At 38.3% G+C, this 124,152-nt stretch overlaps 1 protein-coding gene, 1 long non-coding RNA gene and 2 other non-coding genes across 14 annotated transcripts; 3 read left to right on the forward strand and 1 right to left on the reverse strand.

Moving 5' to 3' along the window:
- Positions 1 to 5,700: 5,700 nt before the first annotated feature.
- LOC132213446 (uncharacterized) lies at positions 5,701 to 7,588 on the reverse strand. Of its 2 annotated transcripts, none has more exons than XR_009448003.1 (3): positions 7,077 to 7,588; positions 6,679 to 6,773; positions 5,701 to 6,574 (listed from the first exon to the last, which is right to left on the reverse strand). It is a non-coding gene; the product is annotated as an uncharacterized LOC132213446 (long non-coding RNA). The 2 variants fall into 2 exon arrangements; XR_009448002.1 differs by having other exon boundaries at positions 5,702 to 6,574; positions 7,081 to 7,588.
- A 482-nt stretch (positions 7,589 to 8,070) lies between these two features.
- MAP4K3 (mitogen-activated protein kinase kinase kinase kinase 3) lies at positions 8,071 to 120,880 on the forward strand. 10 transcript variants are annotated; one of them, XM_059660031.1, is made up of 35 exons: positions 8,071 to 8,460; positions 53,416 to 53,473; positions 61,401 to 61,491; positions 63,722 to 63,786; positions 65,424 to 65,479; positions 66,066 to 66,113; positions 68,385 to 68,427; positions 68,806 to 68,878; positions 72,824 to 72,955; positions 73,151 to 73,213; positions 73,297 to 73,378; positions 73,481 to 73,591; positions 74,866 to 74,944; positions 75,875 to 75,933; positions 77,191 to 77,253; positions 85,230 to 85,288; positions 90,833 to 90,871; positions 91,383 to 91,436; positions 94,271 to 94,313; positions 95,902 to 96,061; positions 97,658 to 97,770; positions 101,401 to 101,442; positions 104,177 to 104,261; positions 105,771 to 105,850; positions 107,214 to 107,274; positions 107,358 to 107,475; positions 109,409 to 109,467; positions 110,439 to 110,542; positions 113,685 to 113,856; positions 114,858 to 114,926; positions 115,011 to 115,103; positions 116,111 to 116,181; positions 116,387 to 116,468; positions 118,567 to 118,622; positions 119,258 to 120,880. In XM_059660031.1, the coding sequence occupies exons 1-34, from the start codon at positions 8,365 to 8,367 to the stop codon at positions 118,587 to 118,589; spliced, it is 2,646 nt and encodes an 881-aa protein (XP_059516014.1). In that variant the 5' UTR covers positions 8,071 to 8,364; the 3' UTR covers positions 118,590 to 118,622; positions 119,258 to 120,880. The 10 variants fall into 10 exon arrangements, 9 of the variants coding, with proteins under 9 accessions (XP_059516014.1, XP_059516020.1, XP_059516019.1 ...); XR_009448001.1 differs by lacking the exon at positions 116,387 to 116,468 and having other exon boundaries at positions 116,086 to 116,181; positions 119,258 to 119,341; XM_059660030.1 differs by lacking the exon at positions 116,387 to 116,468 and having other exon boundaries at positions 8,073 to 8,460.
- LOC132214084 (small nucleolar RNA SNORA67) lies at positions 99,920 to 100,056 on the forward strand. The gene has a single exon (XR_009448181.1). It is a non-coding gene; the product is annotated as a small nucleolar RNA SNORA67 (small nucleolar RNA).
- Positions 114,073 to 114,207, forward strand: LOC132214034 (small nucleolar RNA SNORA75). The gene has a single exon (XR_009448134.1). It is a non-coding gene; the product is annotated as a small nucleolar RNA SNORA75 (small nucleolar RNA).
- Positions 120,881 to 124,152: the final 3,272 nt, after the last annotated feature.

Genomic DNA, 124,152 nt, shown 5'->3' on the forward strand with positions numbered 1-124,152 from the left:
ATTTAGATCCCCCTCAGGACTTCCATATTTCCACTGTTGGCATATTAGAAGCGTGTTTATTGGCCAGGTAATATCAGAAGAGGAAGAGAATCAGGCCAGAGAGACTAATTAAGAGGCTTGCACTACATAGCAGAAAACAGACTGCATTCAGATTTGCCGTTATAATCCTCCCATAGTCAACACTAAACAGACTGCATTTGGGATATTGAACTTAAATATAACATTAGTGCCAGAGTTTAGAAAGATATTAATACATTAAATGCACCCATATGAGGGGTCCAGGTGAGCTATATGAAAATCACGATGAATGAGAAAGATTGAAGGGGATCTGGGAGAACTAAGAGGAGGCACAACAGCAGAAGAAAGAATATGAATTTCAATAGTCGCACTGACCTCCACAATGACAAATCTAATGGCACTCTACTGTCTCCCTCCTTCTTAGTCTCTCTTTGACATTTAACACTGTTGATAACACTCCCTCCTTGCTTCATTGATCCAATGGTACTAGTTCAGCAGACAGTAAAATTGAATTAGAAATGCAAGATTCTTATATGTGGACACATCTGAGAAGGATAAAGAGGAAAGGGAGGGAAGAGTCTCACACTGCAATGCATGTCTTCATGCCTGTGATGGGAGAGAAAGAAGGGAGAAGGAATGGAAAGCCTCAGTCTGCAGTGCAGCTCCGAGAAGGGCTCAGTCAGGTCAATGGGAAGCCCAGAGCAGAGACTGCTCATTAGAGGAAACTGCGCTGAGTAAGAATGGCTGACAGAGCCCAGTCCCTGGCTGGAAGCATCTGAGACAGACCTCTGCAGGAATGCTGTGATGAATCCCAGCGGCATGGTGGCTGGAGGGTTTCAGTTAATTACACTCTTCAGAGCAGGTGCTTCCTTGAAGGGAGTCCTGCGTGGTGCACTCCTGTGGCTGCCACACCATTTCCTTTCCACATACCACACTGGATGCCACCTTGCTGGCCTCTTTTTCTGGATGCTCTCCCTTTGCTCACATTCTAAATGGCGGAGTTCTTCAGGAACTCCATACATCTTCACTATGAGAATTCATCTCAACCCACAAATTCAAATAATACCATTACTGAATGTTGATGCTAACTCCCTATGTTAATTCAGGCCACCCTTTTCTCTCACCTGGACTACTGCAAGGGCCTGCTAACTATTCTCCCATCTCATCTTCAGTCTTTCCATCAGCCTCCAATTCATTCTGCATGCTGCAGCTAATTGGACATTCCTAAGGCACAAAGAAGACCATGCTACTTCTGTGCTGAAAACCCATCAATAGCTCCCTTTTGTTCTCAATAAGAGATTATTTAACATGATTAAATGCCCCTTCATGGACTGGTCCCTGCTTACCACTAGCCTCATCTATTGTTCACTCCAAACACAACACCTTTCATTTCTTTGAAGGTAACATTTATACCCATGGTACGGAGTATACCTCCTTGCCTGGCTAATTCTCGGTCTTTTAATTCTCAGCTTAGAGGTCCCTTCCTCTGTGACGATTTCTTTGACCTGCAAAGACCAGATTCAGTGCCCTCCTATGTCATCCTGGGGACTACCTGATAAAAGGCAAGTAGAATCTACAGAGGGCAGTTAAATATCACGGTGCTGAATATTAAAAATGTAATAAAAGGAACAATATTTTCCATATCAGAACTTCTCTTGAATATACACTGCATGAGATAGAAATGAATACTATGGTAAGTAGTTATATGTAGGTGATAGTTCTCCCAAGGGACACGATGGGCAAACATTCTCAATGCAGTCACACTCCCACCCCAATTCCCAGCCCAACCCTAGGCATTTGGAAATATGTGAGGCCATTTTTGTTGTTGATGCCAGTATGGCTGGGAGTAGTCTTGACACAGGGTGGAGGAAGGTTAGAATGCATGGGGACAGTCCCAAAATGCTAATAAAACCTCCGTTGAGAAACACTGTACTAGGAAGTATGCAAATCTGGGAGCAGAGCTGAATTGCTCAGAAAAACAAAGAGGAAACTGAGAGCTGACATTGGAGGACTCCCATCTCCACCCACTCCCTATGCAGATCTCCACCTCACCTGTAAATAAATGTTGGGTGCATGCTTTTAAAAATATTGGTTTAAAGAAAATTTTAAAATATGTATTGGTTTAAAAGGAGTCAAATTGTTAGCCCAAGCAGCACCTACTATCTCCTGACTCTGCTTCCCTGCATCCAGGAATTATCTCACCGTAAAGGAATTATCTGAGGACTTGTCTGAACCCTTAACTTCAGTTCAGGGACCATGCCCTATTGTATTGCCAGAACCTAATATAGTTTGGCACATAATATATGCTCAATAAATATTTCTGAACTATGACTCATTAAATTTAAAACTTAGCCCTGAAATCTTTTCCAACTGTCAACCCTACATATTTATCATTAATTTTATGTTTCCAGTTGAATACATCAAACATAACAGGTACAAAAGAGAATCATCTACTTCGATCCAGTGCTAAAACCATCCCCCAAAGAATTCCAGTTCCTTTTATTATGGCAACTGTTATCACCTTTTTGGGATCCTCCAATTATGTATGCCAGAAGCCTACATGGCACCCATGTCTCTGCCTGCTTCTTCAAACCTGTTAATCCCATCTTCCAATTACCTCCTCGGTTCTTTTCCCTTCTTTCCTTCCTCCAATTCTCTGGCCTTAATTCAGGGAGATATATCTATCTATATCTATATCTATATCTATATCTATATCTATATCTAGATCTAGATCTATATCTATATCTATACTAGAGGCCCGGTGCACAAAAATTTGTGCACTCGGGGGGGGAGGGGGGGTCCCTCAGCCTGGCCTGTGCCCTCTCGCAGTCTGGGACCCCTCGGGAGATAACGACCTGCTGGCTTAGGCCTGCTCCCGGGTGGCAGAGGGCAGGCCCAATCCCTAGGTGCAGCCCCTGGTCGGGCTCAGAGCAGGGCTGATTGGGGAGTTGGGGCGCCGCCCCCTGTCACACTCAAGGCAGGGTCGATGGGGAGGTTGTGGAGCAACCCCCTGTCACACACAGAGCAGGGCCCATCAGGGGGGTTGGGGCTCTGTACCCTGTCACCCACAAAGCAGGGCGGATCAGGGGGTTGGGGCACCGCCACTCTCACACTCAGGGCAGGGCTGATGGGGAGGTTATGGCTCTACCCCGTCACACACAGAGCAGGGCCCGTGGGGGGGGGGGAGCTCCCCCATATCAGGCACAGAGCAGGGTGGATAGGGAGGTTGTGGCCCCACCCCCTGTCACACACAGAGCCGCAGGGCAATCAGGGGGTTTGGGTGCTGCCCCCTGTCATGCTGATTCCAGTGCCGGGAGGCCTCATGGCTCCGCTGATCCCGGTTCTGGGAGGCATATTACCCTTTTACTATATAGGGTAGAGGCCTGGTGCACGGGTGGGGCCGGCTGGTTTGCCCTGAAGGGTGTTCTGGATCAGGGTGGGGGTCCCCACTGGGGTGCCTGGCCAGTCTGGGTGAGGGGCTGAGGGCTGTTTTCAGGCTGGGGGTGACTGAACTCCCAAACGCTCCTTTTTTTTTTTTAATTCTGGGCCAGCTTTAGCTTGAGGCTTGGCTCCAGCTCTTAGGCCTCCGGCTGAAAGTAGGTTTCTGGCCTTTGCTTACAATGTTGCGAATCTGCTGGCTGAAGTTGGGCGTATTTGTTACAATGTTTCTTAAACTGCCAGCTCAGAGGCAGCGGCAGGCGGGGAACGTTGGTTTCCTCCGTCACTGAGGCAACCAAGCCTCATGTTAGTTTCAAGCTGCCTGGCTGCCGGCCGCCATCTTGGCTGACAGTTAATTTGCATATCTCGCTGATTAGCCAATGAAAAGGGTATCGGTCGTACGCCAATTACCATGTTTCTCTTTTATTAGATAGGATCTACACACATATACATATATATACCTGGTGCACGAATTCATGCATGGGTGGGGTCCCTTGGCCTGGCCGGCGATCTGGGCTGATTGGGGCTGTCTTGCCCAGTCCCTATTGGGGTGATCAGGGCCAGCCAGCCGGGGGATGGGAGAGAAGGGCCGATCGGGGCTGTTGGCTGGGGGGGATGCCCCATGAGTTTGGCTGTGGGAGTGCACTGACCACCAGGGGCAGCTCCTGCACTGAGCATCTGCTCCCTGGTGGTCAGTGCACGTCATAGTGACCGGTCAACCATTTGGTCGTTTGGTCGCTTAAACTTTTATATATATATAGACCGGTGCACGAATTTGTGCATGGGTGGGATCCGGCCAGCCAGCCCCGATGGGGGCCGATCAGGGCCAGGCCGACAGGCCCTGCCTCCGATCAGGGTGGGGGGTGATCAGGGACGGGGCTGGCCAGGGGGAGGGAGGTTGGGGGGGCCAGTTGGCCACTGCAGTGCACATCATAGCAACTGGTCGTTCCAGTTGTTCCATTGTTCCAGTCGCTTGGCTTTTATATATATAGATTGTTACATTTGCTTTCTAAACCATATCTCCATCCCCATCCCTACCTGCCCTTAAAACTTTCTAAAATATTCAAAATAATAGTAATTAATACTTTGTGGGTTTACTGTGGTGCCAGGCACTACTGCCTTTTGCGTGTATTTTCTTTTTGGCTCTTTGTAACAGCCTCAGTTTGAGATAATTTCCCAAGGTCATTCAGTAAAGCTACAGACACAAGATTTAAACACAGGTAGCCTGGCTCAGAGCTGTGCTGACTAGGCTGTATAATCTCCTGGAAGCTTCTGCCATATTGTTTCACATACATGTCCGTGTCTGATTCTCCTCCCCTGCTGGATGCCCTGGCTGTTGTGCGTCCCTTTTGGGCTAGAGCTTGCTCAGGATTCCTTTCCCAGAGCTGTTGGTGTACTGAAAGTGAGTGGTGGTTTTGTTGTATGTGAGTGGTGGCTATGAAACGGGGAGTTGGCGCGGAGACAAAGGAATCCTTAAGCCACATATCTGAGAGGTAAGTTAACTGAAGAGTGGTTTGGAAATGTAGGCAACAAACTACTACTGCCCGTTTTAGCCTTTATGTGCTCCCTACTGTGCGATGCTGGCAGGAGTGGGTGCTTTAAGGGGCTGCAGCTAAGTGGCCAGCCTGGAGGATAGTGCCTCCTCCTCATTTGTCTGGACAACTCCAATGCGTTCTTCAAACTTTAGCTTTAGCAGCACACCTAGGTCTTCCTGTTGACATTAATGTCCCTCCTCTGTGCTGCGCACAGTTTTGTGAGACTGCAAACTCCTTGAGGGCAAGGACTATGGCTTTTCTTCTCTGTATTCTATACCACTTAGCATAAGAGAATTTCTAAAAGGTACACTATGAAGCAGAGTATAGACTAGTGGCTAACAGTCTGGCCTTCATGTCATTCAGCTTCTGTTCAAATTTCAGTTTTCTGTTTTACCTTGAGCAGCTTAATCTGCCTGTGTCTGAAAATAAAATGCAGATCATAGATAGGACTTACATCATCAAGTTGTTATGAGAATTAAATAATACATGGAAAGTAATTGACTCAAGTCCTGGCACTTTGTAAGCACTTGGTATGTTAGATATCATTATTTTTCTATTATTATTATGATAATTCACTAGCACTATCTTATAATAAGGCAAATTACTTTGGAAGCAGTGGGTTCCTTTTTACTGAAGATACAGTAAGTCCTTAGGTACTTAATATGTTCCTGGGTTCTTGGAACTGTGGTGAAATGACATATAATGAAACCAGTTTTCCCACAGGCTAAGTGAAATAAAGAAGAGTTAAGTTCCTACAGCATCTCATCAACGTCATAACAAAATGATGTGGAATGAGTCCATGGACCTGCTGTATCCAAACAGCGGTAAGCCCAGGAGAGATGCTGTGAAGTAGTTTTTATTTGAAAGGATTAGATGATTTCTAAGGATGCTTCCAATCATAGAAGAGGGAAGCTATTTCTCTGACTTAAAGAAAGTGTGATCATTAGTGTTACTTCTAGTAAAGTGAGTGTTAGACTAGAACAAAAAAGACATCGGATATGGTTGTATGTACACATTACAAAGAACGTAATATTTTACTCTCTGTGAGCAGTTAATTGCACAAACACTTTTATTTATGTTGAAACTCATATGGCAAATCAGGCCCTTACATGGAAATCCATCTCTTTTCAAGAGGACTAGGTTGGCCCTGCCAAAAAGGAACAAACAAAACTTTAAAGGCTGTCCCAGCCCTACTGAAATGTCTTTCCCTTTGAAAGAAGTCTATTAGTGATGCAAATGCAAAGTTATCTGCACAGATGATAATCCTCACAAACAAAACAGTGAAACCATTAGAACGGGTCTTGAGCCGCATTCAGTCCTGAGAATCCTGAGAATTTGGCATTCCAGCTTTCAAAAGGCAGAGAAAGAGAGCACAACTGATTCCTGTTTGGGATAGTTTGTTAGATCTGCTTACCTGAATCCTGGGCTGGTTATCCTGTTTAAAGAGGCCAAACAATTCTCCAAATATGGACAGGCAGAAGGAAGGCCTGCACTCTGTGCCCCCAGCAAGTGCCTTAAACAGGCAAAAGCAGGATCCTTGGCCACGGAATAACATTTAGTCAGGAGCTTTGAGGTAGATCCATCTAGAAGAAATCCAGTCATAAGTATTCATTGGGGAGCAATTCAAGTAATATGCTCATAATGCTGATACTTTAATCTAAGAAAAATTAGACAATTGAAAGGCTACTTGTATCATTGAATAGGTGGTCATGTTCCAACATCTTTTCCTCCATAGATACTCAGAGTAAACTTCTTTGGGAATTTGGCAAATATGCAGTCTTACTATAGGAAAAAGGATCGAAAAGATAAAAATGTATGAAGTTAACCTTAAGTAGAATGCTTGGCTATTGTTTGATTATATTCATTCTATCCCTAACAGGTTTGATGAGATCTCCTTTCTCAGGAGCCAGTAGGCATTAGGGAATATTAGTGGTCAGAAGGTGTGGTGCTTAAAGGTATTAGGAAAGCATTTCTGAAGTAACACTCCAAAGTGGCATTGCCTAAGTGGCCATCACCGACTTGATTAAACCTTTTGGAAATGCCTACTGGGCAATTTGTTGAGAACAGAAAATTAACCCTCCATACCTACATGATTTCTTGGACAGCACTGGTGTCCACATAGACTGGATGTAATGCTGGAAATCTGGGTCTTGAGCAGGGTGGGGCCTTGGGCAGGTGAAGAGCTTCCAGATCGTCACGTGTTTACACTGCAGGTGCAGGAATGGGACTTGTCCACGCTCCACCCTCCGCCGCCTCCTCTTTGCGAGGTTGCTTGACAGCTTGCACAGTACCCGCCCAGAGTCTGATAATCCAGTCGTCTCTGGTGAGGAGGTCAATCACTGCTTCAGTGCTGTGCTCTGCCTGCCTCCCACGCCCTCTACGCCGGCTGCTGGCGGCCGCTCTGTGTGTTTTTGCTCCTCGAGCTTCCCATGCCCTTCCCACTCCACACACCTCCCGGCTTGCCCTCTTGGCCTGTCCTCTTTTGCATCCTGGCAGGCCAACACCAAGGGCCGGAGGGGTCGGGAATCGGGGCAAGCACTGCTCGCTTTTTTTCCAGGGGCTTTGCTCAGGGAAACCCTTCCCCACAGTTCCAGTAAGTCTGTGGTACTCGGCTGTGTCCTCTGTGTACCTGCTTCTAAAGTTTGGGACATTGTCTGTCTTGCAAACTAAAGCTATTCCACCGGTTTAGCATTGGGACCTGACCCAGCAACGTCAAACATCGTCAACAAGGGAATCGATCAGACATGGGTAGGAGCTACTCTCCGCCGGTCCTGCCCGCGGTCCCCGGGGCAGGCAACCCTTTCCTGGCAACGGACCCCTGCAGCCCGGCACACTCCCGCACCCGGGCCAGCCGCGGCCACTGAAAGGGCGAAGCTCGGCCGCCCGCACCGCCGGGCAGGCGCGCGGAGCCGGAGCGCGCAGAGCCGGGCAGGCGCGCGGCGCCGGAGCGCGCACGGGCCTGGAGCGCGCGGGGCAGGGAGCGCTCCCTCCGGGATCGCGGCTGCGCAGTCGGGCGGGCGCCGGGAAAAGGGGAGGAGGGTGGAGGAGCCGGAGTAAGGGGAGGGGGAGGAGCGGCCAAGGCGGAAGCCATGTTGGAGCTTCACCCGGAGCGAGGGGCTGCGAGCGTTCTCCTCTCCCCGTGGGTGTGACCGGGGTTCGGCGCGGCGCGGCTGCGAGGGGCGGGGACGGTTAGCCCGGTCGTCGCCGTCGTTGGCGGCGGCGGCGCGAGGGGAGCGGCGGCCGCGGCGTGGAGCCGGGCGATTGTGACCTCCGGGGGAGCAGGGGTCCCGCCGCGGCTCCCACTCTCCGTGTGGCCCCCTGAGCGCCCCCCCTCCCCGGCCCGGGAGGGAGGCGGGGGGCACCCGGGCCCGCCATGAACCCCGGCTTCGATCTGTCCCGCCGGAACCCGCAGGAGGACTTCGAGCTGATTCAGCGCATCGGTAGCGGCACCTACGGCGACGTCTACAAGGTAAAGGCGCGCCGCCGGGGACCGGGGTCCCGACCCGCCGCGGGGAGGCGGGGGAGGGAGGGGGGCGCGGCGGAGCCCGGGCGGCGGGAGGCGCTGGCGCCCGGGGCTGCGGGGGAGGAGGCGGAGCGGGTGCCCGGGGCTCCGCTGCCCGGGAGCGAACAAAGGGCCGAATGTTTAACCCCGAGACCTCCCAGTGCGTACCTGCGCCCTGCCCTGCCCTGCACGCGCGCTCCCGGAGGGCTGAGCGGCGCGGGGCGCGGGCAGCGGGGGGCTCTGCGCCTCGCCGCGCGGAGGGGCCGGGCGTCTGTTGCGCGGCGGGGTCGGTGCGGCGAGCCAGACCGCAGGGCTTTGGCGTCTGTCAAAGCTGCGCGCTTCCGACGGACCTGGCCGGCCCGCTGTCCACCCACCAGGCCCCGGTGTGGCTATCACGCTGGGCAGCTTCCACCGACAGCCCCTCAGTCTTTAGCCTTTGAGCATCGGCATGCCAGTTCTTTTTTTTTTTTTCTAAGTAACGCCTTTCTTTTGTAAAAGCGATCTAGTTAGCATGATTTTATTTTATTTTTAAGAAAGAGAAACTTTTCTCCAAGTCCAACTGGACTTTGATGCCGTATTAAAATTGTGTTGTTTTTTTCCAGTGACCTATGGGCCACTGGAAAAAAAAACACACACAAAAAACACAACACCTGAATTAAATACTTCGGAAAGGTACTGGTTTGATGAGGTTAGAATTCAAAGCCCGTGAGTAGTACAGCATTGCTGTTGTAGAGGGACCGCTTCTAAATGGGGGAGACAAATCACTCTTCCCTGGCCTGCTCAACTCTGGGCCTCGCGGAGGCTGCCAAGAGGAGAGGAGGACAGTGCCAAATGTGGTAGCAGTCTTGATTTAGTTGTGGATCTTCTTACTGGTAACCAGAGTGGAACAACTCCTGTTTCACGTAACCCTGAGGATGCACACAGCTTAACTTGACTTTGGCAAGTTTAAGTCTTCACTTGATTTTGCCCACGTTTGAGCAATAGGTTTTTACTTTTACTCCAGTGCCATGCATATGACTTAGATATTTAATACGGTGCAGCCAGTATTCTGCGTTAGTCTTGGTTTGTGGATGATTTGCTTTCCACCATCACTTAATCACTTTCCCCCGTAGACAGGTGTATGCTGCACACCTGCTATGTATAGGGCACAGGGCATCAGAGCACTTGGGTTGTAACAAAGACAGACATGTTCCCACTTGGAGTTTATAATTTTGGGGGGGGGGGGGGCGGGAGGGAGACAAGAACAGCATGAAACAACCATTTACTTTATTGCAGTTTTATTTTGTGCTGCAGAGGAGAAAGGATTAAGATTAGGGTTAAAGGAGAAAGGATTAAGATTAGGGTTAGGAGAGCATGTCACAGGAGGACTGATCGCCTTTAGGGAGTCGGAGGCAATGGGGAGAGGGAATTGTGCCAGATAGAGCACATTCTTGTGAAGGCTCTGAGTCCGGAGGTAAGGATTTGAAAGGATGCCTGTGTGGCCTGAGTGTCCAGAGCGGGAGGATGGCCTCTTAGAGCCTGTAAGGAGGTCAGACTCCTCTTTAGGACAGTGGAGAGTGAAATTAAGTTTGGATTTTTGAAAGATCTACCTACTGCAGTGTAGGGAGTGGGGTTGGGGGGGTGGGGGGGCAGTTAGGAAGCCATTGCAATAGTTCATGTAAAAATAACCATTATTAGTGCGTTTGGGAATTGGTGGTGATTGTAAAAGTTGAAATGAAGGGATCCAAGTAGCTTACAGCTGGTAAAGGAGCCAACTTATATTCAGATGAAAAGTTACTAAAACTTTGCTAATGTATGTCTTAGGTGGCAGTGTGTACAGTGAGTTCTTCTTCAGTTCTTTACAAGAATAATTGGCCATGCATTTACTATATTTAGAAAAAACAGCTGTTAAGCCACATGACTAAAAAGTAAACAAATTAAGGCCTGTAATTTCCTAAGAACATCTAAGTGCAATACAGGTATAAATTGATTAATCCTGTCATCTTTTTAAAATAATGATAATAAAAACTACTATTTACAGAGTGCTTATTATTTGCCAGGCAGTGCCTAAGATGTTTCCATGTGTTAATTTAATCCTCACAACAACCCTATGAAATAGACATTGTTGTTATTAACTCTGTTTTGCAGTTGAGGAAACTGAAGCACAGGGAGGTTACAGTAACTTGCTAAAGTTGGTAGATGGCAAAGCCAGAATTCAAAACAGTTAGCTTCGGAGACTGCGTTTTTAACCAAGAGGCAGCACTGCTTCTGTGAAGATGGGGCATGGGCAGGTGATGTATTACTGAATTTCCCGGGGAGAAACGGAGGCACACATTTAGCTCAGCATTTCTCTTGTAGCCAGGCTCTGAGTTCCATCGGATCTTTAAGTAGCAGTTGGGATACCCAGCTCCTGCTGTGCAGCCCGCTAGGCCTCACTGTTGTAATCTGCCAAGTGGACATCACACGATAGATGCCCGATGCCTGCCTGTCAGACTCTTCAATGCCAGGGCCCCAGAGCAGAAAAACTCCCTGTAGTTGCTGGCATTAGACCCACTGCTTGCTAAATAATCCACAGTTTAAATTATTTGTATTTTTGCCTCTAATCATGTTTATGCTATAAAGATAGCATTTTTTTTTGTATTTTGCTGTTTTAGATTTTTCTTATTTATATAAATTGCATTGATTAGAGAGAAAGGCATCAGAGGGTTTGTTTTTAAAAGCCAATATATATAATTTACTCCTTAATTTGTCAGCATTTGGGTGCCAAAAGTGGATTAAGGAAATAAGTTAGAGACCTCATTATTTATAGTCATTCTTAGAAGGTTGGTATTTTAAGGGATTTTTATTTTGAAAACTATCCTACTCCAGTGTAGTAAAATGCTTATTATAGTTCAGGTGGCATGGTTTAGTTAAAAAGCATTGAACTAGGAAGTGGAAGATCTGGAACTTATTAGCTATGTGGCCTTATAAAATCATTTAGCTTCTCAGGGCTGTTTTGTTGTGAAGGTATTACCATCATATATGCCCTTCTGCTTATGGTGTTAAACAAATGACTTGAATTTTAGTCAACAAATGAGGTTTTATTTTTTTCTAGGTCCAAAAAATGCAAATATGTATTTCTTCTGTGCTGTCTTCACCTACATGGGATTATAGTTGTTGTTGTTTTTATAAAGAAGTTATACTTGCCTTTAACTATGTCCTGTAACTGTGGGCTTTATCTGTCAGTTGAAATATCTGTAGCAAGGATTACCTAGGGACCTAGGGTTGACAGCTAGAGAGAGCTCTGTGGTTGGTCCTCAGGAGGCCCATGAAGGCCTCTGAAATTAATAGGCTTAATGTTGTATGTGTATATGTTTTTCTGGAGAGATGACTTAATAGCATTCAGTACGTTCTCAAAGAAGTCAGTGATCCCCCAAAAGGAAAAAAAAAAAATGAATGACCTGTACGTTTGTCATTTGAAAGGGTTTTTTTGGAGAAATTAGGTAGTTTTTTTGTTTGTTGATGTTTTGTTGTTGTTTATTTGTGTGTGTTTTTTTACCAGATCACATTATCAACATTGATATGATTTTCACATGCATTATGCTATCTTTTCTCATGAAATTTTCCAGTTTAATTTGTAATGTTCCTACCCTAAGACTCTTTGTGTTCTAATGTTCTTCTGCATTAGTGCTAGAGAGAAGCAGAAGATACTAAAGCTGGAGGTAGGGCAAGGCAAAGGATGTTTTGAAGGACCAGCCTTCATGTGTTTCTCGGGAAGTATCTTACCTAGTTTCATGACCCCCGCCCAGTCCCTGTGACCGCCTCCTCGGTCTCAGCCCTGGGCTTTCTCCTGAGCTCCAGCCCATTGCCCCGCTAACCTCCTCCCAGACCACATCTTCCTCCAAGCGTGTGCCTCTCCTCACACCCCTTTTTGTCAGAGCCCCAAGGTTGACAATTCATTCATAAGTTTGAAGCCTTGGAATCATCTTTTACTTCCGAACTGGACTTCATAGGCGTTTTCCACAGTGTGGCTGGGATGCTCCAGGGAAAGCAGGACTGTGCGTAGAGTATTAAAGACAGGAGTCCTGTGGTCAGGAACCCAGCAAACTTCAAACTTACTTGACTAAGGGTTCTTTTTCTCTGCAATATTTATTGCGTGTCCTCGGAACTAGTGCCTGGTAGAACATGCTTTAGAAATGTTGATGTTTATTTTATCTATGTATGTTTGGAGGCCATTTCCTCTGAGGCAGAGGTTGCAATGTTGCTAAGCTCCAAAGTAGTATTCACATGGTAGTCTGTGTAAACAGACTTGGAGTCAGTATGAAAACTGATGGGAGAAAAATTGAAGATTGGGCAGTGAACCCAGGAAATTAATTTGTATGTTCAAGTATTTAGTGAATTATATATTGGCTTATTTGTAACTGCATCTTTCCAGGTGTTATGATAATGTCATCTAACACTAATTCTTAGATTAGTGTTTTAGAAGAACCTTTCAGGAAAACTTAGTTCTGAAACCTCACCTCTGATGAGGGACATGAAGACCTTAAGCATTTAGAAAAAGAAAAAGAAAACACGGTTATTTGGGGTTATGCTTATTTTTACTTCCATGGAGAACAAAGTCTAAAGGGTATCAGAGGAAATGTCCCTAAACTTTGGAAAGATTGCTTGAATATTTAAGGTAAATTAAGGTAGAATTTTTCAACATCAGTAGTTATTGGAGATGAAAAGTGATGATGGGACAGACTATGGGATAATTTCTCTACAGCATTTAAAAAACACGTACAACTAACCTCCAGGTTATGTGATTTTGATATGGATCTGGTTCCCTGAAGGAATTACTTAACTCCCAAGATTTGATCTGTGTGTATATTTATATATATTTACTTATGAAAGAAAATCTAATGCATTATTTTGTATTGAGAATGAATAGTTGGTAGTTCTCTCTTGAGAGTACATTGAATAACCCTACTACATTGAATAATTATAATATGAACGGAAATGTATTAGGGACTGTGGGTGGAGTAGCAAAAATGACAAGACTTGGTACTAAGAATTCACAGGGCCGAAACCGGTTTGGCTCGGTGGATAGAGCGTCGGCCTGCGGACTGAAAGGTCCCAGGTTCGATTCCGGTCAAGGGCATGTACCTGGGTTGCGGGCATATCCCCAGTGGGGGATGTGCAGGAGGCAGTTGATCGATGTTTCTCTCTCATCGATGTTTCTAACTCTCTATCTCTCTCTCTTCCTCTCTGTAAAAAATCAATAAAATATATTTTAAAAAAAAAGAATTTACAGGAACATAAAATGTGTACCTACTCTTAGTTATCATAGTTTAAGATCAAAACATGGTTGATTTTATCTTTTCTGGCACTTTAAATCTCTTCCTATTTGAGAGATTATATCTACATAACCGACCTCTAGCATAGCAAAATTAATACTGGGTTCTGGAATCAGACTGCATAGTTTCACCACCCTCTAGCCAATTACTTAATCCTTCTCTCTGTGCCTCAGTTTCCTTAATTGTAAAATAGAAATGCATAGGAAAGTAGTTAGGGCGGTGCCTGACACATAGTACTTAGTAATTGCTAATTGCTGTCAGTATCTGGTACTATTTATTGTTACACTGGAGGCCTGATGCACAGAATTCATGCAAGGGGTTCAGCCCTTGCATCCGCAGCTTTATCCGGAAGGTCGCCTGGAAGGACGTCCCCCCGCTGTCTGGTCTCATTAGCATATTATGCTTTTATTATTATGTATAGATATTTCTCTTGTTCCTGCCCTCCTCACTTACTCTGCTCCTCATGCTTCTGCCTCGGGATTTTTGCACTTGCTGTCTGGGCTTGAATTCTTTCCTCCCCCGATATTTATATGGTTTGTTTCTTTTCCCTCAGGTCCCAGCTCAGATGTCACCTTTTAAATGTGTCTCTTCCTTACCACCCTATAAAAGACAGCACATTGCCCTCACTTTCAGTTTTTACCAGGGTTGAATCCAGATTTTACAAGAGCCTGAAGTTTTTATAGTTTGGGGAGCTCTCATTAAGAAAACAAAAACATTAAAAAAATTAGATATGACAGAATATTTATTTAGAATGAGAAAAGAAATCCCAACAAAATGCTGCAGTCCTTTTCTTCTGAGATTTCTTTAGACATTTAATCAATCAGAAATGCTCATAAAATGTTTCCTGATAACAATTTGATTGCTTCTCCCCACCTACAGTATTCTGTGTCCCGGTAACTTTTTTTTTTTTTTTACTATATTTTTGTTGATTTCAGAGAGGAAGGGAGAGGGAGAGAGAGAGAGGAACATCAATGATGAGAGAATCATTGATCAGCTGCCTCCTGCATGCCCCCAACTGGGGATTGAGCCCACAACCTGGGCATGTGCCCCTGACTAGAATCAAACCCAGAACCCTTCAGTCCACAGACCAACACTCTATCCACTGAGCCAAACCGGCTAGGGCAATATCTCAGTAACTTTCAAAACTCATAGAGGCCCATGCACGTGAGGGGGCCTGACCTTTAAGTTTTGTTAGCTTCATAGAGAATTTGCTCCTTACTCTTCCTAATTTTCATTATGGGATGCATCACCCCATATTTATTTCTTCATTGCTTTTCTCTCTGCACTAGAATGTGAATGCAGGAAGCTGGGGTTTTTTGTTTTACTGTATCGTTGAAAGAATGCCTGATACATATTAGACTCTTAGTAAATATTTGTGGAATGAGTAAATGAACTGACATGAGGAAAAAACTTGTGCTACATGAGTTTAGAGGAAAGAGATCCTTGTTTCTGGTTGAGAGAACTCACAGCTAGTTTTGTAGTGGAGGTGGCATTGGACTTGACGTAGACCACTGGCAGTTGTGGGTGCAGAATGAATTAAGCATTGTGGATTATTATTCAGCCTAAACTGTGACAGGCGGTTTAATGTAAGTATCTTCTGCAAATTAAGCAATGCTCATAACTATTATTATATATATGAAGATACTGTCATTTTAAATATAAATGTGACTAAATTTGGCTTTTAGGAAGAGAGCTTTGTTCCCTAATACCAGAGGCCTTAGATTCAAGAGATGAAAACCATGTTTTCTGCTGTAGCTTTGTTTCTTACTCTCCTTTTTGTTGTTGTTGTTCTGGAAGATGCCACACTTCAGAATTCCAGCTGCCTTGACCTGAGATTATAGGTTTGCGTTCCTGTGATGTATTACCTATCTTAGTTCTTGAACTCTGAGGAAGAATTTTAGATTTGACCAAAAACTTAGGTATGTTCAAATAAGACATTTATTTTGTTTGTTTAAACTCTTCTTAGAAATTTGAGATGGTAAGAAAGTTCTTTCTGTATAAAAAAAAGTCTTAAATTATTGACAGTTGGATAGAAATTTACCAAGATTCAAATTTCTGTTTGAAATGACTAAATGCATCACTTGCAACAAACACTGTTGTTTTTTTTCATTGAAATGACAGATCCATTCAGTTCATTTTCAAGGAAATGTCAAATATGTAAGCATGAATAATCACAGTTTGTCAGTAAAAATGGTGTTCTGTGGAAAAGTGGCTAGTGCAGTTTGCAACTGACAGTCACACATGCTGTTCTTAGAGACAACCATTTCACTTTGGTATGCAGTATTTCATCAAATAGAATATTAAAATGACATGCATTCAAGGGTCAGGATCTAATACAATTAATTTATATGTATGCCTCAACAAGGGCATTCTTAAATGAAACTGCCCCCCCCTCCCCCCCCCCCCCCACCCCGCCCATGAGTGCATGGCATTGAGGAATATGATGACTGCTAGTGCATCGTGGGGCTGCTGCTTTGATGTGTGCTAAGGCACTAGCAATTGGTGGCACCATCATTGCTTTTGCACTAAATCAACACAGTAAAAGGGGGCAAATGACTTTTTAGTATTACGAGCAAAATAATTTTGACCTTTCAGACTCTCAAAAAATAACCCCAGGGATCCCCAGAATTGTGCTAGAAGATGACATGGAGTAAGCCAACGATGAGGTAGGTGGTGATGGGCCAGACAAAACCAATAGAAGAAATGGAAAAGGGGGAGACCAGATGAAAAGCGTCTTGGAGAAAAATTTGACAGCTTTGTGGAGAAATATGGGATGGAGAACAATGATTCAAAGGGGACTTCACAGTGTTAACCCTGATTGAGGAGCACATTATAGGCACTTTATAAATATTTGTTCAAATAAATTAATAGTTGCAGAATGATCAGTTACCAAGACAATAAAGTTGAGAAGAGGGAGCTATGATGAAGTTTAGATGTTTTATTAGGAAATAAAGAGGTATCTGTGAGATTTCTTTTCATTATTTTCTTGCTGTGGTTATTCTAAAGAAACTCTAATGAAATCCCCCCTGCCCCCCCCCCCCCCCCCCTCGTGGAGAATAGCAATTCTTTAGCAGTGTCTGTTGAACAATAGAAACTGATAAGGGTCAGTACCTTTCTCCCAGCTCTTACTGAGGGAATACCAGGAGGATGTACAAAGATATATCCTGTTGAAGAAGAGTCCTACAGGTTGGGAGGATGGTTGACATAAGGAATCAGTGAGCGGAACAGGACTATGGGCTAGATTTTTTTTTTATGGCATAAAGTTTTAAAATGTTTCTTGTTTTATTCTGATTATGATATATGTACATTTTAAAGAAAGAATAATGAGACGATAAGAAAACCATTAAAATGATAACTTAACTCCCAAGAGAATACTCTTAGTATTTTGGTATATTTTCTTGTAGACAAATATGTTACAAGGCTTGTATGCTGTTGTATATTTTAAAAATTATAGTTTATTTACCGTGAAATGCATAGATCTTGTGTGGTTCAGTTAGATGAGTTTTGACATATATATAACTGTGTAACTCATGCCCTTACTAAGAGGGAACATTTCCTTATCCTCAGAAAGTTCGCTTGTGTCCTTCCCAGTCAGTAGGGCATCCCCCACCCCGTGCAATCACTGTTCTGATTTCTATCACTGTAAAAGCTCTTCTAGAACTTCCTATAAATGAATCACAAATGAATTTGCTTTGTCGCCTTGGACAATACATGTGTAGATATATTCTGGACTCTATTTTGTTCTCTTGAGCATGTAGATATATTCTGGACTCTATTTTGTTCTCTTGAGCTGTATGGCTGTACTTTCACCACTACCTCACTGTCTTGCTTACTGTAGCTTTATAGAAAGCCTTGAAATCAGGTAGTGAGTACTTCAACTGTTTTCTACTTTTTGCAATTGTCTAGGTCCTTTGCTTTTTCTGTATAAATTTTAGAATAAGCTTTTCAAGTTATATAAAAAGCTCCTGAGATTTTGTTTTAACATATTTTGAAACAAACTCATAGGAAGTTGCAAAAAGAATACGAAGAGGTCTCTGCACCCAATATTTATCTTCCCCTCTTGTGTCATCTTTACATAGCTATAGTGCATTATCAAAACGAGAAATTGATTAGCACAGTGTAATTAGCTAGCCCATGGATTTCACCACTTTTTGCATGCACCCATTTTTTTCATGTCTTTGTGCATGATTTTGTGACATTTTATCACATATGTAGCTTGCTGGGATTTTATTGGGATTGCGTGGGATCTGTAGTTTAGTTTTTGGAAAATTGAGATCCTAATAGCATTGAGTCTTCTGATCTATGAATACAGTATTTTTCTCCATTTATTTGTGTAGGTCTTCTTTAACATCTCATCAATGTTTTACCTTTTTTCTTTTTATAGATTTATCTCTAGCTTTTTCTACTAATATTTTAATAAATATAACCATTTAATAAAATGTAACTACTTTTTCAATTTGTATTAAAATCCTCACTGTGCTAGTGGTGTCTGACTTCCTTTGACTTAACCTTGTATATTTTTAGCTGTGAGCATATGGACTCCTTTTAAAATTGGCAAAAGTGAAAAGAAAAGAAACGGGAAATGACTATGTTAAAAGCTATGCACTTTAGCTTTCTTATCTAAAGATTAGAACAAAGTCTTTAGAAACCTGATTTATTTGTATATGTGAGATACATGTGTGTATATGTTGCAAAATTTATATTTTTAAGCTTATTAAAGAAAAATAACTTAAGATTTTCTCCATCCTTAAGTGAAAAATAAATAACACTGTACTAGATTGTTTATAAAATCTTAAAGAATTTTTTTTTCTGATTTTAAGGAGTGTGTGTTCTGATTGAGGAAACAAAATATGCTTAAATGGAATAGACCTTCTAAAGATCATTTTTAAGGGAGTGTTTTAACAATTAAAAGGACAATAACATAAATATGATAAAAAAAAATCAGTGTAAGTGAAAGATAAACTGGGGTTAATCTGGTGAAGACTTCCCAAAAGAGTATATCTTGACCTAGGACTTAAAGGAGTACTACTATGTTTGTATTTGTAGAGAATTATGAGGAAAGCCATACCAAAAGAGTAGATAGGGTAATAGACAACCATTCTGCCTAAAGTAAGGGTTTTTATATTGGGAAATGTGAGATATATTTCAAGTATCCAAGATACAGACAAATGCCAGTTGAAGAAGTAGACTCATTTGATTTGCAGTATAGTACTTACCAAATTCATTAAGGCCTATCTTGTTTTTCTAACCTGCTTTGGTTACTATCTGGATGGTATTCAGTGAGTTTTCTTCTATTTTTCCTCTTCCTCCTCAATTGGGTTAAAAGCTATACATTTTATTTTTATACCTTCGGTTATTACCTTAAAATTTCAACATACATAATAAAGTTAATATCTTTCAGTTTTCTTTAAGAAAAGAAAGCATATGGACTTTAGAATGCCTAATTTCAATTACTGCCTTCTTATTCTGTGTTGTATCTTATTTTGACTATACAGTGTTTTTAAATCTCCCAAATTAGTGTTCATTATCATTGTTTTACTAGTATACACCCCTGGCAAGCAATGATCTGTTTACTGTGTCCATAGTTTTACTTTTCTAGAATAGCGCATAGTTGGAATCATCCAGTATGAAGCCTTTTCAGACTGACTTTTTTTACTTAGCATTTATGGTTCCTCTGTGTCTTTTTGTGACATGATAGCTCATTTGTGTTTTGTTTATGTGTTTTTTAAATATATTTTTATTTCAGAGAAGAAGGGAGAGGGAGAGATGAAAACATCAGCAATGAGAGAGAATCATTGATATTGCATGCCCCCCACTGGGGATGGAGTCTGCAACACGGGCATGTGCTCTGACCTGACCGGGAATAGAACCAGGACCTCCTGATTCATAGGTTGATGCTCAACTACTGAGTCATACCAGCCAGGGCAGAGCAAAAGTTTTCAATGAAGTCCAGCTTATCAATTTCATTGGTTGTACCTTCGGTGTTATATCTTAAAACTCATTGCCAAACACAAACCAAGGTCACCAACATTTTCTCTCATTGTCTAGAACTTTTATAGTTTTACATTTTACATTTAGGTCTGTGATCTATTGAAGTTAATTTGTATGAGGAGTGTGAGGTCTGGGTCTAGACTCATTTCTTTCTTTCTTTCTTTTTTTTTTTTTTACATGTTGGTGTATGTTGTTCCAGTATCATTTATTGAAAAGGCCATTCTTTTCCCATTTAATTGCCTCTTGCTTTTGTCAAAAAGCAGTTGACTGTATTTGTATGGGCCTATTTCTGGGTTCTTTTATTAATTTGCTAGGGCTTCGATAACAAAGGGTCATGGACTGGGTGGCTTAAACAACAGAAATTTATTTCCTCACAGTTCTGGAGGCTAGAAGTCTGAAATCAATTTTTGGCAGTGTTAGTGTCTCCTGAAGCCTTTCTCCTTGGCTTATAAATGGCTATCTTCTCCTGGTATCTTTGCATGGTCTTCCCTCTGTAACTGTCTGTTCAAACATAGAGGCTAGAAGTTATTAAAAAGTTGTAGTATGGGGTCAGGCATAGTAGAGCACTGGGAGGGGTAAGGACTGGGGTCCATTGAGTCGAGTCTAGTCCTTGCTGTCTGCAGAGTGGTTTTTGGAGTTGTTGGGATGGTTGGCAAAGAATCCTGGTTAGTGATTAGTGATTCAGAAGGTAAGAAGAGATATGATAGAAATAAGGGAACCATTGAAGATGTTTGAACAGAAGCGTAATAGTGAGCTACTTGCTGGCAGAGACAGGTAGCTGTGATGTAGTTGATGACAGGTAGCTGTATTAATCCTCAGTCTGATTATCTGGAAGACGGTGCACTAGTCCAAGAGTGAATGGTAATGATATGAGTTAGACTAATGACGACGGGGAATGTTTGGGGCATAGATGGTCTGGAGAGATTGGAAAGCTGAGTGAAGCAAGATGTGGAGTTAGATTTTGGATAGATTGATTGAGATAGTAGATTTAAGTAGAAAAGTGTCATCCCATTCCTCTTTAACCCATCCTACCCTCCCCCCTTCCTCTGCCCCCCCCCCCCCAGAGTGATAGACTAGCAGATTTAAAAGGCCCAGTGTAGGGATACATATATAGTGCAAAAAGAAAGAGCAAACTTGAGGACAAGAATTCTTTAATGATGGGAGCCAAGAGAGGGGGCATCTTTTGCTGTGAGTTTTCAAAGGAAGAGAAGCTCTTAGCTAACATCCTCCTCGCTTTAGTATCCAAGGAATTCAGGGACTTTAAGAGTCATAATTTCAGTCTTCCTTTTGAGGTATGATATATGAGTGAATGAATGAAATATGACATAACAGACCTATGCTGTAAGTACACATGTATGTGAAAGTTAAGGTCTTTAGGAGAAGGTTTGCTTTTACAGGTTACTGAATATTTTCTAGTTGAAATAGGTAAGAATAATGGAGTAAATAGAAATAGAGGTTACCCACAATTTTTATCAGAGTTTTCTTTCAACACATGCATCATTAAAATCATTTTTGGGATTTGTGTTTTCCTTTCAGTGCCTCAGGAATAGGTACTTATCTCCACTTATCTCCCTACACACTCGTCTTCCTCCATGACATTCTTAGGAGGTGACAAAGTTGGCAGAAACAAGAAAGTGTTGAACGCACTAGGGCAGTGGTTCTCAACCTTCCTAATGCCACGACCCTTTAATACAGTTCCTCATGTTGTGGTGACCCCCAGTTTCATTGTTACAAATTGAACATAATTAAAGCATAGTGATTAATCACAAAAACAATATGTAATTATATATGTGTTTTCCGATGGTCTTAGGCAACCCCTGTGAAAGGGTCGTTCGACCCCCAAAGGGGTCGCGCCCCACAGGTTGAGAACCGATGCATTAGGGGATAGAAAACCAGATGGACAGTCCTATATAATAAAAGCCTAATATGCAAATTGTGTCTTTGGGAGTTCGACCAACTGGGAGTTCGACCGCTCACTATAATGTGCGTTGACCACCAGAGGGCGGCGCGAAACGAAGGAAGGCCCCAGCTGGCAGTCAGAAGGCCCCGATTGGCCCTGATCTGTAGCCAGGCCTAGCGACCCTACCCGTGCACGAATTTCATGCACTGGGCCTCTAGTGTCATTATAAAAACATCTTTCCCTTCTCTGTTCCTTGGTACATCTGTCCCCACCCCATGCTGCACCACCCTTGCTCCCTTCAATAAAAACTCTAACCCCAAACCTTCAAAAAGCTTTGAGTAGAGATTATAAAATATAAAGCCTTTGGTAAAACAAGACACATGCAGTTATGTTTACTTTTTGACTGTCATTCAGCTTGAATAGTAATAAATAAGTCATTGTCATTTTTATTTCATAGTCATTATTTGGCATTTTTCTTTTAGGGATCTCATGTTTCTGGTTAGTGCTGTGATGTTGATTCACTGACACCACTGGAGTCTGCTAATCATATAAGATGTTTTGATTTGGAATGTTGAGGGTTTTTTTCCTTCAGTAAACTGTGGTTACATGAGGTTTGACAAACTTATTTTTTTCTTTCAAAAACCAAAATTGAAGGTTTCTGTTAATTACTGAGCAGAGTTGCTATTTTTGCAGTAGGCTTGTATTGTTTGTGTTGAGATTTCTTTAGCTGTTTTTTATCATGCTAAAATCCAGTATTTGAATTAAAATTTGAAGAATATTTCTGTAACATAACCATTACTTTTATAAGCGATCATATGAAAGGTCTGAAATTTAAATCAGACTGTGTTTTCTAAAATTTTAGGCAAAGTATTTTAAAATATAATTTAACTTATTTTGGTGGGCTTTATAAAAGCCTGAAAACTAACTAACCTTAATGGGATCTAATTTTTTTAGCAACGTGTTTTGCAGAAATTATCCATTTACTTGATATGATCAGTTGTTAATACATTTTTGTTTATCTGACCAAAATTTAAACTCATCTTTGGAAACTCATAACATTTTAAAAATATTTTAATTGTTTATTTAATTCCTTAATTAAATTTTTTGCATAAGCTTTATTTTAGAAAAGTTTTAGATTTATAAAAAAATCACAAAAGTAGTTGAGAGTTTCTTCATACACCTCACCCAGTTTTCCCCTTTTGATAACATCTTATATTACCACTAGGGGCCCAGTGCACTAATTCATGCACCTTGAAAGAAACTGTGGGCCACGAGGCTGCAGTGGGCACAGGGGCGGGTCTCGGCCCATCCTTTGCGCCCCTGCCCAGCCCCTTCCCCCGCCATCCCCGGTCCCCTGTCTGCCAGCAGCCCCATTCCTGCCGCTGCTGTTCCCACGCGCTGAGGGCCCTGCCCTGCTCACACCCACTGATAGCGCTGAGCCATTGGGGCTGGCTCCAGCAGCAGGTGTGAGCGGAGCTGGTGCTGTATGCAGGTGCGAGTGGCGGCTGCTGCCCTGATCGCCCCTCAGAAGCAGGTAGAAAAGCCCTCGGAGGCAGCAGGCACCGCTCGCACCCGCTGACGGCATCAAGTGATCGGGACTGGCGCCGGGCACCGGCAGCAGGTCTGAGCGGCAGCTCTGGTGCCGGCTGCTGGTGCAAGCTGGGCTAGTGCCCACAGCAGGTTCAAGCACTGGCAGCAGGTGCAAGCACCCAGCGGGACCACGGTGCACGGGAGCAAAAAATTTTCAGTAACCACCAGAGGCTCACCCCGAAGACAGCGACTGTCGCCCCGCCTTGGTCTGGCACCCCGGCTCACCTGCTCCACCATCCCGCCACAGCCCATGTCCGCCATGTTCCACTCTCTGCCGCCTGCTGCCGACGCCCGCGTGCGCCCCCTTGTTGTCAGTGCACATCATAGCAACCGATTGTTCCGCCGAATGGTCTATTTGCATATTAGGGTTTTATATATATGGATGGTACATCACTAAAGAACCAACATTGGTATATCACTATTAACTAACCTCCAAAGTTTATTTGAATTTTACTAGTTTTTCCTTAATGTCTCTTTTTCGTATCACAGCCCCATCCAGAATACATTACATTTAGTCATTGTGTCTCTTTAAGCAGAATTTTCTGGTCTCTGATGAAAGTTTCACGGACTTTGTTTTTGATGACAGTTTTGGGGAGTGCTGACCACATATTTTGTAGTGTTTCTCAATTTGTCTGATTTTTTTCTCATGATTAGACTGTTACGGATTTTGGAGAGGATGAAGTGGTCATGCTGTTAACATGACTTGTCACTATGATGTTGACCTTGATACCTGGCTGTAGTAATGTTTTCTAGGTTTCTCCACTGTAAAGTTACTTTCCCCACTTTTTTATGTTGTCTCCTCTGAAAGCAAATCACTAAACGCAGCCTCACACTTAGGGGGTGGACAGTTAAGCTTCACCTTTTTGAGGGAAGGAGTAGCTATATAAATTGCTTGGAATTCTTCTGTATGGAAATGTGTGTCTTTGCCCTTGAGTTATTTGATATTTAGTGTGGATTTTGGGTATTTGTTTTATACTTTGGGTTGTAATCCAATACTCAAATTGTTCAGATTGTTTCCGTTTAGCCATTGGGCTCTCTTTCAGGTTGTCTCCTGTGTCCCTTTGATATGTCACCATCATTTTGGTTTTAATCCTGCCTTCCTTTCTGGCAGGATAAGTTGTTTCATGCTCATCATGTTTATTCCCTGCCCCCGTTCATAATCAGCCATTTCTCCCAAGATCCCAGGCTCCATCTTTGGAGACTAGTCTAAGAATCCAAGGTATGGGCTCTGGGTGCGCTTACTGTTACTGATGGGCCCTTGCTTCTAGGCCCAGCCCATAGATGGAGCTAGGAAAAATACGTACATATTACTACCCATGTATACATGTGTATCTGTAATTATTTCTGTACTTACCTATCTGTACGCATTTTAAGCTAAACATGAGTTCATAAGGATGTCTCTGAACCTAACCCAGCACCACATGGTTCGTTCTAGCCTTCTCTCGTTGCTTATCTGTAGCCAGCCTCCTTCTCCCGCAGGGAGAAACCTGGCTTCCATCCGCTGCCATCTATTGTGTATTTCAGTCTCGCGACAGCTTTTTGGGAATTGTCACAATTTTATTTTACAAGTTTTTCAATTCAAGCTGTTCTTTAACTTGCCTGTTTACTCTTTGAATTAATAATTAACATCCTGTGCTAATAACTATTGTCCTGTGAATTTTTACATGTATCAACCAGTTTTAGTCTCAATCCATCTATGATGTAGGAACTTTAATTGTCTCTATTTTACTGATGCGAACAGAAGGGCACAGATTGCTTTAGTGATTTGCCCAAAGGTCCCCAGCTAGTAAATGGCAGTGTGGCAGTTGGACCCCAGACAGTCTGCCTGTGGAGTCCTTGCATTTGGCTACACTGCCAAAAGTAGGTGTGTGAAAACAGGGAGCTAAACTCTGTCTGTTAGTTCTGGTTTTTTAAAAAGTATTCCTGTTTGTTCAGGAAGGAGGGTCAGAAGTGATTCAGTGATAATCAGAAAAATCTCCAAAGTAGCTCCCTAGATGCGAGAACAGACAGTGGTTAGAAAAGAATAAATTTCCTTAAAAAGGCAAACATGCAGAAATGGAATTGCGTACTTACTAAAGGAGAGGTTTGCTTTCTTCTGATTAGTTGAGGAGATTGTGCTTGTGAGGAAAGTAGTTTATGCTTTTGAAAATGTTCTAGAATAAAGCGTAGACAGCTTTTCCCCACCCTTTTCCCTAAACCATCCCACCATGATTGCCAGGTTATTTTTTCCTTCTGGTGGAAGCATGTGGTTCTCACCCTCTTCACATATGTCTCTTGCACAGAGGAGAAAAGAGTGGGTCAGAAATTCGCATTTAGCTGGCAGCTGATCAAGTCAAGGACTAAATCAGTTGAAGGGGTTTCTTTGTTAACACAGAAACATCTCATCTCTTCTATTTCATCAGAGGCTGTTTAGCATTTGGTTTCATTGGTCAGTGTACATAGAAAAGCTTAGTTATTCTGGAGCTTTGTTTTCAAACACTGCATCATCCCTCCTCATGCCACATCTGTCTTAAATATTTTAACAGCTTCATTGAGATATAATTCACATACTATACAATTCACCCATTTATTTGTGTGTGTTTTTAAAATATGTTTTTATTGATTTTTAGAGAGAAAGAGAGGAAGGGAGAGGAGGAGAAAAACATTGATGTGAGAGTGAGCCAACCATTGGCTACTTCCTGCATGCCCCCTACCAGGGATCGAGCTAATGCTCTAACCACTGAGCCAGGGCTCCTTTCTCCTCTTAACTTGCCATCTCCTTTGCTCCCACTCAGTGGTTTGTTTCTTTTTTAATATATTTTAATTGATTTTAGAGAGGAAGGGAGAGGGGGAGAGAGAGAAACATCAATGATGAGAGAAAACCATTGACTGACTGCCTCCCACACGCCCCACACTGGGGACCGAGCCCGCAACCCTGGCACGCGCCCCTGACTGGAATCGAACCGGGGACCTCTACAGTCTATAGGCCAGCACTCCATCCACGTCCAGGGCACTCCCACTCAGTTTTAAGGGCATTTATCCCCATTAAGCTATTTCAATTAAGTCCTTATTAAGCTGAAATTAGATTGTATTTATTACTTGTCTACCAGTCAGTCCAAAAGTAAGAGATCTTTTATTGTGTGCTTGCAGTTTTCATTTCTTCAGTTGTAGAACATGTTTAATTTCTCCTGTTGCTTAAGCAAAGTCAGATTAGTTACACAGAAAATCTGAAGGAAATTTTAATCATCAATTCTGATGCTTGTTCAGCTGATCTACATGCTTTTTAAATGATGGCCATACATTAGGAACTGAGATCCATAACTTTCAAAAAGCACCTCATCTCCTAGAAGGAGTTTGGACTTTATTAGTACAGGTTGTCATTTCCCCGAAAACAAAATTTGGTTGTGAACCATACCCAAGTTATGGGCCATTCATTGCACCTGGCTCATGAGTATGTAGCCTCTTGAACTTCTTAGTTCTTCCAGAAATTGTTGGTGACAGTTATGATCCTCTATAGGATTTGGTGGCTTGATTTTTGGATAAATGAATAAACACTTATGTAATGAATTGCAGTTTACATAATATTTGTTTTTCATACAAGTTTAAAGTATTGGATTGATACACACTCGTAAAAGAATTGAGGCACAGTAGGCAGAGTAGGAAACAGCGATCTGCCAGCAGGTGGCCATGGAGGTGGGATGTAGGGGCAGTTTCTCAAAAACATTACAAAAACGTTTTCTAATTTTCTTTTGTTGATTTGAGAGACAGACACACAGACAGACAGACATCGATCTGTCATTCCATCTATCTGTGCTTTCATTGCTTGCTTCTTGTATGTTCCCTGACTGGGGATTGAACCTGCAACCTGGGCGTAGCGGGGTGACGTTCTAAACAACTGAGCTATTCGGCCAGGGCTGAAACATTTTCTTAAGAGAATGTACCTTATTTTTCTGAAAATTTTGCGTAATATTATTTTTAAGTTGCTGTGTTTTGAATTGCCACTTATTTCTTGTTTTCCCCAAGAGTGGTATTAAAAACTATTTTTTAAAAAATACATTAATGTAAAAAATCTAAAATTACCACACACTAGGATTTGGCAGGATATACTCCCATTAAGGTTAAGAGCAGGATTTTTTTTGCCCTCCTACATCTTGGGAGCACTGATCTTTGGAGAAGCTTGGTGCCTCTCATGTTTGGTTTTCAGTAGAAGTTGGTGGGTATGTTTCTGGTTTCCAGTCATGGCTATTTCTCTACGGATGTTGCTTGTGGTAAAAGTATCAAGACTGAGAAGAACAAAATCATGGCAGAATATTTTAATGCTTACACTGATAATAGCTTTCAACTAGCCGACACTCCTTGAGCTACTCTTCCTTTGTGGTCACCTTGGAAAGTGTAATGGGAATCTGTACTAATAAAACGGTAATATGCTAATTAGACCGGGAGACCTTCCGGACAAAGCTATGGTGGCGGGGCTGAGGCAGAGGAGGTTAGGGGCGAGCAGGCCGGCAGGGGGGCGCAGTTGGGGGTGAGCAGGCCAGTGGGGTAGAGCAGTTGGGGGCAATCAGGCCAGCAGGGGGAGGCAGTTGGGGGTGATCAGGCGGGGGGGGGGCAATTGGGGGCGATCAGGCTGGCAGGGGGGCAGTTAGGGGTGATCAGACCAGAAGGGGGGGTCAGTTGCAGGCGATCAGGCCGGCAGGCAGAGTGGTTAGGGGTGGTCAGGCAGGCAGGCAGGCAGGCAGGCAGGTGAGCGGTTAGGAGCCAGCGGTCCCGGATTGTGAGAGGGATGTCCGACTGCCTGTGGGATTGGACTTAAACCTGGCAGTCGGACATCCCTGAGGGGCCCCAGATCAGAGAGGGTGCAGGCTGGGTTGAGGGACACCGCCCCCACCCGGTGCATAAATTTCGTGCACCAGGCCACTAGTCTTTTAATAACTGTGTGCTCTTTACCCCATGAGTGGCAAAAGTGATCCAAAGCTAAGCTTTCCTAAGAGCTGCTTAGTCAGTATGTATCAGGTGGAGCCTAGGACACTTGCACTCCAAGAATTCTCCAGGGAGCTCTGAGAAAGACAGCTGTGAGCAGACTCCTTTATCTGATGGAATAGTCTGCCTCTCTCTACCTGGTCTTGCCTTTTTTACGACTTCTTCTGGTTGCGTTCTCTCCCATTTTGTCCCTGTTCCTGGAATGTGCAACTCTCCCATGCTGGTTGTTACAAGTAAAGCCAATGGATTCTCACTGTCAACTTCAGTCTTTGTGGTAACTGGGTGAGACCTGTTTTTGGCTGTCATGTCAGTTGTTGGTTTCAGATATGTTGTGATTGCGATTGTTTTCTCATCAGTACCAGTATCTGACCACTGACTCTGTATCCAGTCCATCCTCCAGGCTGCACTGATCTGCTCACCATCCTCAGGGCACAAGGACAATCTTGGTTCTGCTCCTAACACCCTCATTAGGTAAATGACTATGCTTCCGTTACTTCACTCATTTAGGGCCACAGTTTTCCCAGCTCTTTGCTAAGTCCTCTCTAAATATCATTTTCATTAAAAGTAAGTTAACATTTGTCTCTTGAAGACAAATTCTGGTTGTTGTTTTTTTTGCACATGTACGTTTTTGTTCCAAAATCATGTAATAAGTTTCTTGGCTCTTAAAATTAAATGACTGTAATGGTTTTAAGTAGAGTTTGTTGTCATAATGTGTGGGCACCCAACCAAAATTTATATAGATACAAAGCTTTACAAAAAATTCTAAGATTTTTTTTTTAGCATTACCAGTGCTTTGTCATGATTATATTCTTAATTTTCTAGAACTGCAAAATTCTCGCTTATTAAAATGGGTGTAGGTTGTTGTATCAGAACAGGGAACTGAGGATTCTTGATTCCAACTATTTGTGGTATATCCTGCCAGTCCATCTAGAATTCTCCTGCCTCTTTCACTTAAATAATTCATTGGTCTATTCCTGAACTAGAAATCTTCCTTCTTGTGAAAAGACAGATTAGCAGTCCTCCTCCACTCTTCTTGGTTAAAGTTATTTCTCAGGAAAATTTAATATTGAAACACAGAATGTTATACATATACCTACGCAGCATTTTGTGTTTCTGCTTTTTGGAGAGAAGTTTTTCAAAGTACTTTTAGTAGTAGACTTCTGCTATTTTCAGTGCATTGTTGGGATTAGCACTTATAAACTATCTGCTTAAGCAGTATTGACCCTTTTTAAAGCTACTTTGTCCTTTAACTGTATTGCCCTTATCTTAGTGCCTGTGAATTGTAGGTCTGTCTTTACGTTTATTATAATACTAGGTAAATAGGCATGTATACCGACTAACAAAACCAGCAATTGCATATAGAATCTGGATAATTACTTTTAGTCTGTTTTGCCCACAGTGTTAAATTACTGTGTCTTCTTTACTTTTTAACACTGAGTTTATCTCAGTATCTACTGTGTTTTATTTATTCTAATTTTTGCTCTCTGCAACTAAATTTTTCTGGAGAAATTCACAAACTGGCTAAGTGTTTATACCAAATACAGCTAATCCTGCTTCAAATAGATCTTTATTGAGGTTCAGCTACTCATCTTTAACTCCCTTTCATATTCCCATTCAGTACCTATTTTCAAGCCTTCAACTTCATTTACTGAAGACTGCATTTGTATGTCTCCATTTGGTTTAAAAAAATTAAACATAAATTCAATTAATCACACATGTATTGAACACTTAATTATATATATACACTACCCTACCTGGCCTTGGGTATAAAAATATAAATATGACAGTCCGGGAGCTCACAGCCTCAACAGGTAAAATAGACATACAAATAAACATATAACAGAGCGATTTATTTTAGAATATATTTAAGTTCTATGATGTGGAATGAATACAGATTCTGCCCGAGGATGCCAAGAAAATTTATAGTGTGGAAGTGACCTTTAAGGTTTTTATTTTCTTTTTAAATGATACTTTATGGAGGTGTAATTGATATTTGGTACATATATTTAAATTATCTATGGTTTGGTTTAACTCTATCATCCTTTTTTTAAAATTTTTTTTAAATATATTTTTTATTGATTAAGATATTACATATGTGTCCTTATCCCCACATTCCCCCCTACCCCCCCTCATGTCCTCCCCCTCCTCCCTCCCCCCCCCCCCATTGTCCGTGTCCATTGGTTAGGCCTATATGCTTGCATATAAGTCCTTTGGTTGATCTTTCCCCCTTACCCCCACCCTCCCCTACCTTCCCTCCAAGGCCCGACAGTCCAATCAATGCCTCTCTGTCTCTGGATCAGCCCTTGTTCATCAGTTTATGTTGTTCATTATATTTCACAAATGAGTGAGATCATGTGGTATTTATCCGCTCTCCAGTTCCATCCATGCTGTGGCAAATGGTAAGAGTTCCTTTTTCTTCTTCCTCTTCTTAAAAAATACCTTTCAGCATTTCATATAATGCTGGTTTGGTGGTAATGAACTCCCTTTAGCTTTTTCTTATCTGTGAAGCTCTTTATCTGACCTTCAATTCTGAATGATAGCTTTGCTGGATAAAGTAATCTTGGTTATAGGTTCTTGTTATTCATCACTTTGAATATTTCTTGCCACTCTCTTCTGGCCTGCATGGTTTCTGTTGAGAAATCAGCTGACAGTCATATGGGTACTCCCTTGTAGGTAACTGAGTTTCTTTCTCTTGCTGCTTTTAAGAGTCTCTCTTTGTCTTTTGCTCTTGACATTTTAATTATGACGTGTCTTGGTGTGGTCCTCTTTGGGTTCCTTTTGTTTGGGGTTCTCTGTGCTTCCTGGACTTGTAAGTCTATGTCTTTCACCAGGTAGGGGAAGTTTTCTGTCATTATTTCTTCAAATAGGTTTTTAATATCTTGCCCTCTCTCTTCTTCTGGTATCCCTATAATTCTGATGTTGGTACGCTTGAAGTTGTCCCAGAGGCTCCTTACACTATCTTCATATTTTTGGAATCTTTTTTCTTTTTTCTTTTTCAGTTGGGTATTTTTTGTTTCTTTGTATTTCAAATCTTTGACTTGATTCTTGGGAAACCTCTTGTCTGCTGTTGGATCTCTGTATATTATTCTTTATTTCAGTCAGTGTATGCTTAATTTCTAGTTGGTCCTTTTTCATATCCTTGAGGGTCTCACTAGATTTCTTGAGGGTCTCACTAAATTTATTGGCGGTTTCCATAAAATTCTTGAAAAACCTTATAAACGTGGTTTTCAACTCTATATCCAGTCGTTTGCTTTCCTCCATTTCTGTCATTTGTGACCTGTTTCTTTGTCTCCGCATTTTTTTATGCTTCCCTGTGTTGGTAGAGTGGTTTTGTGTGCTAGGTGTCCTGTAGGGCCCAGAGGCTCAGCCTCCCCCGTTACCTGAGGTGGACACTCTTGGTGCACCCCCTTGTGGGCTTTGTGCACAGTCTTGTTGTAGTTATGCCTTGATTGTTGTAGGATCACTGGGAGGAATTGACCTCCAGGCCAATTGGCAGTGAGAATTGGCTATGTCTGCAGTGGGAGAACTTCTGTGCTGAAGACACCCTTCTGGGGCAAGACTTGCTTCAGTGGGGCTTTGGTGCTCACTGAGTCTTCCCCCTGGGTGTGTCCCTTATGGATCTGAGGAGTTGTAATCCAGATGGTCCCCCTCTGACCACTGGGTACACTGGCTCTTGGAGGTTACCCAGCAGGAGCTATGAAGAGAACTGCAGATTCCCCTTCCGTTTTTGGAGTTTGGAGGTGCCCTGATGAGGCCCAGCTGTGAAGCAATGCAAGCTGCTGTGGGGCCTTGGGCCTTCTCTTGGAAGTTCTGGGTCTGTGGCCTAGCGCGTCTCAGTGTCCTGATAATTTAATTGCTGCAAGCACCTCTGAGGGAAAGCCACCCTCGAGTTCCGAGTTCTGCCTGCTGCCAGACAGTCCAGTTTCTCCCTGTATGAGTCCTGGGTCCCCCGAGACTTCCCGGAACCGGAGTTCAGAACAGTCGGGAGCTTGTGACTCCCTCCCGATTCAAAAAGACAGCCGCGTCCTCAGGTACCAGCCCCTTTTCGCGCACTCTCGAGCCTCCGTACCTTTGCACTTTACTTCTGCAGCTCCTGAACCTCAATGTGCTTTTCTCTTTCCTTCTAGTTGTAGAATTTCCACTCCTCCAGCCTTCCTGTAAGTTCTGGATGATGTCCATTTTGCCTTTTTATTGTGTTTTGAAGTTGTTGTAGGAGGCAGCAATTTCGGTGTTTCCCTATGCCACCATCTTAGTTTCTCTTAACTCTATCATCTTGATGACTGTTGAGTATTCCAAAGAAGAGATGATGGTGGCTGAACTCTGGGGCACTAGGAGTAGAAACAGAGAAGTAAAAAGATTCAATAAAACATAATTCTGTGAATGGAGAGGTGGAGCCTGGCAGGGAAGGATTCAGATGTTGGGTTGTAGGGTTCTGCTTGGACAGTGGGTGATGTTGCACAATGGCATTACACCTGGAGAGCAGCAGGGTTTTGAGGGGAAGGGTTGAATTTGAGGCATATGGGGCACAAGTGGGATTTCCCAGTTGATTATATGAGTCTTGAGCTTAGAAGAGAGGCCGGGGTAAATTGGCGTATGTTGCTACAGGGTTGGGTTCTTGTTTTTAAAGAACCAGCTTATTTTTCTTTTTGTGAGCATGCCTTTAGACGTTCCCAGAAATATAAAATGCCTTTTTTAAAAATCAGATAAGACCCTCCCCCATATAAATATTATTTACCCAGCTAGATCTTAGATAAGAGAACAAAGGTCCACATAGAGCAGTCTCTAGTAATAAACACTAAAATGTATGCTTGTAACAGGAGCCGTTAACTCTTTGGCACAGTTTCTGTGTAAGTGCTCAGATTTCTCTGAGTGATGTGGCTGTGACTTCGATGCTTATTCTCTAGAAGTCATTGCCAGGCTTATCTTGCCCGGCTCCTCGGCTGCTGGGGCAGCCTTTACTGGAATATAGCCTTTTCGTCTGACCTTTCACTTAACAAATGAAGTTCCTAAAATACTTTAAAGAATGAGCCACTTTCTCTTACATTAAAGAGGTGCTAACGTTGTAGACTTTCCTTCCTCTCCTCCTTCCTAGACAAAACTCTCATCCACCTCAAAGGTAGAAGCAAGATCGTTCCCAGGGCCTTTTTTATTCTACCAGGGAGAAGAGAATATAGACTATGGCAGATGGATATTTGATGTGGACTTTTCCTCTTATGCTTTCATTTCTGGACTGGATTGAAGGCTGCTGTTTACCACTTCCACCCTACCAGTTTTAGCATAATCTCAGTCTGACCTGCATTGAGCTGGCTATTATTATTAGAACCTTGATCTGCATTGTCAAAAGTATTTACTACCTGTTACAAGTGTTTATTTCTCTTGACGACCGACTTCTTACTTACCTGTAAAGTGACACATAACTTGAACAAGGCTAACAGTGTGCTTTTTGCTGCCGTAGTACAATGTAAATTTTCAAAGTACAAGATATTTTGGCAGGTGTGAGGTGATATCTCATTTTGGTTTTAATTTGCATTTCTCTGATGATTGGTGACATTGAGCATTTTTGCATGTCTAATTGGCCATCTTTGTGTCTAATACAGTTCTTACAGTTTTTCTTTTTCTTTTTTTCATATTGAATTGATATTTATTTCAGGACATGCCATGTCAAAATAAAACAAAAGAGTCAACCCTTGCCTTTAACAATAATATTGTATTATAAAAGCACTTTACAACTCCATCCCATCTTTGAGTATAAAAGTTTTTCTTTATGTAAATAGCAAGTATGGGAATCCACGGGGCTCTACAAATCTAAAAAGTGTTTCAAGACAAACTTAGACTGTGGCTGATCCAAATGTTGCATCGGTAGACCTTACTTTAAGAATTTTGTGACCTTTTACATTATAGAAATAGAGATCTATTTTCCTCCAATAGTAAGAACTAGTAGCCCAGTGCACAAAGTTCTTGCACATTGAAAGGGAATTAATTAGAGGAACGTAATTTGGATTCACTGTCTAATATCAATAATATGTGAGCGTGAGGCAGTCCGCGTTTCTGAAATTCAGTGACATGAATTTTAGCTATTACTTTGCCAAATAAATGGAATTTACAGATAATCACTTAAAAGAGCATTCAGCTTAATATTAAAAACTCTGGCTACCAAGTCAGGTCTGTTTTCAACTTTCTTCCAGCGTTGTAAATTGTTTGCAATATCTGCCCATTTGGGGTTGCATGTCATGGTTATGAATAAATCGGGGTTGCCATACTTCGTTACAATTGCCATAGCATCCTGATATCACTGCTGCATATTTCTGGGACTACCCTCAGAAGATGATGGAAGCATTATCATTTTACCAATCGGCACATTGTCATTTTCAGATCTAGATGTGAGATAATCCATCAAACCACTATATTTTTCAACTCTCAATTTAGATTGGTTTGTTTTGATGAAATTTATCCGATTGGCCTCCATTTTTTAATATGAATCCACAATAAACTGTTGAGTTAATTTTCCTGCATTTAAAATACGATTAAACGTGTCCCACACAGAGAGATGAAATCCATAATACTGCATTTGTGTGACTCGTGTCCTTACATTTTGTCTAGTATTATTGTCGATTACACTGTTGTCTCTTGAGTCTTAATGCAATATCTGTTCCCCAGCCTTTTTCACCACGTGGAAAAAGAATAGGATATGTCATTGCATCTAATGTAGGAAACAGGATATTGATTTGTTTCATTTTAGTGGCATTTGGATTATTGGGATCTGGTTTACAGTGAATGAGCAAGTCCCTTTCAAAAGGAGGTTCTCCATCTTCGTTTCTGAATATGACAGCAACTTCGGTTATACGGGGAGAATTATATCTACCTGGGTCACTGTTACGATCGTATTTAATCGCCATTGTTACTTCTGTGGGAGCAATACCTTTTGCTGCTGCTTCAGATTGGGCTTCCTTTTCTACCTCATGTAGCATCTTGTACAATTTTGTTAATTCATTTATTTCATGCATGAGGTTGTTGATGTTGATCATGAGTCTTTCTGGGCAGCCCTGGTTTTCTGGCATTGCTAATCTTTTACTTGTAGCTTCGGCTGTATCCAAAATATGAGTTGACCAAACTTCTGAGAAACACCATCCGAAGGATGTAAAGTTCCAGTACGGTGGTAAACTTGTCCGTGTATTCTAAAACAGTATGGCCCATATCCGGATGGCAATGCAATATTTGCACCCATGGAAGCAAAAGCAAAAGAACTATTTATGGAAGGAATATTTTCCATGAAATTTTTACTGTCAGAATCTCCGTTTGTCATTAATCTTTTTAAATATGCCGGGTAATCTGGAAAATGTATATCATTTGGACAGACTTTCCCTTTGCTACAACATTGAGTAAATTTCCCATCAGATGGTTTTTCATCAGAGAAATTTAGTGATAGGCAAAATTCACATCGAACAGTCATTCCACCACAACTGTGTTCAAGGATTGCATCATCATGTACTCCATTTTTGCTGAGAAGGCAGTTCCTACTGGTATTGGTAGTACTTGTGATGACTGTTCTCTAGACATATTCTGTCGTCGCCACCGCCTTCTTTCAACTTCAAAGGCACATTGGTCTTTAGACATTTTCTATCGATAACGCTGATGTTTTTCGGTATCAGAGCGACGTTTTTCCAGTAGCTGGTGTTCAGATACATTCTGTCACAGGTGCCGCCTTCTTTCACGCTCTGCAGACATTTTCTGTTGATAACACCGGCATCTTTCGGCTGCAGAGCTACATTGTATCAACAGTTGTTCTTTAGACATAGTCCCACCTCTCTACTGTCACAGTCTGAGAGCAGGTGAATGAGAGTCCTGGCTGTCAGGCCACTGAGAGCTGTCTGACCAAAGGCTGATTCTGGCTGATTCTGTGGGGGTGGGACTTCCTCCTCCCTGATATCAGTTTTCACAGCTGTGATGAGGAAGCTGGGGTGACAGAGGGAGCCGGGCTCTCCAAGCCTCCCCCTCTCTCTCTCTGCTCTATGTCCAGCGGCCTCCTGCTCTGCCAAGTCCTCCAAACCTCCCGCTCTCCACCCACTCCTCTCCTGCTCTACTCAGCCAGCAAGGTCCCAGGAGCGCGCAGGCGTGGTTTGGTGCAGCAGGCCTCGCCTCCAGGGCCGGCACTGGTCCCGGGAGCCCGCGGGCGGCCGCCATTGCCTCCTGGGGCGCTTGACACCTGTGTATGCAAATTAACCGCCATCTTTGTCAGGTTAATTTGCATAGTCACTCTGATTGGCGTGTGTGCGTGGCTTGAGAGTTGTGGAGGGACGGTTGATTTGCATATTTCTCTTTTATTATATAGGATGGTCTCTAATAAGAAGTAAAGACAGGGCACTGTTTCTGGGCTAGTATTTCTGCTAAAATTGTTCTTTTTAAAGGTGTTTTATTTACCCTGGTAGATTTGTAGCTTGAAGCTAACGCACATTGTCTTGAGTAAAAAATATTCTTAGAAGTTCAGAAACAAACTGTAAACTGTCTTTTATTCTACCCAAAGGGACTCTGGAGTATTAGTATAACAATACTTATAGCTGCCTCCCCTGGTTTTCTGGTATTTTGATATTTAAGCATACATATAATCTACACAGTAAGCACAATATATATATAACATATATATATATATCATCCTGAACTTTTCAGCAACTGTAATAGATGCTATACTTTTAAGGTTTTAAATCAAGCATATATTTCAGAAAATATTTTGAAGAGTTACTGAGATCTCAGTCCCTCCCCCCTCCCTCCATTTTTCCCTTTCCCTGTTTCTCCTCTAACCAAATGGGAAGAATTATTTGATAATGTGTTTTCCAGATAATGTATAATATAGCACGTTTGGGTTTCTGATTTTTTGGGGGGAGGGGCGGGTATGATGAGTGTGAGGAAAATGAGAATGTTAAAAATTGGAGTAAATGTAAACAATTGATTTTAAGAAACAAAGTTTTGTTACTTGGTACAGCAGTTTATCCACTTCATTAATCTTTGAGAAATTTTCCTTGCTTAATCACACATTTGCAGGTATATTTTAGAATGCTCACTGCACATTTTCATGTACCCTGTGCATGTGCAGCCAGGCTGTAACCATACTGCACTCTGACTTATTTTCTACCACTGTCAGCACTGGCTGTCGCTGCCTCTTACCTTTTCTGTTTGCCACTTTGTTTTTTTAGCTGCTTACCCTCCCAACCCTAGCACACCTCTTTTATTGGCTTCTTTGCCTAAGGCTATGCTTTTCAGCTTTTATGTGGAAAATCTAACCTTTTGTAGCTCTCACTGGCCAATCAGAATGGAAACAATCATAGTGCATCTGGGAATGATCTTAGGCTTCCTAATTCTCAGCCTTTTCATTGTTGCTGGTTGCTTAGAGTGCGCTTCACAAATACCAAAGAAACATTTTCAGTCATGCTTTGGGGGCTACTTTATTTGTTCAGATTTGCAGGAGGTGTGTTCGAATAACTGAAATATTATTGAATAATCATTATGGTACTGTGTTTCTGTAACGCCCCAATTGAAATAACATACTTACTTGCTTTGCTACCCCTGCCCTAAAGTTTCATCTAATTCCTAATATTGTATTAGGATACACAATGCCAATGTAATCAGAGCATGTTCTGAATTAACTAGTACGATTAACTACACCAATCTCTACTGTTGGATAACAGGTTTACATAAATTTGTATTTCTAAAACAGATAATTTCAAAAGATGTTTTTAAACTTCATAATAATGATTATTTGGTTTGCATAAATGCCATCTTACTAGATAGTTAACTCTGAAACTCCTTTTTGATTTTAAGTACTTTTTTACAGTAATTGGAATTACTACTTTTACCAAAATCACCTAGTGTAATCCATTTTAAGGAGATTCATGTATATTTCTCAGTGTTTTCCCACTTTATCTAAGTTTTGAGAGTCACTTCACTGAACTAAGACAGTGGAAAACAAAAGGTGCAAAAATCCCACTCTGTATCCTTGGTCTTAGATCCACATTGAGGTTTTTTTAAATTTTTAAATAAGGTTTTTTTTCTGATTATGAAAATATCTGCTTATCTGATCATATTTAGAAAACAAGAACATTGCAACAAAGAGAATAAACATTGCATACCTTGCTGCAAATTTAAAATGACATTTGATGCATTTCTGTGTAAGTTTGATTAATAATAAATAATAGTTGACACTTAGTGAGCACATAATATCTGCCTACTCTGTTCTAAGCACTTTGCAAGTAGTGACTAATTTAATCCTCACAACTATAATGAGGTAGTTTACCTTATTCATTATTTTCATTTTAGAGATGGGGAAATTGGCATATGGAGATTAAAGAATGTGCCCAGTGTCATACAAGCTAATAAATGTATTATGTGTTTCCATAATAAATGACAGAGCTGGGGTTCAAACTCAGAATATATTCATAACCACAGTGCTTTATTGCTTTTATATATGTTTATATTTGCATGCATACCTGTATCATTTTGTCTGCCTATCTGTTTCATTTTAATGGAATAAGGGTCTCTAAAGGGATTCTAGTTTGCCCCTGGATTAAGAGACAAACGGATAAAAGTAAAAGGGGGAAACTTTTACTTTTTAATTTGTGCTCTTTTACTTGTTATTTTCTGTGAGATGTTCAATTTTATAATTAAAAAATAGACTTTTGAAGAGACTAGAATTGTGAATACATAGATACTTGCTCCACATTGTGAGTTTCCCATTTCTGGGGGAATAATTAGAGATGATCATTTCAGCAGCATTTAATGGATTCAAATTCTGTCTGACTCACAGGAAGTTCCCCTTTCCAGACCAGACTCAAGAGACTTTGGGAAGAGGATATAACACTGACCAAAGGTGATAGAAACTTATTGTCTAGTTTCTTACTTCAGCCTTTAAAGACCTGTGTGAGATTATCATGAGAAACCACAACTATCCCACTAAAACGTGGTACCTGCAAATAATACTCATTAGTACTGGTGAGGTCAGTGCAGTTCTTGTCAGTGATCCGGGCCCCTAGCTGCTGCCATCCCTGTCTGTTTAGTCTTGTCTTTGGCCTCATAAGCACATTCTCCTGTCTTATTCTCTGCACTGGTCTTTTTTTCCATAATGTGAGCTTACTGGAGTACATTTCTTTTCCTGCCCATCTGGCCAAACTCTTTTATAACTTATTTGAGGATATGTTGTCTTGATACTTAGCAACCTGAGTGAACTCAGGTCCAGCTTTATTGGAGAGCAATGGCCCTGCTCCATTACGGCCCTTCCTTTGAAGACTGTTCTAGACTCCTCTGGATTGAAAGTGTAGCAGAAAAAAATAGCTGCTTATTCCTGAAAAGAATACCTTAAGCCAGTGGTTCTCAACCTTGGCTGCACATTAGAATCACCTGGGAATCTTTTTAAAATCCTGATTTCTGGGCCTCATCCTCCAGAAATTCTGTTTCTTTGTTATGGGGTGAGGCCACAACATTAGTAACAAAGAAACAGAATTTCCGGAGGATGAGGCCCAGAAATCAGGATTTTAAAAAGATTCCCAGATGATTCTAATGTGTAGCCAAGGTTGAGAACCACTGCCTTAAGCAAATATAATGTGGTTTGGTTAATTTTGGCTCTGGACAACCCCAAAGTAAAGAACCTGGGATAAAGTAGAATTTTAACCACTTCTGTCCATTTTCATTGAGTTAGTGTTTTAGTTGAAGCAGTCATCATTTCACATCTGCTATAATTTTGCCCTTAGAGTTTGTCCCTCCTTCTGCCGGACCAACGTCAGTTTATCCTCTGGGGTTACCATAATGCAATTGAAGTAAAAAGTCCAGCAGCAGCAGGAGCAAATGAGATGCTGTTGAAAGGTGTTGGGAGCAAAGGAGAAATGTGGGGAAAATGGTATTCATATTGATCATTCTCTTGTAATAACTATGGATTTGTAGTGAAAAGGGGAATAATAGAAAAAAATTGTATATATAGTATAGTAACATAAAAATGTTTTTAATCACATTGCTAGGAGTGCTTTGTAAAAATAACATTCATAATTTGATGAAGCTAAAGTTTGTCTGTTTGTCTTATAAATATATTTAACTCTGGAATTTTGTGTCATAAGAAAGGCATATGCATGTCCTTTTCATTTCATTGATTTTAATAAAAGATATAAATCCAGTCCTCAAATGCTGGCAGATTTAGTAATTTGTTCACTCACTTCAGATCTAAACATAAGTGATTTAAAATAAAATAAAATAAAATAGGAAGTTTGTTGCTACATAAATTTTTTTTTATGGATAGATTCTGATTAATACAAGCAAAAGTGGGGTTTTCAAATGGCTAGGTTTCATGACTGATACCATCAAAGGGCATATTTCTCTGTAAGACAGAAATTATCTGAAATAAACAGATTGGGGGGAAACCAAAGGCTTCTAGTGAGATAAATATTTTATTGGGTAGAATAGTTTGTGTGGTTTTATAATAAAATCTAGAGGCCCGGTGCACAAAAATTTGTGCACTGGGCGGGGGGGGGGGTGTCCTTCAGCCCGGCCTGTGCCCTCTCGCGGTCTGGGACCCCTCAGGAGATAACGACCTGCTGGCTTTGGCCTGCTCCTGGGTGGCAGAGGGCAGGCCCAATCCCTAGGTGCAGCCCCTGGTCGGACTCAGAGCAGGCCGATTGGGGAGTTAGGGCGCCGCCCCCTGTCATGCACAGAGCAGGGCGGATCGGGAGGTTGCTATGCCACCCCCAGTCACACTCAGGGTAGGGCCGATTGGGGGGTTGGGGCGCGCCCCCTGTTACACTCAAGGCAGGGTTGATGGGGAGGTTGCGGGGCCACCCCCTGTCACGCACAGAGCACGGCCAATCAGGGGGTTGGGGCGCTGCCCCTGTCACACACAGAACAGGACCCATCAGGGGGGTTGGGGCTCCATACCCTGTCACGCACAGAGCAGGGTTGATCAGGGGGTTGGGGAGCTCCCCCCTGTCACGCACAGAGCAGGGCCCATCAGGGGGTTGGGGAGCTCCCCCGTGTCACGCACAGAGTAGGTCCGATAGGGGAGTTGGGGCACCGTCCCCTGTCACACACAGAGCAGGGTGGATCAGGGGGTTGGGGTGGCGCCCCCTGTCACACACAGAGCAGGGCCCGTGGGGGGCGGTTGGGGCGCTGCCCTCTATCACCCACAGAGCAGGGCCGATCAGGGGATTGGGGCACCGCCACTGTCACACTCAGGGCAGGGCCGATGGGGAGGTTATGGCTCTACCCCGTCATACACAGAGCAGGGCCCGTGGGGGGAAGGAGGGGTTGGGGCGCCGCACCCTGTCACACACAGAGCAGGGCCGATCAGGGGGTTGGGGAGCTCCCCCCTATCAGGCACAGAGCAGGGCTGATCAGGGGGTTGGGGTGCCTTCCCCTGTCACGAACAGAGCAGGGCGGGTAGGGAGGTTGTGGCCCCGCCCCCTGTCACACACAGAGCCGCAGGGCGATCAGGGGGTTTGGGCGCTGCCTCCTGTCACGCTGATCCTGCTGCCAGGAGGCCTCGCGGCTCTGCTGATCCCGGTGCTGGGAGGCATATTACCCTTTTACTATATAGGATAGAGGCCTGGTGCACGGGTGGGGGCCGGCTGGTTTGCCCTGAAGGGTGTCCTGGATCGGGGTGGGGGTCCCCATTGGGGTGCCTGGCCAGCCTGGATTAAGGGATGATGGCTGTTCGCAGCTATTCACACACCCTTCAGGGTGGGGGTCCCCACTGGGGTGCCTGGCCAGTCTGGGTGAGGGGCTGAGGGCTGTTTTCAGGCTGGCGGGTGACTGAAGCTCCCAACCACTCTTTTTTCTCTCTTTTTTTATATTCTGGGCCAGCTTTAGCTCTGAGGCTTGGCTCCAGCTCTTAGGCCTCCGCTGCTGAAAGCAGGTATCTGGTTTGTTTGGGTTCTATAATCGAAACACTATTTCAACTCCAGCTCTGAGATCCCGGACAGCTGAAAGCAGGTTTCTGGGGTTTTGTTTAGCTTCTATATTTGTAACAATGTTTCAAACTGCAAGTTCAGAGGCTGGCAGCGGCAGGCGGGGAACATTGGAGTCCTCCGTCACTGAAGCAAGCAAGCCTCATGTTCATTTCAAGCTGCCTGGCTGCTGGCCGCCACCTTGGCTGGCAGTTAATTTGCATATCACCCTATTAGCCAATGGGAAGGGTAGCGGACGTACGGCTAATTACCATGTTTCTCTTTTATTAGATAGGATAATCTGGACCATCAATTATCTTCATAAATAAATGTTTATTTGAAATAATATATTCAGTTCGTGGTTTTATTTTTATTTCACCATATTCCTAGGTGATTTAATTAAAATACACTTTCTAACAAACCCACTTATCAGTTTCTCCAACTCAGAGCAAATTAAGAGGTGGGGTGCCTTAAGCAGCACACTGACAGTGAGGTAACCACTGACAGGCTGACGAGAGAGGGGGAAAAGCAAAACTCCTCAAATTAAACAAAAACAGTCCAGGTTTATTTGTAAGAAGTGGTTCTTAAACTTTGAGTTATGGACACCTTTGAGATATCTGATGGAAGCTGAAGACTTTTTGCCCAGAAATCTGCGTAAACATGTATTAATTTACATTCAGTGTTGGGATTCTTGGGCTCCCTAAATCCCACCCATTCTTGGGTTCCAGGTTAAAAACCCATGATTTAGTGAAAGGGCAAATAGCTTTGCATACCTCAGTAACCTTTAAGAGCATGACTTTAGGACAGTTTATAGATAATTGACAATGCTGAGTTAACAGAGAATGCAAAATTTTGTGCTATACACTTAATGAATATATAATATTTTTTCTTTGAATTAAAAATATTCATTTTTTTCCACTTAACATTTATCCCATTATCTGAAAAACTCAATCTGCATTCCTCAGAGATACTGATTAGTGAGGTATTATTCTGCATTTGCACAAAATAAGCTACATCTTGCATTTAATTTAATCAGTGATGTCCTGGAGCCTTTTAGTGCTAGTGAGATTGTGAGCATCTCTTCCCAGCTCCCTATTCTGAGATGTCAAGTTCACCTTCCATAGGGGGAGTGTTCATATTGCTGAAGACCTATCAGTCAAAGCTTGCTCTGTGCTCATTTATTTTTATTTTTTTAAAATATATTTTATTGATTTTTCACAGAGAGAAAGAGAGAGGGATAGAGAGTTAGAAACATCGATGAGAGAGAAACATCTATCAGCTGCCTCCTGCACATCTCCCACTGGGGATGTGCCCGCAACCAAGGTACATGCCCTTGACCGGAATCGAACTTGAGACCTTTCAGTCCGCAGGCCGAGGCTCTATCCACTGGGCCAAACCGGTTAGGGCCCCAGGTTGGTTTTTAAATACTTACTAGCATGTAACTGATTTAAACTACTCATTTTAGTGCCTGTTGTGTTCCAGACACTGTCCTCGGTGCCAGTGATACAATAGTGAATAAACAGAGATTACTTAAGCGAATGTAGTTTTCTAAGTCCTAAATTTCCTAATAAAGAGGGAAGAATTGGGAGTTTCTTAATTGAATAATGGTGGGAAATGTGGACTCAAACCAAAGCAAATGGGTTTTCTTACTGTAGAATCTACGGAATCTTTTAATATGCTATTGTGCATTGTTACTCTGTAGGAAGAGAATATAGTAGGGATTATTTTCAGGACCTAACCAAGGAATGCTCCCCAACACCCCAGGATGTCTTTAACATCTTTCAGAAACACTGTTCTTCCTCTCCAGGGTGTTAGGAACTGGTGGCTAAAGGGCAGTACTCAAGGGGTGTAGGTCAGAGGATGGCCAGGACTTGTGAAGACAGACCTTCGCACCATCTGTGTATAGGGGGTTCACTTGTAATTTGTGGATTGAATTGTTTTATTGATGGTGTCCGGAACCATTCTATTGTATTTTTATTTCTAATATATAAAAGAAAAGGCACTGTTCTGGTTATACTGTTATTAATCTTTTAAAAAATGCTTTCTAATCTGCAGTTTCTTATTTGGGGAGACATAGTGGTATGTGCATGTGAACTTCTGCCAACACCTACCCCCTGCTGCTAGATTTCTCCTTAGCACTGGCCGTCTCCTCCTCCAGAGTTTGTCCCCTTACAGGGAGTCTCTGAAACCTCATTCATCTACCACTTCATCCTCATTAGGCTGCATCACAGCCACCTGGGTGGTTATTAAAACCATAGCTTCCTACGTCTCACCTCAGACCTATTGATTCAGCATACGTTACACGTAAACCCCAAGAGTCTGTCATTTAAAGCACATCTACAGGTGACTTTTGGATTGAATTGTTTAATTTCCATATTGAATGGTTTAAATTCCTTTTTTGGTAGGTCTGTACAGTATTTTTCAGTGTAGGAGCTGTTGGCATTTTGGCTGGGATTGTGTGGCACTTTGCAGGCAAAACTGGACGTTTAAAATCCTTGGCTCCTGCCTATCATCATCCCCTGTTACTGGTACAAACCAGAATGCCCTCACACATTTCCAAATACCTTCCTGCTACTTTATGGGGCAGTATCCTCCCCAATTAAGAATCACTGCTATGTACTATTTTATTATTCTAGATGTTGCTCTTATATTTTAATGCATGTTTTTAACCTAAAACTCCAAATTACTCACTAATTCTAAATACTTCCCAAACAGTACAGGGTCCTTAGAACACATTAATGTCAAGCACACCTTCCCATTTACATGCATTTTGTTCAATATTTGTTCTAGCTTTTTAAAAAGATCACCTCTGTGTCTTTGGTGTTTTGCAGTTTTATATGATGTCTGGGTGTGGATTTGTTTTTTATTTAGCTTCCTTGGGACTTGGTGTGTCCTAAATCTGAGGTCTTATGCCTTCTATCCATTCCGGAAACATTTAAGTCACTATCTCTTGAAATACTGCTTCTTTACTATTTCTGTTCTTTCCTTCTGAAACTTTAATTAGGTGTGTGCTAACCTCTCTTTCATGAGATGATTTTGTGAGATTTGGTGATTTAAAGATGTCTCTTAGTCTCTCTTTTTTATCTTCTCTTTGTCTCTCCTTGCTGTTTCATATCTCATTTTGTTTACTAATTCTGTCTCTGCTCCAATTAGATTTTTAAATGTTAAAGGTTATATTTTTTATATCTAGAAAGTCTACTAGGTTCGTTTTTTCCTATCTGCTAAGTAGTTTTTGTTTCTGGCCCATGGATTGCCTCTTTTTAATTCTGTAAACTTTAAAGTGTACTTAATTGTAAATTTATATTCTGTATCTGTTAATACCAAAATATGAACTTCTTGCAAGTTTAATTTTGTTGTCCATAGCTTTTGCTGTTCTGGTGGTTTATTTCCTTTTGGTTTGATAAATTTTTTATCTGATATTTGGCTAATACTAGTACTTAGGAATCTCCTGCCATGGTCAGCAAACTGCGGCTCGCGAGCCACATGCGGCTCTTTGGCCCCTTCACTGTGGCTCTTCCACAAAATACCACGTGTGGGCGCTCACGTACAGTGCAATTGAAACTTTGTGGCCCATGGGCAGAAGTCGCTATTTTGTGGAAGAGCCGGTATTTTGTGGAAGAGCCACACTGAAGGGGCCAAAGAGCCACATGTGGCTCATGTGCCACGGTTTGCCAAGCCGCAGTTTGCCGACCACTGTTAGGGCTTGAGCTAAAGGTGTGTTTCACGACAGAGAGTGTGCTTCTCTTTCTGCTAGATGCCCAGAAACGGCTTAAGTTCCTTCCTTGGTTTGAGGCTCCTGGTCCTTGCAAGAGTGCAAATTTATACTCAACTGAGATAGGCTTGTAATTATGAGTTTTCAGGGGACTGCATTCCAGTGAAGGTCTGGTTCAAAGAGTTGGGTTTTTATTTGCTGTCTTTGTCAATGGTGCGCGCGCGCGCGCACACACACACACACACACACACACACACACACACACACACCCTTCACTTGAAAGGTGTGGCCTTTCAAGGGCATTCCTGGTTTTATGCAATAGTCTCAATTACAGCTTTCACCACATCTGATAAAAATCAAAATTCAAGTGTGTAGATTCCAAGTTTAAGTTAAGGTCATGGCTTTAGCTCTTGCTTACTCTTATTTTGTTCAATAAAGCCATTCAACATATTTTTTTGAGCTAATTACTATTTTTCTGTTTTTGCCTCCTGTGGATTTCTTGTTGAGTTCAGCAGTGCATTTAAAAGAATATTTGTTGTATCTTGTCTGCCATATCTAAGTATTTGTAATGGAAGGAGCTTTCATTTCTAGTCTAACATTTTCAAATGCAAAACCTCAGGAGGTTTCTTTTGTTTGTTTGTTTCTTTCTTTCCTCTTTCTTTCTTATTTTTGTTGTTAATCCTTATCTGAGGATATTTTCCCATTGATTTTTTTTTTTTTTAGGGAGAATGGAATAGAGAGGGAAAGACAGAGAGAAACATTGATGTGAGAGAAACACATCAGTTGGTTGCCTCCTGCACAGGCCCCAACCAGGGCCCAGGCCAGAGAGGAGCCTGCAACCAAGGTATGTGCCCTTGACCGGAATTGAACCCGGGACCCTTTGGTTCACAGGCCAATGCTCTGTCCATTGGGCCAAACCTGCTAGGGCTCTTTTCTTTATTTTTATTGTTTGACACTCTTACAAGATGCCTCCATACCCCCTCTCCTTTGCCTGCCTCTTCCCAGCCCCCGCTTCCCTCTGGCTGTCACCACACTGTTGTCTATGTTTATGGGTTATGCATATGTGTTCTTTGACGAGTCCCTACACTTTCTTTCTTTTTTTTTAAATATATATTTTTTAATTGATTTTTTACAGAGAGGAAGGGAGAGAGATAGAGAGTTAGAAACATCGATGAGAGAAAAACATCAATCAGCTGCCTCCTGCACACCTCCTACTGGGGATGTGCCCGCAACCCAGGTACATGCCCTTGACCGGAATCGAACCTGGGACCCTTCAGTCTGCAGGCCGACGCTCTATCCACTGAGCCAAACCGGTTTCGGCCCTTCACTTTCTTTAATCCAGTCCCCCACCGCCAACAGCTGGCACTCTGCTCCATGTCTTGGCATGTTCTTGTACCTTAAAAATTAACTTAAAACATGTCATAAATGTAAAACTTGCTCTTTTAGAAGAAAACATAGGAGAGTATCTTTATGACTTTGGGTTAAGCAAAAAGATGTTGGACACCAAAAGCACAATATGTAAAAAAACACACACAAAAAGAACAGTAATAAATTAGCCTTCATCAAAAGTAAAAACTTCGCTCTGTGCATTAGTTTGCTAGGGCTGCCATAACAAATGCCACAGGTGGCCTGGCTTAAACAGTAGAAATTTTATTCTCTCACAGTTCTGGAGACTGGCAGTCTAAGGTCCAGGTCTTGGTTTCTCCTGAGGCTTCTCTCCTTGGATTGCAGGTGACTGCTTCTTGCTTATTCTCACGTGGACTTTGCTCTGTATGTGCACATCTCTGCTGTCCCTTCCTTTCCTAAGAAGAACACTAGTCCTGTTGAATTAGGATTCACCCATGTAGCCTCATTTCACCTTAATGACCCTTTAAAGGCCCTATCTCAAAATAAAATCACATTCTAAGGTGCTGGGGCTTAGGGTTTCAACATATAAATTTGAGGGATGCACAATTCAGTCCATGATGCCCTGCAAAAGACACAGTTAAGGGAATGCAAAGACAAGCTATAGACTGGGAGCAAATGTTTGCATATCACATACTTGACAAAGAACTTGTATATATTCACAAAACTCAACAATATAAAAATAAACATTTTAGTTAAAACATGGAAAAACAAATGAAGACACTTCACCAAAGGGTGGCAAATAAGCACATTATTAATCATTAGTCATTAGGGAAATGCAAACAAAAACCATGATGAGATACCATTAAACTCCTGTTAGAATGGCGACAATAAAAAGTACAATACCAGCTACTGGCAAGGATGTGGAAGAACTGCAACTCTCCTACATTGCTGCTGGACATGAACAACGGTACAGCAACTCTGGAAAGAGTTTGACAGGTTCTTATAAAGTTAAACATATACCCATCGTCTCCTGGGTATTTTTGTAACTTGTACACAACTATATATATAGCAGCTCAATTCATATTTGCCAAAAAAGTGAAAATAGCCAATATGTCCTTCCACTCGTAATGGACAAACTATGGTATATTCATACAATGGGATACTACTCAACAAGAAAAAAGGAACAAACTAGTAATACATATAGCGACTTGGCAAAAGAAGACAGTCTCAAAAATAACATAGTGAATGATTTAATTTATATGAAATTCTTGAAAAGACAAAACTATGCTGGCAAAGTTCAAAATAGTGATTGCCAGGAGTTGAGGTAGGAAAGATAGTACTGTCAAGGGAGTTTCTGTTTCCGGACAATGGTGGTGATGGTTACACAAATCTCTACATGTGTTCTAACAACTAGAATTATATTTTCAAAAGTTTATTTTTTTTCTAGTTATAAACTAATTCCCGGAGGTATAACATACAACATGGTGACTATAGTGAACAACACTGTAGTGTATATTTGAAAGATACCAAGAGTAGATCTTAAAAATTCTCATTATAAGAAAACAAAGTTGTAACTATGTATGATGTGATGGATCTTAACTAAACTTATAATCATTTTGTCATATATACATATATCAAATCATTATGTCATACACCTAAAACTAACCCAGGGTTATGTCTCAATTAAAAAAAATTAAAATTCCCAAGTTTATATACTTTATTTCATACATAAATAATTAAATAAAAGTTAGTTCTTTACTTGTTCTAGCCACATTTCAGTTTATCAGTAGCTGCATGTGACATGGGGCTACTGTATTGGACAGTACAGATATAGAACATTTTCATCAACACAAAGTTTTACTGGACTGTGCTGTTTTACAGCAGGGTTCTGCTTTTCCGGTAAAGGGCTAGGAAGTAAATACTTCCAATTTTGTGGGCCATTTGCTCTCTATCTCAGCTATTCAGTTCTACCATTGTATTGTAAAAGCAGCCATGGACCTAATACTTAAATGGGCATGGCTGTATTCCAATAAAACTGCATTGATAGAAACAGTCATGTTCTGCTGATCCCTATTTTTGAGATTTGATAGGTCTATTTCCTTTTTTCATGTCAGCTCAGAGTTTCTTGGTAGAGTGGCCTTATAATTTATCATATTAAATACAATTTTAATTGTAAATTTGAGAGTGAAAGTGGCCACTATTAATAGCATAAACTGGGAATGTCTTCCTATGAATTGATTGCCCTGGTGGTAGGCTTACTAGTATACCTAGTCCACGTAACGGTGGAAAAGCAAACAAAACTATTTCTTCAGCAGCGGCTGTGGGTTAGCCATTTTCCTTGAAAGGTAGTATTTATATGGGAGACACCCTGAAGTTTGGCCTGCCCAATATACTCAAAATAGCCTGTTTTCTGTCCCTGTGCCTTGCTCATGCTTTTCTTTCTATGCCCTCTTTCCCATCCCTCTTATGTGTTTGTTCTAATCCAGCCCATCTTTCAAACCTCTGCTTGAATGGTATCTCCTTCATAAAACCATCCCTTTCAGACTTAGAAGTTGGTATTTATACTTCATAAAATTCAAAGGGCTCAGTGCCTTAGACAGGGTCCCAAAATCTGACTAAAGTGCCTTGATAGCTTTAAATACAGATTTCTGGGGCAATAAAAACATTCTAAGTATTAGATAGTACTGATGGTTACATAACTGTGAATATACTAAAAACCACTAGATTGTACATATTAAAAGAGTGAACTTTATGATATGTGAATTATCCTATATAATAAAAGGGTAATATGCAAATTGACTGGAAGGCAGAACGACCAGTCGCTATGATGTGCACTGACCACCAGGGGGCAGGTGCTCAATGCAGGAGCTGCCCCCTGGTGGTTAGTGCACTCTTACAGGAGGAGCTCCGCTCAGCCACAAGCCAGGCTGACAGCTGCAAGTGCAGCGGCAGTGGCAGGAGCCTCTCCCAGCGCTAAGTTTATTCAACTGTGGCTTAGGCCTGCTCTTCATGGGAAGCGGGCCTAAGCCATCAGTCAGACATCCCTGAAGGCTCCTGGGCTGCCAGAGGGATGTCTGACTGCCAGCCTAGGCCCGATCCCCCAGATAGTGGGCCTAAGCCAGCAGGTAGACAATCCCCCAAGGGGTCTCAGACTGTGAGAGGATGCAGACCAGGATGAGGGACCCGCCCCCCACCTGCATGAATTTTCATTCACCGGGCCTCTAAGTGTCTAAATAAAGGTTTTATAAAAGTGTTATATTTAGTGAAAAATTTAAATTCTCCGACAAGGAATATGAATTTTTGTCTTTAAAGCATTGATGTGTGTTCCTAACGTGTTTTAAACTCAAGAACATCACTTGGAGAGCATGTGAAGAATGGTTGGCAAGTCAGTGATGATGGCAGAAGAGGGCTAGATCCTTAGGAGTATTTATCTTCAGCTTTCTGCCCTGAACAAGTCTGAAAACTTTTGTTATTGATACTGAATTAGAAAATTCAAACTCTACACCTGGTGATATTTTATAATATTTATCTTGCTCATGTTCTTTTTTTCTAATAAATTGCTCTAGGTCAGTGGTTCTCAACCTGTGGGTCGCGACCCCTTTGGGGATCGAACGACCCTTTCACAGGGGTCACCTAAGACCATCAGAAAACACATATATAATTACAGACTGTTTTGTGATTAATCACTATGCTTTAATTATGTCCAATTTGTAACAATGAAAATATATCCTGCATATCAGATATTTACATTACGATTCATAACAGTCACAAAATTACAGTTATGAAGTAGCAAGAAAATAATTTTATGGTTGGGGGTCACCACAACATGAGGAACTGTATTAAAGGGTCGCAGCATTAGGAAGGTTGAGAACCACTGCTCTAGGTGATTAAAAAAAGAATTGTAGTTACAGGGTATTAGAGATAATATTTTGAAATTTACCTCTGTGTGTCACTTGACCATAGTAAATTTAGAGACAGCTAACTTTGATTTATTTTAGCCAGTAGAGCAAGATTCTTGATGACTCATATGCTTTAAAGTCCTTTTATTAATAAGCATATGGATTTTGATAAAAAGCCCAAATTTGTTTTCTGAGCATTTAAATTATTCTTCCCTACTTTTTGTGAATGATCTTATTTCTGTCAAATAAGTTACATATTGGAAAACATTTCAGAAGGCAAAGATTATAGCTGTCTTGTTTCCTGATTGACTAGAGAACCATAAGTTTTATCCTTTAGAAAATTCTGGACTGATTTAAATTTTGAAAAATTCAGAAGTCAGGCCTATAGTAAATATTGGCTTTAATAAACTGTCATAGTTTTTTTTGTTGTTGTTGTTAAATATGTGCTGGTGTTAACTATTAATAAATGTTTTTAAAAGAATGTAATGTGTACAGCAACCATTTTGGACAAACACACTTTGTGTAACTTGTGTTGTCAATAGAGAGTGTGCCCTCTAGTGGTCAGTTGGGAACAAAATTTCATCTATAAAAATAATCCTAGCTTTCTATTGGTTCACATTTTCTCAGCTATTTCATAATGAAATAACTCTCATTCTGAACTTTCTTTCATAAACAAAACAAAATCATGACAGGATTTTTAAATGGAGAATTAAGAATTTGAAAGAGTAGTGTCTTATTTTATTTGGATAAGTGCTAAAAAAGATGTGGATTGAAGGACGGCGTATTAATATTAGGGAGGAGCCTAACAGAGAAAAGATAACGAAGTATAAGAAAAGGCAAGTAGTTTTGATAGTATTTGAGAAGATTTATGACTAACATTGATGTGATATACCTGAATATTTTAGGGTTACACTCTGCCCCCTTTACAAAATGTTTCCATAATGATACTGATTTTCTTTTTTATTGGTGTGTGTGTGTGTGTGTGTATCTTCATCTTCTCAGTCTAAGGAAGGCAATAAATACTTATCTAGCACTATCTATTTGAAATGCCTATCTGATTTAGTGGAAATTAAATTTACTTTGAAATAACAGTTGATATCTGCTGTGCACTGCCTGTCATAAGTTGGCATCATAAGTGTTTATTAATTATGGGGATTTAAGGAATTAATTTTTCCTGCAAATTTTATTTCAACTTCATTCTTAATTTGTGTAAGGAGATCTTTTAGTACCTTTGTTTTTATTTTTGAGTTAAAAGGTTAAATTTCACATTTCAGCAATGGCTGTGTCCCATATCCAGCTACCTTTCTATATCCTTGGCTGATATTTTTAATGCCTCACTATTCTTAGCATTCCACTGTTGGTGCTATTATCATCCCTTGTGAGTGGTTCACTGATCTTCACCAATTCATTAATATGAGTGCTGCAACTAAGAGTAATTCTGGTCACATGAATGGATCTTTCTGTGATCAGGGAATCATATGTATTGGTCTTCATTGGTTGATATGAAAATTAATTTATTAAGTTTTAGTTTATAGTTCAAATATTATGTTACAATAGTTTAAAAGTTATTATGCAATTAAAGAACATTTTAAATTGACAAATAATTACTGCCATTTAATACAAATTGAAAAGACAGTTTCTGTCTATAATTTTTAAAGTGATTTTTAATATGTGGCTTATAAAAATATATTTGGTTTGTATTGAACTGCAGTGATTTGATTGTGCCATCAGGTGTGTATAAACAGATACACAGGGGCTGTTTTCATGGTTATATAACTATGTTAGCTTTTCATAGTCCAAGGTTTTTAAATTAACAAGTTTAAAAATAGTTAATAAATTCAAAATTTTAACCAGGCTGAATGAATGCAATAGAGTGTAGTGCTTTAAAGCTGGAGTCGGACTGCCTGGGTCGGAATCCCAGCACTGTCACTTACCAGCTATAATGGCCTTGGCCAGTTCTTTAACTTCTCTGTGCTTCCGTTTTCACATATGCAACACGGGAATAATAGGAGTACCTGTTTCATAAGATTGTTGTGAGGATTAAATGAATTAATATAAAAACACTTAGAATAGTGCCTGGCACATAATAAGGCTTATGTGTATATTAGCTATTATGATCATTATTGTAAAATTTATGCTTAAATTAATAATGAAATTCATTGTAAAGAACATAGTGTTTGTTTTGTAAATGTAAATTACTTTTGCAGTTATTGCTTTGAAAAACATTTCCATGTAATTGAAAATAAACAGCTTATGACATTTTATAAAGTTTTTAATGAAAGCTTTTTTCACAATTATCTTTTCTTCTTTTTTTTAGGCCCGGAATGTTAACACTGGTGAATTAGCAGCAATTAAAGTAATAAAGTTGGAACCAGGTAAATTAATTGAAATTTGATGTTTCTTATTGCTGTACGCAACTAGCTATCTTTAAGGCTTATTTTAATGATGTTTCGTTAGCATTCTCTTATTGTTCCCAGTATTTTCTGAGAAATGAAAGTGGTATCTACTCTTTCCTACACCTCTTTGAGACCTGAAGACATCTTGCTCAACCTGTTCCTAAAAAATAATTAATTATTGGGGGAAGGGGAAAACTCCTGAAGAGACTTTGTTCCTTCTGAACTCAGTTGAGCAAACTTGTCTCAGATTGCCAGTGGTGTGTTCCCCGGTTAACAGTGTCCTGCGGTCAGGGGGCAGTGGTGCAGTGGAAAGAGGTGAACTGAGATTTGGGTGGTTGTAGTCCAGTTCTTGTGTCCCATCCTCTTGCTCTGTGAACTTGAGCAAGTAACTTCACTTCCTGAGTCTCACTTTTCTCAATAGACCTAGCTCTCACATTTTGTCTTCGTTACTTTCCAACTTTATTGTAAAGCCTCTAGGACTACTCCATGTTTTTTGTCAGTTTCAGCCCCTGTATTCTACCCCTGAATTCCTCCCACCTTCCGCAAAGCCCATAGCTTTCTGAGTTAACGATACACTATTGTTTACCCACTCTTAAAAACCCCATTTCTCCTTTTCTTTTCTGTTATAAGCAAGCAATTGTGTTAGTGTCAAAATTGAGTTCGAGAGGAACGATGCTGCCTTTCTGATGGCTTCTTCCGCTACAAACTGATAATATGAATTTATTGGTTAAATAGGTTTTAGCTTCAGTATAACATAAATCCACTAAAAATATTTTTGAAGGGGGGAACTTCTTTTGTAGAAAGGCCAGATCATAAAATATTTTAGGTTTTGTGGACCACCTATGGTCTCTGTATACAGTTCTCCTCTGTCCTACCTCTCTCCCTGTTAAAATGGAAAAACCATTCTCAGCAAAGAAAGCCACCTGCTGCTGTACTTTGCTCAGCCCTGATATAGATCATCAGTAGACTTTTTAGAAGTGCCATTAAGGTGAAATTTGAAGGATGTGTTGACCATGATCAAACCACACTGAAATATAATGAATAAAAAAATGCTTTTTCAGTTATACCTATTTACAGATTTGATATAGTTTAATTATATTCTAACATCGCAAGATAGTTTTTTCTTTTCTTTGAGTCCGCTACTCTTCAGTTTATTATAAGAAATTTATTGGGATAATTGAAATTGGTGAAATCTGGGATTAAAAATTAAAAATTTGGCATTTGAATCAGGGCCTTCATTTTTAGTTACTAATAAAGAGTTACTTGATGGGAATAGCTGCTAATCAGAAGTAGTTTGTACATACATCATCCTTCAAATCAGTTTAGTGCCTTCTTTCTCAGGAAGTGTCCTAGTAGATACTCAGTAAATATTTATTGGATAAATCAAATTAATGAAGATGTGAGACTAAGAAGATATCTTAGAGATGGGTTGGTGTAAACCATGACAGTTTTGCTAATAAATAGCTAACATTTATTCAAACTTATCTTGTGCCAGGCCCTGTTCTAAGTGCTTTACATTTGTTGACTCATTTAATCCTTATATTATTCTCTTTTTAAAAAATAAGGAAACAAAGCACTGAAAGTTTCAGTTTGTTGTCCTAATTAGTGGCAAGCTGAGATTTGAACCCTGGCAATATAGCCTACTCTTTCACCACTCTCGGAAGTTGGTAGTGGTGTGGGAACTGTATTAATAGGTTTAGCTGGATGTTTGTTTAATTATACACATGCGTGCGCGCACACAAACACACACACACACACACACAGTTTCCTAGAACTAGCATATGAAAAATCTTTAGAGGTAGAGCCACCACTTAACAAGCTAAGTGAGTTTTATTCCCATTTAATGAGTACTAAATGAATTTCTTGGGGTAAGATATAAGTGTTTCTTCAAAACCAGTATATTTGCTCAAATTGGACATCTTTTGTGGCAAAATTGATGCATAATAAACCAAAAGATAAACCAGCAAATAAACTTCTTTATGAAGAGTATAATGTAATCAGTTTAATTAGCAAGCTGTTCTTCACACTCTGGAGTACAATGGAGACAGTAATCTCAAGTAACTAATGGAGAGAGTGAAAAGCTGCCTCACCATTTATCAGTCTGGAGTAACAGACAGATAAAGTCTCACTAACAGTATTTCTCCCAAGAATGGTGCAGCTGGCAAGTGTCGGAACAAATCCTGCTTTTGAGTGACTGTGGCTTGCTTACTCTCTGAGAAACTTTGTTCTAAAAAATCATCGACTACCAGAAACTTGGCTGTGTGTAATCATATCAGCAAGAATCAAACTTCCCCCTCTTCCCCTCTTCCTTGGGGAATCTGTCATTTTGACATAGAGAGGCACTCTCGATTTACAGCCGAGATGCACAGCTCCAGATAAGGGGTTTCTGGACACGGCACCTACATCTATCTTAACTTCTCAGATCCTGAGGAAAGAGGACCTTGGCTTCACTTTTGGCAGTCTAGTCCTGAAGTAGACTCCTTTACGACCAGGACTAGACTCTGCTTTGCCCTAACCCTACTAAAAGGCTGCTTCGTTTAAATGTCACCTGAACCCCACTCTTCCCAGAATCTTACTAGTATAACTCTTATCTTCTGTTGTGTGAGATGGCCCAAGGTTTCTCTGGTGTGTGGTTTTTCTCATTGCATTGGGTCAGTGAGCCTGACTTTATCAGATTACAGGTTTGTTCTTGTGGTCTTCAAGCTGTTTGGCCTACCACCCTGCCAACTCTTCAGACTTACTTTGAGGGAAACCTAAAGATGGAGAGAACTTGCTCATAGAAGAGAGCTCACATATGTACCCTCTCAGGCTTCACTTTCAGGTTCTTACAAGGTATTACAATTCTCTACATTATGAATCTCTTCAATCTTTTTTTTCCTTACGTTTTAAAGTCGGAATTGTAGAGTCCTAAGGAACTTCTTAGTTCATCTATCTAGATGGTTGTCAGATGTTTCACAGCTTTCAAAACTGTTGTCATAGAAAATACTGCTGGCTGGGAGCTGTTGTGACCGTTCTCTTAGGCCGAACACTCACATGTCATATTGCAGAAAAGTAGGCGCAGTGTTCGTAATCTGCCCAAAGTCTCACTTCTTCTTTTGGATCTGATTCCTCTGATCGTGGCCCATTGTTCTTTAGTTTTTTTATCCTAAAAAAAAATTTGATGATTAAATTGCTTATTATTACCCATTTGCAGTATTAGTTAGTAAAGTAGAATATAAAAACAGATAACTGATTAATTAAGTAGCAACTTGTCAGAGAAACTCATTCCTTTTCAAACACGATGAAAACACCTACATCTATCTTAACACTAGATTGCCCAAGGAAGTCATTTTGACTGCTTTTTAATTTCAATTAGAAAAACAATGATGTATATAATGACACAATTTCTTAGAATTTTGTGACTTTTTGTACAACATATAAATGCGTTTATTAATAATTGTAGTTACCTCCCCCCTCCTTCATTTCCGGTATATATATATGTGTTATACCTATATTGCCCAAAAGCAGTCATTTTGACTGCTTGGGAAATTTTAAATAATCAAATGACTCTTATTATTGAATTGAATAAATTTCTTATATGACCAGTTTGGCTTTGTATTGAAATAACAGTTTTCATTTTTTTTCGATTACCGTCACCTGATAACATACAAGTACATGATAAATTGTCGATACTTGATAAGTTGCAGTTGCTCAATAAGCTAAACTAGTACTTGTTATTCGAATCTTTATGCAGTGATACTTGTTCTAATAAGTTGTTTATTTTATTTCTTTTGCGCCCTAAATTCATGAAAGAAATGTCGAATAGAAGTGAGTTATTGGAAAAGCTAAGGAACATAAGTGAAGAGTGCTCCGATATTATTCTTTCACAATGCAGTCATTTTGACTGCTTTTGGGCAATTTAGGTATATACTAAGTTTCAGTGTTTCTAGTGTTAACTGCTCAGCTCCTGAGGAAGGAGGACCTTGGCTTCGCTTTGTGCAGTCTAGTCCTGAAGGCAGAGTCTCTGAGGACTGGACTGCTTTGCTCTAACCCTACTGAAAGGCTGCTTCGTTTAAATGTACCGAGATTGACCAGCAGGAAATTCATAGTGAGAAAATAGGGTACTATATTTTATTTCCATCAGAGCAGCATTTATTAAATTGTAGGGCAAAATTTTTAAAGTGTGAAGAGACACCAGTAAGACCTCATTTTACAGTTTTTTCATGGATCTCCAAAACTATATTTTATCAATCATCTTTCCTTCTTTGAAAATCTTCTTTTCACGTTGGTTTTTTGGTGTCCTGAGAGGCAGGAGAGGAGCTCTCTCCCCTTTATTTTCATCTTAGAGTGGCAAGACACCAGGGTAATGATGTATCTGGCTCCTCTTCCTGTCTCCCTGGAGCACTTCAGTAGCTCCCTTACCACCAGTTGTTTACTCAGTGCTCTTCTGTGTTTATTGCCATCACAAAGAAAGTTGGTGTTACATCATTTATGATCATTACTTTGCATGGTTAATCATGGGATTGCTTAGCTACACTTTAATATATTTGATTCAAAACATAAAAATAAATAAAATAAAAAATACATATATTAGAGCCATATTATGGGCTTGAGGCTGACTATACTGGATAAATTAGAATTTACACATTTAAAGATAATAATGCTCAAAAATAAACAAATAACAAAGGACTTTGGAGTATATCTGCAGTTTCTTCCTCATTCCCAACCCTTTGTGTCTGTTAAGTGATTTAGCTTTATGAATATAAATACACAAGTCAGGATAATCCCCCATCCCAAGATCCTTAATTTAATCACATCTGCAAAACTCCTTTAGCCGTAAAGTAGCATTCACAGGTATCAGGGATTGGGAACTAAATACCTTTGGGGTCATTATTCGCTCTACTACACACAGTTAACATTTATTGAATGCTTAATAATGTCATGTTTAAGAATTTTGCATGTATTAGTTTGTATTTTTCTCTGTTTACTTGGTTTATTCACTATCTGCTCTATAGGTAGGTTTGCCTATTTTTCTCAATTAGGACTTTTTTGGTGTTTTTTGCCATCTTCTGGAAGATGTATTCTTCACTTTAATGTCTAAAAACAATCTCAGAATTGGGAATAATTTTTAGATTATGTAGTCTAATCATTCTGTTCTACAGTATCCTATGAAGTATTCTAGAATTGGGGAGGGAGCTCGTTAATCTATTCTTTGAAATCCCTTCACTTGAGCTTTGAAGAAAGTTCTTTAAATCCACCATTAGGCTCCTTTGTATTATTAATGTATTAAACTCTGCTTTCTTTATTCCTACCCAAATCTATTTTTACCAGTTACCTTTAAAAACTGAGTTCTATATTATTTCTTTGGATTCTTTCCATCCATAAATATGTTGAATTTAATTTTGCCATTCTTGTAATCACATGGAAATGACTTAATAGGGAAAAGATAATGTACTTTGGATCAACAACATTTAATGGGAAAGAAGTATTTGAAGGCTTAAAGCCACTCAGAGGGTTCAGTAGAAAGCTCAAGAGTAGTACATAAGCAACTAATTGCATAACTGGATGAAATTAAACTAGATGCAGACATATCTGATTTAGAGTCATCATGGAGAAGAATAATGAGGTATGGTAGATTCACTCAGGCAACAGTTTTATCAATCACATATTAGGTGCTAGAGATACAAAGATGATTAAGGCATGCATAATCCTGTCCTAGAGGACCTAATGTTCTAGTGAGGACGTAGACATGCAGGCACATTTGCAGTGTCATTAGGGCAGGGATATGTGCAGAGATCACCTTAGAAGTTGTGATGCTTACAGTTGTAACAGAAACCACAACTCAGGGTGGCTTCAAGAATGCAGGGAATTTATTGATTATACTAGAGGCCCAGTGCACAAACTCGTGCATGGGGTCCCTCAGCCTGGCGGGTGATTAGGGCCGTGGGAGATTGGTGGGGGGCGAGGGGAAAGGGCGGGGAGGGAGGTTGGCCATCCGGACCTATCGGGGCCAGCCGGCCCAGGGAAGGGACCGCAGGAGGTTGGCTGGCCACGGGAGGTTGGCTGTGGGAGCGCACTGACCACCAGGGGGCAGCTCCTGCATTGAGCGTCTGCCCCCTGGTGGTCAGTGCGTGTCATAGGGACCGGTTGACTGGTCGTTTGGTTGTTTGGTCGCTTAGGCTTTTATATATATAGATACAGGTGTATCTAGAGGCAGCTGAGGTAGCGCAATTACATCATCATATGCTTTCCTCCTCCTTCCTGTTTCTCTTCAGTGTTTTCTGCAGATCAACTTTATTCTAAAGCTGGTTCCCTTTGAGGTTGTGCGCTGACTGCTAAACTCTCAGGGCTACCCCTGGAAAGAGAACTGTTATCTGACCATCAAACTAAAGTCCTAGAGTTCACTCTGACTAGGTCAACTTGGATCTCGCGTAACTCTTTCACAAGATTGGGGGGAAATATAGTTAAGAGGCAGGTGAGAAAGCAAAATTTAGAATTTTCAAAAAATTTAATATAGTCCTGAAAACTGGTATTAGTCTCATTTGGACTTTATTATTTTTAACTTGGATTTCTTTTAATGTACCAAAAATCTGGGATTCTTCATGGTGGGAATTGAACTCAGAAGAGGATTTCAGTCCAGTGATTTTCTTCTGAAATTTTGGAGGCATAAAAATTTCCTATTCTCCCTTTGGAGGTCTTCGATTTTGTGTCCTCTTCATTGCAGAAATTAAGACCCTGACATACAGTCTGTTCTCCGTTACTTTTTTCCTTGTAACGGGGCAGTGAGGTGGGTTGATATTGGGTCCAATGGTTCATGGTTGGGCTACTTCCGTACCCTGGTACATTTGCAATAGGAAAAGACCAAGGCCAGAAATGTCTTTGAGGGATACTTTGGAAGACTTCTGTTTTTTACTTTGCCTAATATACACCTAATCAGGCTCTTCAAGCATGTAATACTTTAAAAACTGGAACAGTGATACAAAGCTACTTTGATTAAAATGTAAGCACCTCTATTTGTTCTCTTTTTGCATGGTCTCTGGCTCACCACATTTGCATTCATTCACTGCAGTTCTTTTTCTCTCTCTGACAAGTGTTCATTCAGGAGCCACGGCATGTGACCCTGCTATAGCATTGCCAGATCTTATTTTGAAGAATTTGGGCAGGAGGGAGTAGGAGAAGAGAGATGATTTGCTAATAGTCTGACCAGGCTCAGCCCAGTTGGAACAAGGCTTTGGAATACAGGCTAAGCCTGTGTTTGTGGGCCACCTGACAACTCAATACTGCTGGAGTGTAGGCCTCTTGGCCCCACAAGAGCCTGTGGAGGTACATTTGACACTCTCGGGGTATTGGGGTTCCTGTGTTAGGGTTAGCGAATTATCAGTAAGCGCTATATAAGCATTTGCTGTTATTACTATTATGCCTTAGAAATAATCATCAGATAATTCACTAGAAAATAGACATTACTTTTTCCTTTTTACCAAATAACAATGTAATTTTAGCACAAAGAATTAATCCTTTTTGAAGTTAGGGCAGGAGCCCTAATACACTGAGTGTGTTGAATGTATCTCCACAGGTTCTTTGTGGGCCAAGAGGCCTATACTCTAGCAGTACTGGGTTACCAGATGGCCCACAACAGGCAATTATTTTTATCCCCATTTACAGAGGAAGAAATTGGCACAGGGAGGTCAAATAACTTATCCAAATTCACACAGCCTAGTAAAGGACAGAGTTGGGATTTGAATCCAGAAAGTCTGGGACCAGAGTAGGTGCTTTTAGTCACTGTATTTTACTTTCTGTCAAACAAAGACTGAAATTGTCATTAAAAGTATTATCAATAACATTAATTATGTTTTGAAATAAATGAACACTTTTGAACTTATTTAACCCTATTAAATAATCCAACATGCTTTTTTTTTTTTAATTCTAGGTGAAGACTTTGCAGTTGTGCAGCAAGAAATTATTATGATGAAAGACTGTAAACACCCAAATATTGTTGCTTATTTTGGAAGCTATCTCAGGTACATTGTCTCCTTTTTGAAAAGCGATCATGATTCCAGCACCTAGTACATTTAACAAAATAAAGTTAGCTCTAGTCCATGTTTTGTACTTTCTTTCATGCTTTGAAGATAGGATTATATGAATGGAATTTTTACTTACGATCTGTTTATGCTAATTCTGTAACTAATATGAGAGTCTGCAGTTGTCTGTTATACTCTTGGGAATTCTGGATGCGGTTTCAGTGAGGAAGCTGACAGAAAAAAAATTACTTTTATGGTTAGTCTCCCTGTAGTAGAATAGAGCTCTAAATACGCCATTCTGTTGCCCTTTCTTCTAGACTTGGGTGAATTTAGAAAGTCAGGATCACTTCTTCCTGTTATATTTTTATTAGAAACTTTTCTTTTGTGCTTTTAGCCTCAGAGTATTGCATCATTTGTTTCCTTCATTTTGTCCAAAGAACTAGGAACTATAATTATTTCATTGACTTCTTCTTTTTCTAGGTCTTTGAATGAATTTGGAAAGACTGAATTTGCCACCTTATTTTGGTTTAGCAGGACCAGGCCAGGTTCCCCAGGTCATATTCCAGAGGGGATGACCTCGGGGTCAAATCTCATTTTTCCATTCATTTCTATATGCAACTGAGTTCAATACTGCGACCTGGTTTATAAGGTTCCTTCCAAAGGGAGCATCAGTGAATGTTTTCTTATGTATTTAAAAAACTATTCAGTTGTGTTTTGATATATTATCGGATGTATAAGGATATAACTTCTTGTAGCTCCCATTCTCATGATCCATGCACAAAACACTTGAACCCTTCAGATGTAGGCACAGCACGTAGAAAACGCTGGGCGATTCTTGTCCCCTCTCGGGCTTGTGAAAAGCCATGGGGACCAGCTCTTCTTGATTCTAAGCACTCTGGGACAGCTTTGATTGCCCACCTTCATTAAGGTTAAAGATGGGTAAATGGAGACTTCAGTTCACATAGGGATAGGTTCTGCCCCCCAGATCAATGACCGTTACACGTTTTAAATGGGTTCTTTAACAGGCAATTTACAATTATTTTATAGTCAGTGGATCAAATAGTAACCGAACACAGTTTCTGCATCAATTTGTATTTTATGGAACAAACCCAGTACAGGTAGTTACTATATTAGCACAAACAAAAAACTCTTAAAATCAGTTAAGTTCATGAGATCAATAATTGATTGCTTTCAATATATTAAAATCACCACATCAAACATTTTGTTTTACTGTTACTGTTTCTGACAGAATGACCTACCTAGATTCAGTTGGGAGAAGGTTTAGAAAGTTCCCCCCTAGTGCTCCCAACCATTTAAAAATAAAAAAACATTTTTAGTTCCTGAACTATATAAAATCAGACAGCAGGCTAGATTTGGCCCACTGGCCATAGTTTGCTGACCCTTTTTCTAATCTGTTTATTCTTTCAGCCACTCATTTGTTCACGTATGAAACAATATTCATTTGCCAGATATTCTTCTGTGCATTGTGAGTGCAATGATGAGAAGGACAGACGTATTATTAAGGCAGAGCCTTTCTTCTGCATTAAACTTAGCTTGCTGAGTTCAGATACTTTCTATTCCATCTCTGCCCTAAGAATAATGTATTTCCTCATACATTTTGTGATGAAATAATGGAGGAATGAACAAAGGAATAATCTGTTAAATCTTTGCAAATGATTTCTCCTATGTCTATATGATTATGCTGTCTTACAATGTAAGTGTGAGAGAGAAATGTTATCTAAAGATAAGTGAGTGATAGGATTTAACATATTATTTTGGAAAGATCTTTGTTGAGTTTAGATATAAGGAAAAAGTTTACATTTTATCTGTTTTGTTGATGAGAGTGCTGTGAAAGTGATTAGAGATATATTGCCATTCTGTGATGAAATCTTGCATATAATTTTGGCATGAGCCTTTTAATTAGCATTGAACTTTTATAATACTGTCATCGGGTAGATGGGTAAACTGGGGGAGGGAAGTTTTTAACTAAAGGGATATTTTCCCTCGTCTGGATGGGTCATCTTAATGGCATCTTTATATCCTACAATTGGTATATTTTAAGGATTAAAATCTTGGGTAATTCATTTACTCATAGAAATTAGTTTTTTTTTTTCTTAGCACATTGTATTTATATGGTTTCTCAAGATTATAGAATACAACTTTAAAATATTTGTTAGCACAAATAATTTTAAGCATGAAACTGTGGTACATGCTTATTTTCTCTTTATAGGCGAGATAAGCTTTGGATATGCATGGAGTTTTGTGGAGGTGGCTCTTTACAGGATATTTATCATGGTAAGACCAAAGTTATATTTTATAGAGATTAAATAGAATTTCTTAATATAAGTAATGTACTGTATTAAAACATTAATGTTGTTTTGAGCAAAGTATGTTTGGATACATAAAGATATTTCAGATATATGTGGATGAAAGGAGCACTTGCTTTATAAGTTGGAAAACTATATGCAGTTGAATTATTAGCTAATTCTATAGAAGGAATGTTATATATAGTTAGTTCTTGAAATTTCAAACTCAGACTTATAGAAGACACGCAAAGGCCTTGATGACTAATACTAAGCCAAAAGAATATCCAGTTGATAAGTGAATAGTATTAATGCAAAGATTGTCGATTTTGCTCTCATGTATTCAAGAAGCATCAATTGAATGTTGTCTTAGATGCTAGATAATGAGGAATTAAAAAATTATTAGAACATTTTTCATTGGGATTTCAATGGAGTAGTATATAAGACTTTTAAAGTAAAATAAACAATTTTTACTGTCTTTTTTTTCTGTTCTAGTTCTGTTAATGGGTTACTGTCACAAATTGTAGAGTAGCTTTTATACTTTTGCTGGAGGTGTGCTTTTTGATAAATGTAAAATAAAATTATGTCAGTAATTCATGATGTCAGTTTTCCCAAGAAAATATTTTGAAAAAATTTTCTCAGTTTTTCATATAGAAGTTGAGCTCATATATCTAGTTTGGGGCCGCTTATGTAATTTTAGGGGCTGATTGTAATAAAGGAAATGTTAAAAAGCTATTTGGATAGAATACTGATTTTGTTTCACTTCACTATATCTTGGTATTAAGTCATTAGCAAAGATTCCCATCATTGGAATTTGATTTTCAGCATCGTCTTTCCCAATGAATTTCTTTACTCTAAAATGATGACTAGTGAAAAAGAGAAAACAATTGAAATATCTTCCATAATGGATAGATGCACAAGGAGAAATATTTTTCAAATATTACAGTATGATTAAGCTACTTATTGATGCAGGAAGGTGGCCATGATAAGTGAAAAGGGCAGGTTTCAGAATTGTATGTGTAATATGATTCCACTTATGCTTTTGTGTATGATGCATACATATATTATATGAAATGTCTCTGCATAAAATTGTATAGTAATCTATAGGCCAAACTATAGGTAGCAGAATAAGGAAGAGGCCTATACTTTCCAAACTTCTCTGTTGATTGTAGTTTTATAGTGAACTTATATTAATTTTATAGCAATAAAGTTAAAAATTTGGGGGGAAAATATTGACTTTAAATGAGCCATAATACATGTAACACATCAATCTTTTAAAAGCTTTTTATAAAACTAGCTAAACCTTTTGGCCATGCTTGCTTTCTTATAATATTTAAGAAATAATATTGGTTAGTGAGGTATAAAATTATAACTAATTTCAGAGACTATGTCAGGTTTTTATTCATTATATAAACATTTATTGCACAACTTTTTCATGCTAGGCACTGTTCTGTACACAGGATACAATGAGTCAATCAGATTATTTAAAATCCTTCCCTCATGGAGCTTACATTTTAGAGTTATTTATTAAATGTTAAACTTGTTGCTTAATGGAACTTATAAAACATTGTCAGTTTTGAAAGACATGCTTTGCCTAATTTTATTAATGTTAATTTTCTTCTCTGACAGTAACGGGACCTCTGTCAGAATTGCAAATTGCATATGTTAGCCGAGAAACACTACAGGTAAATCCAATGCTAATTAAAAAGTAACATTCTTCATTAAAGTTAATGTTTAATTATTGTGCATTACCTGTTAAGTAAAGTAGGATTAAATATTCTAGTTTGGTAAACTCTTGAATATTAATACATTTTTAATTGTTTTTGTAATAAACCCAAGTTACATCTGCATATCAGTACTTCAAACCCTCAGTGTGATAATTTGAACTCCTACGTTTTAAGTGCTGTGGATTTGTTACTTTATGTTTTTATATTCCTCTTAATATCAAAGAAAGGCTTGAAAATTAAGCATTCTTGTGGTAATTGAAACTCATTCTGATCCTAATTGCACAAATACTTTTTAAGTTATTTCAAACTATTTGTAGAGTTTAGTGAAAATTACTTATCTTAGGAAAATTAATGGTTCCAACTGAACTTTGCCTTTTTCATTTTCTTGATTCTTTTGTTTATTAAAATAAATTGATTACCTTAAGACTTTCTGTAATGAGTAAATAAAAAATGGAGAATACTACTCAGTGGATCATTTTAAATCCCAAAGAGCTCTGTAGTAAAATCTCGTTAATTTTTGTGTTTTGTTTTTTTGAAACTCCAGGGACTATACTATCTTCACAGTAAAGGAAAAATGCACAGAGATATAAAGGTACATACACATTATATGTTTAACCTATTGTCCCTCTCTTCATTTTTAAATACTCTGATCAAACTGTTGACCAAAATTGTCTGGATTTTTCTATTGGATGAATTTGTTATCTGAAATATGTTATTATAATAAAATTGAGTAATGCTTTTAAAGGTTTTATTACTTTTTTATAGCAACTTTATTGTGATACAATTCACCTACCATAAAATTCACCCTTTTGGAGTGTACAGTGTGGGTTAATGTGCAGTCTTCTATTATTCCCACCTCTGTTTGGGGCGGGAAGGGGTTTCCTGGTATTTTTCCCCCATGAGGTTATAATTACATGATTGATGGCACCCTGGACTAAAGAGGCTGCTTACTTTTGCTTGCTCATTTAAAAGTTGCAGAAAAGGGTCAGCTTTAGCTCAAGCGGTTACTTCGGATTCTGCTTGTTGCAGACACATAAAAGTTGCAGAAAAGACAAAAATAAATAAGTAAAAGCCTGCAATGCCTTTTGGAGACAGTATTTCTATCTCCTTCAGAAGTTGGAGCTTATTGAAAATAAAGTGGTTCATATCTTTGAACTTCGGTCAAGAAGCAAAAGTAGCTAAAATGCGACTAAGTCGTTGTAATGGAAGAAACTCAGGTTGTTTTCTTTCCATATAGTGAAAAACCCAGTTCTTCCCTACTGTGTCTTTCCTGTGAGTCTCCTTTACTGCTGACGCAGAACACTTCACTTCTGGCACTTCTGGTCACCAAAAGTGGGAGGGTTTTTCCCACAACAAGCAATTCTCTGTGACACCATCTGGATGCCCTACAATCTAACTCAGTTTGGATTGAGTTAGATCCCACAGGTTAAAGGGCTCAGCCCCTCAAGACTTCCCCTCACCCCTGTGCAGCCCCCCTCCCCAACACACACACACACATTTCAGATGCTAGTCCCAAGCTCAGGTTATCTGTGCTTCTGACCAACCAGCTATGGATGGAGTGGAGATTCCAAAGACCCCATCCTTGGGTTCTGTGAATTTGCTAAAGCAGCTCACAGAACTCAGAGACATAATTAATGTTTACCAGTTTATTAAAGGATATGATAGCCCTGGCCAGTGTTGCTCAGTAGTTAAAGTGTCGGCCCATGCACCAAAGGGTCATGGGTTCGAAAAATATCCTTGGGTGAGGATTAGCAACAAAAAAAGGATACTGATGAATATCCACATGGAGGGGATGCACAGGGCAAGGTCTGTGGGAAGAGGCGCAGAGCTCCCATGCGCTCTCCAGGGCACACCACTATCTCAGCACCTACACGTGTTCACCAACTCAGGAGCGCTCCACACTCTGTACTACTGGGATTTTTATGGAGGCTTCCTCACATCGGCATGATGGATCAGTCACTCCATTTTTAGCACTGCTCCCTTCTTCAGGGGATGGGGGTGAGGCTGAAAATTCCAAGCTTGCAATCATGGCTTGGTCTTCCAGTGGCCAGTCCTTACCCAGGAGCCGTCCAGGAGTTCACCTAGAGTTGCTTCATTAGAACCAGACACACCTGTCACCCAGGAAATTATGCAAAGTTTCAGGTGTGCTGTGTCAAGAACTGGGGCAAAAGACCAAATATTGGAACAGAGGATGGTCCTAGTGCTCTTATCACTGAAGAAATTATAAGGGTTTCAGGAGCTTTGTGCCAGGAACTGGAGGCACAGACCAATATATATTGTCTATTATTCACAATCATGGAGATAGGTAACATTTTAATTGTGTGCACCAGTGGCTAATGGTATCCTGAATGGTCCTAAACTCCGGACAGACATATTAAGGATAGACAGCCTCACATACTAAGCAGCAAGGTTCAGTCTTACACACCAGCACTGACTGGTTCAACTGATGGATTGGAGGTTTGTTTTTATTTTTTAACAGGATATAGCAATTAGGTCCAAAATATAATACAAGGAATTGAAAATGGCAGGATAAGGTGACATTTAAGTGCCGTGACAGTGTTTGATAAGTAAGAAAATAACATTTAGATGAAAACTAATATCACTCTCATAGTTACATTCATATTATGTTAATAGCAGCTTTTGCAAGGCAGAACATTTTGTAAGCATAAGCAAATTGCTTAAAAAGTAGATAGTAAATTTTTCTGTGACTATAATAATTTAACATTTTAATTGGGCATACTTTACATGTTAAGTATTTCCAGGCCTAAGGCTGCCACTTGTGATTATTTTAATAAATACAGTTATTATATGCACTGTCTGATAAAATGTTTCTTACTTTAACTAAAATGTTCTCACTTTGAAGGGAGCTAACATTCTGTTAACGGATAATGGTCATGTGAAATTGGGTAAGTAAATTAAAATTTTGTCATGCAAATTTATTCCAAAACTAGTAAATTTCTATTTTCCTGTTTAGATTTTCTTGGCCCTCTCTCATCAAAATTTCTTTATCTTGACTTCTGTTGTCATTTGATTCATGTGGGGATATATGGGAATCTACTTGAATATGATATACACTGACTACTTTGTAATATTTTAATGCTCGTCCATTAAAGTTAAAATTTTAATGTGGTATTTGAGAATATCTCCTATTTCTGCAAAATTAGTTTAATGGAAATAATTAAAAACAGTTTAATGAAAATAATAATTAAAGATTCTTCTCATGTTGCCTTAAATATTACTTACTTTCAGTTTTCTTTTCTAAATGTTTCTCATTTTTTTAATAGCTGATTTTGGAGTATCTGCACAGATAACAGCTACAATTGCCAAACGGAAGTCTTTCATTGGTACACCATATTGGTAATTGTATTTTAACTGATAATTAACTTTTTGGTGTGTTTTTTTTATTATTAAATTCAGCATTTAAAAAAATTGACAAAATAATAAAAAACTTTAGGATGAAAGTATTAAGAAGTTCATTAACAAGTTAAGTAATTTAGGCATATATGCTTGTGGCTGGATTACATAGCCAAAGAATATTCTACCATGTTAATTTCATTAAGGTGAAAAAGACTAATGATTAATGTCTTCAGGGAACTTTTTCCAATTCTCCTGGAAAAACTCAACCCTTGCTTCTACCTTTCATGTATTTTCACAGATGTTTTTATATATCTTTATTCACCCCCATTTCCAGTCCATATTTTGACTAGTCTTCCAACATTACATTGTTCACAGTACCACTTTGCTCAAGACTTTTTGACATATCTTGCTTGCACACAAGATCAAATACGTATTTCTTGGCATTTAGAGTGTTCCACACTGTGACCTCTGTCTGCCTCATTAATCTTAAATGCTTCCAGTTGCCTTCACAAGATCCCTCTTTCTAGCCATATTTGTCTGCTAGTATTCTTTAAGCATTCCATAAAATTTTTTTATTAATTTATTCAATGAATGGTTTTGACCACTTACTATGTGCTAGATACGCTCTTAGTCATTGTGAATATAGTGGTGGTAGACACGTGTAGAGCTTTCTTGTTCACACCATTACTTTGAAGTAACAGCACCTCAGAATTCTTTTTTTTATTTTTTTTTTATTTTCTTGTCTAAAGTATTATAACTAGTAGTACATATGTCTCCTTTCCCCCCCCCCCCCCATTCAGCTTAAGTGCCAGGACTCCCCTGATGCCCTCGTAGTCATCAGCAGTGGGATGGCACTAACCTGGGTGACTCATTTCCAGATTTAGGAGATGATACATACCATTTTTTGTATTAATTTTTCTTTTTATCAAGTAGATGTATATTTTAGAAGTTAAGTAGTCCTAAAGGGCTTATAAAAACTTACCTAGTTGTGTATTTTGCCATCTCTAGCTTTATCTGGTGTTGTTTATAGACCCTGTTATGATAAGTGAAGATTTTAGCTCTCTTCATTCATCATCATCCAGCCTTATCCTTGCAGTGTACTTCCTGAGTCAATTGTTATATTAGTGCATGTGCTCCCTTGAAATGTTTTTTCTATATTGAATAATTTATTCATTTTTAATTTGCTTAGTCTTTTTTTTTTTAATCCCTGGCTGAGACTTCTATACCTTTTCACATGTTGCAGTCTGTAACATGCCTCTATACAATTTTCCACATCATAAAGCCTATCAAATTATTTGTCCTGATTTTTGTTTGTTTTCGCTTTTTTTAAATTTGCCTTTTTTCTTATAATGATCTTTTTTGGAGTCCTCTTCCCTCCTATTCCAATCTAAATTGCTCATTTTCTAGGTCTTTTTGCATAGCTTCTCCCTGGGAATTTTTCATCATCAGCTTGGAAATTCATTTCCTAGAATCCAAATCTTCCTCTTTCATTAATTACTTTCTCACACATGTTTTACTAAATTCTCGAGAAATTTGGGGAGTAAAATTTTTGAGACTGCATGTCTGGTTTCACACCTGCCTTAAAATTTGGGTGAATTTAGAATTTTAGATTAAGATTTTTGAAATAATTGCCCTAGAGCAGTGATGGCGAACCTTTTGAGCTCGGTGTGTCAGCATTTTGAAAAACCCTAACTTAACTCTGGTGCCGTATCACATATAGAAATTTTTTGATATTTGCAGCCATAGTAAAACAAAGACTTATATTTTTGATATTTATTTTATATATTTAAATGCCATTTAACAAAGAAAAATCAACCAAAAAAATGAGTTCACGTGTCACGTCTGACACACGTGTCATAGGTTCGCCATCACTGCGCTAGAGGCTTCTTTTCTCTGATGCTACGGAAGTGTGATGCCATGATGATGCATGGTCGTTGAATATAACCCATCCCCCCTAGAATCATTTCTGGTGGTTTGATATTCCATGATGATGTATCGCAGAATGTTTTGGGGTTTTCTGGCATTTTTACTTTTATTTGTTGTACTTGGCATTTCAAGAGACAATGTTGTTGTACAACATTATTTGTTGTACTTTTTAATCAAGAGATTCATGTCTTTCATTTCTGGGAAATATTCTTGTATTACTTCTTTGACAATTTCTTTGTTATCCTTTATCCTGCTCTCTCTTTCTGGATCTCATTCATTATATGTTGGGCCACTTAGACTAATCCATTAACTTTCTTAAATTTTCTACTACTTTAAAAAATATTCTTCATTCTACTTTCTGTAAGATTTTCCCAACTTCTTAGTTTCATCCTTTCATGATGGAGGTTTCCTCAGATGACTCGTAATCCTTACCTTCTGATTCACATTGAAGAGCAAGGCACTAAAAACTGGTGCATAGCTCTGTATGCGTGGAGGCACCATGTAAGCCTGGTGTTTACTGAGAACTGAGCAAGTGCAGGAAACAGGGGAATGGGGGGGGGGGGAGCACATTGTTCTGGGGAACCTTTTTATGCCAGGAGCCATTTGGATATTTATACAGTAGCATCATTTGCAGGCCATCCGAAATTAGCCTGGTCTATTTGGTCAAACATTTCATTAACTCAGCCCCAATGGCTTGGCAGGGCCAGACCAAATGACTTCACGGGCGTTATACTGCCCGCGGGGCTGGCCATTCCCCACCACTGCTCTAGACTCAGACTTCAGCTGCCCCCAACCCCTGCCCTTTGTTTCTGCTTCCTTTGAGTCTGAAGCCTCTCTTCCATTTCTCTTGGTCTTCATCCAGTTGGAATGGGGAAGGAGCAACTGCTGAGCCCTGAAGGCGGGAAGGAGGAATCTGGGAGACTAACTTCATTATTTAGACTTCATATTTTCTAATACATATGTTTCCAACCTCAACCCAACTTTTATAAGTTTATAACCCTAATGTGACAGCCTTTCTGGGATTCTCAGGGGCTAAGAACCAGCTAGCTGTAATGTAGCCATCAACAAAGTAATAACTGACATACTTTAATGTTCACTTTTCTGATAATAATTTGAATATTCATAGAGCTACTTTAAGATTAACAAGATTTTAAGACCAAGTGTTTGAAAGTTAGTGGGGGATGTTTTTGTTTTTTTTCTAATTTCACTGACTTACTTAACTTTCCTGAAATCTTACCAGGAAGACAAATGTGCATGTGTAAGGCTATTTAGTTAAGTCACTATTTTGATATGAAAGAGTTGAGATATCTCTCTCAGTTATTTTCAAAACTGTTGTTTAGAATTTGAAAATTTTAATATTTGAAAATGAATGGAATTATTTAAATTAGCCAAATATAAATTTATACAGATATAATTAGAATCAGACTAAGAAAATTAAAAGAAACAAAAAATAATAGTTTGGACAGCTTGTCTATGGATAAATATCTTTTTTAAACTAGACCCTTTGATAACTTAACCATCATTATAATAAAACTGAAAAAAAAATGACAAGTAAATATGAGTTAAGTGCTAAATGGAGATTTTTGGTGCCCCAGTAAATAGTTTTGGTCAAGTGAAAACAGTCAGAGGCCAGATTGTAGTTTATTGATGTAAGGAGGTAAAACTAAAAATTATAGAATATTGCAAGATGTTATGTCTCTGGAATTTTGCTGTGGGGAGGAAGAGAGATTTGGGTATGGACAATTTGGGATGTGTTGTTCTGTTGTAGTTGTAAAGCTTTACAAACCTTAATAGGAAGTAGTGTAGCAAAGTAACAAACCATCAGTAGGGGCTTGGGATGGAGGCTCCTAGGAGATGATGAGATCTGAGGAGAAATGGGCCTTTTAAATGCTGCATACTTATTTTTCAGATATCAAGGCATGTAGATCTCAACTTAGTGATGGTTCCATGTGCCTCTGGTGGGAATATGAAGGAAAATACAATAAACAAAAGGTTTTCTTTTCTGGAATATTCCTTCAGGATGGCTCCAGAAGTCGCAGCCGTTGAGAGGAAAGGGGGGTACAATCAGCTCTGTGACCTCTGGGCAGTGGGGATCACCGCCATAGAACTTGCTGAGCTCCAGCCTCCTATGTTTGACTTACACCCAATGAGGTCAGTGCGTCATAGCTGAAGAATCGTATGTTTTAACTAAGGGGCTCTCCACTCCAGTAGTATTTATTATGCCATGGACAAACGATATGCTTATTCTTGCTTTACCTTATTTGTGAACAAGAGTAATAGAATTTACATTATATATTAATATGAAGTCTTAAAATACTGTGTAATGATTTGTTGTTGATTTTTCAGAGCATTATTTCTAATGACAAAAAGCAATTTTCAGCCTCCTAAACTAAAGGATAAAGTGAAGTGGTGAGTATCTTTGTGTTATTTACTTTTATAGTCATGAGGAAAAAATAATTGAAATTTAAAACTCTCATTTTAAAATTTCGTAGGTCAAATAGTTTTCATCATTTTGTGAAAATGGCACTTACCAAAAATCCAAAAAAAAGACCAACAGCTGAAAAGTTATTACAGGTATTACCTTTGCCCCAAACTATGTCTTGTTTTCAAAAAATAAAATGTCATTCAATCAAGTTTCTAATAAGTGTTCTGTACTATATTATTTTATTTTTATAGCATCCGTTTGTCACACAACCTTTGACACGGTCTTTGGCAATTGAACTATTGGATAAAGTGAATAATCCTGATCATTCCACTTACCATGATTTTGATGATGATGATCCTGAGGTAGGAACTGTTTTTACTAACTAGTATATACAACAGATATGTATAGACAGATGTTTAATTATCCAGTAATCTGCTTATTGAGTAGATTGCACAGTGCTGGCCTTTTTCATGTTACTTTATGACACAGAGCAAGTATCTTTTCTATGCCATGGTGAATGTCAATATTCCTTTTTAAGTTTGGATGCGCTTCCAACATTTTACCCTTTGCATTTTCGATGCATGAACTATCTCAATCTCTGTAACATAAAGTTTTAGCTGGTGCCACTTCTTCTGGAGTATCTTCATCCTTCTTGTCACAACTACTTGCTTCATGCATGTCAATAAGTTCACCTGAACTTAGTTTACTAAATTCCTTTGGCTGTATGTCCGCTGTTTCTCGAACAGTGGCCATGTCAACATTCTCACAGTCAGCTATTTTCTTTCATAACTCCATTTATTCAGATTTCATTCCCAACGTTACCCAAGATTAGCACTTTTTATTTCTTTGCAGCACTTTCATCTTTGTTAGCTAACTCCTGCTTTGAATTACCAAGTTTTGTAAAAATGTCACAAGCGTATTTTCACTGGGAGACAAGGAGGCAGCACAGTTCACACTTAGCTGTTTGTGCGTGAACTGAGTAACAGTCGCTCGCTCAGTGACCACCCCACAGACTTTAAAAGAAGCGATGTGAATTAGCAGTCAGGAGAACTCATCGTAACTCCACCCACCCCCCCGAATATTCCTCTGACAGGGGCTATAACATAGAAAGATTTTAAAAGTAAAAGGAAAGAAGATAGAGGGCTGCCCGTGTAAGAAAAAACATAAAGGGAGAAAATTGTGTTTACTAAGTAATAGGACCATAAATCATTAACGCTTGTAGCATTATTTCATTTCATTTCTCTCATCCTTTTTGAAATAGAAGTTGAGGCAGATTTTTTTAATTACAGTTTTTCTCTGCAACAGGGAAAGCTAGCTGCAGCTTTTGGATAGCTATTAAATTATTGAAATATTGAATTTTTAATATTTATTTATATTTAACTCAGAGAACATTTACTGGGAACCTGCTGTAGATAAAATATATTCCTAATCTTGAGACTATATCCCAATGATGACCGAAGAGTTCCATTTTGCGGTTGCCATTTTTTGTTTTTTGTTTTAATATTGACAAAGTGGTTGTATGTCATTCCCATTTTTACATAAAATGAAGTGTTTTGTTTTTATTTGATTAATTTTGTGGACCAGATTGTGATTTGCTTATCTAATGCCACATGTCATTGATTTTGTTGTTTCCTAGCCTCTTGTTGCTGTGCCACATAGAATTCATTCAACAAGTAGAAACGTGAGAGAAGAAAAAACACGCTCGGAGATCAACTGTGAGTATGTACTATACACAGTTCATAATTTAGCATTAACAAATAAGATTTCAAGTTGTATAGTTTTGTTATAATACTTTTGCTTTATTTTCTTCCAAGTAGTTCTTTTCATTAAACCTTTTAAAGGTAAGAGTTTTTTAAGGCAGTAAGGATTTTATTCTCCTTGTTTCTAAGGAATTTTTGGCGGTGGCAGGGGAGGTGTGTTGTTACTGCTTGGGAAGAGGAATAAAGTTCCTAGAATAGGCGGAGTGAATAAATCAAGTCAATGTTCTTAAACTTCAATGTGTGTATAAGTCACCTAGAGAGCTTGTCAAAATGCAGTTTCTGATTCAGCAGATCTGGGATTCTTTACTTCTAACAACCTTCCAGGTTATGTAGATGCTGATAGTGCAAGGGCCACGCTTTGAGTGTCAAGAAGAGGTAGAAATCTGCAAACTGGCTCAATATCTGAAGAACCTGAGAGCCTTTAAAAATGGATTCTGAGCCCGGCCGGTATTGAGTACTATTGAAAATCTAACTTAAAGTACTTTTTTAATCTCGTTATCTGATTCTATTTAAAAATTATATTTTCAGGCCTTTTTTGCAAAGTACAGTTATTTCTGGATCATTTTTTACTAATTTATGTCAGTGAGTTCTCAGCTCCTAACTGCAGAGGCATCTATATGCTATTTGAAACTAGAGACCTATACCCCAGTTTTTCTGATACTGCCCTCCTCTTGGAAAAGGCCTACTATTAACAGATTAAGCTTTAACTGCTTAGACTTTCTTGGACTTTTTCTGGCTATATATTCTTTATTTAAATCTTTGGATTGTGATTAAGGTATGGTAGATAGTAAAATTAAATGTGTTTTGCCATGGAGTAACTTTTAAAATTAGTGTATCATTAAGAATCAAGAAACAGATCATGGCTTTACTCTTTTTCTTTTTTAGTTGGCCAAGTAAAATTTGATCCACCCTTAAGGAAAGAGACAGAACCACATCATGAACTTGTAAGTAGTGTAGTCTTGGAATGTTAACACTAAAAGTAAATGTTTTAATTAGTCTTTATGATATATTGGAACTGACTTAAAAGCTAGTTATTAAAAGCATTTGGGGAAATAAAAAGGTAAGTAATTCTGAAATTCAGAATAAATAAATCTGTGTTGCTGAGATTGAATATTTTCAAAATTATTTAGGAGAAACTTACTAGTTTTACCAGTCTCTAATTCAGTGTTTTTAATGCTGGCTCTTCAATTTTTTTCATTTTTATTTTTCAGTTTTTGAGTAGCTTTTGTGTATGTATTTATTAAGATAAATGCTGTAGTATTAAACTAAAATGTTTGATCAATAAAAGCCCATCTTCTCACTAAATTTTTGGACAGTCTTTTGAGCAAGCCAGTTTTTTAAACATCAGAGTAAAGTCTTATCTGTTTGGAGTACTAAAGCTCAGGAGAGAGTAGGCATACATAATAGATAAAGTTTGTCATTCATTTAAGGCTTGCTAACTGTATGAACTTTCTTTTCATGATTCTTTTTATTCATGTTTTATACTCCTTTCCAGATACATGATATATTAGATGTAGTCTTAGAAACAAAATGCTTTGCAAGTATTTGAGATGTTACTATTCTATGGAAGAATGAAACATGAGACTTAAAAAATAAACAGAATTAATCCTAATTAATTACTTTACCAAGCTCCAAATTGTGTTATTTTTTGCTTTCTTTTTAATAATGAGAAGAAAATAACTGTTAATAAGCACTAAGGGTTGAAGTGGGAACTTCCTTCTTAAATTTAATTTAACCCACTTGACTAAAGGCACACAGAGAGAATATTTAACATTAAACTTTTGGAGTTATTTTAATTCAGTATACCAGCATGGAGGAAAGAAATGTTAAAGAAAAATTCTTAAAATGATCATATTAAATACTGAAGCCTGACATTTATGTAGAAGATGGAAAAGGTTAAAAAGAAAAAGTAATTCTGATGTTTATTAATGCTAATTGTATTTTGTTAAGGCAGTTTATTTGCTCTTTTTTTAAGTGGGCATTGCATGTATTTAAATTCTGCACTAATTTAGTAACTGCATTATAGAGTAAATTCGTTGCAGCGTTGCTTTTTTAGAAACCTTTTAATATGATTTAACTTTGCATTTGCCTTAACAAAATTATGTTAGCAGGACTTACTTCAGTTAAGAGTTTCCCTTTGTGAATTTGTGGCTTTTAGTGTAAGTGTAAATAACTTGGGTTTCTTGGTCTCTGCTAAACAGCCCGACAGTGATGGTTTTTTCGACAGTTCAGAAGAAATATACTACACTGCAAGATCTAATCTGGTATTTCTCATCTTCTGATTTTCTTTGTCAGCATTGTTTTAGTCTTGTTTGTTTTATTTTTTTTCCCCAAACATTTTGTCCAATTTTAATGAACCAGTTAAAGCATTGTTTTATATATAAGATCCTGCTACATTAAGGATTATAGCAAGTTTTTCCATAACAAGTTAAATAAACATATCTACTCAAATATATTTTAATGTTACAATAAAAAATAAAAATATTTTTCTTTTTTATGAAAAACATTTAATTTTCTGACTCAAATATGAGTTTTAATTATAGTTCCCTATAAAAATGTCCAGTTTTAATGAACTAGGACCCATCCATATATATATATACATATATATATATACTCACTTATATATGTAAAACTATATATTGCATATATTATGTATATATATCATTTTAAGAAGTAATTTACCCCTCATTATCAAAGAAATCAGTCGTAGATGAAATTATAGCTCGGTCAGTAGCATTATTATAATATCCATTTTTCTCAGACCAAAATTTGGATTATAAAGCCCCCTTGAAGTTATAAATATTAAGACTATCTTACCATTAGGGAAGAAAAGATGGGACATTAGCCCTGGTGAATATTAAATAAATAATACTTTTAATAGTTACTATTACATAAATAGTTCTTTTCTACTTCTGTAGCTGGCCAGGTTGCCTTTATGCTTACTTCTAGATTTCAATTTTCTGCACTTTTCTGAATTTTCCTTATCTTTTCTTCCTCTCTGCTTCAGTAACATCTCTCTCAATTCTGGTTGATTTAAATGATTCTTAACATAAATTCTTAAATTTGTGCCCTCTAATATTTGTAGAACATAAAAGAGATTTTAGAAATAATTTTTAGCCCTAGCTAAGCTAGTTTGGCTTAGTGGATAGAGCGTTGGCCTGCAGACCAAAGAGTCCCGGGTTCAATCCCAGTCAAGGGCACGTACCTTGGTTGCAGGCTCCTCCTTGGCCCAGGCCGTGGTCGGGGCTCATGTAGGAGGCAACCAATCGATGTGTTTCTCTCACATCGATATTTCCCTCTGTCTTTCCCTCTCCCTTCCACTTTCTCGGAAAATATCCTCGGGTGAGGATTAGAAAAAAAGAAAAACGAAATAATTTCTCTTAGGGCAGTTGCTGTCTCAATGGACAAAAAATACTTGTACGTAGAAACTGTTCGCTATGCAACAAAATATGTAGTGGATTGCCAAAACTTTGCCAGGTGGTGACTTGTGGTGACTGTTGATGAGGAGAGGCTAACAGATCATTGGTATAATAGACATCAGAGAATAAGAAAAGCCTTTGGGTTAACGTGGTTTGTTTGGCTTCTGGGAGGGACTAAGATTGATTTCAGTATTGTGTAGGAGCCATTATAGGTTCTTCAGGAAGAAAGTGGATATATAAATACCTCCTGTGTTGCATGGGAATTAATGTAAAGACAGTCATTGGCACAGTTTGGAGAGATGGCAGATAGAGAGCTGAAATTATGGAGTGGTCATACTACTGCTGTAATTATGGGATTAGCTCAAAGGAGGGAGATTGAAGTAATGAAGGAGGAAATGGTAGATGGAACCATGAGATGTCATGTGTTCCCCAGGTAAGTCTCATTAAGTAAAAAGGGTAAAAAACTGCTATGGGTGATGTCTGTGTTTTGCACTCAAAGGTAGAACCAACATTGGAGGTAGGGAAGAAGCAGTTGAAAAGCAAGAAGAGTCAGTAGATGCACTGTCACAAAAGAAAGAAAGATACATCAGATGGCCCAGAGGCCAGAAAGTGAGAGGACTGAGAATTAACCGTCCAAGGACGCAAATGAGGAGGAATGTCTGAAGAAAACACTATCAGTGATTTCTGGATTGAAATTTTCTCTAGAATTGGGCCTCAGTAGGCTAGAATGACAGAAATTTGTTGTGGAAATAAAAAATTACAGAACCCAAAGTTTAGATTAATATTCTCCAGATAAGACAATTACAGCACCAGAAACACAATACCTTGGAGTTACAATATTCTTTTCTGTACCTGTGCTGAACTAGCCCCTCTCCAAATAATCAGGAATTTCTTATGAGCGAGGGAACAGTTGATGGGATCTTGTGACAGAGAGGGGCATGAGGGACAGATAATTTGTGGTAGGAGAGTGAATGAAATATTTGTCAGATCCTGACATTTATAAAATCAATCTTTAAAAAGCTCACTTCTAATGATAATAAAAGCTAACACTTATCTAAGAAGTTTTTGTATACCAGGCATTATTCTAAACACTTTAAATACATTAACTTATGTCTTACAAATGAGAGAATTTAAGGTGCAAAGAAGCTGAAATTGGTCTTGCCACTTAGCTAAATAATAGCAGAGCCGGGATTTGACCTAAGCAGCCTGGCCCAGTAATTCATACCTAAACCACTATGTAGGTACTGAATTGCAACCATGACCACTATTGGTCTCCAAAACATTTTCATCTTCCCAAACTACATCTCCTTACCCATTAAATAATAACTCTCATCCTCCCTTCCCCCAAGGCCCTGGCAGCCGTCATTCTATTTTCTGTCTCTCTGGGTTTTTTTGTACTCCAGTGACCTTATATAATTGGAATCATGCAACATTTGTCCCTTTGGGACTGGCTCCCTTTACTTAGTAAAATGTCATCACATCTTCAAGAGTCATCCATGTTGTAGCATTTGTCAGAGTTTCCTTTTTTAAGACTGAATAATATTCCATTATACATAGAGACTACATTTTGTTTATTCATTGATCGATCAGTGGGCATGAGTTGCTTTCACCTTTTGATTATTGTGAATAATGCTGCTATGAACATGGGTGTACAAATATCTGTCAAATCTGTGCTTTCCTAGGTATATAACTAGATAAGGACATGCTAGATCACATGATAATTCTACATTTAATATGTTTGGGGAACAACCATACAGTTTTCCATAGCAGCCGCATCATTTTACAGTTCCCACCAGCAGAGCACTAGGGTTCCAATTTCTCTGCTTCCATCAACACTTGTTCTTTTGTGGCAGGGGAAAGGGAGGTTTTTGTTTTTGTTTTTTAAATAATAGCCATCCTAATGGGTTTGACCTGTCCTTAGTTATTTCAGTCCCCTAATTTCATCAGTCCTAAAATTTTGGCACTGCGAACAAGATTTTATGTCTTACAAATACTTGTTGCTGGAGCCTAGAAACCACATGAACCCAGAATGTTTGGCTGTCATCTTAGTGGGCAGTTGCAGCCCTAAGTTCTTTAGGGCCCAGAAAAAACATTTGCTCCCTTATAAAAAGCCTGCTACCTAAAAGTTTGATGTCATCAGTGCTTTCTGGTTGTTTTAAGTGCTAAGTATATTTATTTATTATTTTGTAAATGAATTTTGAATGTAACACCTCAATTTTCATTACTACAATAAAATGATTTTTTTAAATCAGGCAATTATAATACGTAGAACCAGAAGAATAGAGCTTAATTTTTAGGATTGTTAGTGAATAAAAAAAAAAGTTCTTTAAATTTTAAAAGATGCCCAAGTTAAAAATAAAAACCTCATTTTAATGTGATAATTAAATAGTAACAGTTTTGCCCATAACCATACAGATGTGTTTACCTGATCTGTCTTTAAATTAGAAGATATTATTACACATCTGTTCAGCTGATGCTAATTTTTTAAAATTTGCCTGATTTTTACTGTATATTTTGGCCCATTATGATGAAAAATACATCTAAAGTTAATTGTAGGTGAAACACTATGTTAATTGCTATGGAGGAACATGAATAGGTATATAATTATTACTCTGAAGAAACTTACAGTCTACCTGCGGGAATAAGAATAAAATATGTAAGTTACAATTAAAAACATGTTAGGAAGATAATAACCAATTGATTGTTATCAATAATTATAATAAAAGTACTTTAAAATTATTACTGAATTAGGTCAAAACTGAATACAGTCTATAAAGTTATATTCTATAAAAGAAATAGTAAATGCCAACTTTACTTATTTTTAAATCTGTTAAGTTATTATTTACTAGGGGCCCGGTGCACGAAATTCGTGCACTGGGTGTGTGTGGGGGAGTGTCCCTCAGCCCAGCCTGCCCCCTCTCACATACTGGGAGCCCTCAGGCGTTGACCCCCATCACCCTCCAATCACAGGATCGGCCCCTTGCCCAGGCCTGATGCCTCTGGCCTAGGCGTCCGGCCCGGGCAGCGGGGACCCACAGCTGCAGCGGCCCCACGATCGTGGGCTTCGCTTTAGGCCCAGGCAAGGGACCCCTAGCTCCTGGGACTGCCAGCTTCGACCGTGCCCAGCTCCCATCGCTGGCTCCACCCCTACTTCCTGCTATCACTGGCCAGGGCGGCAAAGGCGCCTGATTCTCCGATCATGGCTGGGGGGCAGGGCAAAGGCGGCCCCAGGGCCGCCTTTGCCCTGCCCCCCAGCTCTTAGCTCCCCCCACCCCCCCCGGGTTTCCGATCACTGTCAGTGGCAGGGGGCTTCTTCCTGCTTTCCCTTTCGCCTCCCTGCATTGTGCCTAAGTATGCAAATTAACCACCATCTTGTTGGCAGTTAACTGCCAATCTTAGTTGGCAGTTAATTTGCATATAGCCCTGATTAGCCAATGAAAAGGGTAGCTCGTACGCCAATTACCATTTTTCTCTTTTATTAGTGTTGATTATAAAATGTATGTTGTGTGGTCACTTTTCTTATCTAATGTTGAAGACAATTTCTAAGGAGACCTCATTTCATAATTGCTCAATGGTAGCACATTCTCTAGAATGTCAAACCTAACCTAGTATTCATTTCCAAGCTTGCTGTACAGAAGTCATGTTATTCAGTTTGAGCTTCCTTAAGTCTTCTGCTTTTATTAGAATACTGACTGCTTGATCAGTATTATGACTCCACTTGCTTTTCTGACTTTTTAAGAAATAAAAACTTTTTGAATTATCCAGGATTCAATCCCTTTTTACTCCTGTAAATTATCTACCACATTAAAAGGTATCTAACGGTTTTATTTGTTCCACAATTCTCTCATTTTTTATGATAAAAAAGTTTTCCTCTTCTGTGTTCTTTTTTCTTGGGTAAAATAAATTGGTGAAGTACTTTCTCTGTGTGTTTTTGTAGCCAACTGTGTCAATTCTATTAACTTCCTGCTGTTTTCTCGTTAGGTATATAGACTGTAATCTCGTGGGGGGGGGGGGCTAATAAAAAATCAATATCTTCTTGATCATATATTTTCTTTTTCCAGTGTTCACGTCGCATCCTTTTATTCTTTTTCATTTTTTTCTGGCACCATATTTTCTTAGAGACTTTATCCTACGTTTAGAAATACAACCCCATTCATTAAAACGAACCATGGAAATTAAGACTTTGTGGCTCAGAAGGATATTTTAATTGAGCTGGGTAGACCATCTTAAATTTTTGTTATGTTGAATCTGTAATAGGCTATTGCATGTTTTCAGTCCATGTTGTTGACCTTGACTATGTTGTTAAGTATTGTCATTCACTAATAGGTTGATGCCTGATTTATGCAACTAATATTTTTATGTCTGTCCTAACATGTTCAAATGTATTCTTATTTAGCCCATGTTTAACTCATCTAGGGTATATTTTGAGTGCTTTTCCAAGAATAATTTTGGTAGTATTTTCTGTTACAGAATAGCTTTCAAGTCCTTTTAAAAAGGGTTGTAGATCAGTTTTTCTTAGACTGCCCTAAAGATACATAAATAATTACTAACTTTGCCCAGGTTTCACATTTTTTTTCTTTCCTATTTCTTTTCATTTTTCTTGTCTGATTTACTATCTGTATTCTTGCTATTTATAATAGGTGCTTGGTAAATAATAGCTGAATTAAAGAGGATTAGATAATTAATAGAAGGACTTAGTGTAATTTTTTTACTTGATGACGTGGCCAGTACATTGTTTATATTCCATGTTCGCTAAAACGTAACAGAACTTGATTTACAGAGAAGGAATTTATAAAGAACCAAGCCCCTTGCAATCTTAGCTCTCCTGGGAGGGCTTCACATATGGCCCAGGGAATCACCAGACTTGGATCTGTCTGCAGAGGGTGTTAGCTGTTTTTAAACTCTTCTCTTACCTTCTTAAGTACACTGATGGTCTCAGTTTATTTTTTCCCCAGTCATTGTCATCAACCTGGTAGTTGTCACGTCTGCATTTAAGCAACAGAAGTATATGCTTTGAGAAGCTGTCATTTGATTTAAGGTTTAAGAGATTATTGGCTAAAGATATTGCTGGTCTGTAGAGGGCCCAGTTATCTACAGCTGAAGAAAACAAACTTGAATTGGAAAGTAAATTCATTGAGATAGTACTTCTCTTTACCGATTATCAATGTTTAAAAGTTCCGTGTAAAGTCATGACCAATTAAATTGTTCACTATAATAATGTGTGACTGTCTCATAATAACAGTGATTTTATTATATTAAGATCTATCATTAATTTGAGAATAGGTATCCCTTTTCATTAGAATTTCATGTGATACCAGTGTGACAGTTGACTAATCTTTTTTGTTTATGATATATTATCTTTTCTCTCACTAGTAAGAATATTCATTATGCATGGAAGAACACAAATATTGAAGACAAAATTAGATATTTATTTTCATCAGATATTATTTTGACAGATCTTGTAATACTTAAATGTTAAAGTACTTTTCATTTAAATGTAATGTATTGCTTAGAATCCTCTCAGGATTCTAGGCTTAGCAGTATTTGGACCTAGAATTATTTTAATGTATATATTAACTAGAGGCCCAATGCACGAATTTGTGCAAGGGGGCTCGGCCCTTGCAGCCCCGACTTCGTCCAGAAGGACTCCGGTCTAATTAGCATATTACACTTATATTATTATAGATGAGGCTGAAGTGTTAGTTATGTGTTTATAGGAAAATAAACAAATAGCATCTGAACAAGCATTTACTTAGGGCCTCGTTAATATGTGCCAGTTGTTATGCTAGACCTTGGGCTGTAGGGAAGAAAGATGGATTTAACAATTTCCCTTTGTTTGAGGAGCTCACAGCCTGGCAACTATTTTTATAGACTTGTAATAAATTAATTAAAATGCAGAGTAATTGCTGGAGAAGAACTATGTATTAAATGCATCGGAGACTTGGAGAAGGTTGCAGCTATCTTACTTGACAGTCTTGGAAGGCTGCTAACAGCACTCTAAGTATATTATATTCTAGTAAAAATAAAATTCACTTGAAATGTTAAATATTCCCCCTTTATTATTAAAATAGTGCTTGAGATACATAGGCTTTAAGAAGGAGAGGAGAAAAGGAGACTCTGCTTTCCATTATTGTTGGAAAGCATTTTTCTTTTTGGTCTCAAGGTGTTTGTGTTGAGCACATATATATTGTTTGTACCTTTAAATTTCAATTCTGAATTCTACAACATGCAGCATTTAGTGAGAATGTTTAAATAGCTGATGAACTGCCTTAATGATATTGAAGTTTTGCTACTTACACTTAACTCTTTAAAATATGTTAAAAGCCCTAACATACAATTTATAATCTTTGGCAAATCCATATATATATATATATATTACTTTAAAAGAATACCCTATTTTATTTCTTTAAAAATTACTACCTGCATAAAGCAGTAGTAGCAACGTGTGAATAGACATAATTATTGCAGCTCGTACAGACCAAGATTTTTGTTGCTTGCTCCCTTCTGTAATCATTTTTGCTTCATTAGAGCTTGAGAATAAAGACTTTATTTGAACTTTTTCTAAAAGCTGACTTTACAAATGTTAATTACAATAGCAATATCCTTAAATGAAACTTGCATATATTATTTAAATGAGTTCCCAGAAAAATATTGAACTTTCCTTTTATTGTTGCAAGTCCTACCATGCCTTCTTTTTAAGAACATACAGCAATACAGATTTATTTGAAGTTTGGGGTTTCTGCTTTAAAACTAATGTATATTATGTGTCGTGATTTGTAAGATACTACTGTTTTACTAAATATTTTGTTTTATACTATTAGGATCTACAACTAGAATATGGACAAGGACACCAAGGTAGTTACTTTTTAGGTGCAAACAAGTAAGTAAAGTTCTTTTAAAATTAAATTTAAATCAGGAATAATTAAGTTGCCTTAAAATATTATATCTTAATAATTACAATACTAAATAATTAGAGTAGTAAAATAGTTGGTAGATATATTTCATAAAATACTTTTAACTTTGTTTTACTGCTACTTTGCTAATCATTTAATCAATAATTGTTATAATGGAGACAATCACCTTAAATTTTTTACATCAAACTACTTTGTAGATCTCTAGAGAAAACTAAGTATATTCCAAATGAGGATAAATATATGTTTGAGAAATTTATTTTTTTATTTGTAAAGACTTGTCTGTTCCTTATAAAACTTGCTTTGGTATGTCTCTTAGATGTGTTGGCCTCTGAAAACAGCTGGAAATATTCACACTGTTTAGAAATCTTAATATTTTAGCTGGTAAGAGTCTTTTAAAAAGTGAACAGTAATTAAAATGTGTCTAAAGTTTTGAAAGGTATTTATGCAAGAAATAAACCCAAATTATTCAAGGCCTACTCTACACCACGCACTAAGGTGTAACAATTTCAGTTGTTCATAAGCCCGAGTTAGCAAGGTATGGAGACCAGACTCTGCTATTCCCCGTAGATTTTCTTATTGTGCTCTCATTCCTTCAACCCTCCCCCAAAGGCCCTCATTAAATGATTTTATTCCCCCGCCTCCAAAAAGTTAATATTATAAGGAAATATTATTTAAGTTGCCAAAACCTCCCAGCAATGTAGATATTTTAATAATCAGATCAAATTAAAATTTCAAAATATTTCAGTTGCTTTAGAGAGTTGAGACATACACACAGACACACACCCTTATTTTAAGTTAAACAGTTGACAAAGGGTGACTAAAGACAAGTAGCTCAGATTTAGTGATTATAGTGCAAAATCATGTCTCTTTCTTTAAATAAATGAATCATTTAAATATGTTTTTCAACACAGAAAAAAGGCGTTGAATGACAACCTAGAGAAATGCCTTAGTTTTTATTTAAACAACTTCATTTAAGTACTGTGAGGTGTTTTTTTATTAAATTATTAATAGTAACATTATTTATATTTCCTAAATGGAAAATAAGTGTGAAATTCTCCTGGTAGAAAAATGAAATTCTATCTAAATAATAACTAGTCGCTATTTATAGTTTGTCCTGATTTGTTGATGGACAACAAAGGAAAGTTTGTCTCATAGTGAGTTAGCAAATGAAAATTTTATGTATTTTTTGTTATTTTGTCTAAATTTGAGGTCACTGGTTTAAGGCCCTTGTTAGTAAATTTCGATATATTTTAAGAGACTGGAAAATTTGGAAAGATATTTTATTTACCTTTCTTGGACTCATTTAAAATATACTTTTAAATGGCATACTTGCAAAAATAACCAAAAAAATATTATATATATGGTCCATCTCTAAATGATTTTCCAGATTCCTTAGTTTCCATTTTCTGATTTTTAGCTGTTAGACATTTTCATAGTATATGGTTACTTTGGCTAGGTAAAATATTAATAATTTGCCCAACCTTCATTTTTTTGATTAATTGGATCCCTGCTTAAGGAACTGTATTCTTTATAACGAATTACTGGCAAGGTAGGTTGGCCAAAAGTTTGACCTTTGGCTGTGTTTCGTGTACAGGTACATATACATACATGTGACATGAGCATGGATGTAGCACTTCTCTTACTGTACTGATATGTCTGCTTTATCCTTGTGACTAGACAGTGTGTTAAAACTCACAGGGTTTCCTGCTTTCTCCATAGGTGATCAGGCAAACAGATTTTCATTTCTGGGTTTCTACCTATTACAGACCATGTGGCAGCTATCTAAGATAGTTGCTATTTTTAAATAAATGCCTATATATTTTGACTTATTGAGCGGTTTTCTTTTCTTTTGAATTATATTATTATTGAGGTCAACTTTTCTGACCATTTAAAACCAACAATATTTTTTTTTAAAGTTTTAAATTATTTTTAATTTTTTAATGTAGCGCAAAAATTCTAAAGATAAATTCTCTTTTAAAAAAGACCTAAATAGTAGTGAAAAGAGTAAATTGAATTACACAATTCCTGGCACAATCGAATGTAGTAGTAGTAAAGACCAGAATTGTCTCTTTCTGTAAGCCATGAGACTTCTCTGGTAAAATGGGGATTACAATAGTACCTTCTTTTGGGGGTGAAATGGAATAGTCATTGTAAAACATTTGGCATATTTATGGTTTAGTAAGTACTTACTAGTTGCTCTTATTTGTAGTATTTACTCAGTAATTGTTGATTGTAAGATCAAGTGAATATAAGTAAATAAAACTGCTCTTTTGGTTTTAGAGAAACAGGGAGTGGTTTTGTTTTCAAATATAATCAAGGCAGTACTTTATAGATTGTTTTGAACCAGTTAGACAATTTTGAAAGACTTGAGTAGTCAGCAGCATGAATTCCTTAGTTAATTCAAATATGCTAAGTATTTTTGGCAGTTTTGTGGGGGTTTTTTACTTCCATATTATTTTCTTCACATGATCAGTTAAAACTATATTTGCATACAGTTCCATTTTTAATCCTATTCAAATTTTTAAATCATTTTAGGTTGATTTAGTAATTGAGTATCTGAGGGCATCATTTTTGTTTTGTTCATTACTTTCTAAAAATTCCATAATAGAATAATGAAGTGAACTAGTGAATAGTGACATTGTTTATTGTATGGTACCCAGTCTTGATGGTTAAATCAGCATCACATTTTTCTCCAGTGCTCTCCAGATATAGTACTTACTGTAAATTAACATTTTAGCAAATTTAGCCATGTTTTATCTTCTCCTTCACAATGCCTGAAAAGCAAATGTATTCTACTTTTCATTAATACTTAATGAAATCTTTAACTTTATCAACAAAAAAGTCTTAACACATAGTAGGAGATTTATAAGTAAATGAATAAAAAATATATATGGGTTCGTAAGCCATAAATTAGCCACTTTTTCATGTTTTCTTATTCAGCTTTTTTCTCTTATTCTTAGAGAACCTAGAAAAGTGGAATGCCATATAAGTTCAATTACACAGGGTAACTAAAAATAAACTACATTTAAATTCTCCTCTTAGTTATTCTCAAATCTTGATATTCCCTACTGGAAAAAAAATGCTTCAAAAAATATTGTCATATGCTCAAGAAAATGTTTTTCTTTTCACATCTTCTGAAGGAATATGAAAGCCCACTGTATAGTTCAAAAATATTATGTTTAATTCAGTAAAATAGTTTAAAGCAGCACTTCTTAAAATTTTAGTCTCAGAATCCTTTTACAGACTTAAAATACTATTGAGGATTCCAATGAGTTTTTGTTAATATAGGTTATAACTGTCAATATTTATGTTATTAGAAATGTACACAGAACTTTTCAAAATATTTATTCTAATTGTAATATACTCATTACATGTTATAAATAACATTTTTGGTGTATTACAATTGTTTTTTATTATTTAGGACCAATTCACGTGCCACCTTTATGGCACCTCCTTCCTAATTCCACTCAGTTCTTCTCATGAGAATTAGAAGCAACAAATAATTGCAAGAAGGTTTTATATAGGTCAGTGTAATACAACAAACTTTTTGTTGAGGCCCACTAATAACATTTTTTATGAAAAATAGCTATTTTTTTCTGAAATAAAATACCATTAGTAAGAAAAGTACATTGATATTTTTTTTTGCATATCTCCTTAATGTTTGGCTTAAATGAAGACAGCTGGCTTCTCATGTCTGTTGCTAATCTGTTGTGATATCTATATATATAAAACCCTAAACAACTGTTACAACCGGATGACCGGCCGGTAGCTATGATGCACACTGACCACCAGGGGGCAGACGCTCAATGCAGGAACTGCCCCCTGGTGGTCAGTGGGTTCCCACAGCCAACCTTCCCCGCCGGCTGGCCCCACCTGTGCACAAATATGTGCACTGGCCTCTAGTGTTCTTTGTAGTCTAGAAAACTAGAGTTCCATTTTCAATGAAAGAATAAAAGTGAAAAGGTAAACACTTTAATATTATGAAAATAGTGTTGACCTTGCAGACCTTCTACAGGAGACTAAGACCCCCAGGATCTCCAGACCACATTTTGAGAATTGTGGGTTTAAAGAAATGTTGTTTAGTCGATAATAATAAAAAAACCAAACACTAATTGAATACTTACTATGTTCTAAATTACTATTCTAAGCATTTTACCTATATTAATGCATTATATCTTCAGATATATAAACATTTGACATCATGTATATTGTAATTCCCATTTTACTGATGTGGAAACTGAAGCATAGGGAAATCAAAGTGACTTATTGCGGGCCATGCAGCTTCCAGTGGCCGAGGCAGGAGTCAGACTCAGGCTGACTTTGCTTCACAACCCAGCACCGTTTTGCTAAGCTGCCTTTAGACAGAGATGCGCCTGCCTTCCTGGTGGTGGGCCGGAAAGAGCTTTGTGATTAAGGTGATACATTGACTGAAGAACCTCACTTTTTTTATCTGCAAAGTAGCATCCAGATTTAGAACTTCATCATTTTCAAAGTTAGATCATTCAGCTGGCCTAATTAAAATTTGATGGCTAAACTATATTCAATTAATTGCTTATACCACCTTTCAGTTTCTCTGGTTTTACATTTTGATAATCCTAACGGCAGTTTTCCCCCAATATATATATGAAAGAAAAATGATTAGAAGGTACTACCTTCTAACTTTTGAGAGAGTAAATTTTCTGCTGAATACTTTTACCTTAGTCACCATATTTCTCTCTGTTCCATTAGTTTTAAGGAGACTATTGATATTTTATGCTTGAAGAGTATAATATAGGAGATACGCTGCATGAGCTTGCAGTGGAAAGAAGTAAAGGGACTTTAGAAATGCCATTGGTTCTCTCTTCGCTTCCTGAATAGCAGGTTTTATAAATTGCTTCCAATGATAAAACCCTCGCACCTGGCCTGATCCAGGCTTAGTCTCCCAAAAGTGTAAATGTGTTTGCCAGTCCACCACTGGAGAGCAGATGTTCAGGTAAGTGAGTGTGTTCTGTGGAAACAGAGTGCTACTACATTCATGTATTCACATCACATGCATGCATGCTTCTGCAGAGAGAGCCAACATGTTGAGTTTCATTTTGTAGGCTTGCCTGAGAGCATGATGTTTTTTAAAGTGTGTCACCTTCCTTATTTTAAGAAAAAGGAAATGTAATTTCAGGTGTCACGTAAATATTCCGGGTCAGTTTGAATCCTGGAAGCTCCTGACCATGACCCTGCAGTTATTGCTGTCAGTCCTGTTGTGACATTTTGTGGTGGGTTGTCCTCTGTTTGCATTGGCAATTTTCAGTAAACATTAGGGTTTGTTTTGTTCATTTAAGATACATATGTAAAGACATTAGCAACAGGAAATAGAGGTAGCTCATTAAATTAACTTGATGTTTGATGGTATAGAGATGATCATTGTAGCATATTCCTAATAAATCTTAAGTAAAAAATGTTGTGGATAAGGTCAAAATGATGAAGATATATACTTACTGCTTGCTTAATTCACATTAATTTTTTTTTCTTTTAAGGAGTCTTCTCAAGTCTGTTGAGGAAGAATTACATCAGCGGTAATTTTACTTTTTGTTTTGTTTTTTTAATCCTTACCTGAGGAATGAGGATATTTTTTCCATTGATTTTTTTTTTTTTTTTTACAGAGAGTAGAAGGGAGGGGGAAGGAGAGAGAGAGAAACATGGATGTGAGAGAGACGTTGATTGGTTGCCTCCCACATGCAGTCTGACTGGGGGTGGGGATGGAACCTGCAACCCAGGTACATGCTCTTGACCGGGAATTGAACCCTGAGACCCTCTGGTGCACAGGCCGGTGCTCTAACCACTTAGCACACCAGCCAGGGTGGTAATTTTACTTTTTAATTAAGCTTAAAATACTTGGTCACAGATGAGTCGTCTGTTTGTTCCCTTCTCTGACATGTGGCCTTAAGGTCATTTTGTTGTTACTGGTGTTTGATTCTGTAAACATATAGAAGTAAAATTCTGTCTTGCAGTTTTCTAAAATTTCTTCTGAAGCTATTTTGGTCAAGTTCACTTAGTAACAATGGAACTATCCTTCTTTATCTTTAGAGGGCATGTGGCACATTTAGAAGATGATGAAGGGGATGATGATGAATCTAAACAGTACGTTCTGTTTTGATTTTTAGTAAAAGAGAAAGTATCATGTGCTCTGATTTCATAAGTCTGACAGCCTAATATTGACAGTAATTTTAATGTCATTGGTAATGTAGTATTATGGGTTCTAGCACAGTTTCTTTCCTTTTTATGTTTTAGTTGTATTAGTCTGCTCCATCATCCTTAATAATATACCATAGATTGGTGGTTTAAACAAAATTTATTTCTCACAGTTCTGGAGTCTGGGAAGTTTAAGCTCAAGGTGCTGACCAGTTTAATTCCTGGTGAGAGCTCTCTTCCAAGCTTGCAGACAGCTGCCTTCTCACCATGTCCTCAGACGGGCTTTCCTCAGTGTGTACATGTAGAGAGAGGACTCTTTCCCTCTTCTTATAAAGCCACTAATCCTGTTCAATTAGGACTGGACTCGTAAGATCTCAGTTAACTTTCATTACCTCCCAAAAGCACTATCTGCAGATATGATCACATCAACTTTAGGACCTCAACATACAATTTTGAGGGGACACAGTTCAGTCCATATTATTGTGCCCCTCGTCCCCCAAAATTTATGTCCTTAACACATGCAAAATACAGTCATTCTAAAAGGCTTAGCTCTTTCCAGCATCAACTCTAAAGTCGTAATAAATCAATTCAATTAGATCTATGGATCACCTTCAGAATTGTTTTTTCGCTCTTCTTGAAGAGTAGTGCACTTTCGGAAACCTCTGTCCATCCTGTTCTATAAAGTCCAAGGAGTTTGCAGCCTTCCTTTGTTTTTGTCTCATCTCCAGCCCCTTCCGTTCAAGCTGCCGGTGTTTGTGCTGGTAAAATCCCATAAATTCCATATTGAGTGACAGTCCAGCCACACCCTTGATGCTTTCTTCAGAACATGCTTTCTCATGCAATCCGTTTGTGAGCTAATATGGATAGGCTGAGAATTTTTCAAACTTCAAGTTCTAGTTTCTCTTTTCTTGGCATTTTTTTCTTTAGTTCATCTCTTTCATTTCATTATAAGCAAGCCACTCCTTTAGCACTTTGTTTAGAAATCTCAGGTAAATATCCAATTTCATTACTTTGAATTTTTACCTTAAACAAAACACCAGGACATAATTCAGCCAATTTTTTCCTTTATAATAAAGGTCACCTTTCCTCCAGTTTCCAGTAACATTTCCGTTAAAGACCCAACCACAGTGGCCTTTAACTGCATTCTGTTGATGATTATTTATGTACTAGAAGCCCGGTGCATGAAAATCGTGCACTCTGGAGGGGAGGGGGGTCTCTCACAATTCAGGAGCTCCGCAATCAATCGCCCCAAAGGAGTAGGCCCCGCCCACCCAACTGGGGCTCTGTGATGGATCACCCCCGCAGAGGGAAGCCCCGCCCACCTGCCACAGCCCACCGGTCAGTGGCCTGGGCCTCCCTCTTTGGGGCAGTCGTGGAGCCCCCTGATTGATTGATCACCCCACCGGCCAGTGGCCTGGGCCTCCCTCTGCAGGGTGATCATGGGGCGACGGCAGGCCCCCAACCAATCTCATCGCACCCACCTTGGCTGGCCTGGCGCCAGTGTCTGTCATAGTGTGGTTGTCCAGACAGTTGTTCTGCTGTTTGGTCAATTTGCATATTATGCTTTTATTGTTATAGATTCTGTAAGAAGATGGGAGCTTTCTCACAAGCTCTCTCCTCTTTTCTTTTTTTGACTTCTAACCAGGCTCACTTTTTAAAAAAATACTATATAATAAAAGCCTAATATGCTAAGTGTCCAGTTCGTTCAACCAATCAAAGCATAATATGCTAATGATATGCTAAGGCTGCGCAAACGCTTGCTATAACATGCACTGACCACCGGGGGCAGACACTCCAACCAGTAGGTTAACTGCTGCTGGGGTCAGGCTGATTGGGACTGAACAAGACGAGCCAGACATGCCCTGGAGCCCTCCAGCATTCCCTCTCCAGCTGGCCAACCTCCCTCATGCCTCCCCATCCCTGATCGTGCACCGGTGGGGTGCCTCGGCCTGGCCTGCGCCCTCTCGCAATACGGGACCCCTCAGGATGTTGGAGAGCCAGTTTCAGCCCAATCCCACAGGCCAGGCCAAGGGACCCCACTGGTGCACGAATTCGTACACTGGGCCTTTAGTATTTATATATATGTGTGTATTGATTTCAGAGAGGAAGGGAAAGGGAGAGACAGAAATAGAAACATCAATGACAAATGCACTTGAGTCCTTGGAGGCGTAGGTTTTCCTTTCTACTTCACTACTATGTGACCTTGGATCAGGTCCCTTAACCTCTCTGGGCCTCATTTTCCTCATCAGAGAATTTATGCTCTATCATCTTCTAAGTTTTGTAAACGTTTTAGAAACTACAGGCCTGAATTGTAATGAATCTAAGCTTCAGTCAAGTCAATTCAGTCTATAATTTCATAAAGCATGTATATTTTGATGAGGTTCATCAGAGATATTTCATATCTAACGGTAGTAAAAATATCTATTACATTATGATAATTTTATAGTATATCATTTTGCTGTTTTCCTGTAAACCAATTACTTGTTTTACATTAATTATCTTTCAATTGATATAAGCTGTAATTGTAGTTATCTTTCCCACTTTTAATCACTGGATAGAATTTGAAATCAAGAAAGCTTATCTACTCAGTTACCTCTGAATGATACTCCATTCAGCATAATTTGAATATTTAACAAAATATTTTAGAAAATGCCCAGTCTTAGAAAAAAGTAACTTGTTATACAATTTTTTTCTTTCATAACTTTGAAAAATTAATTATAGTTTAGTAATGATTTTTTTTATAAAATAAAGAGTTCTAATTCTAAACTTTTATATTTTTATAGTTCAACCATGAAAGCAAAAGTTCCACCTCCTTTGCCACCAAAGGTAGACAGATTTATTTTTCAATTTGAATTTGTTTGTGTATGTCTGCGATTTGATACTGTATTAATATTTACGCTGTAGCTTATTTTCACATGGGACCCACAAAGAAACATCATGAAGAAGTTACTAACTAATCATGATATAAGTCGATAATTGTGTTATTATTGTTTCTCCTTTTTAATTGTCCAACTTGCCACTTATTGTTTATTCTAAATAAGTTCTAGAAATTTGTACATGAAAAAAATTATATTAATGAATTAGTAGTATTTCACTTAGTTTAGGAAACTTACTTTTTTTTTTCTAAAATATGTATATATTTTCTTATTTCAGAGAGGGAGAAAGAGAGATAGACACATCAGTGATGAGAGAGATTGTCTGCCTTCTGCACACTCCCTCCTGGGGATTGTGCCCTGACTGAGAATCGAACCTTGACCTCCTGGTTCATAGGTCAACACTCAACCATTGAGCTACGCCTGTCGGGCAACGTATATTTTTAAATAAGATTTTGTTCCTCAAAATCTACAATCTAGTAACTGATGCCCTAAGAATGAGTAAAGAATAGTGTTTTATCACAGATATTTAATTTTCAGAAGGTACTTTTAAATTAAAAATAGGTCATTAATTTTCAATTTTTTTATCAATGAAATCCTTTTGCCAAACAAAAGCATCACAAAAATAATAGATTATTCCAACAGATGAGGGTTTTTTTTTTAAGATAAAAGGAGTAATAGAAATTTATTTTATAAGCTTATGCATAGCAAATTTTAATTACGGAATGAACTGTTTATAAAGTGAGCTGTTGGGTTTATAAGGTTTGAAATCATGGGTTATAAATGAGAATTAGAGTCTGATCAGTCTTGGCATCCAATATATTACTACATTTTGTTTTCATTTCTTACTTTTGAGAAAATCATGATTCACACAAATAGATAATACTGCACTTGCTAGTTTAGTATTATATTAGCTTAAGTATAAAGATCTGAATCTCAAAGAGATAAGTGCTAAGTAATATTCCTAATAAGGGACATATTTATAAGAATTTATAAATTCTCCAAACCTCCTGCTGGTGGAGGTTTCATAATTGTCTGAACAGAAAGTTTCTCAGACATCTTTTATTAGTATTCTCCATGACGATAAAATTTTAATTGATATCTTCTTCTACCCCCAGTCTGAAAGATTAAGCATTAACATAAAAGACATTGAGTCATTTAAAAGAGACAGTTTAGATTAGTCTTGTAAGGAGCTGAATAGCCTGAATGTTTAAAATTAAAAGAGACTCATTTAAATTGGAGATAAGAAAGACCAGAATATTTTTATTTGGCAAGTCTAAGTGGGAAGGCTTGTAAGGAATTAATAGAAAGAGATCTCTCTCTTTTTTTTTTTTTTCCTGAGAAAGCATTTTAGTGTATAATTTTAAAATATGTATTGAGATCATCTGAATCAGATAGTTGAATAACCTTGGAATTCTGCTAGTATACACAGTTTAAAAGCCTCTGATATATAATAATATTTACTTTAGTATTTTTTATGTTTAATGAAACATGAATAATTTCATGTTTAATCATTGGTGTCCTTTTCTGTATTATTTCAGCCTAAGTCCATATTCATACCCCAGGAAACTCATTCTACTGAGGATGATAATCAAGGAACAATCAAGAGATGTCCCATGTCAGAGAGCCCAGCTAAACCATCCCAAGTCCCACCTAGACCACCACCTCCCAGATTGCCTCCACAAAAGCCTGTTGCTTTAGGTAATGGGGGAAGGGAGGGTGAAATAGGTTTTCATACCGTATGAAAAAAAATGGAGGGAATCTTTTAAGAGATTATTTGAAATTCCTTTGAGGAGGGAAGAAGGAAGACGATAGCTCTAGAGATGTTTTCTGCCTTTTGCTTCATGGTTTAAAGCAGCCGTGGGCAAACTACGGCCCGCGGCCGGCCCGCTTGAAATGAATAAAACTAAAAAAAAAAAAAAAGACCGTACCCTTTTATGTGATGATGTTTACTTTGAATTTATATTAGTTCACACAAACACTCCATCCATGTTTTTGTTCCGGCCCTCCGGTCCAGTTTAAGAACCCATTGTGGCCCTCGAGTCAAAAAGTTTGCCCGCCCCTGGTTTAAAGTGTTTTTATGACAGGATTACCTGTGGCCTAGTTTGGGATATTTTGCCCCTTGTTTTTTTGTTGTTGTTTTTTTTTTGTTAAGTATATTTTATTGGTTTTTTACAGAGAGGAAGGGAGAGGGATAGAGAGTTAGAAACATTGACGAGAGAGAAATATCGATCAGCTGCCTCCTGAACACTCCCTACTGGGGATGTGCCCGCAACCGAGGTACATGCCCTTGACCAGAATCGAACCTTGGACCTTTCAGTCCACAGGCCAACGCTCTATCCACTGAGCCAAAGCAGCCAGGGCTTGCCCCTTCTTTTTTATTTCATATCTAGCCTTTCCTCTTTTGGAGAATGGTTTATGTCCATTTCATCATTTATCTGTAGTTGGGCAACAAAAGAAATTTAAACTCTGAACAAACAAGGAAAATGTGTATTGAATAGGGTACTTCTGTTTTAGTAAAAAGAAGAGGATGTTTTGGCTAACTCTTGTTTTATTTCATTTAATCATTTAAAAAAATAATGGTCAATATTTGCCTCCAAATTAATAATAGAGGATGCTGTGTTAATACTGTAAAGTTTCTTGTGTATTATGCAAAAGAAGTTGTTAAAAAAAAGAGCAATGAAAGTTTCTTTGATAACATACTCTAAATTGCTTTTTTCCTGAAAGTGTTTCTTTTTTGTCTTCTTAACACTAATATATGATACAACCTGAATTTAAATTTGCCCATATGATCCTAGCCGGTTTGGCTCAGTGGATAGAGCATCAGCCTGTGGACCAAGGGTTCCGGGTTTGATTCAGGTCAAGGGCACATACTTTGGTTTCAGGCTCCTTCCTGGCCCAGGCCCTGAAAGGGTCTCCTGCAGGAGGCAACCATTCAATGTGTTTCTCTCACATTGATGTTTCTCTCTGTCTATCCCTCTCTCTTCTACTTAAAAATATCCTTGGGTGAGGATTAAAAAAATAAGTAAGTTGGGTGAGGATTAAAAAAATAAGTAAGTAAGTTGGGTGAGGATTAAAAAATAAGTAAGTATGTAAATAAATAAATAAATTTGCCTGTATGAAAGAAATAAAGATATAAGTAGAAGAGCACATATGTAAGACTTCTTAATTCAGTGCTAAATATTCTAATTGTGTGATCCCAAATGAAGGCTGAAACTGCCACAGAGATGTTTTTCTTTCCTACATTTTCTGAGTGAAAGAGTCCTTTTTTTAATATATTTAAACATCTTATTGAAGGAAATGGAGTGGGCTCCTTCCAGTTAAATGGTGAACGAGATGGATCATTATATCAACAACAGAATGAACATAGAGGAACAAACCTTTCAAGGAAAGAAAAGAAAGATGTACCAGTAGGTATTTATATTCATAAAGTCTACTTGTATTTGTTTTCTTTTTCACTACTAGGTTAGGTTTGCGATTATAATTAGTGAGCTACAGCAATTGTATGTTTTATAATTAGTTATGTTGGTATTTTAGTGTATTAATTATAATAATATGAATTGTTTAAATCTTTAAAAAAGTAACTTTGCTCAATGATAAACTTGAATGATGGCTTTCTGTTTGAATTATTTAGGCCAATTTGTGACCTGCATGCAAGTAAACACTTAGTCTTCTTGTGATTGTTCAGAAAATAGCTATTTTTTTTTCATTGTTCCTTAAAAGTCCCTTTTACAGTGTCAGGAAGTTTGGGAAACAAGGACATGGACAGATAAGGAAAACTATAGCTTCTACCCTAGGATAAATTTCTAACTATAGATTATGCAGTTTGTGATATTACTACTCTTACTTGGAATAGCTAACAATGAAGAAAAATTAAGATTATTTTCTAGTAGATATCACTTCAAGAAAGATGAAATTAGCCATAGAAGCTGTTATAAATGCAAGATAAAACACATAACGATCCTATCTAATAAAAGGGTAATATGCAAATTGACCCTAACAGCAGAACGATCAGTCGCTATGACACACACTGACCACCAGGGGGCAGACGCTCAACTCAGGAGCTGCCCCCTGGTGGTCAGTGTGCTCCCACAGGGGGAGCTCCACTCAGCCCCAAGCCGGGCTGATGGCTGCAAGTTCAGCGGCGATGGCAGGAGCCTCTCCCGCCTCCTCAGCAGCACTAAGGATGTCCAACTGATGGCTTAGACCCGATCCCCTGGGGAGCAGAGCCTAAGCCAGTAGGTGGACCATCCCCCAAGGGGTCCCAGACTGCGAGAGGGTGCAGGCCGGGCTGAGGGAACCCTTTCCACCCCCCGAGTGCACAAATTTTCATTCCCTGGGCCTCTAGTTAAAACATAAATAGTATTATCAAGGAGATTAAAATTTTTTTAACATTTGTAAAGAATTTGCTCTTCATCATAAGAGAGCAAATCTGTTGTCATAGAACTTAAAACAACAAAAAATTCTTAAAACCCCCAATTCAGCGGATGCCAATACGATCATGAGATGAGACAGTATTTTTGAAATCTTAGTGTATACTAATATTTGTTGTTAGTTTTATAGAAATTTATAGTACTTTTAATATATTTATGTGCATATACCTGCACAGTAAGCTGTGTTGAGGCTTTGTACTATAGCTATTTAACTGTTAAAGAATTCACAATAGAATATGACATACTGTTTTTAATAATTCAATTAAGGCATTTGACTAGGGTTGTCCATTTGTAATTTGTGAAATTTATGACATTTTTAGCAAAAGGGTAAAGTATCCTTCAGAAATGGGTTTAATAGAGTCTTTTCAACTGAGCAGTGCCTTTTTTGCTTTCATCAGTTTAAATTTTAGCAGCCCTGCTAATGTAGTACAAAAATGTAATGGCTCTACAAAGTATAATAACCTTTGAAAGATGTATACAATTTTATTATATGTGCATTTTTAATTTGCTTTTCTGTTACCTTATTTAAGAAGTATAAGAAACTCCTAGTTAAACTAACATCTTAATAATTCTGAAATAAATATTTCATGATTGTATCACAGGATAAACAGTATCCATGATATACTGAAACATGATTACCATTTGTGCAGCTTATTGAAATTATTTACAGCCAATTCTGTTAGTACTTAAATCGAACAGTTATAACATTCAGAGCTCCCTAATTAAAAATAATGTTTCACAAAATAGATGATAGAAGGTAATTTAGGAACATAAATATAAAAATAAGTACATAGAGTATTTGCCAAATGGTAAAAATATTATCAGAAATTTGTGACAATAACAGGCTGTATATTCTCATAATCAGATCTACAAAGTAAAATTGTATATAGTCAATTTCAGAAGTGTCTAATAGTTACTCATAAGTGGTACTACACAGAATATTTGTATCATATCACAGAATTATTAAATCAACAGCAGCTTTTTAGTTAATTTTGTTGTATAATTTAGATAGTTCTGATTTATGTCAGATGGAGAAAAAAATACAAGTCATTCCTTAAAAAGCTATTCAGGTTAACCTTGAAAGAAATCTAGATTTTAATACAATTTATACTTAAAGTATATTCTCTCCCAAAGAGATTCTTTCTCCAGGGGACAAATCATATACTCTAGGAATGTAGCTCCTTGGGAAAACATCTGATATTCTTGAGAATATTGTAGGTGAGCATATGTGCTATTTGTGCTCTTGTAATTATCAGTATATGCTGACCAATGGTTAATATATTTGAATAAATCAAAATGTAAAACTTCAATTAATAAAATACATTGTGAGCAAAGTGAAGATAATCTACAGACTAGGAGAACACATTTGTAATATATATATTAGATACTGTATTTAAATCTAGATTATATCAAGAATTTCAGCTAATAGATAAGAAAAAGGTAACTTAGTAAAAAATATATGAAAAAAAAAACAATATACAGAAGAGCAAATACAGAGAGCCAATAAACTTTTTTTTTTTTTTAGTAAACATTTTTTTAGAAAGATTCTCAACCCTTCTAGAAATCAGAGGCATGCAAATGAATGACAAAATATTTTTTACTAATCAGTTTGATAACAAATGTTAAGTGTCTGTGAGACTATAAGGAACCAGGATTCTCATGTATTACTGGTGGGTGTGATGTGATGTGGGCACTGTGAAAGTTTGGCAGTCAGTATCCACTAAAATGTAAAAGGTACAGATCCCACGTTCCAGTAGTTTTATTTCTCACGGTATACCCTAAAAAACATTCACACAGCTCTGGCCAGTTGCTTAGTAGTTAGAGCGTCGGCCTGGGGACCAAAGGGTCGTGGGTTCAATTCCTGGTCAAGGACACATACCTCACCTGCAGATTCCTCAGCTGCTTAAGGCAAGTACAGGAGGCAACCAATTGATGTGTCTCTCTCATATCAATGTTTCTCTCTCTCTTCTTCTTCTCATCCCTCCCTTCCACTCTGGAAATCAATGGGGAAAAAGTCCTCGGGTGAGGTTTAAAAAACAAACAAATGTTCACACATTGCATAGTAAGGTATAGGCAAGGGTGATGGTTTCCATATTGTTGTTACGGTAATGAATTGAAAGTAAACTAATTACTCAATGCCAATTAGAGAATAGCTGAATTATGTCATAGTCGTGCTGTGCCGCAGTTAAAACAAATGCACCGGATCTATACGTACTGGTATGAAATGCTATCCAAGGCCCAGTATTAAGGCAAAGGACAAGTTGCACATTAGTGCATAACTATTATTGCTCTTAAACACACACAAAATCAGTACTTCCTGTGGGGGCATTTGTATGAATATATACAAAAAGTCTGGAGGGATACACAAATACGTGAGTGCATATAATTGGCTAGAGAAAGTTTTGGAAGGATAGACACTAACCTGGTTTTGTGAGGCACAGGTACGAGGAATAAGTGGACTGTGGGAGATTTATAGGGAACTTCAGCCTTATCTACAGTGTTTTGTTTTACAAAAAGAATGTATTTGTCTTTTTTATTCTAATATGTGTGTTTGTTATACCAAACAGCAACAAAAGAGGTGTAATCATGCATGTGTTCTTTTTCTAGAAGCCTATTAGTAACGGTCTACCCCCAACACCTAAAGTGCATGTAAGTATAAATATCAAATAGCCGAAGTTTTCAAAATAAATACAGTGACAAACAAGTGCTCATATGTGTACCATTGGTTAGATCATTTGCCTATTTGAAAGAACCTTCATGATTGTTGAAAAAATCTATAAGATTGGTAATTTCAATATTTATTACATCTAAAAAGTAGTTTTCCAAATAAAAGTATGATAAAATTATACATTTTTAAGTTCCTTTATTCCAAACTTTATTAATATCTTTCTTGCAGATATTGTTGAAGAAATGTGAAAAAGGCATATGGATATAATAGAAAGTACAGGATGTAGATACAACACTTTTTCTAACATGTTTTCAATTATCAAAACATTGAGTTTTAGGGTATAGCTGAGACCCAAATGTCTTAGTCACCCAGATCACAAAACGTCACCTAACTCTAATAAGACCTATAACTCTAACGAGACCAACAACTAGATCTTAGATGTCCTATAATGTGCTCTGCTGTAGGTGGGGTTTTTTTATGAGACCATACTGTCCTAGGATTAAAATTATTTTAACTCAGTGTGGCTTTAGGTTACTACAGACAGACTACATTTTCACTTCTACAAAGCTATAATCCAAAACTGCGTAACACTAGATGTCCATGGTTTTTCTAGTTTTTAACCTCCCAACTATACTTTTTTAGCCTTTTTACTTTTTAACTTTACTTTTTAATTAGTATAAAGACCCAAATAACTATTTTTATCTTACAAAATAAAAGAAGCTTTGAATTTAAAGAGCTCCCAAGTCTAGCAGAGTTACGTGTACAGTAAGGATGACATTTCCTATCTGGCGACAAGATAAAACCGTTACGCCGGGAACGCCGTTCACGGGGAGGAGCTGATGAATAGGGAACGCCGGACAGGGCCAACTAACAACTCAGCTTGTGGTTGAGACTCGTTTGTTTTGTAGCCCGTTTTGTCACGAGGACTTTTAGAGGGTTTAGCATTACTTTAACATACGACTTTTGGTAGCTATCTGAATGGATAATTTAATTATTTGTTAGTAAAGCAATATGATCTCTGCCCTACACCATAAAAATATTTTTTAACAGTATACTGCCACCTTATGGTATTGCCTGGCTGTTACTCTCTTTTTGGTACAAAAGCCTTTGAAATACTGGTTGGTATGTTTTTGAGGATAAAGGAAATCTTAAGATTTATATATTTTAGGTTAATATTTTTAATCCATTATAGTCAACTAGTGATGTGTTTTCTCAGCGTACAGGGTGGGGCAAAAGTAGGTTTACTGTTGTGATTACACGAAACACAAGAGTTTATTCCTGTGTGATTACTAATTAATTTTTATGTTATATTGCATACAAACAACTGTAAGCCTCCTTTTTCCCCACTCTGGATTATCTCCACTTTTGTAAAGAAAACATCAACACTAATAAAAGAGAAAAATGGTAATTGGCGTACGAGCTACCCTTTTCATTGGCTAATCAGGGCTATATGCAAATTAACTACCAACTAAGATTGGCAGTTAACTGCCAACAAGATGGCGGTTAATTTGCATATGTAGGCACAATGCAGGGAGGCGAAAGGGAAAGCAGGAAGAAGCCCCCTGCCACTGACAGTGATCAGAAACCCAGTGGGGAGCTAAGAGCTGGGGGGCAGGGCAAAGGCGGCCCTGGGCCCGCCTTTGCCCTGCCCCCCAGCCATGATCGGAGAATCAGGCGCCTTTTCCGCCCTTGCCAGTGATAGCAAGAAGTAGGGGTGGAGCCAGCGATGGGAGCTGGGCACGGTCGAAGCTGGCAGTCCCGGGAGCTAGGGGTCCCTTGCCTGGGCCTAAAGCGAAGCCCACGATCACGGGGCCGCTGCAGCTGCGGGTCCCCGCTGCCCGGGCCGGATGCCTAGGCCAGAGGCGTCAGGCCTGGGCAAGGGGCCGATCCTGCGATTGGAGGGTGATGGGGGTCAACGCCTGAGGGCTCCCAGTATGTGAGAGGGGGCAGGCTGGGCTGAGGGACACTCCCCCACACACACACACCCAGTGCACGAATTTCATGCACCGGGCCCCTAGTTAGTGATATAAAATGAAGCACATGTTCTTCTGACCAAATATTTGTATGTTCTTTTTCTCACAAGTTGTTGGTAGTAAACATGACTAAATGAGAAAGCATTCTTAATTGTGTTTATTCTTACCTGAAAATTAATGTTTTACTCTTTGAAGATAAAAAGTTAAAATGAGTGATACTGATTTTCATTATAAGGTACTTTCTGAAAGATTTGTAAATGGCCTCAAATAAATATCAACATCAAAGAATAAAGCTTTTTCTGTTGAATCCTTCCAGGGAAAATCATCAGATTGCTCAATTTTTTTTTAAAGTGAGTTTGTATGTTTTGAGATTGAAGTACATATATGAATTTCTAAATCAATCATACCTCTTTTACTTTTTAATATTAAATTCACTGATTTTAGGCTCATAGAACCAAATAAGAAAATTTTTACCTTTGTAGAGATTATGATTTTCTTCTTACCACGGAATATTATATTGCTCTTGATGTGTAAGTAATATTTCTGTACATAAATTATTGTTCAGAATTGCTTGCTATCACTGCTTCGTTTATTTGAGAAGATAGGGAAAATAAAATAACTCTTGTAAGTAAAATCTTGTGTCAGTTGACACTCACTGTTGTGCCTGGACCCTTTGAGGTACCACTGTAAGGCAAAGGACTGTGGCTTAGTATCTTAATTTGTTTATTCTTCATTTTTCTAGATGGGTGCTTGTTTTTCAAAGGTTTTTAATGGGTGTCCCTTGAAAATTCACTGTGCAACATCATGGATAAACCCCGATACCAGAGGTAGTACTATATGTTTTTATCTGTTATCTTTCTAATTGTTTTTTTAAACTTGAGGCCATGAAAACATTTGATTTTATTTATTTTCTGAATCTTTCTGAGAAAATTTTTGTTACAATTAAAAACATTTTTAAGGTAAATTTTTTTTATGCTATTAACAAGTGCTTGAGGTGACACGTGACATTAAAATTTTACTGTGTAGCCCTGACTCGGTTGGTTGGGCATCATCCCATACACACCCAAAGGTTGCTGGTTCAATTCCTGGTCAGGGCACATGCCCAGGTTCTGGGCTCAATCCCTGGTAGGGAGTGTGCAGAAGGCAGCTAATCAGTGTCTCACTCGCACATCGATGTTTATCTCTCTCTCTCTCCTTCTCCCTTCTTCTCTCTCTAAAAATCAATAAAAAATCTTCAAAAAAAATTTTCACCATGCAGTCCCCTATATCAATATGCACTCTCTGCCACCTTAATTTCCTCCAGGAAAGTTTCTTCCTTTCTGCAGCACAATCATTCAATATCTCTGCTTTAGACACGGCCATTGCTAAAGGAATGTAACTACTGAGGATTCAGGATCTGATGGCCACTTTAGAGGATCTCTCACCTTAAAAGGGTCATAATAACAATAGTTGTCATTAGGCACTAAAGACTATATATAATATCTGTATCTTAATAACTATATAAGATTCTCTCTCTCTCTCTCTCTCCCCCCCCTCCCCCTCCCTCTCTCTCTTCCCCTCCCCCCTCTCTTTCTGTCTCTCTAAACCTTAAAAATCCAAGGCATAGGTACTTTCATTTCACAGGTAGAGAGAATGACACTCAGAGGGTCGCAGCCATTCGGTGGTAGAGCTGCAGCTTGAAGCCAGTTCAGTTGTCTGACCACAGCCTGTGCCTGTAAATACCAGAACTAATCCTGAACACCGGGCAGTGCTGGAGTGCTCACGCATTCTGAGTTGTTCTCTGTACTTCAGTTTAATCTGGAGAAGTGTATGTTGTAAAAACAGACCAAACAGGACCATGACCGAACTTCTGGTATTTTCTAGAAGATATCAAGTACTCTAGCAAGTATCCAAGTTTCAGTGAACTTCTAAATGGGCACAAGTCAGTTCTTTTTTTATATTAGTGCTTATAATAGTAATAGTCCATTTGCACAGATTTCAAATCTGTATCAGCTGTTCTTGATTTACATTCTGTCAGTTGTACATGATCCTAAGGAATTTTAAAAAAGGAACTGCCGATTCTCTGCAGTCCTTAGCACCCTCCGGTGGGTGAGAAGTCCAGCTTGCCACTCTTCAAAATGTTTTTTACATAGAAGTTTCTTGACTGCTTTGAGGGTAATATTTGCATATAATTCAGTTCATTAAGTTAGAGTGTCTGACCACTTCTACACATTAAAATAAAAAATATGTAATTCTTATAAATCAGTTATTTTTTCCTAATGCATATTTACTTAATTTTAGACCATAAATTTAAAGTGGTATATCTCAAAATCAATGAATTCTTTTTGTCATTTCAGATCAGTACTTGATATTTGGTGCCGAAGAAGGGATTTATACCTTGAATCTTAATGAACTTCATGAAACATCAATGGAACAGGTATGTTATTTTGTGTTTTTTCTTATTATTAATTTTTAAATTATTATAAGTAGACAATAGATAAGAAATAATTTAAATTCTGTGATTTGCTGCCTCTCATTCATAAAACCTTTATAGAGCATGTTCTATTTACTGGATACTGAAGACACATTCACATACTAGTCCTTACTCTTAAGGAGCTCATGATCTAATAGAGGAAACAGACACATGAACCAGTAATGCACCACGCAGAGTTAGATGTGGTACAAGGTAGAGGCCACAGAAGCAGAAGTCAGTAGCACCTCCTGGGGGGAGATGGGGAGAAACATTTGAAATGGACCATAAATGACCATGAGTAGAAGGTTGCAAGAGAGACAGAGGTTAGTGTCCTTAGAGGCCTTGATATGTTTCCTCACCTTTTTCTTCATTCTCTCCATCCCCCACCCTCATCCCAGTCTATTTTGGAGTAGCCTAGTAGGAATTTCCAGAGCAAAGCCAGTAGCTAAGCTTGTTAAATCAGAATTCTTTGATTACACTCACCAGTGGTTCTCAAACTTCACTGTACATCAGAATTACCTGAAGGGCTGGTTGAAACAGATGCTGGGCCCACCTTCAGAACTTCTATTCAGTAAGTTTGGAGTGAGGCCCAGGGATTTCCATTTCTAATAAATGCCCTTGTGTAAGGACCACTTTGAGACCCACCGATGCTCATGATGAAGTATCCAAGTGAGAGCAGTTATTTTTTTCTTCAAAGTACATGGACTAGGTTCCATAAAATTCCCTTTGCCCTAAAAACTAATCACTTTCAAGCTTTCAGAGATGTCTCTCAGTTCTTAAGCACTAGATTTCAGTAATGAATTCCATGTATGTATCCTTTATGATTGATAGGTTTTTATCATACTCTCTCAGCCATTTTCCTCTACGCCTATGGTCCACTGCACTGTGACCCTCCTAGCCTTCTGTTCCAAAAGCCCTGTGTGTTCATACGCATCCATAAGAACATTTTGGGGGGAGTACACAAGACAGTCTTAGCTATCTAACCCTAGAACCAAAATAAAGGCATAGACACTCTTTGAAAAGGTCCTTTTCCTAGGAGTTTGGGATTACCTAGTCCTTACCATAAACCAGGCTCGAGCTAATCATAGCAAGTTAAAACTTAGATAACGAAATTACACTGCTAATTTATTGTTTCCCTCCCATATCAATGTGCATGTATGTGTATCATCTTGTTTTAAATGCCTTGTAAAATGAATTTCTATTCAAAATAAGTTTCTTTTTTAAAAACTGACCTATTGATATGACAGCTTAGGTTAATATGCACATATTACATTGCTGTTACCTAATATCCTTTGTAAACCTTGTGTTTTTGTGTTTTTTTTATCAGCTATTTCCCCGCAGGTGTACATGGTTGTATGTAATGAACAATTGCTTATTATCAATATCTGGTAAGTCTTTTAGTATTTAAGTACCTTATAATTGTTCCTATTTATATTATTAGCTTTTATGTTATGTTTATTTTTCTCTACAGGTAAAGCTTCTCAGCTTTATTCCCATAATTTACCAGGGCTTTTTGATTATGCAAGACAAATGCAAAAGTTACCTGTTGCTATTCCAGCACACAAACTCCCTGACAGAATACTGCCAAGGTAACTGCACATCTAATTGTTCGCATCCTTAAACATAACATGTTAAGTCACTCTAATAAGTAGTTATACTATAGAAGTTGAAAAAGCGCTCCGTTTGGGTTAGTAGAAATTATGTATAATGAAAAATTATAAGAAGTAATGCATTTTCACACGTGTTCTTCTTTATGATCTTTCAGATTCTGGCAGTCAGTTAATCCTTCTGGGTTTTGACGATTCAGTAACCTAGCCCCTTAGTTAACCTTGGGAGCCGGGGACAAGTTCACAAGTGTGAACCAGGGACATTATGATACCCATGGAGATATATCAGGGGCTTGGTTCAGATTTTTAAAAACTCTCAAAAGGACTTTGGTTCAAGCAGTTTGCTTAAGGATGTGGGAATTTTTGTTTTGCTTTAAGCTGTATGAAACTCCTGCATAAATAAAAGGGGCATTTTTATAATTCATCAGTCATAAATTGTATTACTTGATAAATGTGAAATTCTTCCCATTATGGTTTTCTTACCAGCAAAACACAACTCTGATTTTTAAAAAAATAAAATAAAATGGTGTGGAGTAATGACATCTAATCTGTGACACATTTAAAAGTTTAAATATGTGTACAGACATGGAGGAGTATAATTTGAGGATTGTACCACTTGGTATATTAACTTTTATTATATTAACTTTATATTATAAAAATTATATATAGCAGTCTTATTAACTTTTATAATAAAAGATATTTGACTGTTTATTTTAAATTGTAGTTTAAAAATATCATTTTAAATGGATTTTTACACAGTAAATTTGAATATTTGCAAATCTCTTAAAGTACTTTGCAGAAAATCTACACCCCACTTTTTCTGAGTAGAGAAATAAAAATGTCTAAATAAAAAGTTCTTATGGCCGTAGCCGGTATGGCTCAGCGGATAGAGCGTTGGCCTGCGGACTGAAGGGTCCCAGATTTGATTCCGGTCAAGGGCATATACCTTGGTTGTGGGCACATCCCCAATGGGGGGTGTGCAGGAGGCAGCCGGTCAATGTTTCTGTTTCATTGATGTTTCTAACTCTCTATCCCTCTCCCTTCCTCTTTGTAAAAAATCAATAAAATACATATATTTTTTAAAAAAAGTTCTTATGAATTGTCTTAGTGATAAGACAAATTTTTACATAGTCTAAATTTATTGTTTGTGCTAAAAAGATCTTTTCCCAGTTTGTGGCTTATCTTTTCACTTTCTCAGTGGTAACTTTTTGTAAACCAGAGTCCTCAATGTATTCAACAAGTTCATTCACCAAATTGAATGCCACCTGTAGCTTGAGATGGCTTTGTGGAAAGTGTCAGTTAAAGATTATCAATATTTTCCTGTATGATTTGTCCTCTCTGCATTTTTTAAAGAAATCCTGAGATCATCTTCTACAATCTAAATATTTGATAGTTTTGTTTTTCATATTTAAACTTTAATCCACTTAGAATTGTTAAAGGGGGAATTGAGAAAGGGATCCAATTTACTCTTATCTATAAATATCTATAAATATAAAAGCCTAAGCAACCACTATCTATGACGCACACTGACCACGAGGGGGCAGATGCTCAATGCACAGGCATGGAAACATGGAACAGACTGATGAATCTCAGAGGGGAGGGGGGAGCAGGAGGGCGGGAGGAGATGAACCAAAGATCTTATGCATACTAGAGGCCCGGTGCACGGATTCGTGCCCCAGTGGTGTCCCTCGGCCTGGCCCCAAGGGGTCCCTGATTCAAGAGAGCACAGGCCAGGCCGAGGGACCCCACTGGGGCACGAATCCGTGCACCGGGCCTCTGGTTTTTAATAAATGCCCTATTATGTCAGCACCAATTTTGGGAAAACTAATTTCTTCTCCACTGATCTATAGCAGTTTCATTATCATATACTCACTTTCCCTACATGTATTATATATTAATTTTCATTTACATTTAGGAAATTTGCTGTATCAGCAAAAATCCCTGAAACCAAGTGGTGTCAGAAGTGTTGTGTTGGTAAGTACACTGTCCAATCATGTGTGGTTCTTCTGCTTCACAAAGTGGACAAGAAAACACGAAGGGGCTTATTTTTGAACCGAGTGTAGAAAGTACTCCTCCAGGGCGTTCTGCCAGCAATAGGTTTTTCATCCCCCTCCCTCCCCCAGCCCCAAAGTAACAAATGTCTTGAATTCTGTCTCTATGTAAACTAAACCTAATATAATACCTTGCACAAAACAGTTGTTTTGCAAATAATTTATTGACTGGATAAATGGAGAAAGTAGGATAACTTTTCATTACAACACTTTATGACACCCTATTTTTCAAGGGACCTATTATTTACCATTCACCATTGTGCTTTGTAATTGCTTATGAGACTGCAGATAGTCAGTGAGCATATATTTTAATACCTTTAATTGTGAAACCTTATGCTGTGAATTTCCCTATTTACATACCTCTATCCTAAATTCCTCACTCATCCCATAATAACTAGCTGTTGTATTTGCATATAGCAAAAACAAAAAAATAGTTTTCTTCCCTTAAAAAACTCTTAGACAATTCAGTTTTATTATTTGTAAATCTGTATTTTGAGATGTGATTTATGTCATCGTATTGTTATAACCAAAGCATTACTGCCTCTGAACATTACTACCAAAAGCTCCCTGAATCACTTGTCCCTAAATGTGCTATAGCCTATCAGTTTGGCAACTTCTCCCCAAATCTTCCTGCTACCTTAAGACCTAAGTCCTTCTTCTGGCCCCCAGGTCTCATAACAACCAGCAAATTCATTTGTGCAGACAAACAAAATCGTGCAAGTGATGAGGGAGTTTCATGCTGTTCCCTGAGGCAGTATTTCTTTTGCATCCTGTAGTTTAACTAAGAAATTGAACTGGCAGCCAGCTTCTATTTGTTTGTTTTTGAAGCATGTAACTATTATCATAAGGACTTTGTATCATAAGAGAATTTACTATATTTTTTTGCCTCGACAGTGAGAAATCCTTACACAGGCCATAAATACCTATGTGGGGCACTTCAGACTAGCATTGTTCTATTGGAATGGGTTGAACCAATGCAGAAATTCATGTTAATTAAGGTAAGCATGAAAGTCAACCTAAGTCATTCTTAATATAAAAGCTGAGTTAAGCCCAATTTCCTGTTCTTTCAAAAAAATTTTTTTCCCAGTTAATTCTCAAGTTAACAATGATTTTGGATTATGTGGCAAGGTAGTGGAAATCTGCCCAATTGTAAGGAACTCACTTGGCCTGAAAAAAGTTTTGAAAGACACTAGAGCAGCGGTTCTCAACCTGTGGGTCGCGGCCCCTTTGGGGGTCAAACGACCCTTTCACAGGGGTCGCCTAAATACATCCTGCATATCAGATATTTACATTATGATTCATAACAGTAGCAAAATTACAGTTATGAAGTAGCAACGAAAATAATTTTATGGTTGGGGGTCACCACCACATGAGGAACTGTGTTAAAGGGTCGCGGCATTAGGAAGATTGAGAACCACTGCCCTAGAGAAATAGTGCAGGGATATGGCAGTAGGAGCTAGAAATAGTGTCTCGCAAGTCTATATATAGTCTGATAGAGTCAAGCATATGTGCTAAAAGAGCAGTGAAATGCCTGAATATGTTCTCTTCTTGACCTGCTCCAACACAGTAGAGAAACAACCTACAGGTTGGTGTTTGGCCAAGGGATGAGGACAGGGGATGCCGTATGAGGGGGAAATGATTTATTTTGATTATATGCCTACCTGTTAATTTGCCCAGGCATTCCCTTGGATGGTTGTTTTGTTTTGTTTTGTTTTATGCCTGGGCTTCTCTAGACTCTTGAATTAATGAATATATGTTTTAATATTTTATTAATTTTTAGAGAGAAAGGAAGGGGGAGAGAGAGAGAGAGAAACATCAATGTGAGAGCAGAACATTGAGGCTGCCTCCTGCACACCCTGACCTGGGACTGAGCCCCCAACCAGGATCACCCTTCAGTGCATGGGATGGCGCCCAACCAGTGCTAGTTAATGAATATATTAAAAAATATTTAATATTACTTAGCTGTAACTTAAATTTAAGGAAAAACTCTGTGAAGTACAGGCTTAGTCACACCAAGGAAATTCCAAATGGATTTTTTAAAGCTCTTTCCTTTGCTACTTTATCTAGATTAAGTTATTAAACATTTCACTTTGGCTTCGTTAGTCAGGGCCATGCTTCCTTGTGTCATCTACCTGGCCTAGAGAAAACATGGATGGGCACTTTTTAAGCTCCCCATGTCTTCAGAGCCCTTTATTTCTTACTATTTTAAGATAGTAGATTTACAGTACATTTCTACTTGCAAGTCTCCCTCAAGATTTCTCGCTTAAATTCCCTGAGCTACAGGCCCTTACCTACTACTCCCTTTAATCTCAGCCCAACTCTCCTTTCTCTGTCTCTCTGCTCAAAACTATCTGTACGTTGTTTCTGTATTTGACATTATTTTGATAAGTATTTATGATGTTTCTATACTACAGCGCGTATCAGATGTGTTCAAAAAGATTCTTATGCTTCCTATATCCTTCCTTCCTCTTAATGACATTTCTGACAAAGCTTTTGCTTCACTAAACAACATTTTTATCATAAATAAAACTTAGAAATTAAAGACATTCTCAAAAAACATTTTTGTTCTTATTACAAAGCAGGCACAGTGCTGTTTAACTAGAGAGACAAAGATGAGTAAGATATAGTCACTACCCTTAAGAACTATCACCAACAGCAACTGGATTTAAAACGATTGCACAGGAATCCTCTTCTGTCAGTGACTCATACTCATTGCTTCGTTAGGATTGGAAGCTAAGCAGAAGTGTTCAAAATCTGTCAGTTTTCTTATTTGCTGACAAAATTAAGCAAAAGCATTATTTTCTCGATGCTTTACTGCTCTTACCACATTTCAAAGAGAATTATTTAAAGTGTTTTACCTTATTAAAAATATGACAGATTGTATGCAAAGCATACTCCCAGGTAATGGGAGAACTAGAGAGAGGGGTTTTGGAGGGTGTTGATGAAGGCTCTCCAGCAGTCACGGGAAGGAAGGGATGTGGGAGCAACAGGTGCACATAGCAGCCGTGGGCAAACTACGGATCCGGCCCGTTTGAAATGAATAAAACTAAAAAAAAAAAAAAAAGACCGTACCCTTTTATGTAATGATGTTTACTTTGAATTTATATTAGTTCACACAAACACTCCATCCATGCATTTGTTCCGGCCCTCCGGTCCAGTTTAAGAACCCATTGTGGCCCTCGAGTCAAAACGTTTGCCCACCCCTGACATAGAGCTTTAAATCCCAGCCACAAATCTCCTATGCATGTGTGGACTCGTGTTCTCTAGAACGTAAAGCTAGGAGTGTCATTGCAGAGTCCTCAAGAGTGCACAACATCAACAGATAATATAATCAATCAGTGTGGTCAATTCCAATTTATACTCCAATTTATGAGCATTTGTTTGCTTCTCTGAGTAATGCTTGTTATTGTTGTTCTTTTTGAGTTTAGCCATTCTGGTAGGTATGTATAGTACCTCATGGTTTTATTCCCTGATGATTATTAATGAAATTAGTGTTTTTCAGACTTTAAAAATATGATCTCATTTAATCTCTTTATAGAACTATAGAAATAATTTTAAATGTTATGTAAAATTAAAATGGCTGCATTATAACTAAGTTAATTTATTAAATATAACCACTTTGAGATATGGAGCTCAGCTTCTCTTGTGTGTTTTTTTCTGACCACACTTATAGAGGAGGGTCTCTTGCTAATTTGCATTTCTGTTTTCTGATCCATTTTGCTCAGTTGGATAAGAAGGCAGAGGCGTGTTACTGAAGCAGCATTGAGCTGGGAGACAGGACTCTGCCACAAAGGGCTGGGGGACCATGGGCCAGTCACCCAGTTTCTGGGTCTCAGTTTTCAACTCTGAAAAGAGAGAGGGGTTGGAATGTGATTAATAAGTTTCCCTCCAGGCCTAATATCCTAAAATTAAATAGTTTTTAACTTTAAAAAAATTGCAGTGCTAAATTTAAAATCCTCATAAAGATACTTCATAATTTGGATTTGTCTGCATACTCCAAGTTTCTATGACAAGAAGCAATATTTATAATAGAGATCTGTTTTGTATATTTCATAAAACTGAAAATTCTTAGTGGGGTTCTCGTGAAATTATTTGGCTTTTGTTTTCCTTTGTTTAACATATTTTTGTTTCTTTCTCTAGCACATAGATTTTCCTATACCATGTCCACTTAGAATGTTTGAAATGCTGGTAGTTCCCGAACAGGAGTACCCATTAGTTTGTGTTGGTGTCAGTAAAGGGAGAGACTTCAACCAAGTGGTTCGATTTGAAACAGTCAATCCAAATTCTACCTCTTCGTGGTTTACAGAATCAGGTTTGTGATTTTTATTGATTTAGTAATGCCAAGACATATGCTAGATTTATACGTAATAAATTTAATATTTCTCATTAGGCAAAATAAAGGTATTATATATCTCTCTCATTAGTGCATAAAAATCCAATCTTGAGTAACTTAGTAAACTGGAAAAAGGAAGATGACTTGACTTAAGACAATCATTTGTTTGACATTTTTAAAACAACCAGTGGTTCCGTCTTCTCATTGAGCTCCTTTCTGTCGCTCTGTGGCAGTTTATGGATTCGCACGAGAAGAAGAGACAATTCACAGAGCTAGCATTATGTTGCCTCCTGTCTTCCGAGGTGTATTCTGCTGTTTTGTGAGACATTCTTAAAAAAATAAATAATAAAATATAACCAGTGGCTCCCGGACTTGAATATGCTCAGCAGTTTCAGTTTTGATGTTCATACAAAATCCGGGATATTCTTCATTTTACTTGATGGAAATCAAGTCGTTGAACATTTTCAGTTTGTAAGAAGTTTGATAAATCATTATAACAAAAATAATGCCTCTCTGCATTTTGGTAGTACTTCATACTTTTCAAAATACTTGTTTTTTAAAACTCATTTGTGCTCAAAGTAATTTGTTCCCCTCACTGATTCATTCATTCAATAGATATTTATTGCATGTGCTAGGCACTGCCATATGGTAATGATATACAAAGCATAGTCCCTGGCCTCCTGAGCTTAAAATAAAATATTAGTTATAACAATAATGCAGAAGATTAGACTCCTATTTCACATATGAATAAAAATAATTATATCACCAATAGTATGACTATAGTTAATACTCCACTGAGCACTCACATAGTTTAGCTCTCGCATAGTCTGAACACAAGCAACCTTGCTCAGCCACCATGTTCAGCTGAAAATATATATCCATTTCAACTTCAGTGATGTTCAGAATACTTTTATTTTTAATGTCCTGTGTTCTAATAATTCCTTTTTTCTGTAAGTTGATTGAGTTTGTTTGTTTTACAGATACTCCACAGACAAGTGTCACTCACGTAACCCAACTGGAGAGAGACACCATTCTTGTGTGCTTGGACTGTAAGTTTTTATTTATGTACATCTTACTTTAATAACGTTTCCTCTTACCTTAGTTTCTCAGTGACTTTTTTTCTCTCTCTCTAGGTTGTATAAAAATAGTAAATCTCCAAGGAAGATTAAAATCTAGCAGAAAATTATCATCAGAACTCACCTTTGATTTCCAGATTGAATCAATAGGCAAGTCACAGTTTTATATTTTTGTTTAATTGCATTATGAGTTGCTTAAAATAATTTATTTGATAATTACCCAATATTGTAAAAATATATTACTAAGGACTCATTTTTTAAAATATAGGATATAATAGTAAATATCAGTCTTCACTTTTATACATTCTCTAAAATAGCTAATAACTATGATACAACCCAAATAATATTATCTTCTTTATAGATTTTTTACTTTCAAGAGAAAGAATTATTTTTCATAAAGTTATGAATTTGTATTTCTTCTAATTTTCCTATAAGTACTTTAAAATTTAGTTAATATACTCTATTGTATTTTTGGCTTATATCTGCCGATCAGGAAGTTTTAAGTAGTATATAGAATTTCCTTCCTTCATTTTGTTTGACAAGAATTTTTTCCAAGAAGGGACTTCTTACATAATTAGTATTCTAAAATGATTACACTCAGGAAAAATAAGGTGAAATGATCATATATGAGATAGTGCTAGGGAAAATGGATGACGGGTAGTTCACTGTTTACACACACTTCCTTTAGCAGTAAGATAAAGACATTTGCATGTATATCTGTTGGTAGAAGTTTGTCTTCTTCCTGGTTCTATTTTTACTCTTTCCTCCAACTGGAACATCTCTCTCCCGCAAGCAAATGCTGATGATAAGAAGTCAGTTTTAAGGGACATCTGCTCAAAATGTTAAAATGTAATCCATATTTAAAAACACATAGCCAGGGTAAAAACAAAAAAACAAAAAACGATAAACCTTTTTTTTTTCATCAAGAAATTTCTTTAACAAATATTTTTGGTAAATTTTCTTTTTTCTTGTCAAAAAGATGACTAAATTCTATATAGTATTTTTTTATTTCAAAGGTAAAAATGCCATATAAATATGGAGTGACTGACATTAGTTACTAATTGAAATATTGCTATGCAAGACAGAGAGGGATGAAATGATGCTTATCAGTTGAACTTTGTACTATTAACAGTAACTGAGCTGTTCTTGCCTGCTAGTTTGCCTACAAGACAGTGTGCTAGCTTTCTGGAAACATGGAATGCAAGGTAGAAGTTTTAGATCTAATGAGGTAAGTCATCTTAAAAACTGCATCCATTAAATAGTCATGAGGCATTATCAAATTCTACATCAAACAGTTTTATTTAACTTTAGAAAATGTCTCTGGTACAGGGCATACTTGATTTGCTAACTTTATTAATATTTACTGTATTCAGTCTAGTGATGAAAGTAATAGCACATAATTCACAGCCACCTCTCTCTCCCCATTTACTCAGACAATTTTAGTGCCTATTTCATGTGCTTCAGATAATCAATCACCCTTATATTCAGAACAGGAACTTCCTAATTCTGCTAAACGTGAGCCAACTGTGATTTTCTCTCAACTTTCCCAGACCATCACCTGGGACCAGAGTGCTGATGAGGCACTCTGCCATGAGGCACTTGCTACTTTGTTTTCAGAAATAATGACCAGAGCAGACGATAATGGCAGAGGGTTCTCCATTTCCCTTGAAGCCACCTTGCCTCCTATTTCTGTTACCCTTATTCACTTGACATTTATAAGATTCTTTGCTTCTTTTCCCTTTTCTATTATTAACCTTTAGCTGTATAGTCTGAGTCCTTCCTACCTTAATTTAACTACAGGAATAATTGAACTCCAAGTCATGTGACATATTCAATCCAGTTCAACATTTACACCAGAGAATGCTGGGGTTATAAACATGAACAAGATGTGTTACTTGCCTGGAATATTCTAGGCAAGTAAAATCATCAGAAATTCTCCCAGCACCCCCACGCTAGTCTCGGTAGGATAGCTCTTCCTTGAACATTAGAGGGAGAGGAGAACCGTAGGTGCTTCAAGCAAGAAAATAGTCCATTCATGTCCTAAACTGTCATTCAGCTCAGAGCGTGTCTTCTAACAAAGCAAGCAGTCTAGCCCAGTGACGGTGGGCTTGGGTCAGAGTCACACACCTGAGTTCGAGTCTCAGCTCTGTGCTTTACTAACTGACCTTGGCATATCACTTAGCTCTTTTATGTTTTCATTTGTGAATTGAGGATAACAAAATAGTTTCATAGGTGCGTTAAGATTAAATGAAAGGTAAACACCTGAAACTAAAATAATACTGAATGCCAAGGGTAAGTGAAAAAAATTTTAATTAAAAAAGGTTCAATGAAAGGAATCATGGAATGTGCTTGACATGATGCCGGGCCTGTGGTAAATATTCAAGAGAGGTTGCTGTTAATGTGTATCTAGTAGCAATTCCCACAAGAGGGCCACTTCTCTGGAAGATGTTTAAAAATCACCTGAGGGAACAGAACAGGGAGGTAAGAACAGTCAACAGCTAATAAACAGTAGGCAGTGAGGGAGAGGCATCCTAGGCAGGATACAAGAGGGTTGTTTTAAAAAAGAAAGAAGAGTTTGTTCCCAAAAATCACCTGACAGGCTTTTTCAGATTACACAAGAATCCCTTACCGAATACAATCCCTCGTAGGCAAACCCCAAAATTCCTTGAGGATCAGGCATGATGAGCCACTTTGCCTGAGTGAGCGTGTATATCCTGTATCCTTCAAGTGGGCTGGATACAGACAAGAATACCTGGTGTTTCCACAATAACTAATTGTAGCAGTACTGAGGGAATAAATTTCATTTCAAAATCAAATTGTTTCTCCGCCTACCAAATTTTGGAGAGAAGTTACAGACATTATAATTTGAAATGTTTTGCATTCAGTAAACAGTACGTAAATAGTGGGTTGTTGTTTTTTTCTCCGATAGATTTATTCTTAACTCCCCAACTGGGGAGAACTTCTTGGAGAATAGGTGCTTTGGGGAAATATCATGTCAGGAGATTGGCGAAGAAAGGAGAAAGAGAGTTATCTGTTGAGCACTCCTTAGCTAGGCATTATACTCACTAGCACTGATAAGAACACCGCAAGAGATTGCTATCATGTAGGTATTTCCTACCCCATTTTGCAGAAGGCAAAGCTGTTTGCAGCAAAATACTTCCCTTGTGCAGTGTCGCAGCTAGTAAGTGGAAGAGCTGGGATTCAAACTCAAGTCATATGTTTGTCCCTTCGGACCACACTGCAGCCTTTCAAATAGAAGGCCCAGATCCAAGTGGCTTTCTGCTGCAGGAGCCTCGCTATCAACATAACTGACGAAAGGTTTCTGATAAATAGAACAGACTAGGTGCTTTGCTTTTAAAATTTCCCCTTGAGTTCCATAATTTAACCAGGAAATGGTTTTCCTACTCTTATTTTATGATTAATTCAAAATTAGCCACAATTTCTCCTAAACCGACAAATTGATGCACCAGTATGTCCACTTAACAAATTCAGTCATGCAGGGATCCGTTTCTGTCACAGGAATGTTTCTTTTCCAGAGTGCTATGAGTTAAATGCCTGTATAAAATTTTATGTCTTTAATTTCAGAAATTAAATTTTAATTTTAATTGAACAGGTAACACAAGAAATTTCAGATAGCACAAGAATTTTCAGACTGCTTGGATCTGACAGGTATGAAAGGGGTTGTATTATATACATAGTACTAAGCATAGTATTTTATAAATCCAGCATGAAACTGGTTTCTTTTTCCAGAGAATTGAAATTTCTCCAGTAATATATTCAACATTATATTTTCACCCAATTAGAATTCACAAGTCACAGATGTAAAGCCTTTGAGAATGTGCCTGATCTTCCAAGAAATAGGAATATATAGATCTGTCAGTAGTAGTTTTGTTTTAAACATACTATCTAAACTATAAGTTATAGCACACGAAACAGGAAATACTGTATGTTAACAAGCAGAAATTTTATGTTAGTGCCAAATAGGATTTGGGGTTTTATTCTTACTTATTTTCTGACTTTTGAACTATAAATTGTTTTTAGAAATTTTAATAAATTAAGTTTCCCCAATTATTCCTAATAGAGGTGGTGGGGAGCGGGGGTGCATAGCAAAATTACTTCCCAGAGCTAAACTGGCTCTTTAATCATAGTGCTTTACAAGTGATTTCTGTCCAAAAACCAAATAAGCAGCATTTATAGAGGCATACAAAGAAGAAGCAATGGAAAATGTTTCTGTTGGCCTTAGTTTCAAGAATAACTTGTTATCTGTTTTTTGTTTGTTTGTTTGTTTGTTTATTAACTTTTAGGGTCGTGGTTTTGGAAAGTAGGCCAACTGATAACCCCACAGCAAATAGCAATTTATACATCCTGGCGGGTCATGAAAACAGTTACTGAGAAATGTGCTTTGGCAGTTAACTATGAAAAAAGAACACTACCACTGCAACACTAATGGATGCTTGAAGCTGTACAAAGGCTGCAGTAACCTGGCTGAGTTACTTGTAATTTATTGTGGCATGAGACAAGATGGGGAAGCTTTTTGTTTTAAGTGGTATGGATATATTTAGCATATTGAACCACACAAGTGCTTAATTCATTGTTATGTAATCTTTGTACATATAGGCAGTATTTTTCTGTAAAACTTCATATTGCTAAAGACATACACTAAGAATTTATGTAGATAATGTACTTTTATGAGATGTACAAGTAAGTGTCTTATCTGTACAAATGTAAATGTTGATGAAAATGCAATTGGAGTTAATATTTTAAGAATTCTTTAGTATACTCTTGGTGTGACTATATTACAAAATGGGATGCTGGCAATGAAACAGTACATTTAACACTATTGTATTTTTATTATATGTAATTTAGTAATATGAATATAAACCTTGTAACTTTTAAAGTTATGATGGAGGCTGTAATCATTTTATAATCTTGTTTTTAATTTTAATGCAAGTACACTGGTGTTTATATTTGCACAAAGTATTGATACGTGATGCAGTCAGTCACAAAAGTAAGCTGTGACATTGTCAATATGCATTTGGCGCCACAACATCTTTTTAAAATGTATTTGGATTGTTTTCTATGTGAAACAAACCAATTAACCACCTGTTGTAGTAACTGGTCTTTTTATATTTAAGCAGAATCTGTAAGATTGCTTGTCTGTGCTTAAAAACAATACCTTTGAAAAAATTTTGAGTCACAGAATAGCGGTACCATGATATAACACTGCAGTTGTCTGAACTACAGTATGCACAAAGAATAAATTAGCATTAATAAAGAGTCCACACTAAACATTTCATATAATCACATTGAAGAGCTGTAACATTCCATAGAGTGAAGTGGTTCAAATTTCTAGTGGAATTTTTACTTTTGTTGGCCTTATTTTATGATCATTTTCCTATTTTTTTTATTTAGAGCAGTGGTTCTCAACCCGTGGGTCACGAACAATGAAAATACATCCTGCATATCAGATATTTACATTACGATTCCTAACAGTAGCAAAATTACAGTTATGAAGTAGCAACGAAAATAATGTTATGGTTGGGGGTCACCACAACGTGAGGAACTGTATTAAAGGGTCGCGGCATTAGGAAGGTTGAGAACCACTGATTTAGGGTTTAACACATGGCCAAAATAATTTAGTTACTACCTCATATAAACAGTATAATGGTTACTACACATCACAGGAACTTAGTTTTGGTTCAAGTCATTTTTTATTGCTTTTTTCCAATGGAATATGTATATACCAAGTTTTAGCAGAATGCACACTCTTGGCTCTTTTTTGGTATATGGTCTTTATATTTTAATGTAAGTATATACACTAAGAACAAACTAAATTGTGATTTATGATCTTCATTTATTTTAATTGACAATGCTTTTAAATATGTGTCTGATTGTACATAGTGTAAAATAAACATGTTTTTTTAACATGCTGTTGTATAGTAGCTTGTTATCTGGCTTCATCTACATATAGTAAGACTAAAATATATTGAGAAAAAGTGTTTTTAAATTATATTCTGCATTAAATCCTTAAGGATTCATTCTGGTACCTCCAATCATCTCTTTTTTTTCTAATCTGTCATCTCAATTTCATAAGGGAGTAATATTCCCACATTTGAGAAAAGGAAGTCTTTTGTAGAATCTTCAGCTTCCTGATTGGGAAAATTAAACAACCATAGTCTTTTGGTTAAAGCAGGTGTTGTCAGACAACATACCTCAGCCCATTCGCACTCACCATCTGACTTTGTAAATGAAGCTTTATTAGAACACACTAGATATTCATTTACTGTTGTCCGTGGCTGCTTTGGCACCACAGTGGCAGAGTTGAGCAGTTGCAAAAAAAAAAAAAACCCACAACACTGTATAACCCACAGAACCTAAAATACTTACTACCTGACCCTTTATGGGAAAAGTTTGCTGACTCCTAGGTTAGGGAAAGGAAATGAGACTTGGGGAATACAGTTCTGAGGGAAGGAAAGGCGGAATTAGGTGGGAAGAACTGGACTGGGAGTCACGAAGCACCATTTCTACTCTTGCTAAGGCCACTGCCTGTTGTGTGACCTTGGGTAATTTAATTGACCCTAGAACAGTCTCCTTGACTAGAAATGTAACTTATAAATCCTACAGACGTTGGCGATCCTAGCAGGTTTATCACTTTTCCCAAGCAAATACATTGTGGCCAATCTTAGCATTAATGACTGAATAATAACTTTTAAAAGCACATCTTTTACTAGTGTAATATCTATTTGCTGAAAAACAGACTCATGGAAAATACTTTTTAAAAAATCAAGATCTGCTCTTGGCATTTATTGATAGTGTTGTTGATCTTTTTTTCTGGGCCACTGTTTTTCCAAGTTTTATATCCTACAAGTTATAGAAAGAGTCACATCTCAAAAAAAATGTAACCATCACATTTAACTGTCAATCACTTATAAATATTTCCATAGAATATGGTATATAACTGGTTGTATGTTACCCAGGGGCTTTTTAAAAATACAGACCCCTGGAATCATTCTTTGGAGGTGAGGCCCAGTAACCTATATTTTTATAAAGTTGTACAAGTCATTCTGATGTATAACCCTGCGTGAGGACCCGGGTCAACATTGAATTTAAATCAGTATTTCTGAGTGTGGTCCAAGGATCACATGCCTCAGAAAAAATCGTCCTTAATGACACTTAAAAATGCAAGTTTGGGGTCTCCACCCAGTAACTTGAAGGATTTTTATTCATTCAAAAGGAAGAGAGCCACTCACTTAAATGTTTGAAGCAATCTATTTTTATCTTCATTGAAGTTTACGTTATTTTGTTAGCTGCTTTCTTAAATCTTGGTGTTGAGAAGAATGAGATCACTTGTTTCTGGGTCTGTTGGCATCATTCAGCTTGCAAGTATGTCACTGATTTCAGTAGAGAACAAGAAAGGACACATAACCAGTTTTTACTATTACTGGAAGAAAGGTTAAAGTGTGTGCTATCCAAAATAATGGGCACACACTAGGAGTATTACTTAAGGGGCTATAGTAACAATATGTACCCAATACATGTATCTGTGGGCCAGGTGCTACACGACGTTTTACATAGATTCTCCCCCTGAAGCCCAAACAGCCCAGTGAGGTGGGTATTATTAATGCCAATTTACAGATGAAGAAACTGAGGCACGGAAAGTTTAAACAACTTGCCTAAGAATATCGATAAGTGATAGAACCAACACTTAACTTATACTATGTATTACACAGAATACATGCAGTATATCCACTCCTGTAAAATACACTTGCATGTTCTACTTTGAAATTAGATTTATTTTCTCCATTTGGGAATTGAACTTCAAATTCTGATTTCACTGGCTCTTTGCAATAAAAGAAATTAACTTACTGTCTTAATTTTTTGCTTTACTAAAAAGCATTTTCCTTGTTCAAAGCATTTGTTATGAAAAGGATTTGCATAAAATCAATTTACAGTTAAAGCTTATTAAATAAATCTAGTTAAAACTCATTACAAAGACTTTTTCTTTTTACTTTTGTGAGATAATTATTTAACCAACATCTATTCATAATCATTTACAGAGTATTCAGGCATTACTGTCACTGGAGAAAAGATGGAAAAGGCATCATTCCCAGTATTCAAGGGGCACACTTGGGTGACTAAAGATAAATTTAAAAAGAGGTACAAAAGGTTGTGCCTAATTCTGCTTTGGGAAAAGAAAAGCCTTTATGTAGAAAGTTAAATACGAAATGGGTTATTAATAAATGAAAAGAGTTTATCAAGTGCAGGGAAAAACTAAGGTAGGTGCTGTAGGCTAGACTAAAACACATGCAAAAATGCTGTGTGTTGAATGCAGCTGAGCTTGGGGTGCATGGAGCAGAATCATGCCATGAAAGTAGAGAACAAGGATGGGCCGGACTGTGAAGAGCTACCCCTGGAGGAAAGTAGCTCTTAGTAAGCAACGGTTTGGGAAACTGCAGAGATGAAATGCAACATTAAAGTGAAAATAGGCTGTTGGATTTGTAAACAGGCCACCACTTGTATCCTTACTGAAAAATTTCTATAACATGATAAGAGTAAAAATGGGTAGATGTGAGTTTACGTAGATTTGAGTATAGTGGAAATATATTTGGTTTCTGGTTTTGTTGTCTAAAGATGGGAGGAGATTAGAGCATATTTCTAAGCAAATTGAAGAAAATGGAAGATAGAGGAGAAAAAGGAGGTAAGAATGGAAATTGGGGCATCCTGAATCTGAGCATGGTGGACAGCATCTTACTGATGTTAGAGTATGTATGTGTTCATTAATAACAGTATTCTTAAGTTTGCCTTGGGAACAAGAAGGTAAGCCTTGCTCCCAAAAAATGTATTTTTTCCAATTTACCTCCGTATACCATTCCTTACAGTTTGCTTGACTTGCTTCCCCACTGGGTGGCAAGCATGTCTCTTATTCTAAACTAGAGGCCTGGTGCACGAAATTCGTGCACTGGGGGGGAGGGGGCCCTCAGCCCAGCCTGTGCCCTCTCACAGCCTGGGACCCCTCGCTCCTTACCACCCGCCTGCTTGCTGCTCCTTACTGCTCCACTCTCTGCTCCTTAGCGCTGCGGTGGAGGCAGGAGAGGCTCCCACCACTGCCGCTGTGCTTGCCAGCTGTGAGCCCAGCTTCTGGTTGAGTGGCACCCCACCACCACCACCACCACCACCAGGGGGCAGCTCCTGCATTGAG

Source organism: Myotis daubentonii, chromosome 12, assembly GCF_963259705.1.
Source record: "Myotis daubentonii chromosome 12, mMyoDau2.1, whole genome shotgun sequence".
Classification (NCBI taxonomy): Eukaryota; Metazoa; Chordata; class Mammalia; order Chiroptera; family Vespertilionidae; genus Myotis; species Myotis daubentonii.

Bases quoted from the DNA above. Each gene is read 5' to 3' on its own strand.
- MAP4K3 (XM_059660030.1), top strand. From the start codon at position 8,365: ATGAACCCCGGCTTCGATCTGTCCCGCCGGAACCCGCAGGAGGACTTC. The intron at 53,474-61,400 runs GTAAATTAATTG...TTTTAATTCTAG, and splicing joins AGTAATAAAGTTGGAACCAG to GTGAAGACTTTGCAGTTGTG. The intron at 90,872-91,382 runs GTAATTTTACTT...CTTTATCTTTAG, and splicing joins GAGGAAGAATTACATCAGCG to AGGGCATGTGGCACATTTAG.